At 42.4% G+C, this 144,179-nt stretch overlaps 2 protein-coding genes, 1 long non-coding RNA gene and 1 other non-coding gene across 11 annotated transcripts in view; 2 read left to right on the forward strand and 2 right to left on the reverse strand.

The window, feature by feature from the left end:
- Positions 1-2,451: 2,451 nt before the first annotated feature.
- On the reverse strand, positions 2,452-2,523 carry TRNAS-GGA (transfer RNA serine (anticodon GGA)). The gene has a single exon. It is a non-coding gene; the product is annotated as a tRNA-Ser (tRNA).
- A 4,018-nt stretch (positions 2,524-6,541) lies between these two features.
- Positions 6,542-15,053, forward strand: LOC133240314 (cytochrome c oxidase assembly factor 6 homolog). 4 transcript variants are annotated; one of them, XM_061404855.1, is made up of 3 exons: positions 6,542-6,630; positions 7,368-7,527; positions 14,759-15,053. In XM_061404855.1, the coding sequence occupies exons 2-3, from the start codon at positions 7,384-7,386 to the stop codon at positions 14,852-14,854; spliced, it is 240 nt and encodes a 79-aa protein (XP_061260839.1). In that variant the 5' UTR covers positions 6,542-6,630; positions 7,368-7,383; the 3' UTR covers positions 14,855-15,053. The 4 variants fall into 4 exon arrangements, with proteins under 4 accessions (XP_061260839.1, XP_061260840.1, XP_061260838.1 ...); XM_061404856.1 differs by having other exon boundaries at positions 6,560-6,637; XM_061404854.1 differs by lacking the exon at positions 6,542-6,630 and adding an exon at positions 6,661-6,837.
- Positions 15,054-18,669: 3,616 nt separating this feature from the next.
- Positions 18,670-84,146, reverse strand: TARBP1 (TAR (HIV-1) RNA binding protein 1). 5 transcript variants are annotated; one of them, XM_061404850.1, is made up of 30 exons: positions 83,153-84,144; positions 81,072-81,169; positions 78,612-78,681; positions 76,357-76,505; positions 75,262-75,314; positions 73,269-73,366; positions 70,138-70,273; positions 69,414-69,510; positions 66,746-66,835; positions 65,416-65,554; positions 59,265-59,364; positions 58,209-58,381; positions 48,127-48,224; positions 44,579-44,740; positions 40,179-40,363; positions 39,217-39,478; positions 38,922-39,110; positions 37,389-37,570; positions 36,852-36,923; positions 35,450-35,570; positions 34,603-34,713; positions 33,774-33,923; positions 31,886-31,972; positions 28,965-29,161; positions 27,332-27,413; positions 25,183-25,354; positions 20,288-20,479; positions 19,979-20,103; positions 19,423-19,559; positions 18,670-19,077 (listed from the first exon to the last, which is right to left on the reverse strand). In XM_061404850.1, exons 1-30 carry the CDS (start codon positions 84,090-84,092, stop codon positions 18,909-18,911), a joined length of 4,836 nt encoding a protein of 1,611 aa, XP_061260834.1. In that variant the 5' UTR covers positions 84,093-84,144; the 3' UTR covers positions 18,670-18,908. The 5 variants fall into 5 exon arrangements, 3 of the variants coding, with proteins under 3 accessions (XP_061260834.1, XP_061260835.1, XP_061260836.1); XM_061404851.1 differs by lacking the exons at positions 18,670-19,077; positions 19,423-19,559; positions 19,979-20,103 and having other exon boundaries at positions 20,392-20,479; positions 25,183-25,260; positions 83,153-84,146; XR_009734188.1 differs by lacking the exons at positions 18,670-19,077; positions 19,423-19,559; positions 19,979-20,103; positions 20,288-20,479 and adding an exon at positions 27,024-27,121 and having other exon boundaries at positions 25,268-25,354; positions 83,153-84,146.
- A 56,362-nt stretch (positions 84,147-140,508) lies between these two features.
- Positions 140,509-144,179, forward strand: part of LOC133240315 (uncharacterized) — a 5,868-nt gene continuing 2,197 nt past the window's right edge. The window contains exons 1-2 of the long non-coding RNA XR_009734189.1: positions 140,509-140,723; positions 143,959-144,179. The exon at positions 143,959-144,179 is cut by the window's right edge and continues 2,197 nt beyond it. This is a non-coding gene — a long non-coding RNA (uncharacterized LOC133240315). The remainder of the gene's footprint in view (positions 140,724-143,958) is intronic.

Here is a 144,179-nt window from a genome sequence, read left to right on the forward strand (position 1 = left end):
ATGGTCATCTGAGTTAAATTCACCCATTCCAGTCCATTTGAGTTCAATGATTCCTAGAATGTTGACGTTCATTCTTGCCATCTCTTGTTTGACTACTTCCAATTTCCCTTGATTCATGGATCTGACACTCCAGGTTCCTATGCAATATTGCTCTTTACAGCATCAGACCTTGCTTCTATCACCAGTCACATGCACAACTGGGCATTGTTTTTGCTTTGGCTCCATCCCTTCATTCTTTCTGGAGTTATTTCTCCACTGATCTGCAGTAGCATATTGGGCACCTACTGACCTGAGGGGTTTCTCTTTCAGTATCCTCTCATTTTGCCTTTTCAAACTGTTCATGGGGTTCTCAAGTCAAGAATACTGAAGTGGTTTGCCATTGCCTTCTCCAGTGGACCACATCCTGTCAGCATAAGCAATAAAAAGCATTAGCATCCGTATTTGCAGAGTTGAGGGTCTGTGGCCTAGAAAATCTAGGAGGTCAGAAGGGGGCACTCTTGACCTCTAAGAATCAAAATGTTAAAAGCAGCCAGGTAGTGGAAGGTCACTGATGTATTTAAGCAACATCCCTAAAATAGGAGTGAAGAATAGGCTCCTTGTACCTAATTACAAAGTTGGATGGATTGTTTTCAGCTCTTCAGTGGATCTGGAAAGACAGGAGGAGGGGAGGGGAGAAGATAAGGTAAGACGGTTTGCTTAAAGTGCCCAAACTGACTGAATCAGAAAGAGATTCTGAGGACTGGAAGTTAAAATGTAAAGAAGTTTCAGGAATACCTGCTTTTCCTTCTTCTGTATTGCTGTGATATGATTTTTTAAAAATTCATCCTTCTATGTTTTAATAGGTTTTAGGAAGTTTAAGATAAGAATCTTAGGTAATGAAAAAGCATTGTGCTATAGTTTAATTGACGGTGCTTTTTCGTTTCTTAAGTGGGCTCCCCTAATAGATGGGCTTTGCTGGTAGCTCAGCTGGTAAAGAATCTGCCTACAATGCAGGAGACCCCGTTTTGATTCCTGGGTTGGCAAGATACCCCAGAGAAGGGATAGGCTACCCACTTCAGTATTCTTCCTGGAAAATTCCACGGACAGAGAGGAGCCTGGCAGACTACAGTCCATGGGGTCGCAAAGAGTCAGACACTGAGCAACTTTCATTTTCTTTTCTTAGGGGTACATAAAACAATGGGGCAAATTATAATTAACGCATCTTAAATTTAATGGAACATAAGGTTTCTAAGTTCAAGATCAAGTGACCTCTAAAATACAGTAATACTAATAACTAATATTTCCTAGAGCACTTATCACACACTATATTCAGAATTTTATGTTTACTGCTTATTGTCTCTCTGTTAGATTTCACATTCCACAGAACAGGAATTTTCATCTATATTGTTCTCTGTTGTCTCCCAAGCCCCTAAAACAGTGCCCAGCACACAGTAAGTCCTCAGTCAACATTTGTTGAGTGAGTGAATGAATGAATGAAATCTTTGCATGTGCTATTCTAAGTGCTTTGTTTAGAATAGTCCATTTAACTTTCACAAGAAACCTAAGTAGATATTCTAATCATCCACATGTTCAGTTGAGGAAACCCATGTGTATATAAGTTCAGTAACCTGTCCAAGGTCCATAGCTTGACATTACTGGCAGGGGGAGTGGGTAGAACTCAAGCCTAGTCACACTCTTATCCACTGAACTTCTGACAATGCCTGTGTTTCCTTTCTTGATTTAATTCCTATTCCAGGCTCCCACTGTAGTTGGTGCATACCTTTACCATAGCCCTTAATACTCTTTATTAGAGGGAAGTATGGCTTATGTCCTCCCCAAGACTGAGCTTCGCAAGGGCCAAGATCTATCCTTATTTATCTTTGTATCCCCAAGGCCAATCACGGTGCCTGGCACTGTGCAGGTGCTTAAAACCTGTGAAGTAATCTGGCTATGTAAGTACAGAACAAGGAGCGTGAAAGAAGAGTCAACAGTTTCCAACTAGAAGCCAAAGGACTTACAGAACTGATGAAAAGAACAGCTTATAAGCAGAAGCTGTTCTGGAGAAAGAATACTATGTGTTCCAATTTTAACCTTATTGGAGTGATGGAAGAACAAACAGATGGAGATGAACCTTAGAGACTTGGAAAGAGAGAACTGGCACAAAGGTTCTTTTAGGACTAAAACACAGACTTGCAAGTCTTTCTGGAAAAAAAAAAAAAGCAAACTAGAGCTATGATCAGCTCACCATGGAAAACAGAATGCAAAGAAAAGAAAAAGAAAAAAAAGGCAACATCTTGGAGCATCATCATGTCGCGAAGTTGCTCAGTCGTGTCTGACCTTTTGTGACCCCATGGACTGTAGCCTACCAGGCTCCTCTCTCCTTGGGGTTCTCCAGGCAAGAGTACTGGAGTGGGTTGCCATTTCCCAGGCAAGAGTACTGGAGTGGGTTGCCATTTCCTTCTCCAGGGAATCTTCCCAACCCAGGGATTGAACCCGGGTCTCCTGCATTCCAGGCAGGTGCTTTAACCTCTGAGCCACCAGGGAAGCCCCTACCTACAGTTAAGCATACCTATAGTTCATAGGAGGAAGAAGACAAGGATTCAGCACAGAGATCTAAAAGAATTCCAAAGGATCTCTGCAGCAACACTGAAGTCAAAGAAATCTTTCTTGTTTGTGTCCCTGAGTAGGAGTCTGTGATGACTGCTTTGTAAAACAGTACAGATTATAAATAAAAGTCAGTGGGCAGCAACAGAAAAACAACACATACATTTTCAGTGCTACTGGATCTGTCTGGCCCTGCCCACCACTGGTTTGGGGAGCTACTTAGTTCAGACTGGAGAACGCCCACACGAAGCTTCTCTCGATGGTAATACGACATGCCTTCTACCTCTTCACCCTGACTTCTCTTCGCCTCCTCTCTTATCCAAACATAGGCGGGAGATTACACTTCCTTTGGGTCAAATGAGCACATCTGAAATCATTTTATGGCACCCTTATTCTTTTACTTGCCCACAGTCTTCAAGATTTTTTAAGTGAATCTGGCCTCTGCAATTCTTATCCTGCATTATTGTTTTTATTATTTACCATATCAACACCTCAAAATTTCTCTCTTCTAGTTGTTTTTGCTCTTGGCTAGACCACAGAGCTTCTTGAGAATAAGCAGGGGTGGGGGAAAGGGCATTATTGCAATTCATTGAATCTCTTTGGTAATATTCTCCTTGTCTGTGCACCAGGCATGGACTTCCCAATGTGTTGCAACTGGTAAAGAATCTGCCTGCCCATGCAGGAGACCCAACTTCAATCCCCAGGTTGGGAAGATCTGGAGGAGGAAATGGCAATCTACTCCAGTATTCTTGCCTGGAAGACTCCATGGACAGAGGAGCCTGGTGGGCTGCAGTCAATGGGGTTGCAAAGGGTCAGGCACGACTGAGCACATGCACAGGCACTGTGCCCCAGGCCTACCAGCAGGAATGGCTTAGCAGCCCACGTGGCAGTTAGCACTAGAGACTATTGACTTTTGACCTAGAAGAGCACATAAGATGGTAAAGTCATTAAAAACTTAGTAATCACACTATAAATATTCTGAATTACCATTATTTTTACCTTTCTGTGACTCAAATGTACTAAAGATGACCTTTATCTGGCCAAATAACTACTCTACTTAAAAGTTATATATGACATATATTCATTCTTACTCACAGAAGAGTGTATAAGATATATTGTACAGTTCAAAGAATAAGTATAAAACAACATCCAGTTTTAGAAACAGAACATTGTCAGCGCCTCGGAAGCCCTCCTTGGTCACATCCTGTATCTCTTAGCAGTTTTATTATTTAATGTATGTATCCTTAACAGTAGAGCTGAGTTTTGCATTTTTGAATCTGATGTAAGTGGAAACTTATTTAGTCTTTTTTTTATATATTTTATTTTTTAACTTTACAATATTGTATTGGTTTTGCCATATTTGCCTCCTTTACTCAGCACTGAGATTCATCATGTTATTATAGATGGCTATAATGGTTGTCAATTTTCATTGGTGTATTATATTTCACTGTATGACCACATCACAAATTATCCATCCTATTATTGATATGTTTGGATTGTTTGTTGTTTTTAGCTATTACAAAGACGCACATATATGAGATTCTGAACAGAATTGCTGTCATAGTGAATGTGTATCTTCAACTTTACTAGATAAAGTCACAGTTTTCCAAAGTGATTGTATCAATTTACACTACCATTAATTAGTGTTCGAGGATTCTCTTTGCTTTATCCTGCTTGAAAGTTTATTACTGTCAGACTTAATTATTCTTTGGTCTGGTGGGTGCGTACTAATATGGCATTGTGATTTTCATGTTCATGTCTGTGGCTACTAATATGGATGTGCATATTTTCTATTGTCATTTATATTTCTTCATAGGTGCTGTGCCTACTTAAGCTGTTTGCCTATTTTTAGTATTAGGTCATCTGTTTCTTATTGATTCATAGGTGTCTATATATTTTGGGTACTAATTCCTCATTATATGCTTTGCAAACTTCTCTCATTTTGTGGCTTTTCCACTCACTTTATGGTGGTATTTTGTAAACAAATGTCCTTAATTTTAATGTAGTTGAATGTATCGATCTTTTCCTTTATGGCTAAAAAAAAGTTATTCTCAAACCTAAAGTCTTAAAATCATTCTCCCATATAGGTCCTAATTTACCTGAAATACTTGGAGTCAGATGTGTTCTGGAATACAGACTTTTCTGGATGTTGGAAAGGTACCACAGAACATGCAGTGTACACTATATGAGAAGAAATGGGACAGTACCTATGATCAAAAATACCAATATTTCCACAGTAAAACATATCATCAGCTAAGTGATATATAAGTGATTATCATGTCACTAAGTCACATTTTTTTTTTCACCAAATGAGTTCCAAAGAGTTGGGTTTTCAAAGTTTGGAGATTCTGTAATTAGTACAAAAGTTATGGTAGCCTTATATAATAAAAAATGGAATTTTTCAAAGTTTGGAGGAATTAACTGGTGGAAACATGAACCTGGAATTTGTGTGTGAGTTCTTTACTACTGATTCAAATTATATACTGGTTTGGGACTATTCATATTTTCTTCTCTTGAGTGAGCTAGTTGTTTTTCTTGAGATTTGCACAATCATCTAAATTATATTTGCATTGTTTATAAGATGTTCTCTTTTGATTTCTAAAATACAGTTTCATTACTGGTATAATTTGTTAATATCTCTCCTTTTATTGCCCAATCCCATTAAATTTTTGTCAATGTTATTAGTCTTTTTCCCCCAAAAAAATCAACTTTGGATTTTAAAAATCTACTGTATGAAGTGATGTGCTAGTGCACTAAAACAAAACAAAACACTATTGAACAGAACAAAACACTATCTTGTTTGATTTCCACAGTGTGAAGATTCCCATCAGAGGCAATTTCAAGCTAGCAGTATGATACTATTGATCATGGAATTGGTAAGATTTCTGCTTTTAGCATTAAAAGACTTCTGCTTTTAGCATTATTTCCCTCCTACTTTCCTTAACTTTGCTCTCCTTTTTCTAACTTCTGGAAAGGGGATGTTTAGCTGAAGATCTTTCAGCCTCTTTTCTAGTATACTTACTTAAGATTGTAAATTTTCCTTTAAGTACTTCATTAGCTTTATTCTACAGGTGTTCCTATTGTATTTTATTGTTTGGCTCAAAGTATTTTCTCATTATTAGCATTATGATTGGCTATGGGTTATATGGGCTTATTTTTATAATTCTTTATTGATTTCTAGCTTAACTAGAACATGTGCTTAAAAAAACACATGCCGATTGACCTTTAAAATTTGTTGCGAGTCACTTTACAGCTAGGTATGTGGTTGATGTTGGTAGTATGTTCGCTTTCCAAAAAACCTATGCTCTGACTTTGGTTGTTTTTCTGAGAGTATTCACTAGGTCAAATTATATACTGGTTTGGGACTATTCATATTTAGTATTCACTAGGTCAAATTCACACATCATTTTATTCAGATTTTCTATATCGTTTCTGATTTTCTTTTGCTTAATAGTCACTGGGGAAGGCTTGTTAAAAATCATCTATACAAGAAAGCCGCAAGAGTTCAAACAAGGAAAAGGTGATGGATGATGTTAAGAGATGTAACCAGATCAAACCTGAATCTGGAAACCGGGAGTTTGGTACCCTGGATTCTCAGCTTAGTCACTTATTTGCCATGTGTCCTGGGGCGTCACCGCCTCTTTCTGGGGGCCATTTCTTTTTTTCTTTTAATCTAAGAAGCGAGGAGTTAAGCCCTCACAGCTCTTTGAGGTTTCGTCTCTTTCTCGCCTCAGGTGCCAACTTCCACACAAAGTCGCCGTTTCCGGCAGGGCTTGCACATGAAATCTTCCGGCCGGCGCTTGGCGCAATGTGTATACAAATTTAGATTCACGAAAGGAGCACAGTTCGTTAAAATTACGAAAAACTGTAGGGTGACAGACACTGAGATATTAATAAAGCCAAGGCCACTCTGAGGAGTGACCAGATCCCACCCACTTTTCACCTCCACGACCGCTAGGACCCGGTGCCCTAGCTGGGGCAGGCACGGAAGTCACTCCGACACATAAGAGAAGGGAACCGGAAGTCCCGTCCTCCTGGAACAGAACGGTAACCTGTAAGGGTCATTCCAAGGCCAGCGAATTCGCTAAGTGAATTGTTTCCTTGAGGGGCTGGGGTCTACGTGACTTGCCCAAGCGGGCGAGGCGACAGTGCGGCGCCAACTCGGCCCCACGCCCTTCTTCCCGGGTTGTTGGGCCGCGTGATTCTTTCCTCCCGTCGGCGCCGAAGGGAACCTTGTTCTGGGCGGGCGGAGAGGTGGGCTTGCTGGCGGGGCCGGGTGGGGCGCGCCCGAGAGGCTATGGACCCGGGAGGTAGCTGACTCTCCGCGAGCCTCGGGCTTCTCTTCTGTCAGACGAAGTACCTTTCCTTGGCCTGCCTGGTGATTTTGCCCTCCTGCATTTTTGTACAGCACTTTGGTTCGAATAGCAACCCTTTAAAATGGGTAGTGCTACCCTCGTTTTACCAATGGGGAAATAGTCTCGAGAGAATACACGCACTGGCTTAAGCGACAGACCATGTGGGAGCCAGGAATCTAACAGCGGCTTTCTGAGGCCAAGCTGCTACCTCAGCAGCGGAGCAATTACATGGAGTAAGAGATAAGCTTCCCCTGCGAGTGCTCTTATGATAACGTTCCTGTAGAACTGATTAGTTGTGGTCGCATCATTAAAATCCGGAGGCAAAGCTTTAAAAAGAGGGGGTCGGAGGGAACGACAGTATCTTTTTCTTTGGCTTGCCTTCTCTGGTATTATAAGTCCCTTGTTAATATCACATATTTTGGTTGACAGCTTGAGTCCGCTAGGAATGGCAGCCCCAACTATGAAAGAAAGGCAGGCTTGCTGGGGAGCCCGCGATGAGTACTGGAAGTGTTTAGATGAAAATACAGAGGATGCTTCTAAGTGCAAGAAGTTAAGAAGCTCATTTGAATCAAGTTGTCCCCAACAGTGGGTAAGTTACACTTGCACATGTTGCTGTTCACTGTCAAAATACATAGAGCTTATAGTGAGTGGTGAACTATGAAATGAAGGACCCTCTGAGGTGTATCAAGTCAACAGTTTCTGTGAGCAGCAGAGAAAACCTTGTCCAGTAATACAGGCTTGTTTTATGTACATATCGCGCAGACCTTTGGCAAATGTCACCAGACTCTTTAAAGTTCCTTGAAAAACAAACTGGGGTCTGGACTCAAGACTACTGTGATAAATAACCAAAAAATTCCAACCCCCTAAATTGGTAGATTTTTGCAGGATCTTCTTCTTTTTTTTTTTTTAAATATTTATTTGGCTGTCCTGGGTCTTAGTTGTGGCATGTGGGATCTTTATTTGTGGCATGTGGGATCTAGTTCCATGTTGTTGTTAGAAGGAAATGGCAGCCCACTCCAGTATTCTTGCCTGGAGAATCCCATGGACAGAGGAGCCTGGCAGGCTATAGTCCATGGGGTTGCAAAGAGTCCAACATAACTTCACTTTCACTTTCTTCTTTACAAGCCCACGGATTGTAGCCCTTCAGGCTCTTCTATCCATGGAATTTTCCTCCTCCAGGAGATCTTCCCCACTTAGGGATCAAACCTACATTTCTGCATCTCCTGCATTGCAGGAAGATTCTGTACCTCTGAGTCACAGGGAAGCCCTCTAGTTCCCTGACCAGGGATCAAACCCAGGCCCCCTGTGTTGGGAGCACAGAGTCTTAGTCACTGGATCACCAGGGAAATCCCTTTCCAGGATCTTCTGAAAGGATAGTATTTAATCTTGGGCAAGAGTTGGCAGGTTCATCTTCCTAGAGCTCCTGTCAGAAATAAAGCTTTCCCTGTTGGCTGCTCAAAATCATGTGATCATATACCTGAAACACAAAGGAGCTCAGAGAGTAGAAGAAACAAAATGATCGCATGGGGGATTCTGCCACCAGCCCCTCCAGACGCCTCGCTGACACATGCTCATGCTCTGTAGGGCCTGTCCTTCAAATGGGATGGGGTGGAAAAGGCACCTCCCATCACCAGGCTCAGTAAGTGCTTGATGCTCTTCACTAACACCCTTTGAGTTGCATGTTGTTGCTGTCAGTTTCTGGATCAGACAGCAGAAGCCCAGAGCATTGCAATAACTTGCTTGCTCTGTATTGGTCAGTAAGTGGCAGAACCATAGTTCTAAGTCAGGTCCAGCTGGCTACTGTGAGGTTTGAACTTTGATTTGATTTCTTACCATCATGCTCCTCCAAACTTTACCAAGCAGTTTGAGAACAGATCATTTTAGAGATGAGGTGGATTTACGACCTTCACCTTTTCACACCTCAAATGTTTAGATGAAGAAGCTGAGGCTTGAAGACCACAAGAAGGCTGTGATGGAGGGTAGGGATGATGGCATTGAAGAGATAATTGCTTTAGATGAACTCTGTGTGTGTAAAAGCAGCACAGTGTAACCTGTCCCATGGGATTACTACGACAATCAGATGTCTAACTTGCCATATAAACTGAAAAGTGATAAATCAGGAGCTTGGTGGTTGGGTAGATAATGACTTAGGCAAATATTATACATCTCTGGTTTTCCCATTAGATAGATGCACAGAGACTTAACTCCTAGTTTACAAAGTAGGTGGAAAATGGGGGAGTTTGGGCCAACATCCAATTCCTTCAAGGCCTGGATACTGTTCCTGCCTATGCAACAGGCCCTTCTTCTCACTCTCTGCTCACTGGCTCTGTGGTCACTTAGAAACAGGGATGTAGGATGAGAGTGATGAAGCCATTTGAGTTGAGTGTTGGCAGGTTCCATGTCCACCCTTCCCTACCCCACATTTTCCCAGGAGAACCTCTTCACCCTGAGACATGTCTTTTGACAGCCTAGCCAGGATTTTCCACTCCAGGTTTACATGTCAGAATCATGTGGAAATATAAAAAAAAAGACAGCTATGTCTCAGACCTCATCTCAGATCTGCAAACTTCTGGAAGCTTCTTTTAAAAGGGCTCTGGCTCAACCGGTGATTCTGGTGGATAACCACAGCTGGAATCACTGTCTTAGCCCCTTTGAAAAGTTGCACTTCAGTCTTTTTTTTTTTTCCTCTTTCTCCCCACCAAAAGACACTGCTTTTTCTCCATCCTAATGGCTAATGGACCTTCCCATCTCCCTGATTTCAGGACAACTTCTGTTCTCAGCATCATAAAGGGTTTTTACCATCAGCCAGTGCTTCTTTATTGATGTCTCCTCCACTCATACATAGGCCGAGTGCCATGGCATGCAGGCCCACCCTCTGTCCAGGTTCCCGCATTCTAGTCACAGCTAACATTTATTAGTACAGGCTCTAGGCACTTCGGGTGCATCATCCATATAATTTATTCCTCACAGTAGCTCTGTTACCCCATTTTACTTCTGAGGGCCCAGGTCATGTGTAAGTGCAGAGCCTGCATTCAAGCTGAGTAGTCTTGAGTCCAGACCTCATGCTCTTCTCTGATCCACATCCTTCTTTTTGTCCCTGTCATGCAAGAAAAGAACCCGTGGATTAGACTGTGCAAATCTCATGTTCTGGAAACTTAGTCATAATGCAAGTTTATTTAAATACAAAAGCATTACCTCCTTGGTGGGCTTCCCTTGTGGCTCAGCTGGTAAAGAATCCACCTGCAATGCTGGAGACCTGGGTTCGATCCCTGGGTTGGGAAGATCCCCTGGAGAAGAGAAAGGTTACTCACTCCAGTATTCTGGTCTGAAGAATTCCATGGACTGTATAGTCCATGGGGTCGCAAAGAGTCGCAGACAACTAAGCGACTTTCACTTCACCTCCTTGGTGGCGTTCTTCCTTCATAATTCACTCCCCTAGTTTTCCTTGTCTCCAGCAGCCATAGCTTTTTGGCAGGCTTTCGTGTGTCTGTTAAATCATACCCTGTAGAGTTCCCTTCTATGCTGCTTAACTTTCCCAAGCCAGTCTTACCTGCAGCCATGGCTTGAAGTACCACTTAGGTGTTGAGGCCCAAATCTACATCCTCTCTAACTCCAGAGCTCTCTATTTGGATGTTCTCAAGGACCAACCTTGACCTCTGCATATACACGAATGAATTCTTCCTCATCTTGTATCCAACAGGCCCCTCCTCACCTGCTCCCCATCTCAGGCAAAGATACTAACATCAATACAGTCCCAGAAATGAGTGTCAGGCTCCACAGTGGGAATTGTTGAAGGACTGGTCTCAGGAGTGAAGCAGGGTAACACAACACCCCTGCAATAGGGTCGGATCCAGTGTGCTTAAGGAATAGCAAGGAGAGAATAGAAGTTAGGATATTCAGCACTGAGAAGCCGGGGACAGTGGCTTTTCCTCTGAGTGACAGGGGATGCCACTGAGAAGCTTTGGGTTCAGGGTAAGGAGACAAGTGAGGGTATGAGGGGGATGATGGTCAATGAAAAGGTAGTGTGATCAATGGATTGTTGGCATCAGGGTCTTAGAAAGTGAAGAGTGGGCGTTCAGAGAACAGAAATGTTCAGAATTGGGGTTATGGCATGGCTATGTTTGTTGGTAAGGACGAGGGCTAGGCTTTGATCCTGGCAGTGAGGTAGGTTGGAGGAAAAGATCATTGAAGAAAGAGGTCAAGGAGCTGAGAGGCCAGGGTGTTGCAAGGATCAACCACATGGATACTGAAACCATCTGAGTTATGACATGAGTGTTGTTAGAGAAAATGACAACAACCTGAAAAGTTATAGATACCTCCAAGAAAAAAGGGGTGTGGGCAAAGTAGTCAAAGTAACTTCTGCTGCATTTGACAGGGACACACACCCCTGGAAAACCTTTGTCTTCTGCAGACTCAGTCCATAACTGAGCTGTTTTCTAGCCTGTGCCCTCAGGTTTTTGCTCCCTTTTCACTTTTTCTTTCTACTCAAGACTTGTTGAAGTCTTACCCAATTGCCATAGAATAAAAATGAAAGATATTTCCAGAGATGTGTATGAGAAGGTAGAGAGGGTGACAGGGAGGGAGGTGATGGGGTGTCCTCTGAGTGCATTTTATGCAAGATGTTGTGTTTGCATTTGCTTTAATTTTCATTCAGTCTTGTGAGGTGCCATTGTATCTCTTTTATATAATAGGAACTAAGGCTCAGAGAGGTGAAATAATTTGTTCAAGATCAGCTAACCAGTAAAGTGGTGGGGAGAGGATTAGAACAGAGGTCTCTCCAATTCCAGAATTTATATTCTTTCACTTAGCTGAAGTCACAGATGAATAGTAAAGATAAAAGTAGAACCAAATAGAGATTTACAGTGAATGCTTCTATCGTAAAACACTAAAAAAACAAATTTGTTACATAATATGTAGGCCATAAAACTAATATGTCATCACAAAACCAAATTACTTTTCCCTCCCTCCTTGCTTTGAGCTTCCCTGGTGGCTCAGTGGTAAAGAATTTGCCTGCCAAGCAGGAGACGTGGGTTCGATCCCTAGCCTGGGACAATCCCCTGGAGAAGGAAATGGCAAACCACTCCAGTATTCTTACCTGAGAAATCCCATGGACAGAGGAGTCTGGTGGGCTACAGTCCGTGGGGTTACAAAGAGTCAGACACAACTTAGCGACTGAGCAAGCATGCTCACCCCCTTGCTTAGCCCTTCCATCAGTTTGCCTTGTATTATGGTCCCACTTAAAGTCTCCTATTGGTTCTTTAACCGAGGAAGTAGCAGGGATCAGGTCTGTCATTCTAGCATCATCCAACGCAGGCTTCCATGAATAGAGCAACTGGACAGCGATATCTGTCAATTTGGATGGCATCACCAACTCAGTGCACATGAGTTTGAGCAAACTCCGGGAGATAGTGAAGGACAGGGAAACCTGGTGTGCTACAGTCCATGGGGTTGCAGAGTTGGACATGACCTAGTGACTGAACAACAACGTCAACTTTGGACATTGTCTTTTCCCTGTCAAGCTTTGAAATGTCTCAGAAATGCCAGTATTTGGGCATTCATGCTACTATACTGCATCTCATTTAATGGCTTAGAGGACACTGGCATTGTATGTACAGTGCTTTTCAAGGAATGCCTGTTGATTTGTTAGCCTTTTTGGACATTAGCCTCGTAAATGTGCCTTCCACTGTTAACTGAATCAGGTGGTAAAGACTAGAGAGAAAAGATTTTCAAGCAGAGTATGACATATGAAAGGCATGGAAGCAAGATGCATGAGAATCAGCACACTGGGGAAATGGGGTAGCTCTGGGTGGCTAGCATTTCAGGGGTTGGTGGTACGCCCAGAGGATAGCCAGGTGGGCAGAGATTTAGTCTTGAATGACCTCGTTTGTCTGACAAACAAGGAGTTTGGATGTTGCCCTTGAAGGCAATGAGGATACCTTGAAAGATCTTTAAACAAGCAGTGACATGATCAAATTGAGATTTCCAAAAGATACTTGGCAGTGGCGTGACAGGTGGATTGAAGGTGGAGAAACCAGTTATAGAGCTGTTACAGCAATCCAAGTGAGAAATGATGCCGGCCTGTATTGTAGCGATCAAGACGGGGAAAGAGATCGGAGCATTTGGGTGGATAGTGATGCAGTCACTGAAATAGGGGACAGAGGAGGAAAAACATGTCTGTAGAGAAGTAAGTTCTGGACAAGTTGGGAGTGAAATCTAAGTAGGACCATTAAGTGGAATTATCCCTTAATTCCATTTGAAAATGTAACAGGAGAAATGCAAAGATCTATTGATTTGCCACAGAAATGTTAAGGACATTGTCTACTTCTTCATATGATATCCTTTACATATGACATCCGTCCCAGCTCAGTCAGCCTAAGGCCACCAGAGGTATGTAGTCTGACAGTGAGATTTATTAGCATGCTGTGACCAGGGAGCCCATGCATTGGAGTTGCTGTGGGCCACTCACCAAGTGGAAAGGAGTTATCAGAGGGCTTGGGGAAGGATAGGGTTTAGGTGAAATTGAAATGAAGTGATGCTTTGATGGGCTCTGTGTATAAGCAGGCCGTCAACTCTGGACTGAGAAGTGGACCCAGGGTCCTATTTCCTACAAAGATAAATGCTGAATGTCATATGCTCACAAGTCCCTTACTTGCAGTCCTGCACCTGAGCTGGCGATCAGGACTACTTCTTTGTGTCAAAGTGCCAGCCAGATCTCTCAGGTAAAAGTGGGGGTGTTTTATTTTTACCAAAGTAACTTCAAAGAACAAATTTCTGATAGTTTGATTTTGGAAAACAGTTTTTTGGTGAATAAGAAAGCAGGCGTCACTCAAAGGGGTTTCTTAGGACAGTCTTTGCCTGTAGTACATCCTCTGGAGGAATGTTAACATCTTTTATCCCAGCTCGAGACAGGGCAGGGCAGATTTTTACATTCTCAGTCTAAGCTCATTTTTACTTACTTGGGCTCCACTGAAATATTCAACAATTAAATCCTAAGAAAAGTTTTTCTATTCTGATAGTGAAAATGTGTGTCGTATCCTGCCTTTGCCTTGTCTGCAGAACAGCTCAGATAAAGACTATGAAGATTTTGTGTCTGGCCTTGGTTTTCTACTTCTTTGATTTTACTGTTTCAGGATATGGGGCTTTACGATACTCCAGACTACCTGTGGCAAGAGGAGGATGTAAACAGAAATAATAAAATGAAATCTTTAAGTTATTAAAGCTTTACCATCAGTTTCCTTATTCATAGTTCATACATATAATTTTTAATTATGTGTGTCTCCTTAAATGTATGTTTCTGGATAAGATAAACTTAATAAAAATATCATGACTGATTAGGTATTCCCTGGTGGGCCAGTGGTTAAGACTTTGTGCTTCCACTGCAGGGGGTTTGAGTTTAATTCCTGGTTGGGGAACTAAGATCCCATATGCCATGTAGTGCGGCCAAAAATAAATAGAAATACCATGGCTGGTGAATTATAAAGCTTATTGAACTCATAGTTGATAGGAAAAACTTGTACAGTGCCTTAAATCATGAAGTCTTATGACCTGAGCGTTCTGTGCACCCTCGTGGCACATTTTACATGTCTAAGCACAGATACGCTTCTTGAGAAAGGTGCACAGCACACTCAAATTCTCAGCAGGGTTCATAACCCAAGAAGGGTTAGAATTCACTGGTCTACACTCCCTTTATAGAGACTCTAGAATATAAATTACTTAGGCTACTTACATAATTTATATTGAATAATTAATTACATTTAAGTCTGTTCCTTGTGTTTAATCTGTATAGCTTACCCTTATTTCAAACCCTTTTTTCTCAACAGATAAAATATTTTGATAAAAGAAGAGACTACTTAAAATTCAAAGAAAAATTTGAAGCAGGAGATTTCCAGCCTTCGAAAATGACTGCAAAGTCCTAGGCTGTTCTGAACACTTCAGAAAGGTTGAAATTACTTTTTCTGGACATTCAAAAATGCTTTGACTCTGGGACAATAGTAGTTTGAATGATGGCAGACACCAAAGCCTGTTTCATATATCTGGTTCTTAATTTAAATGATCAAGTAACAAGATTGCATTATTCAAAGTATGAAGAATTGAAGTAAAATGATATGAAATATGCTTAATTTAGTAAATATATATTTTAAGAAAAAATTAAACATAATTATAAAAACGTGTACCTTTGTGCTGTTGGAGGGTGGGGAGTAGCCAAATACCATTTTAGAGATATATACTGAAAAAAGTAGATAGATTTCCATTGTCCTGGGAGTTAGCATTTTAATACAGCCACCAAAAAATGAGGAATTGAAGGTTCAACTTCAGATATACAGGTAATATAATCAAGACCATCTACAAAAGAGCCTTACAGCTAATATAGTTAACGATAAGACAATGAATGGCTTCCCAGGTGACTCGGGGGTAAAGAATCCTGCTCCCAGTGCAGAGATGCGGATTTGATCCCTGAGTTGGGAAGATCCCCTGAGGGAAACGGCTACCCACTCCAGTATTGTTGCCTGGGAAATCTCATGGACAGAGGAGCCCGGTGGGCTGCAATCCATGGGGTTGCAGAGTTAGACATGACTTGGTTACTAAACAACAAGACAATGAATGCTTTTTCCCTAAAATCAGCAACAAGGTAAAAATGTCCCCACTTGTCCTATTCAACACTGTATTGGATTCCCAGCTACTTCAGTTAAGACAAAAAAAAGCATACAAATGGGAAAGAAAGAAGAAATAAAACTGGCTCTATTCATGGACAATATGATTATCTCTATAGAATATACCAAAGAACCTACAAAAAAAGCACCTAGAATTAGTGAGTGAATCTTAGAAAGGTGGCAGGAAACAAGGTCAATATACAAAAGAAAATCATATTTGTGTATACCACCATGAAAAACTGGAATCTAAAACTTAAAATACACCATTTACAATAGCACTAAAAAAACAAAGGAATACTTAGATATAATCTAACAGTATGTGTAGGACCTACATCCTCAGAACTAAAAAACATTGAAATCAGAGAACAACTTAATTGGAGAGGTACTGTGTTCATGAATTAGAAGATTCAGTGTTGTTAAGGAACTGTTAAATTCTCCCCAGTTTATTCTATGGGTTCAAATTAACCCCAGTAAAAATCTCAGGATTTTTGGTATATACTGACAAGCTGATTCTAAAATTTGTATGGAAAGGCAAAATAATTCTGAAAAGAACAAAATTGGAAGGTTCATATTAAATGATTTTAATGCTGTAAAGCTCCAGTAATTAAGGACAATATGGTATTGGCAGGATAGACACATGGTTACAGAACAGAAGAGAGTCCAGAAGTACAGCCACACAGACGCAGTCAACGGAGCTTGGACAAGGGGGAAAGGGGGTGTCCACGCACAGTAAAATGAACGCCGGAACAAACTGCACTTTGTTAAATAGATACAAAAAAACCTCAAAATAGAGCACAGACTTAAATGTCAAATATAAAACTAACAGAAGAAAGTATAGAGAAAGTCTACATGATTTTGGGTTTGGAAGTGAATTTTTAGATGATGACCTCAAAAGCACAATCCATAAGAGGAAATAAAGCTAAGTTGGACTTTATCAATATTAAAAATTTCTGCTCTGTGAAAGACACTATTAAGAGAATGAAAAGATAAATTACAAACTGGGAGAGAATATTTGCAAGTCATAAATATAGAGAATTTGTATCTAGAATATTGAACGCTTATTTTAAAAAATCACCCAAGTTTAAAAAATGGGCAAATTGTGTGTTTTCAGGAATCTATTCAGTGTTATAAATAATACTATGAAGACACTCCCTATTATTTGTAGAGTAATGCAAACTAAAGCCATAACAGTTTATGACTACATACCTATTAGAACGGCTTAAAAACATTGATGGTACCAAGTGCTGACGAAGACACAGGGAAACAGAACTGGTATTCATGGCTGGTGGAGAAGGAGGCTGCCTCTGAAGGGGTCACAAAGGAAGTTTTAGGTGTGGAAGCTGCTTTGTATGGCATTGAGGTGTGCACTTGTCAGAACCCACAAGTTATATAAGAGTGACTTTGTGCACACTAAAATCCAATAGGACTTTGGGAGAATTCTAGTTTGGAATGAAGACTGATAAATCAGTCTAACTATTACAAATATATGACATAAACTCACTGAAAGGAATGGCTAAGAAAGGAACTGACCCACGTAACTTGGTCAGACATTGGAGGAGACTATGGCGTAGAACCAATACAGTATCCAGGATGCCAAGGCCAGTGCTCCTGGGACAGAAAAAGGATCAGTGCTAAACAGGAAACCTGGACATGGGTCAGAATCGTTTGCTTAGTCAACAGCACCATTATCAATGTTAATTTCTTAGTTTTGATGAATGTCTATGGTTATGTAAGATCCTATTAGAGGTATCTGGGTGAAGTGCATGTGTACTATCTTTGCAACTCTAATGCAAAACAAAAATTGTTTTAATAAAGCTGCAGAAGAAAAGCATATATACAGGTAACAGATTCTGAAGTCTAAATATTATTTAAACCGACCCAGACAATGATTATGTTCACTGCTGGAAGGTGATAGTTACCATTAAATAATAAAGTAATCCTAATAACAAAACCCTCTGAAGAATAGAAACAGAAAATCAACACTTGAGGGTTCCAGTCTTACTTTTGGTAACAATGAGCAAGAGTAAGTCACCTCCTCTGGGTCCTTGTAGAAACACTGAGAATACAGACTACTATCTAGTCATTATTTGAACCCTGAGGTGACAGAGGAAAGGTGACAGAGGAAAATTCCCTAAAAACTTTATCTGAATGATTATGGCAAATAGATGGGGAAACAATGGAAACAGTGAGAGACTTTATTTTGGGGGGCTCCAAAATCACTGCAGATGGTGACTGCAGCCATGAAATTAAAAGATGCTTGCTCCTTGGAAGAAAAGTTATGACCAACCTTATTAAACCAAGCATATTAAAAAGCAGAGACATTACTTTCCAACAAAGGTCCTTCTAGTCAAAGCTATGGTTTTTCCAGTAGTCATGTATGGACGTGAGAATTGGACTATAAAGAAAGTTGAGTGCCAAAGAATTGATACTTTTGAACTGTGGTGTTGAAGACTCTTGAGGTCCCTTGGACTGCAAGGAGATCCAACCAGTCCATTCAAAGGAAATCAGTCCTGAATATTCATTGGAAGGACTGATGCTGAAACTGAAACTAATACTTGGGCCACCTGATGCGAAGAACTGATTCACAAGAAAAGACCCTGATGCTGGGAAAGACTGAAGGCGGGAGAAGGGAACAATAGAGGATGAGATGGTTGGATGGCATCACTGAGTCAATGGACATGAGTTTGAGTAAACTCCGGAGTTGGTGACAGACAGGGAGCCTGGCGTGCTGCAGTACATGGGGTCACCAAGAGTCGGACACGACTGAGCGGCTGAACTGAACTGATGGCCTATTTCATGGCTTTAAAAATAAATCACGAACTTTACAGGAACACTGGTTGACACCTTGCCAAGCACATTTCCTCCCTGAGAAATGGATACAAAGCAGCAGCAGGAGGCCAGTGACTTCCTCATGGGGAAAACTTTCTTCCCACCCCACAGCCCCAGCCCCTGTGCTTCCTCCTGGCAAGGAAACAGTATTCATAGATAACTGCAGCGGCCTTAATCCTGCCTTCTCCCACCATAATCCACATTTCTGACAGTACTAGTTTCTAGGAAAGAAAAGATCTTTCTAAAACTCATTATTTCCACAATTAAAATATTTTATTAAAGAAGCAATACAACTTAGCTAAAAAGGTTTATTAAAGGGGACAACATATATAGTAATGTAGTTAAGGCACATGACAAAGTTTTGGCATTAAACTGTGAATAAAAAAGACAAACTATCCCAGTCGATTTCAGAATCTATCTCATGAGTCCGGGTAGTTTTAAAACATGTCAGCAGCACCGACAACAACCCGTCTCAGGTGAGGCGCAGGCGTCAGGCCGTGGAGACCCCCTGCTTCAGCAGCTGCTGCCTGGTGTACTCCCAGATCAGCAGCGCCCCACTCACGTGGACGTTGAGGGAGCGGATGATGCCCTGCTGAGGAATCTCCACGCACACGTCCAGCTGCTGGATCAGATTCGCTGGAATCCCTTCACGTTCGTTGCTGATGAAGAGAAATGGAAGAGAAAGGTTAGTTTTCTTGTAAAAAACAATTTTTTTTCTTAGACATCCTGGATATTACTGGAAGAGACAGGTTAACAAAATGAAACAAAAGTCTATGGTACCAGAAAAATAAGAGTGTAACAAGGTTTATGGGTTGATTCTGTGTTCACCGGACCATCCCCAACAGGTAAAGTAAAAGGAAAACCTGGGGGGTGGGGGTGGAGGGTGGCGCTTTTCATAAACCTTGAAGTCAGAAGTCGGGTGTGGGTGTAGAACCAGGAGCCCAGGTAAAATTGTAAATCTTATGAAACATTTTCAAGACAGAGACTCAAGACAAAGTTCTTACCCCAACAAGAGTAAAGACTTCTCAGGGAAACAGTACCGGGTTAGGTCTAAACTTTTGGCAGTCTGTTCCACACCCACGATGGTGTAACCTTCTGCCTTTTTCTGTTGTAGATAATCAATCAGCTGAGGTGGTTTTACCTTAGTTTAAAAAGAGCAGAATATTAAATCGTTCATTTACAGCCCTGCTGGGAGTAAAAGCAGTAAAAAAAAAAAAAAAACAAACTTCTGATGAAACTGAAATTTGTTAACAGGAAAAAGACAGAATTATACACTATAAAAAAGAATGCTCCCAACATCACATACATTTATAAAACCAGAGTGAGTTACAACAGGACACATTTTACTAAAAAGTCTACATTATTGATGATTTCTAAAAATATAATAGTGTGAGAGATAAAAAAAAGAATGGGAGAACAGAGTGGGCTGTATTTTACTTTTTAGTATTATTTTTAAAATATGACAGGCTGGACTACTGCAAAAGGATGGACAGGTGAAGACAGAGTACTAGAAAGAGTCTGGTGAATGAAAATTTTAATAATCATGCACTTTCCACCCACCTCCACTAAAGGAAGCCACTGTTCTGCTGAAACACTGAGGTGCTGAAACTGCTTGTCTCTGACACACTGAAGGCTGCCCATGACCAGCGCCGCGGCCCCGAACACCTCACAGGTCCGGCACAGCCCTGCACGGGACAAGCAGGGATACTGCTGCCAGTCCAGGGCCAAGCCCACCAGGACCCGGGCGTTCCTCTGAAGCTCCCGGAGAAGGTGGAATGTGGACAGGAGGCCCCAGATGGCACTGGGTTGAGTATAGATTTTCAGGATCAAAAGACCGTAAGCAAGCCCCCTGGAAAACTGCCATTTTACCTCCTAAATTGGTTGGCTTATCAATGAGTGAGGCCACTACAATCAGTCTGCTGATTGACTTTCCAAGTTTGGCAGCACGATCCTGAAATACCAGCTCCAGGTCAAAGTCTGGAACATGGTTCTTCCACGGGATAATCTTCTTCTGAACATCAGTCCACTCTGACTGGTTATCTGCTTCACCTGAGTTGGAACCTGGGAAGGAAAAAGAAAATATAAACCTCTGTTTATTTACATGCATATATATACGTGTGTGTGTATATAGAGATAAGATTTATTTTATTTGCTTTTGGCTGTGCTGGGTACTTTGGTTGCTACACACAGGCTTTCTCTGGTTGTGCTGAGCAGGGGCTACTCTCCGCTGCGGTGCACGGGCTCCAAACTGCGCGGGCTTCAGTAGCTGTGGCTCTCAGGCTCTAGAGCGAAGGCTCAGGAGCCGTGGTGCAGGCACCGGGGCTCGTGAGAGCTTCCTGGATCAGGGATCAAACCCGTGTCCCCTGCATTGGCAGGAGGATTCTTAACCACTAGACCTCCAGTAAAGTCTTATATATACTTTTTAAGAGCTTAAATGAACAGTTTAAAATGAGATTTCTAACTAAAGAACTTTAGCTGGATTCAGATACAATTGCCATTTTCAGAAATAGTTGCAAATATTCAAATTCAACTCTACTAAGCAAAATACAACAATTTGTGAAAATAAAAGATGCACATTTTTTCCATGTTAGCATACCCAAAATTTGGAAGCATCTTAGAATCCATAAGGCCCACATCATAGTTTGGTAGCATTTTTTCTTAGATATACAGAAAACAATGCTGTATTTTGCAAACAGTGTTATTAGATTAGAATTTTCTGTAGGAATACTGTATTCCAGAAAACAACATAAACAGCTTTTATCTTATTTTACTAGTACTTGGGGGCCCTTTTCTAAAATAAGGACTATTCTTTGAAACAATTATCTCTTCACCAACTCGCTGAGCACACAGAACACACTGACCTGTCTAACTGTGTGTTCAGGACTGAGATCCTCCTTCCAGGCTCTTCCTCAACCCTGTCCCACTCTGAACCTGACTGAGCAGACGGGGGCACTGAGGTTCCTGGGGACAGAAGAGACCTGAACAGGACGGTGATGCAGTCCTATACTGATGGTGTGCTCACACAGGGAGGCGTTACTAACGCTGGGGGAGGGCAAAGAGCCAGACCCAGGAGGGCTCAAGGGAGGGAGAGTTAGTCTGCGGAGCAGAGCATGGGAAGGGCAGTGCAGGCTGCGGACATGGAATGCGCACACGCAGGCTGCGGTAGGACAGGGCTCGGGCGGCGGCGGCACTTTCAGTTTGACTGCGCTCTCACAGCAGTCAACTGATGGAGGCACGTGACTCAGACCCGGTCCTAAGGACGTTGTGTATAATGATAAAGAATTTATCATATAGACAGGAGGCAGTACAGGGTTTTAAGAAGAGGTTAACAGTACTGGTTTTGTGTTTTAGAAAAATCCTCAAAAGTGATGTGGAGGAGGAGAAGCTGGGGATGGAAAACCATTGAGCGTCTTTTGCACTAGCCCAGCAAAGACAAAAAGTCTCAAATAAACAATGCGAGAGGGGCTGAAGAGGAAAGGCAGAGTTGCCAAGCTCTTATAACGGATAGACATGGCAAGGGACAACAGGAAAAGAATGACTTCTGTGAGAGCAAGCAACCCCACTGACAGAAAGGGAACACTGAGGAGGAGCCTCTGGGTGGAAAGCTAATGTGGGTTTGGATACTGAGTTTAAAGACCTTATAGAAGAGCTGGTGTAAGCATCCAGCAGGCTTAGGAAAGAGGCTGGGAGAGACAAAGACCTGAAAGGTGCAGTTACACAGGTGGTGGTTTCCAGCTGTAAAAAAAAAGTAAAAAATGTGCAAGGAGAGCAAACAGAATGGGAAGAAAAAATGAAGGCACCCAGGGGATCCTAGCATTTAAGTTTCAGCACAGAAAGAGAAGAGGAACTAAAAACCCTCTTGATGAAGGTGAAAGAGAGTGAAAAAGCTGGCTTAAAACTCAACATTCAAAAACTAAGAATATGGCATTTGGTCCCATCACTTCATAGCAAATAGATGGGGAAAAAATGGAAACAGTGACAGATTTTATTTTCTCAGGCTCCAAAACCACTGCAGATGGTGACGGCAGCCATGAAATTAAAAGACGCTTGCTCCTTGGAAGAAAAGCTATGATAAACCTAGACAGCATATTAAAAAGCAGAGACATCACTTTGCCAACAGAGGTCCACACAGTCAAAGCTATGGTTTTTTTCCAGCAGTCATGTACGGATATGTGAGCTGGACCATAAAGAAGGCTGAGCGCTAAAGAACTGATGCTTTCGAATTGTGGTGCTGGAGAAGACTCCTGAGAGTCCCATGGACTGCAAGGAGATCAAACCAGTCAGTCCTAAAGAAAATCAACTCTGAATATTCACTGAAAGGACTGATGCTGAAGCTCCAATACTTTGGCCACCTGATGTGACTCATTGGAAAAGACCCTGATGCTGGGAAAGATTGAAGGCAGGAGAAGGGGACGACAGAGGATGAGATGGTTGGATGGCATCACCGACTAAATGGACATGAGTTTGAGCAAACTCCAGGAGACAGTGATGGACAGGGAAGCCTGGGGGTTGCCAAGAGTGGGATATGACTTAGCAACTGAACAACAACATAGAAATCATGTTGCAATATCTCTCTTTACCCAAAACAAACAAACAGAAAGACCTCTGCAGGCTTTCCCCATTCAGTAACTCCTCATCCCTCTCCACAGTGGAACTCGAATCAGACGTCAGGAGGTGCTGTTGCTCCCTTCTCTCCTTCCCAGCAGGCTGTCCCTTCCACACAGAAATGGCTCTTGTCGCCAGTCTTTTGCCCACAGATCTTCACATGTGCTGATCTCTATTTTAGGGAAGCTCTTCCTCCAGGCTTTGCCTCAGTTGTTCCCACTTCCTGTCTGCCTCTGCTCAACTTCAGCTCCTTGGTGGTGGTTTAGTCACTAAGTTGTGTGGGACTCTTGCAACCCCATGGACTGTAGCCCCCCAGGCTCCCCTGTCCATGGGATTTTCCAGTCAAGAATGTTGGAGTGGATTGCCATTTCCTTCTCCAGGGGATCTTCCAGACCCAGGAATAGAACCCGGGTCTCCTGCCTTGCAGGTAGATTCTTTACTGACTGAGCTATGAGGGAAGCCTGAAAAAGGTCTTTTTAATCCTCTGTCACACCATTTCTTTACTCTGCTTTATTGTCTCCACAGTACTTTTTTGCTATGGCATCTTATCCATTTGTGTGCGATGGCACCCCACTCCAGTACTCTTGCCTGGAAAATCCCATGGATGGAGGAGCCCGGTAGGCTGAAGTCCATGGGGTCACTAAGAGTCGGACACGACTGAGCGACTTCACTTTCACTTTTCACTTTCATGCATTGGAGAAGGAAATGGCAACCCACTCCAGTGTTCTTGCCTGGAGAATCCCAGGGACAGGGGAGCCTGGTGGGCTGCTGTCTATGGGGTTGCACAGAGTTGGACACGACTGAAGCGACTTAGCAGTAGCAGCAATGCTCAAGCAGGAATTAGTGCCCTGAAGGCATGGCCTTTGTCTTAACTTTCAGCCTGTAGCAGGCAATCAGTAAATCTTTGTAGACTGAGTAAATAAATTTAAGGTGATAGTATTAAAATGCATTCATGAACATCCACGGTATTTGATTAAACAATGCACATTCCCAGAACTGTCCTCCAGAGTTAAAATCTAAGGGCAGGACTCAAGAATCTGCACTTTTAACATGTTATCCAAGAGATGCTTAAAAACACTCAAATTTCAGAGAAGTATAAATTTAAGGGACAAGTGGGAGAGCTCAAGGAGCGGAAGAAAAGTCAGACTGAGGAGGAAAATCAGGATAGCAGGAAACAAGCAAATAAATGCTACATAAAGTCAGGTATGGTACAGAAGTAGATGCAGACAATTTCTGCTTTTCTGAAAGAAGCTGCAGGGATGGTCCTGGGTTAGGGGAAGTGAAGAGGACAATGTGAGTGACAGAAATTCTGAGAACACAGATCATTACTACACATCTCTTAAGGTTTACTGTGGTTTTAAAAATGGGTGGAGGACTTGATCCTAGGTTTTGGGAGGGCAAGCCTGACCGAGGGGAAGAAGGAGCAGGAGGTGAACAGGGAAAGGCAGGTCCTAGAGAAAGCTGCAGAGAAGTGGGGCGTGGCTGAGGGCTGGAGCCTAGGCGAAGATGTAAGAGTAAGTGATGTCCAGCCAGAGAACGGGACGCAGAGCTCGGCTTCATTCCCAAAAGGGACGAGAAAAGAGACTGATTAATTTGGCCCTTAAAAAAAAAAAAATCTCTTTTTTTCAGAAATATATAGTAGAAGGCAAAGAAGAGAGAAGACTTTAGCTTTACATAGTAAAGCAGATAAGGCTCTCTTTGGCTTTGAAGAGCAAAACCAACTGACATTGGCTAGATTAAAGTACTAGTCAGGGGACTTCCCTGGGGGTCCAGCAGTTAAGAATCCACCCTCTAATGCAGAGGACATGGGTCTGATCCCAGGTTGGGGAACTAAGATACCACACGCCTCTGGACACCTAAGCTCCGTGAGTCACAACTAGAGAGAAAGCCTGAGTGCCGCAACGAAGACCCAGTGAAGCCAAAAATAATAATAATAAATAATTTTAAAAGCCTACTTCTAAAAAGTAAATGAATGAATAATACTGTACTTCTAAAACTAGAACAGAAGTACTAGTCAGAGTGACACCACACTCTCTGTCTTTTCTCTCACAGGGGGAGCTGAGGTCAGCACATCAATGAAAAAGTGACCAACTATCATTTCTGAGTAACATAAATCAGGCAATCAGGCAACAGGGGGAAAAGATAACAAAAATGCTTACCTGCGTCCTGCTGGGACCAGTCACCTGGCTTTAGTTCACACAGATGAGTTGTAGAAAGGTACCACTGAAACCCTGCACCTAGAGGAATGTCAGTGAACCTGGTAAATTTACCAATGGCAATCCATTCATCCTCAGTAAGGCCGGAGAGGCGTGGAAGGGTGTAAAATATCGTCTGAAAGGAGAATTGTAAAATCTAAAATTTTTGCCCCTTAAAAATAATAAAGAAATACATGATAAAATGTTTAAAGTACCACTTATTATTACTGATATATCCTCCCAAACTATGTCTGGTCAGATTACATACTTTCATTTAAATCTTATAGCAATTGTCTTATCTAAACTTATTATCTTCTCTAAGAAATTAAGGGATTGATTTGGAAATCCTTGAGAGCAGGCAGATCTTCCGCTCCAGTATTTCTTACTGTATGTACTACATACCATGCCGTTAACACAAGAAAAAAGTGTGTGGGAACTAACCGGCATTAGTGTTGGAAGGTATTTGGATACATACTGTTTATCGACAAACAAATACCTCCATAAGCAAACAAATTCAAGGTCCTGTGATGCCAGATCTTTACCCTCACTGTCACTATACAGATTTGGACTCCGGATTTGCATCAGCTGTATCTTAGCTGTGTGATGTCAGATAGGCCATTAGCCTTTCTTAGCTTCAACTTCCTCATTGATAAAATGAGGGTAAAATCAGGTTAAAACAGCACATGGAAGTGATTTGTAAACAGCAGTTATTCATTCATTACATAACAATCCTCCTTCCCCTTTCTTACCTACCACAAGAAAAGTGAGATCCAGAAATCCTCAAAGGTGACAAGGCGCGTAAGAAGCAGAAGCACAACAGGCAATTTAAAAATGAAATAACAAACTTCTAACATTGTGCAAGTCTTCATAAAAGCTTTTAGAGTGAATACGGTTTCTTTGTTAACAATATTCATGCAAACTTTAACTGGCTTGGATGCAGCTAAGTGTTTATTAAGCAGCTACTAAGTATAGCTCCAAATGCATAAACAGACAAGAGTTCTCATGAGCCACTATTTTATTTACACGTACACGGTTATGATTCATATAATTAATGGACAATAAAATATATTAAATATATGAGGGTGAGGCAGTCAAAGTCAGGATGAAGGAAGAGGGGAAGCAAGGGACTTACTCCTGCTGGAGAAGTGAATAGAAAAGGCTGACTTAGCACTACAGAGTTATTAAGAGTCCTTCAGAAAGATGTCAAACAAAGCATTCTGGGTGCTAAAGGACATAGAACAGAGCATGTTAAAATATTTGAAAACTCCTAAATAATTTTTGCAATTAAGCAACAGAAACCACACAATAATGTTCTATGATGAATATCTCACAATAAACAAATCTCTATATTTCTTTTTTAAAAGGCCAGCTTATTAGTAATCCACACACAAAAATAACCCAACAGCAACAACAACTCTTATGCACAGTAGCTTAAGTTACTGATACTTCCAAGTTCCTTAGAGGAAAGGTCCCAGGTTGTGTGTGTGTGTGTGTGTGTGTGTATTTAAATTTAGGTCACAAAGTTAAAAATCAAAGGCAAAACATGATAATTACAGTTGAAAAAGGAAGAAAGTAGTAATCATTTACATACATTTTAATAATCTCTATATTGTTAATTTCACATGCTAACTGTAATAAATAAGTTTATGGTTCTTAAAATTACGTAAGCACATTATCTATTATGATCAGTGAGGTGATAGATCATCTGCTATACAATTTCAATCATCCAGAACCTAAAATACGCACTTAAAAGAGTAGATCTTTTTGATCTTTCATAACAATGGGCTTCATACAACAAATCTCACCTGCACAAATGTTTTCACTCATTTCCTTTTAATGTCAGAACAGATTTCTGTTCAGAGTTAAATATTCCCCCTTCCAGTGTTTACAAGCCAGACACTGCCTGAGAAACAGAAAGTGAAAATGACTAGCCAATTTTCACTGCTCAAGAGCGGAGCGCGAGCAAGCCATCTGCACACGGTGACAAAGTACACTGAGAGCTTTACGACGTGAAGGCGGTGCTGCAGGGACGGTTATTATGTAAGGACGGCTGCAGGGACGGTTAACCTCATCATACAAGGGAGAAAATTCACACACGCTCTTCTCTGCTCACCTCCATACAGTAATCCTTCAGCGGGTGGAATGCTGTGAAAAAAAAATGCTCCTGGATGCGTTGCCAGTTCTTCTTCGCGCTCCTAAGGGTTAAAAACACGTCTGAGGAACAGAACTAGTGAATCGCCTCCGGTAAGAGTGAAAACCAGTTAGGTCTTTTAAGCAGGCACTTCGGAATTTAGAATGTGTAGAAAATCTGTGAATTTCGCCCCAAGATTTGTACACCTCTATCTTCAAGACTGAAGTCTTTTAACAGCTGATCCTAAATGCGATATTTTGAAATAAAAACTGAAAAACAGACAAAGAAATTAAACACCTCTCTCCCAGTCCTACAACAACGATTCAACAAGAATGAAAACCAGGTCTCTGCTTCCTCAAAGAGATGGTGGTCAGTGGATTAGAAAATCGCATGATAGCTACCACAGGTACACCTCACATGCCGGGGGAAAAAGAATCCTTAAAGGGAACTGTGTAAGAAATCTAGGCTGGGAGTCTTACATCCCCCTCTGGCCATAGAGGCTTTTAAATTTTTGTTCCAGGAGAAAAAATCATTACATAGGTCACTTTTTCTACTCTGAAGATTCATGGCACACAGCCAAACAGTAGCAGTGTTAAGGCAAACAGAAGTAATACAAGGGTTTACTTTCTTAACTTTAACAAGCACACACACAATACAACAAAAAACCAAAACTCTGACAAGGCTGAAAAGGCAAAAGAGGTAGGAAAAAAATGATAAAACATGGCCACCAGAAGGTTTTGGGTTAAATTCATGATCAACAAACCCCAAGCTAAAGCAGGAATTTCAAGACGCCTTCTCCGCTCCCACCAATGTGCCTTCTTCACCCCTGAGTTCCAGTCCCTCCTGTCACTGACGACCAGGCCTCAACACCAGTGGGGTAACAAACAGGAGATCTGAGATGGGAGATCAGCCCCCTCCTTACACAGCTGCTGGCTTTGCCCCTTGGCTTTCCAAAGCCTCTTCAAGGGACAACACCCCAGTACGTGTCCAAGCTCCCATCCCCGGGGTTCTGCTCTGCGCTGTGCACCCCTCCCAACTCCATCCACCACAGCAGTGTTTTATCTCTTTGATATCAAGCATGTGAGTAGGATTTTGTTTGGGGCACCAAGAAGTTCTCTTAGAAAAGAAAAAGGAGAAGCTCCCAGCTTTAGCGGGGACACTGGAGGGGTGACAAGCACATAGCTTTGAAGTCAGATCATGCTGCTTCTCAGTGGTTCTTTGACAGTAGAGGATGCTAACATTCAGCTGCACTGAAGAGAAACAGCTCAAGATAAAGACCAAGAGTTAAAAAGGCCAAAAAAAGTCAATGATGGAGCTGATGGCACTTAGAACTGTAATTAAACTGCACATCAAACAGTGAGCGGCTTAAATGCTCCCTGACCCGGGCTCTACACACCTCAGCCGGTTATATGCTTAAGACAAGCTGCTGTGGCCGGGCACCCCGACACCTCTCCACACTCTCTGCTGGACCAGGCACCCCCGACTCCTTGGCTGGGCACCCCCGACGCCTCTCCCCATGCTCTGCTGGACCAGGGACGCCTGACTCCTTGGCTGGGCACCCCCGACACCTCTCCACATGGTCTGCTGGCCAGGGGAAAGGACAAGGCCTGCTTACCCTGCTCCGTGCATGTTTTCCACTTGACTCAGACTGGATTCAATAACAGAAGTTAAAGCCGCAAGTTCTTCAATGTGTAACCCCTTACACATGCTCCAGATTTTCTTAAGAGCGACTAACGCATACAGTCGAATGCTAAAATTGTGATTGAAGCACCACTGCAGCACGATAGTAAGGGCTTGCTTCAGAATTAGTTTCTGAAAAGAAAGAATCATTCTTCATGTATAAACCAGGACCATTTGACCCTCTACTGTAGGACCAAAAACAAGGTTACAGATGGTGAAAATGCTACACAGTAATTATCTTTCACGGGCTTTGCATCATCATTCTCAGACAGGTTAGAGATACACTGGCCTGGCCCTTTCCTCAAGAAGGAAAGGATCCTCCCAGCTCCTCAGTTCTTATTTATGATGCTGCCACACATTTCCCCCACACTCCAGTACCAAGGTCAACCTGAACAAAGCACTTTCATGCTAACTGTAATATAACCCATATTTAAACAGTCTCCCTCACTTATTACCTCACCATGGGCTGAAAAAGTTAGACATATTCTTCAAGAGCTCTACTTCAGGTGAACCTGAAACTACTTCTAAGGCAAGCTATCCCATCAAAGTGCTGTTTCCCCTGGTCTTTGGTCTGAACCACCGTTTTCCCTAATGGTGACTTTGGACCCACATAACATTGATTGGTGGCAGGAAAATTAAGAAGTGGGGAGAAGAATAGTAAGATAACTTAAACTTTGCTATAGTCTTTTTTAGTGAATTCACAGATTTTTCCATCTTCACAGCCCAGAGATTTTACCCAATAATAGTCCCTAATCTGTAAAACCACACAGTTCAATAGATACTGAATGGCAAAGGAAGTGATGTGAAATAATGTGGAAGCCAGATGGAGTCAAACATCTGATAAAATATCAGGAGCTACCTTAATGTTCCTACTAAATGGCTCACCGGAAAACGCTCCTGGCTGCACCTGGCTAACAGCCCGGCAACAGTGCAGTTTTTTGTCTATCTTATTTCCCTCAACAGACTGTAAGCAAATCTCTTCCCTGCACATATTTAAAGCAGAAAGATAACACAGGACAGTATCTGATGCTAGCGTTCCTTACTCTTACCAGAAGGTGTTAGCATAAATTTTCACATGACTGCCATCTGGCTGCCAGACACTGTAACACACCATTGATTTTAAGATATTATGATGGTTTTTCAGGTTAAAATGTGTTGGGGAGACAGGTCTGGCTTAAGACTGATGAAAAAAGGTTAACCACAAATTTGACTGTGACTGTGTTAAAGACCAAGACTTTGAAAAAAGTCTAGGAAACGTATTCCCAGAATATTTTTACCTCACTTTCAAACCTACACAATATTTATTTCAGACAGTTGACTGTTGAACAACAAGGGGTCTGAACTATGCAGGTCCACTTACACATGGATTTTTTCACTAAATGCTTACTACAGTGCTACCTGATCAGCAGTTGGTTGAATCTGCAGATACAGGTGAGTAACCCTGTATTATGGTGACTGTAAAGCTGTGTGCTGATCTGCCACTGGGCAGTGGGTCAGTGCCCCTAATTCCTGTGTAGACTGAGGGTCAACTGTATTTTCCCCCAGAGTTTACAACACTGCAGTGCATTCTCTGCAGATTCAATAATACAGAATCCTGCTCTAAATCTTAGTTAGTTAGTTCAGTTGCTCAGTCATGTCCGACTCTTTGGACCCCATGGACTGCAGCACGCCAGGCTTCCCTGTACATCACCAACTCCTGGAGCTTACTTAAACTCATGTCCATTGAGTCAGTGATACCATCCAACCATCTCATCCTCTGTCATCCCCTTCTCCTCCCACCTTCAATCTTTCAAGCATCAGGGTGTTTTTCAATGAGTCAGTTCTTCGCATCAAGTGGCCAAAGTATTGCATTTTCAGCTTCAGCATCAGTCCTTCAGTGAATATTCAGGACTGATTTCCTTTAGGATGGACTGGTTGGATCTCCTTGCAGTCCAAGGGACTCTCAAGAGTCTTCTCCAACACACCACAGTTCAAAAGCATCAATTCTTTGGCACTCAGCTTTCTTTATAGTTCAACTGTCACATCCATACATGACCACTGGAAAAACCGTAACTTTCACTAGACAAACCTTTGTGGGCAAAGTAATGTCTCTGCTTTTTAACGTGCTGTCTAGGTTGGTCATAGCTTTTCTTCCAAGGAGCAAGAGTCTTTAATTTCATGGCAGCAGTCACCATCTACAGTGATTTTAGAGCCCAAACAATAAAGTCTCTCACTGTTTGCATTGTTTCCCCATCTATTTGCCATGAAGTGGTGGGACCGGATGTCATGATCTTAGTTTTCTGAATGTTGAGCTGTAAGCCAGCTTTCAATCTTCCTGGCAGGCTTCCCTGAATTTTTCACAGTTGCCACAGTGATGAACCGGAATTAGCTGGGATCTCTACTTATCTAGGGAAGATGCTCTAAACCTGAGAAAGATGGAAGAGCTGGCCTTCACACTTTGAGTAATGACAGCATTTCATATAAACCTTCAAGAACACAATGGCTTGTAAATACTCTGACCATAAGTTTCTTTGTACAAGCATGTGTTAAGTAACTCCACTGGCTAAAGAACAGTTACATATAATGAGGGAAGTCTTATTTAAATAATTTTACACAAATGCTTATATAAAATTAAGAACCCTATCATTACAAGCTGCCCATTAACATGTGCTGAGGCAGACCTCAGTGTGTGTGTGCCTGTGGGCGACACCTTAGTATGCCTCTGTGTCAAAGCGCATCTGTCATTAGTGGGAGGGTGGAAGCAGAGAAGCTGCAAAACACACAAGGAATACGCCACATGCAAAAAGTTCATACAGATATATAAATTCTATTCTGATGGTCAAGCCTGAGCTCTTCTTATAGACAATCGATACTCACCTTTTCCAGGATGGTTTCAGTAATGACGTCCAAGTGTGACAAAACTGATAAAAATGTACAAATGCTTGTTTTAAGGTTTTCTTCACCCTGAAAATACATCAGATACACCAAACCGTCATTCACAGCTGCAGTGAACCCACGTCCCTCAAGGCACCAGGATGGATGCCATGGGGTTGGTGATGAGAGGCCAGCTCCTCTCTGATGCAGCCACAGCTTAGAGGGGGAACAGACGAGCACAAGCAAATAAAGGACAGGAATGACCTAAAGCCAAATGCCCACAGCGCAACCCTCAGCAGACACAAGGGCACCAGACACTCCACCAAGCGTTAAGCAAGGGCGGAGGTGAGGGTGAGCTCTGCAGAGTCGGAAGGGTGGGGTGTGGCATGGGAAGCAGGAAGGAAAGGGAACAAGTGTAAATGAAGACGACAAACAAAGACACAGGCAAACGGGAGGCAAAGGTCCCCAAGCGGAGGGGGGGCAGCAAAGGTGAAACACGGGACTGTGCAGGCGCTTTAAAAAGTCACGAGGAAAAACTGCTTGTAAAAGTGTTAACCCCGAATTTGGAAACCTTCTCGGTAAGTGATTTGGAATTACACATTATTTTTAAGAAAAACTGATGAACGCCAGGTAGACTGCAGACTATAGACACTACAGTTCAGAAACTGCTCCAAGAGGAACATTTGATGATTAATAATCCCTTTATGTAACAAGTAGTTACTGAATGTCTTCCATGGACCAGTAACTGTTGCAGAAAGAGGGGAAAAGGAAAATAGGTAAGATTCTTGCCTTCATGGAGATTAGAGTCTTATGGGGAAGAAAGATAAAATCCAATCAAACAATAAATTAAAATTCCCATTATAACAAGAACTATTTCTGTGCTTCAAAAACCCACACTAAGGAGATCCAAAGTACCCAGGGAGATGGCTTCCTTTAAGAAAAGACACAAAGCACATGTGAACTTCAATCTGGAAAACTTTGCTATGCAGGCAGAGATGAAAAAGAAGACCATTTCAGGCTGGAGCATGGTAAAACAGCCTGGTGATGAGGAGGAAAGGTACTCAGGTGATGAGAGGGCTACTCAGTCTCCTAGGGGTCCCCAGTGAAACAAGCTTCCCCACACTCATGCCCTAACCCAGACCCTCCCCAGGCTGGGGGCTTGGTCATGCATCTGCTCTGGGCTGATGAGCCATCAGAAAGCAGGATGTGATCAGAGGCCGGGGGAGCGTGAGAACACCGAGACGCATCCTCCAGAAATGCTCATTCTTGGAACCTTGTGCACCAGAGAGAGGTCTGGCCTCCCAGCCGGAGACATGCTGAGAGAGCGGTGCCTGGCACCTCGGCTGGCCCCACGACTGCGGCCGAAGTGAAAACACATGGGGGAAGAAGCCGTTTGCAGTCCCCAGCCCAACAGACACCACATGCAGAATCACCCAGCCTGGCATAACCAGGAAAAACAGTCGATAGGTGGTTACAGGAGAGGAATGAGCAGCTCAGCATCATTACCAACAGGGGATGAGAAATCATTTGGTTAAGGAGAGACTGTGTATAGAAGGCAGACTCATCGTTCTTATCTCTAAGATCAAACAAAGACACTGCTCGGTAAATAAAAATATAGAAGGCACCTATTTCCCACATGTTTTAATAACAGAAGCCTTTTCCATCTTTGTTTCATTGGAATAGAAAAACTCTCAAATAAAAATTATGCTCTACTCAAGATAAATGCCAGAGCTTTCTGTCTCCTAAATTAATTCAAATCCTGCGAACACAATTTAGGATGTCAGTATATTAGGGGCAGGGCAACGGAAAAAATCTATAAAGTGAAGCAATCTCCCAACATAGGCCAAATCTTTTTTCATTTAAAAAACATGAAAACAATTCCTCTACTTACATAAGAAAAGCAGTTCCAGAACTTCGGAAGAAATTGAGGGAATTTATGAAGAATCAGTATAATAATCCATTCTATAAAATATTTTATGGATGCCTGATTATTGATGAAGCCAGCCTGGAAAATCTTGTCAATAATCTTATTCAAGAAATTCTGAGAAAAATAAAGTTGACAAATTAAACTGTTATCATTATTAATTTTAAAATTTGAGCTATAATTAACATATAACAAGGGGAAGGTTTACAGAATGTTGATGCAATGCATTTATTTACCACAGTATGACTATCTGCTAATGGTCATTAGCAGACCATTAGCTAATGCCTCTATCATGTCACATAATAATTTCTTTTTTTGTGATGGGAACAATTCAAATCTAGTGTCTTATCAACTTGGAAATGGCTATTAATATTTTTTTTGGCCATGCTGCGTGGGTTGTGGGATCTCAGTTTCCTGAACAGGGATTAAATCCAGGCCACAGTAGTGAAAATCTGAAGTCCTAACCATTGTGAATGGCTATTAATTTTAATTAAGAAACAGTCACTATTAAAAAAAAAAAAACACAGCTTAAAGTTTTATTGTGGCATAAATATATGTTAAAATATTATAATAAAATACTAATGGAAGAATATATTAAGTGGGACCATTTAAATCAGTTTCCAATTTACTTCCATGACACCTAACTGTCTTAATATTCTATTTAAAAACTTCTGAATAACTTTAAGAACTGAAATACCTATTTTAAGCAGCTTACTTTCTCAGTTTTAAAGAAGCATATAACAGGTTCCATATGAAAACATTATGCTTAGAGGTACAAATATACTTAACGTTATACCTGATCAAATTTGGGGAAAAGTACAAGCAGAATCTGCCAAATTCGGTTTTTCACTCTGTGTTGTTGAGAGTTGACATAGTATCGAGTTCTTGATTTGGACACCAGTTCATCCTGGGAGGGAGGGAGGGAGGGAGGGATCAATGTTAAACTATCCACTGAATCTGTAATGAAAACAAAATCAATGACAACTTCAAGTTTAAAAGGTATAAACTGGGCATAGGAGCCTATTATTTGAAAGGTAGAAGGATAAAAAAGACACTTTCTTATGACACTTTTTATTTTTTCTTATGATATTTTTTAAAGTTTCCTTTCAAAACAATGTATTTACCCACTTTTGTTTTTTTTAAACTTCTTTTAAAATTAGAAAAGGAACCATACACCTGTGCTTAATCTGAAAAGTACTTGGAAATGTCCTTCTCTCTCCTCGTGCCCAGTTAGGGGAGGTGGGGGGTCACGTGGGCGAGAAGAGCCTGAGATGTTAGCCACACACTGAAAGCGAAAGCGTTAGTTGCTTAGTCGTGTCTGACTCTTTGCGACCCCGTGGACTGTAGCCCGCCAGGCTCTTCTGTCCGTGGGGTCCTCCAGGCCCTTTGACTACGTACGTCTGGAAAAATGGGACCTGCACTGTGACGCAAACAGCACTAAGACAGGAGTAAATGAACAGGTGAGGGCAACACCGGACACGGGAGAAGCGCAGCAGCGAGCCCTTCTGCGCCATCAGAGCCCTCTCCTGCTTTAATGGTCCGTTTTGCCTAAACCCAGTCAAATGCTACGTTTCCTTTTGCTATGTCACTGCCAGTGCTTTAAGTAAGTTAAAATACTTAAAGGTAAAACAAAGCATATTTACTTTATCCAATAGCTTGATTGCAAGATCTTCCATAAACAACTTATGAGACATATTTGAGCCATCTAATAAACACAGGAATTTGACAGCACAAATTCTCACATAATGGTCTTCTCTTTTGGTACTAAAATATATAAAATGATAGATGATGTTAATACATCTTCAAAATTTAAAAAAAAAAAACATGTAAGATGTTAGTTTTGAAATATCAAAACTTTAAGTAGCTTCATATTTAATGACAATTTAGGATAAACATTTAGGATAAATGTAAATTTAGGATAGACAGTGGAAGATAAACAAAATGCATTAACAGGAGTGCCTGTACAAAAAGTCTGAAAGAACCCAAATTTACCCAGACTTCTGGTAAAACAATGCACACACTGATACTGGGTCAATAATATCTTGTCTGTGGACAAAAGAGATCGCAGCTCATGACACGGCTCCTGGAGGACCACAGACACCTCCTGCCCAGAGGCCAGAATGCACATCAGCATCATGCTGTTCTCACTGTGTGCTATGAATGCACGTCTCTAAGTGAACGGCAAACTCAGGAAGCACTGTGTGCTGAGCAGCCCAGCATTTTCAGTATCCAAATGTGGAAAGATAAACTCACTGAAATTCTTAGTGAGCATTTCCAAGTCCATTAAAACTGTTATAATGTGAACAAGTGTTATTTTAAATTAACTATGCCTGTCTAGTAGAAATCAAAATATTTTGGAACCATCAACTGAAAAATTTTACTTATTGTTATACTAAGGCAGCCAAGAAAACAAAAAATTAATTAAGACAATGAGCAATGACAAATGTATATATTTAATGAAGAGTGGCAGACGGTTTAAAACACAGGTATGACTCTCAGAATAATTAACACGTTTGGTAACTAGACACAATTATCATTTATTGTCCTAAACTCTAAACTCATGACAATACTATTTATAAACACCTACACACACACAGTTTTGAAAATTACATGAGAAAATAAAAACTTTTTAAAAACCTCAATGATTTCAGCGTTAGATCATTGGTTTATCCCAGACATCAAAAGTTTAGAGTCTATTTCAACTAGTTTTATTTTTGCGTGAGCATAGGGACTGTTAAATAGTGATTTTTAACCAAAAAAGAATAAACTTGTGCTCTGATGATCAATCTTCCACCCAGAGAAAGAAGGGAATAGGGATTGTATGCTTCCCATAGTTATTTTCTTATTTATGCTGGACTTCTGCACTAATTTTTAAGTTTATCAAATTTCAGTAAACAGTGACAGATCTGAAGAAAATATATTAGTAAGGGAATATAATTTCTAACAATTGTGAAGGCTCATGCAATATCTTACACAGAATATCTCTCATATGTTACATTTTGAATATTCCAATTATAGCAAGATGGGAAGACCCACCACACTTACTTTTCAATAACAACATTTGCTGCGCACTCATGTCCAAGATTTTCTATGAACGTCTGTACATCCTGAATAAGTCTTTCCATAAAAAACATGCAACAAAGAACAAGTTTTAGAGGAAAAAAATTAAAGTCCCAAATAAAAAGTTAAGTAATATTTTTCTAATTGAAAATCTTAATATAAAGGCACTGCTGCTGCGGCTAAGTCGCTTCAGTCGTGTCTGCCTCTGTGCGACCTCATAGACGGCAGCCTGCCAGGCTCCCTCGTCCCTGGGATTCTCCAGGCAAGAACACTGGAGTGGGTTGCCATTTTCTTCTCCAATGCATGAAAGTGAAAAGTGAAAGTGAAGTCGCTCAGTCGTGTCCGACTCTTAGCGACCCTATGGACTGCAGCCCACCAGGCTTATCCATCCATGAGACTTTCCAGGCAAGAGTACTGGAGTGGGGTGCCACTGCCTTCTCCGCTAATATAAAGGCACAATTCTACCCAAATAGATACTTAATATAAAAAATTATGAGAGGCTGCAATAATGGCACCTTTTACCTTTGATCACGCCGAAACATGGTTCCAAATATACATGCCTCAAGGACAAGTTCACTGTAATTTTTAGCAATTGATAAAGACACATTTGAAGCAGAAACTACCCAAGATCTGCAGCAATAACTTATCAGTATATTGAAGACTCCAGTTTTTATAGCAGACATTTCAATTATCCTGTACATAACCTGGAATAAAATACAATAGTTACTTTATCATTTGATCAATCAAGTTTTTTTTTTTTAATCTGTGTTGCCAAAACTTGTTACTTGAATGGCTTCAAATGATAGTTTCAACATAATCATAGTCTAAAAAATTAAAAACTTTATCGTTTGAAAGATGAAAACCAATCACAGAATTCTAATTTTTCATTTCTTAATACTAAAAGTAAGTGTTATTGATACTGATTTCACCCAGAACTTTCCCAGAGGAACAACTGTCCAAAGTAAATAGAATGAAAGGCAGAAGAAACACCTCACCCTTGACATGTTCAGTTTTCTTTACACTTGCCAAGGCTTCCCTGTCCCCAAAGCAAAAGAAGCCACCATCTCTGAGTGTGCACTGTGTGGCAGGAAAGGACAGAGGCGGCACAGTGACGGCAGGGCAATATACAGACTTATTTCCCATCGGCCCCTCTGGATCGGGAGTGTATGTGCATCCCGGGCACGATGCAGTCCCATTGCCTCGTGTCCCCTCCTGTGCATCAGTGATTGTAAACACAGATGGCTCCAGAAACCAGAAAGACCTTTCAATAAGGTTATATTCAAAAAAATATTTCTTTGTGCGAGAAAAGCAAAGGCACAGACGCACTGACAAATGGCACCTGGATTTGCCCTCAGGGTCCAGAAGAAATCAAGCCGAGGTTGGCGTGAAGCAGCAGAAAGGGTGTGCCCACCTGGGTGAGTCAAGTACTAGGCAACACCCAGCTGCTGCTCTCATGTAGACATGACCAGGGCTGGCCAATCATGCAATTTTCCAAGAGAAGAAGGAATAGAGATTTTTGTGCAAATTTCCCAATTCTTAAAAGCTGGCAACTATTTAAAATTTTTTAACTTGATTAGATGAACCAAATTATTTGGAAGGCAGATATGGTGCACGGGCTACCATTTTGCACCTACTCCTTTACATCTAACAGATTTTCTTGTTCTTACGTATGACACTAAAAGAGATTCAAAATATTTACTGACTGAATGAAAAAATAACAACAAACTAATATGGAGTTACAAATATACCTCTCCTCTTCCTCATGTGCTACAGGCTACACAAATTAAAATGAAAACAAAAAGTTCCCTCTTTTCTCTAAAGTGATTAGATTCATGGAAACCAAAAGTAGAATGGTGGCTTGCCAGGGGCGTGTGGGGAGGGATGGAAGGGGGAGATGTTTAACGGGACAGAGATTCAGTTCCACAAGATGAGAACATTCTCGGGATCTGTCACAGCTATGCAAATAAAGTTAACACAACTGAAAAACAGTACACCTGAAAACGGTTAAGATGCTAAATCCTATGGGCGTTTTCATCTCAATTTTTAAAAAGTTACCTCTTTTATTTTGAAATATGCCTGGCCCTTGATTTTCGCAGCGATGGTAAGAACTTTGGGATCAAAAACAAACTGAACAAAAGCTTTAAAATTAGACCAGAATATCAGCTGAGTGTTGCTTAAAGAGGCTATGATTTTCCATGCCATGTCAAAAGATTCTATGCAGAGTGATTCAGAGGTGGTCAGAAGCTGGTAGGGGAAAATAAAAAGAAAGAAACACACGATTTATCACAATTTCAGAAACTGATGTCTGTTCCAATGGTTATTCTTCAATTTATGTCTCACTATATCTTACCTTGGGAACCAAGATTTTCATACAATGGAACACAGGTAAGACCTGCTCAGAAGGAAGAACTGTGAGGGCTTCCAGTGCAGACTGCAAAGTCCTTACTGCCATTGGAACAGCAGGTAGAGTGGGTTCCAGAATTTCACCCTCTGAGGCTGGTATAAGGGTGTGACATTTTCTCAACAAGAAAGAGAGGCAGACCCACTGATCATGAATATATTGTGCCGCTATTTTCCCCCATCCTTGGGAAGATGATGACTCTTCAAAAAAACTGAGACAAAAAAGTCAAGTCACAAACCCCATCCTTCCTTAGGTCTGTCTCAATTTCTTTTGCATGTAGTAGTACACTATCCTTACAAGCTGCTGCTACTGCTGCTGCTAAGTCGCTTCACTCGTGTCCGACTCTGTGCGACCCCATAGACGGCAGCCCACCAGGCTCCCCTGTCCCTGGGATTCTCCAGGCAAGAACACTGGAGTGGGGTGCCATTTCCTTCTCCAATGCATGAAAGTGAAAAGCGAAAGTGAAGTCGCTCAGTCGTGTCCAACTCTTAGTGACCCCATGGACTGCAGCCCTCCAGGCTCCTCCGTCCATGGGATTTTCCAGGCAAGAGTACTGGAGTGGGCAAGGGGAGAAATTAAACAGCCATTATTAAATTATTCTGTCTACCAAAGAACAAGGAAACCGCAGAAAACTCAATTTCCTAACTACTCTGAAAGCAGGTGTTTTCACTCACTTTAAATGATTCACTGAAAAGGAAATGCGTAAAAATTAATGGGTTTCCAGTAATAGAGATAAATAATGTGATAATATATTATCATCTGAATGAAGCCTGTTCTCAAAGCTTAAATAATTCTTTAAGTAAGGGTGAGCGACCACTAATGACCTCAATGACCGAGACAAAAGTGGATTTTTAAACATTAGCAAAAAGAAGCCTTTAGTGTACACGCTGCTGTCCAAGTGGTGAACGTACCTGCTCTCCTCCTCCGTGTGGGGCTTCTGCAGAGTTTGATTGAGCTGCAGTGATGAGATGAACGTTTCTGGGGCACCCGCATCCAGAGAGTCCAGCTGTAGCTCTGGCTTCTGGCTGACCTCACACACCATGGCCAAGGCAGCCATGCTAACGGCTCTCTGAATCTGTCTACCCAGTGTGGGCTCCTGGGGAGGAAATGGGACAACCTTTTGTAACCAGTACGGACGTGAATTCCAGTCTGCCGGAATCTCATGCCCACCTTTTCTGCTTGGTGCCTGCTGCTGAATATCAGAGGAAAGCAAAGGAAATCCAACATACGCCACTTGGTTGTACCATTTCTGTACAAACTGGTGGTGAACAAACAAAGTGGGAATAAAAATTCACCAGTGTGTGAACCGAGAACTTCCAGATATACAAGCTGGATTTAGAAAAGGCAGAGGAATCAAGAGATCAAATGACCAACATCTGCTGGATTACAGAAAAAACAAGGGAATTCCAGAAAAACATCTACTGCTTCACTGACTATGCTAAAGCCTTTGACTGTGTGGATCACAACAAACTGTGGAAAATTCTTCAAGAGATGGGAATACCAGACCACCTTTCCTGTCCCCCAAGAAACCTGTATGCAGGACAAGAAGCAACAATTAGAACCAGACATGGAACAACAGACTGGGTCAAAATTGGAAAAGGAGTACCTCAAGGCTGTATATTGTCATCCTGTTTATTTAACTTATAATGCAGGGTACATCATTCAAAATGCCAGGCTGGATGATTCACAAGCTGGAATCAAGATTGCAGGGAGAAATATCAACAACCTCAGATATGCAGATGATATCACTTTAAAGGCAGAAGTGAAGAGGAACTAAAGAGCTTCTAGAAAAAGGTGAAAGAGGGTGAAAAAGTTGGCTTTAAAACCCAACTTTCAAAAAATGAAAATCATGACATCCAGTGACGTCACTTCATGGCAAATAGATGGGAAAAAAGTGGAAACAATGACAGATTTTATTTTCTTGGGCTCCAAAATCATTGCGGACAGTGACTGCAGCCACAAAATGAAGACGCTTGCTCTTTGGAAGGAAAGCTATGACAAACCTAGACAGCATATTAAAAAGCAGAGACACCACTTTGCTGACAAAGGTCCACACAGTCAAAGCTATGAATTTTTCCAGTAGTCATGTACGGATGTGAGGGTTGGATCATAAAGAAGGTTGAGCGCCAAAGAACTGATGCTTTTGAACTGTAGTGCTGGAGAAGACTCTTGAGAGTCCCTTGGACAGCAAGATCAAACCAGTCTAAAGGAAATCAACCCTGAATATTCACTGAAAGGACCGAGGCTGACGCTCAAGCTCTAATACTTTGGCTCCCTGATGCGAAGAGCCAACTCACTGGAAAAGACCCTGATGCTGAGAAAGAATGAAGGCAAGAGGAGAAGGGGGAGACAGAGGATGAGATGGTTGGATGGCATCACTGACTCAATGGACATGAGTTTGAGCAAAGTCAGGGAGATAGTGAAGGATAGGGAAGCCTGGTGTGCTGCAGTTCATGGCGTCACAAAGAGTCAGACACACCTTAGTGACTGAACAACAACAATGGCAATTCAGTAATTCACACTAAAAGACAATTCGGATACAACTTTCCTATGAGTGAGTCTTATTTCAACTGTTTGGCTGAACTAGAATTAAAAACAAAAGGTGGGGGGACTTCCCTGGCTGTACAGCAGTTAAGATTCTGCACTCCCACTGTAGGGGGCACAGGTTTGATCCCTGGTCAGGGAGCTAAGAACCCACATGCCACATGGTGCCGCCAAAAAAAAAAGACAGAGAGAGAGACATCCATTCATTTAAAAAGGAAAAAACCAGGCTCCTTGCACATACATACACAATTCCCTCAGTCAGCTGTATTCTGCTTTTGGCAAGGTGACATAGCACAGCAGTTATTGACAAGAGCTGGATTCATGAACCGCACAGCCTAGGTCTGAACCCTGACTGTGCACTTACCACCAGCTGACTGTGGACACACACCACACCTTGGTTTACTCTGCTGTACTGTGGCGACAGTAACAGAATCTACCTAACAGAATTATTGTGAAAATTAAATAAATTGGTTATTTCACATAAAGCGCTTGGAACTCTACATGTAGGAGCTCAAAGGAAGGAGACCAAGATAGCCTGGCTTTGTAAGTACAGAGAGAAAATCAATCTCTAACTAGAAGTGCAGGCAAAAACCTGGACAGGTTCTTTGAGAGATCAAAGCTGTTCTCCCCAGTACTGTCCACCACTAACACCTCTACAGAAAGGAACCCTCTAGTACTTATTCCATCCCACACCTGCCCCTGCCACCCCCAAAGTAAACTGAGTATCTCTACAGATCAATTTTACTCAGCAACACTGCCAATACAGGAAATAAAATTCAGGGTTACTTTTGAGTTGCATAATATGGGCTCTATTAACCTTCATGTAATTCAGTGAATCACTAAAGAAAGCAAGCCAATCTTTAAAAATCACTGAGGTCTGGTTCACAGTTCTGGTCCACATTCAGAACTCACAATGTCCCTTCATTACACTAATATGCAGTGGATAGGATACTGAAGGATTAATCAGCCCTCCTTATAATTTTCTTCTAGGACACTTCTTGAAAACTACTTCAAAAATTAGATTATTAAAGGAATTAAGGAGCTATTTTAATTAGCAGCCCAGACTGGATTATGATTCAGCTCAACTTTAAAACACCCTTACCATGTGTTCATTGCCAAGAGCTAACATTTATCGATGACTTTCCACGTGCCAGGTACTGTTCTAAAGGTGTACCACCAATGAGCTAGCTTTGATGTTCACAGCAACCCTATAACCCTCATTTTGCAGGTGCAGTAAATGAAGCACAGAGAGGTTAAGTAAGTTCCCCAAGGTCACACAGCTGGTAAGGATAAAGCCAGGATTCATAACCAGGAAGTCTAATTCTAAAGCCTCTGCTCATAACCACTATATCTTATTATGTATCATGTTAAGAAATGCCTCTAGGTACTAAAATCTAATGGAGAAGACATATACACATAAATTATTCCAAAAACAAGTAAAATGGAAATAAGTACAAAAATGAAGGCATAAAAAGCAATAGATAAATGAAGGAAAGCATGAGACACCAATCCGAGGCCTTTAAGAGAAAGTGTAATTTGAGCTGGGACATTAAGGATGGACCAGCTACTGGCAAGTGTATGCTGAAGGGACGGCATTCTCAGCGGAAGGACCCAACATGGGGAGGCCCAGATGAGGCAGGATGCGGCGCGTGCCTGTGTTCTGGGAGGCCCTGTGCTGGCCTAGCAGGAATGCAGCACAGGTGTCCTGTGGGAAGGAGGGGGAGAGGCTATGCACGACTAGGCTAGAAAATGAGGGAGAAGGCCAGGTATGGAGGCTCCGACACCACACTGCTGCATGTGGACACCTTAAAGTGTCCCTGACGGGTACCTGGGAAAAAGACCTAGTGAAAATCCACTCAAATGATTTTAAGACTGACTGAAGTCACTTCATGGCAAATAGATGGGGAAACAATGGAAACAGCGAGAGACTTTATTTTTCTGGGCTCCAAAATCACTGTAGATGGTGACTGCAGCCATGAAATTAAAAGACGCTTACTCCTTGGAAGGAAAGTTATGACCAACCTAGATAGCATATTAAAAAGCAGAGACGTTACTTTGCCAACAAAGCTATGTCTAGTCAAGGCTATGGTTTTCCAGTAGTCAAGTATGGATGTGAGAGTTGGACTATAAAGAAAGCTGAGTGCAGAAGAATTGATGCTTTTGAACTGTGGTGTTGGAGAAGACTCTTGATTGTCCCTTGGACTGCGATGAGATCCAACCAGCCCATCCTAAAGGAGATCAGACCTGGGTGTTCATTGGAAGGACTGATGTTGAAGTTGAAATTCCAACAATACTTTGGCCACCTGATGCAAAGAGCTGACTCATTGGAAAAGACCCTGATGCTGGGAAAGATTGAGGGCAGGAGGAGAAGGGGATGACAGAGGATGAGATGGTTGGATGGCATCACCAACTCAATGGACATGGGTTTGGGTGGACTCTGGGAGTTGGTGATGGTCAGGGAGGCCTGGCGTGCTGTGGTTCATGGGGTTGCAAAGAGTCAGACACGACTGAGTGACTGAACTGAACTGAACACCATATCTTTGCTATATACCTATTATGACAGGAGTTGTTCTATTATTACAATATAATGTTATATATTATGATAGGAGTCTTAATCTTCATCAAATATTATGAACAAAGGGTATTATTTTCAAAATTAAATTTTGGCAGATGCTTTTTGTGTATCAAAATATTGTTAATAGTCAAGTATGTATTCCATGCATGCCTTATTCAACATAACTATAAGCCTTGAAGCAAAGAGGATTACCTGTCCACGGTCCATCTCCTGAAGATGCCGAATGGATGCATTTTTCAAAGGAGAAATAACTTTCCAAATAGGGTTGCCTCTTTTCCACCCAACATTCAAGTGGAGATTTATAAGCTCAGTTAACACCATCAGGTACAAATGGCAGCGATCCAGATCTGAAACCTAAGACACACAATAAAACACTTAACAAGCAGGGTCCACGATTTTCACAAAACCAGGAGAGTTCAGACAGGAAATAAATTAAGTTTAACTAAAAGTACTGAAAGATGGCACTGAAGAGGGGAGAAATCACCTCTTCCAAGAAGCCTTCCATCAACTCCCCAGGCAGAGCTGAGCACACCCTCCTCTGTGCTTAGACAGTGACTCTGCGTTCAGCACAGTTACAGCACACATCACGACTCACTCAGCACGCAGCTGGCTCCCCACCTTGATTATGAGCGTCCTGGAAGGCACGCTGGCCACCCACTCCAGTACTCTTGTCTGGAGAATCCCATGGACAGAGGAGTCTGGCAGGCTACAGCCCGTACAGTCGCAGAGCTGGGCATGACTGAAGAGACTTAGCATGGATGGCAGGAACTAAGCCTCCCAGGCTGTGTGTGTGCTAAGTTGCTCAGTCGTGTTTGACTTTTTTGTGACCCCATGGACTGTAGCCCACCAGGCTCCTCGGTCCACAGGATTCTCTAGGCAAGGATACTAGAGTGGGTTGCCATTTCCCACTCCAGGGGATCTTCCCAAGCCAGGGATCGAACCCACATCTTTTAAGTCTCCTGCACTGGCAGGCAGGTTCTTTACCACTAGTGCCAGCTGGGAAGCCCAGCACACACACACAGCCTGGGATGCACAGCTCCGCCCTCCATGCTAACACAGCATAAATAATCACAACAACAACTATAGCAACCGCCATTTCCTTTGCTTTCAGCACTTGTAACACTCCATTCTTACAAGGAATGGTCACTGTCCCACTTGCCTAAGACGACGACTAAGTTCAGAGAGGTCAAACAACCTACCCAGCATCTCAGAGCTAGTAAGCAGGGCAACAGAATTAAATGCAGGTCTTCTAAACTCCTACACATAGGCAGACTGGGTTCAGTCTAGCTCTGTGACCTATGACAAGAGACCTAATCTCTTTGGGCCTCAGATTCCTTATTTGTAAACTGGGGAGGGTGTATCTCTCCATCACAAGGTTTTGGTTTGGAAGAATTAAGTGAGAGAAAGCATGCTGAAGAGATGGGCCCTGAGTGGTGGCCTTGATCACTATTACAGTGCCAAGTACTCTACCCTCGGGCTCCCGTGCACACAGGAAGCACAGGATTCCTTCAGTTTATCAGTGTTTACTGAGCAACCACTAGATGCCAGGCACTTTGCCAAGTGCTAGGATACAATGCAGAGAGAAGTGACAACGCCAGGGTGTGGTGACAGACTGAACACAGCGGGGGAGAGTGATGGGTAAAGGTACCAGGGAGGGTTCCCAAGTCTTAGGCTTAAAGAAGCCTGTTGGATCACACACATCCACTGAGAAGCGAACCTAGGGGCGTGGGGGAGGGTGGATAACCTCCTACAGGAATGGTAAGAGGTTCCATTTCAAACACTGTGTGTGTGAAAAGTCCAGCTCGAGGTATCAAACAGCAGTTGGCTGAACGGCATTCAGCCAGAAGGACAGGCAGAGGTGGACACGGGTGTGAGGTGCCTGGCACAACTGAACGTGGGGATGCAGATGAGGCCACCTAGACAGGAGGAAGTGAGCAAAGAAGGGGCCCAAACACGCCTGAAAAACGGACTTTTATGGCTACACATCAGAGAACGGACATTTGCGGGAGAGCCTGTTGTTAAATATTGACTATCACGCTGCTGAGGGGAAGGAAAGTGGGGAAGAGACTTTTATTAAACTATAATAAGTTATCAAACAAATGCACTTAATTGGGAATTCTAATTCCAAGTGTATTACAGAGTGGATTTACATAATAATTTAAAGTTATTTTGGAAATGAGTTCACTTTTTAAAATCTGAAAGACAAAATCACAATAACTTTCCCCTTTTTAAAACTATTTTTAGCTTCAGACTCCAAACAAACAAAAATATTATTTCTGTCCCCCCTTGGGGACAAGGAGGTTCACTATACTTTTGTGTACGTCTGAAAACTTCTAATAATAAAATGGAAAGGTAATACTGATAACAATAAAGTGATAGGGGAACGAAATATGAAAAGTTACTTCATTAAATGTCTTCTTGGAAATTTAGGTGTAGCAAAACTACTGTTAACAATGGTTGAATAAGAAAAATGCTAAAGATAAACACACTCCCCTCCAGAGGAGTTTGTTCCTTGCCTTATCAAAATATCTCAGGTGTTTTTGTATAAAACTTGCCTTTTTGTATTTTCACACCTGCTTATCAGCTATCAAACAAATGTCCTTAATTGGATGTTCTAATAAAAGCTGTTAAAATAGGTATGCTTTCTCACTCTATTGACAATGTAATGATTGTAACTGTTTCAACATCTGCCCTGCTGCTGCTGCTAAGTCGCTTCAGTCGTGTCCGACTCTATTCGACCCCATAGACGGCAGCCCACCAGGCTCCCCCGTCCCTGAGATTCTCCAGGCAAGAACACTGGAGTGGGTTGCTATTTCCTTCTCCAATGCATGAAAGTGAAAAGTGAAAGTGAAGTCACTCTGTCGTGTCCAACTCTTAGCGACCCCATGGACTGCATGCAGCCTACCAGGCTCCTCCATCCATGGGATTTTCCAGGCAAGAGTACTGGAGTGGGGTGCCATTGCCTTCTCCAACATCTGCCCTAGAGAATGTCAAACCCTCCCAAATTAAGAATTATAGCCATTTCTATAAAATTAATATTTTCAAAATATTCCCGAAGAAAAGGAGAAAACTTTATTTTTTTTTCAGATGTCCTAGAAAGAACAATTATGCAGTGAGCACAGACAGAGAGGATACCTATCTTCATGGAGCATCCTCTTCACCTCAGGCTGCTGCTGCTGCTGCTGTTGCTAAGTCGCTTCAGTCGTGTCCGACTCTGTGCAACCCCATAGACAGCAGCCCACCAGGCTTCCCCGTCCCTAGGATTCTCCAGGCAAGAACACTGGAGTGGGTTGCCATCCTCAGGCTAGTTGTTCCCAACTCTAACTTCATTTGAAGATCACATACAGACATAAAAATATATTATGTGTACTGACACCCAGTCCCATCCCAAACCTGCCAAGTCAGAATCTCTGGATCCTGGGGCCAAAGTACTATGCTAAGTACTTCAAATATGTTATACCATTTGGTACTCTCTAAATTCTAGGAAGCAGATATCTTATCTCCACTTTGCAGACGAGGAAACTGAGGCTCAGTAAAGCTATATGATTTTCCTAGGATCAGTTACACTGATTGAACTGGAACTAGGAGACTCTAAAGCTTCAATTTTTTCTGCCCCTCAAGGCCACTTTTCAAGAAAATACCACATTAATTTTTCCTTTCAACTTAATAACAGTGCCTGCCAGTCAGTAATCACTCAAAATACTGAAGAAAAGACTGAAGTTACTCAAGTAAATACTTACAGTACTTAGTTCATTCATAGTAAGTCGTCTGAGAATAAATTCAGAAATGCTCTCTGTAGTAGACATGATAAAGTTCTGAAGAAGAGTAAATACCTCATCTGTATGGAGGAAAAAAAGCATGCAATTAAAATTACAGAAATAAGTTATTTGGTACAATGCATCTCATATATTCTAGCAAAAGTTCAACTCTGTTAGGTATATGTGTGACTCACTTACCAAAAATGAATTCTGATAACATAACAGTCGGGATATCTACAATTAATCTTAAAAACCATTGAAGAGCTTCAGTTCTGGATAAGATGCAGCAAAGGTACACTGCCCTCTCTCACTGAATTCAGCTACAAAGCCTGGACAGGATATCTAAAACAGTCACGTGAAGATTCTCAAAAGTCCAAAGCAGCAGATGGATTTAGCAAGTAATAACCCTGAACAGTGGTGAGTTTGCTTTGGTCCCGCTGTAGACTGGACCCTCTGATGGAGGAGCAGTCACGAAGGCGGGCAGCAGACTGAGCCCCCACTTTCTGGCCAGGAAATTAAAAAGGAGAAACTCAGAGAACTAGACAGTGAGTAGTTAGGAGATTCCAAAGACGGACGTGATCAGGAAAATAGCCCCAGCAAGTGGTGTATGGAGGGTGGCTAGGCTCACCCCTGAACTGCTGGCCCTGGATATGATGCTACTCAGAAGGTCAACCACATTCAGCACTGAACAGACAACCACACAGGTGCCAGCCTGGCCGCTGGATGCAGCACTCAGGGCACAGGTCAAGACAGCACTGCAAAAGGCTTGAAAGCAAAACTGACCGTGAATCACCACCCACAGAAGCTGGAGCAACAGAAACTGAAGCCCGAACCAAGCCAGTCTGGCTGACCGCCACACAAACGTATCAACACTGTCCACAGAGCTAGACAAGATCCAGAGTCTCATAACACAATATTCAAAAGATCTAGGATACAATCCAAAATGACTGGGTGGATAAAGTATGAGGAAATTCCTAGCTCATATGGGAAAAGAATCTACAAATGACGACACCAAGATGACAGTCATGTTAGAATAATCTGACAAAGACTTTAGAGTAGCTATTAAAACATGCCTCAACACTCAACACTTATTCTTGAAATGAATGAAAAAACAGAAAGTCTCACCAAAGAAATAGAAGACTTATACACAAACCAAATAGAAATTTTACAATTCAAAGTACAATAACTGAAAATTTTAAAACTCACTGGATGGGATCAATAACAGAAAAGAAATGTAAGGGAAAATTATCAGTGAACTTGAAAACAGATCAGTAAAATATGCAAATTGGGGGATGCCCTGGTGGTCCAGTGATTAGGACTCCACACTTCTGCTGCAGGGGACACAGGTTCAGTTCCTGGTCAGGGAACTAAAATCCTGCACGGCATGTGCAGCATGGCCAGGTTTAAAAAAAAAAAAAAAAAAAAAAGGCAATCTGACATGGTACAGCCAAGCTCCCCAAAACTGAAAACAAAGACATAGTACTGAGTGCACAGAGAAACATCTTACTACCTGGGGAGAAAAGGGTGTGAATGATTACAGAGTTCTAATGAGAAACCGTGGAGGTCAGAAACAAATGGAATGTTTTTAAATTGCTGAAGAAAAGACCTAGCAAACCAGAATTTCATATTCAGCAAAAATATTCTCCAGAAGACAAAATAAAAACATTTTCAGATGGAGGGAAATTAAGAGAATTCATTGCCGACAAACTTGCTTCCAAAGAAATATTAAAAGACATTTTTCAAACAAAAGGTATACAGTACCACAGGAAAACATGGAATGTCTAGGATGAAACAGCAAAAATTGTAAATGGGTAAATACAAGAGACTCTTCCCTTGAGTCTTTAAAACGTGTTTGATGGTTAAGAGCAAAAAATACAACATTGTCTGGTACTGATTTTAACAAATGTAGGTGTAAGACAACTATAATAAATGAAGGAGAAGAGATTAAGGGACCTATAAAGTAGTAACATTTCTACATGAATTTCAAGTTGGTAAAATGTTAATTCTAAGCTGACTGTAAAAATGTATGCAAATCATAATCCCCAAGGCAATCACACAAAAAACTTTGGACATTTAGGAAAAAACACAAAAGATAATGAAAATGGAAGACAAAACAAATGTTCATACTCAAAAGAAGCCAGAAGAGGGAAGAAAGAAATGAAAAACAGGAAAATAAACAGAATACAAAAAATGACAGCTCTAAAACTAAATATGTAAATAATTACATTAAATGCAAATAGTTTTGGAGAAGGCACTGGCACCCCACTCCAATACTTTTGCCTGGAAAATCCCATGGATGGAGGAGCCTGGAAGGCTGCAGTCCATGGGGTCGCTAAGAGTCAGACACGACCGAGGGACTTCACTTTCACTTTTCCCTTTCATGCATTGGAGAAGGAAATGGCAACACTCCAGTGTTCTTGCCTGGAGAATCCCAGGGACGGGGGAGCCTGGTAGGCTGTCGTCTATGGGGTCGCACAGAGTCAGACACGACTGAAGCGACTTAGCAGCAGCAGCAGCAAATAGTTTAGACCAAATAAAAGACACAGACTGTCAGAAGAGACAAAATATCAAGCTCCAACTATATGCTGTCCATAAGAAATTCACTTTAAATATAATGTTCATTAAATAGGCTAAAAGTACAAAGCCAGAAAAAAAAAGTACTATGCAAATTCTAATTAAAAGAAAGTACAAGCAGTTATACTACTATCAGACAAAGTAGGCTTCAGAGTGAAGAAAACAATCAGGGATAAAAAGGGACATTACGTAATGATAAAAGAGTCAACTCCCAAGAAAAAGCACAACCTACCTAACAACAGACCTTCAAAATACATAAAGCAAAGCTGGCAGTAGTAAAAGGAGAAGGAGACAAATCCAAAATTATAGTTGGAGTTCAACACTCCTAAATTCCAAGAATATAAAACTGAAAAACAAGAAACTCCTGGATATAATTGACATCTATAGAACACCACATCCAATAATAGCGGAATACACATTCTTTCCAAGTGTACATGGAACATAGTCCAAAATAAACCATACCCTAGCAAAATAACAATTTTTAAAAGCTGAAATTGTACTAAGTGTGCTCTCTTGACTAGAACAGAATTAAAAACAAAAAGCAATAACAGAAAGATAACAGGAAAATCTCCAAATACATTTCTAAATTCATGGGTAAAAGAGAAAGTCTTAAAAAAAAAAATTCTGAACTAAAGATACAACATACCAAAATTTGTGGGATGCAGATAATACAAAACTGAAGAAAATCCATAGCATTTGATGTCATTTTAAAAAAGAAGATCTAAAATCATAATCTAAGCTTCTGCCTTAACTTCAGCAAAAGGCAAAATAAACCAAAAGCAGGCAGAAAGATGCAAACAACAGAAATCAATGAAATTGAAGAGAGAAAAATCAACAGAGAAAAATCAATGAAACCAAAAGCTGCTTCTCTGAAAAGGTCAATACTAGCCAGTCTTAAAAAGAGAGAGGGGATCACCACCACCAGTCAGGAGTTACAAATGAATCACTTCAGACCCCAGATTCTAAAGAAATTTAAAGGATAAACCATGAAAAACCCTACAAATGTAACTGTCCTCATTCACAAATAACATCACTGTCTACAAAAAAATCCCAGGGATCTTAAAAAAAAAAAAAAACTTCAACTAATAAGTACACTTCAGCAAGGTTGCAGGATACAGGTCAACACACAAAAATTAATCACATTTCTGTATACTAGCAACTGCTGCTACTGCTAAGTCGCTTCAGTTGTGTCCGACTCTGTGCGACCCCATAGACGGCAGCCCACCAGGCTCCCCAGTCTCTGGGATTCTCCAGGCAAGAACACTGGAGTGGGCTGCCATTTCCTTCTCCAATGCATGAAAACTTAAAGTGAAATTGCTCAGTCGTGTCCGACTCTTGGTGACCCCATGGACTGCAGCCTACCAGGGTCCTCCATCCATGGGATTTTCCAGGCAAGAGTACTGGAGTGGAGTGCCATTGCCTTCTCCGTATACTAGCAAAGCCCAATTCAAAACCAAAAAATTAAAAAATATATCATTTACAATAATCTTTCCCCCAAAGATATGTTACATAAACCTAACAAAACCTGCACAGGATATAGATGCTGAAGACTTAAAAAAACACTCTGATGAAAGAAATAAAAGGCAGCCTAAATAAACTGGGAGATAAACCATATTCATGAATTATAAGCCTCAATAAAGAAAGCAATTCTCAAAAAAAAACTGATCTTTATATTCAATTCAGTTCCAATCAATTCCAGTAGGATTTTTTTTTTTTTTTTTGTAAATACAGACAAGCTGATTACAAAGTTTATATTGAAAGGCAAAGGCACTAGAAGAGCTCAAAATACTTTTGACAAAAAAGAATAAATTTGAAAGAATCACACTACCTATTTAAAGACTTATTGTAAACCTACAGTAACCAAAATAGTACAGTATTGGTAAAGGGACAAAAATAAAGATCAATAAAACAAGCCAGAAACAGATCCACAGAAACATGGCCAATTGTTTTTAAACAATTTTATTGAGCTATAAATGGCATATTTTACAATTCACCCATTAAGAATGTGTACTTCAGTGGTGTTCAGTACAGTCAAGAGATATGTACAACCATCACCAGTCAATTTTAGAACATTTTCATCACCACAGACAGAAAAGCCCATCCCCTTGAGCCACCACCCCATAACCCTCCTCCTCTGCCTGCCCTAAGTCACTGATATACTGTCTGTCTCTCTAGATTTGCCTGTTCTGGATGCTTCATGTAAATGGAATCACATATTACATGGCATTTTGCAATTGGCTCCTTTCACTTAATATTTCCAAGATTCATCCATGTGTCAGTACTTCTGTGTTCCTTTTTACAGTCATATATTGCTTATCTATTCACACATCCATCTATTTTGGGTTGTTTCCACCACAGCCAACTAATTTTTGACAATTCAACAAAAAAAAGGAAATCTCATCAACAAATGGTCTGGAGCAACTGGAAACTCATAGGCAAAAACCAAACCTCAACCTCACCTCCCACCTTAACAGATTACCTCTGCTTACATCCTAGATCTAAGAATTAAAAAACCATAAAGCAGGGGCTTCCCTGGTGGCTCAGTGGTAAAGAAGCTGCCTCCCGATGGAGGAGACAGGGACTGATCCCTGACCTGGAAAGATCCCACACGCTAAGCCTGTACCACGACTACTGAGCCTGTGCTCGAGAGCTTGTGCCCCACAGAAGTCCGGGCACTGCAACTGGAGAGCAGCCCCTACCTGCTGCAACTAGAGGAAAAGCCCATGCAGCAATGAAGACCGAGCACAGCCAAAAAGAAAGAAATAGAATTATGTAATAAATAAACTGCACTTCATCAAAAGAAAAACTTCTGTTCTACAAAAGATCCTGTTAAGAGAGTGAAAAACAGAAACTCCAGATTTGGGGAAAATATTTTTAAATCACATATTCAACAAAAGACTTGTATCTATTAATAGAATATATAACAAACTCTCCTTATTATATACAAGATTATGAAAACAACTCGATTTAAAACTAGGCAAAAGATTTAAATAGGTATTTAGCAAAATGCTGCATCTATCACTCACAGATAAATCTTTAAAAAGATTACACACCACATTAAAAATCACAGTATTAATTTTAAACATTCATGTTACCTATTATAAAGACAGCCCTATTATGGCCTCTGAAGTGTCTCATGGATGAGTCACTTGCCAGTTTAAGCAGCCACCAGCAAACAGTCCGGAATTAACGTTTTTTATGAACCCAGAAAATGACCAATGAATATGGTAAGAACAGAAAACTGCTCTCCTCTATAATCTCTGCCTTTTATTTCTCAACTCATATCTCAAACTTATAGCATAAAAAAATATCTACTTTTCACAGATTCATTCAAACCCATTAGACTGAAAGAAAGTTAATTTGAGATTACAAGTGAAGGTTTAGGGCTTGAAAAAGAGAGAACAAAGTGACATGAAGAAGTTGGTGCTATTCATGTTTCCAGTGTTCGCATTGCTGTTACCATCGTGTTTCCTGTCAGTTACCACAGGACTCTAGAACCTCTCACTTAGACCCCCAGTCACTGCCACATCCTCAAATTTAACACTGCATCACAATATACAAACTGTGCAGAGGTTCAAAATGATGTTTAGGGTTTTGTTTCCTGTAACTGACAGTCACAACCTGAATTCCAAAAGCAGTACCTAAACTGATCAAAAAGCTAGCTCAGTCAAAATCATGATACTTCATACTCATGAGGACAGCCACTATCAAAAATAAGAAAAATAAAAGATAACAAGTGTTATCAAGGATGTGGAGGAATTAGAGCCTTGTGCACCACCAACTGGAATTCTAAATGGTACAGCCACTATGAAAAACATGTGGTTCCCCAAAAACTTAAACACAAAGGGAATTCCTTGGCTGTCCAGTGGTTAGGACTTGGCGCTTTCACTGCTGGGGCCCAGGTTCAATCCCTGGCCGGGGACTAAGATCCCACAGGCCTCACATCACAGTCAAAAAAAAAAAATTAAACACAGAATTACCATGATTTTAGAGGAACTGAAGAGCCCCTTGTTGAAAGTGAAGAGTTAAGAGTGAAAAAGCTGGTTTAAAACTCAACATTCAAAAAACTAAGATCATGGCATCCAGTCCCATCACTTCACAGCAAATAGGTGGGAAACAACGGAAATAGTGAGAGACTTTATTTTCTCAGGCTCCAAAGTCACTACAGATGGTAACTGCTGCCATGAAATTAAAAGACGCTTGCTCCTTGGAAGAAAAGCTATGACAAACCTAGACAGCATATTAAAAAGCAGAGACATTACTTTGCCAACAAAGGTCCGTCTAGTCAAGGCTATGGTTTTTCCAGTGGTCATGTATGGATGTGAGAGTTGGACTGTGAAGAAGGCTGAGTGCCGAAGAATTGATGCTTTTGAACTGTGGTGTTGGAGAAGACTCTTGAAGAATCCATTGGACTGCAAGGAGATCCAACCAGTCCACTCTGAAGGAGACCAGCCCTGGGATTTCTTTGGAGGAAATGATGCTGAAGCTGAAAACTCCAGTACTTTGGCCACCTCATGCAAAGAGTTGACTCATTGGAAAAGACTCTGATGCTGGGAGGGATTGGAGGCAGGAGGAGAAGGGGACGACAGAGGATGAGATGGCTGGATGACATCACTGACTCGATGGACATGAGTCTGAGTGAACTCCGGGAGTTGGTGATGGACAGGGAGGCCTGGAGTGCTGCGATTCATGGGGTCGCAAAGAGTCGGACATGACTGAGTGACTGAACTGAATCCAATGTAACAAGGGGAGAGTTACAATCTGACTAATGGTATGTTTCCTCAAATATAAAAATAAACATTGTACAGTTACTGTGAATAAAAAAAAATAATCATTGGAACATCATTTATTTAGAGCTTTAAGCTGACAGACAGCAAAGACCATTTCACCAAGGTTATTAATTAGGTTTTAGTTTATTTTGAACATTTTAAGACATCTTTTGGGGGAGTTTTAAGTAAAATGGGTTTTCCCACATAAGCTGCTATGGCTTGTAACTAGGTGAAAATGTGTCTGCATTTCCCAGGAGTGTGTTTTAACGTTACACATTTCACAGCAGATCCAAGCTTAGCCAAGGTCTGCTGCAGAATGTGCTGAAGCATGGGAGATTCAAGTTTTGCTTTTTGGAACTTTCTAGAATTTTTTTCCCTGAATATTTTCAGTCTATAGTTGGTTTAACCCATAAATATGGAGGGCTGACTTCACCTCGTTATTTCTGACTTTACCATTATGTGTTCATTTATCCTAGGACTTGCAGTTAGTTGCTAGATTATTTGCTAGATCTATTTTAATTAAATAAGTCTAAATGAGCAGACGTAAGATATTATATATAGGACACATAAATAAGGTCCTACTGTATAGCACAAAGAACTACATTCAGAGAAAGTGAAAGTGAAGTTGCTCAGTCGTGTCCGACTCTGCAACCCCTTGGACTATAGCCCACCAGGCTCCTCCGTCCATGGGATTCCCCAGGCAAGAATACCGGCCTGGGTAGCCATTTCCTTCTCCAGGGGATCTTCATGATCCAGGGATTGAACCCGGGTCTCCCGCACTGTAGGCAGATGCTTTACCGTCTGAGCCACCACCATAATGAAAAAGAGTATTTTAAAAAGGCAAGTGTGTGTGTGTGTGTGTGTGTGTGTATAAACTGACTTTGCTGTACAGTAGAAATGAATACACATTGTAAATCAACTAGACTTCAATTACAAATAAAGTTAACTAAACTAACATGTTTTGCCAGTTATCTGGAAGTCAACTACTACCAAAACTAAATGTGGATTTCCTTGGCTCTTACTCACAGTATAATAAAAGAGATGCACGAGGAGCGATGGGAACTTATATTCTGCAAGGGAGAACACAAAATATGTACACAACTACTCGGAAAAACAATTTTGTACTATCTTAAAAGCTGAATACACACATACCCTAAGAACCACTCACTTTGGTCCTGGGGGTACATACACTAGAGAGACACACACAAGCTGTAAGAGACATGTAGACAAGTGTTCAAATCAGTACTGTACACAAAAGCAGTAAACTAAATGCAATCCAGCGTCCAGCAATAAGAGAACACTTAACTGTGGTGTCATCACACAGCAGAAGGTAACACCACTGGGAAAATGAGGAAGTATTTATATGAAAGGACATGGATTAATCTTAGAAGAGCACTAAGTGGAAAAAGTTACAGAAGACTTCTTACAGTAGAGTACCATTTCTATAAGGCTTAAAAGCAAGAAAATGAGATAATATACTGTGAGAAAATTGATTTATGTGGTAAAATCACTTTTTAAGTATATGGAAGTCACACAGATAAAAACCAAAACGAGGAGGGAAAAGGCAGAGACTGAGAAGTTATGGGCAAATTCGTTCTCAGCAACAGATGCAATGGTGGTGCATTCACAGATATATAATTATTTTGCATCATAATTTATATACAACTATCTCATATTCTTGCGTGTATCAAATATCCCAATAATTTTCCAAAAGGCACCCGTGACCCAGTCTTGCGCTTGAGGGTACTGAGTCAAGTGCTTTCAACAGTCGAGATGTGTCAAACGAACACAAGTTTATGCCCTTAAAGGAGTAAGATCTTATAAAAAGTTACTGCTATGTGCACAGCATTTGGCTCTGCTATCATTATCACAAGTATCAGAACTCAGACACTAGCTTTTATAATATTTCACAAGTCTATATGAAAATCTAACCTTTCAATATTATCCTCCAGTTTAACCTGATACCAAAGCTTCTCTAGAGTATTCTTTCCCAAATGGAAAATTTCTAAAATTCCAAATGAAATTGATCAGAAATATTGGGAACCAAGGCTTACCCACTGATAATTCTAATATCTAATGTCCATGGGTTTTGAAATACTGTTTTACATAAATCTTAGTTTAAGGAAGGAAGGAAGTGCTCAGTGCTTCCATCTACCAACAATGTACTTCCTGGATGAAGTATTTTCTACACAGAGGTGCTTAAGGACACGTGTGTGCCTGCCTGCTCAGTCGCTCAGTCGTCTCTGACTCTCTGCGACCCCACGGGCTGTAGCCCTCCACGCTCCTCTGTGCACAAGTAATTATAAAATTACTGCTATTCTCACGCTTTAGTTTATTTTCTGTAACCTGTTACACAGTGTCAATAAGAAACAGATCTAGGCTTAGAACATATATGAAATAGTGATCATTTTCAATAGTCTAGAAATCAATAAGAACCTATAGAAACAAACAAACAAAACAAGTAAAAGCAAATGAAATCATATTCCATCAATTATGATGGAATCAACAGTGCACAATGAATGCAAATGCTAACATGTCAGCTCCGGATGGGCAGTCTGCTCCTTCGACGCTGCCTCCCCAGCACCACGCAGCAAATATTTGCTGAATGTATGAGGCTAAAGAAAAAGGTCAGGTATTTCTTCTCATTCTGAGTACCAACGATATACCCTGAGTACCAATGATATACGTGGCAAAACACCAACAGAAGCTATTGATCCTCACCATCTTGGGTACCGGAACCTTTCAACAAGCAAGTGTGCAGTAACTTCAACAGCAACTGCAGGCATCGGTCAGTTTTCAGCAAGGGCATGTAGGCATTTGTACCAAACTTCACAAGGGCATCCAGGAGAGGATCTAAGAATATCCTTAATACATTCTGTGTCCTCCGCTTTTCACTAGACATTAAAAGACATGCCCAAATCAAGCATTTCAAAAGCATGAAGAAACTGTCTTCCACCTACAGTTTGGTTAGCTAAAGATTCCACTGGACGGAATTACTCTTAAGGACGACCTGTTAGGACGGGGCTTTCCACTCATGCTTTCCCAGTGAGTGCAGCAATTCACGGGAGAAGAAAGCACAAGAACAATACATGTCCTTGGTTTTGGGCAGAAGTATGAACAAAATCCTAGATCCAACTTATCAGCAAATTAAAATGCTGAGACCTCGCTTCCATATTTCAGAAAAAAACAAAACAAATATATACTAGTCAAGGAAATGAGACGTGTTAACAAAAAAATATAAAGAACTAAAGATTTGTGAAAATCTGTTATAACCAACTTGAGTACTGAAACTCAGTCTAGAAAAGAGATATGTAGTATATGCAAAGAGACTACCTAAGGAAGCTGCTTTTTGCAATAATTATAATCTGGTGACAATCTGCTCATATTTCTCAAAATATAAATGGGACTGTTATCATTATTACTTTATTTTTTAAAATTTACATATTTTATAAAGGGGTAAAATCCAGTAACTGTCTTTACTTAATCTTACGCTAGGACCTTACAACCCATCCTTCTAATATTCTTATACAGAACCAGTGATTTGTGCATACACAGTTGTGTTTTTCACTTCTGAAGTTCAAAACTCTGGCACTATTCATTTATTGTTAATTTTAAACATTTCTTTAAGTATGATGCCATATTCTAATTTCCTCCTTTAATAAGCTGTGATCAATTCCATACCAATCACTGAAAAGTCTGAATATGGACTATAAACAGGATTAGCCTTTTTTTTAAAAAAAAAAAACACCTTTTTTTTTCAAGTTTAGAAACACTTACCTATATTGACTCTTCATTCTTTCTACATCTATGGCCAGCAACACCATCAGAGCAACAAGCTTAGCTTCAAACCAATCAGGCATACAGCTGTTTTCTCCTCCTTAAATAACAATAATTAAGGTTTGCAAAGCATTAACAAAATCCTCCAAAGATGATGTTTCAAAATAAAACAGTTAAATGAATATGTTTTATCAGTATTACACAAGAGAAATACAGCTGAGAAGAAATATAGTAGAACACCCCACAGCATGGTTCATTTTTATACACTCAAATGTGAACACAAAGACATCTCTGCATGCCGAGTGCATGCCATGCACTGGCCTCAGACCCAATGGCTCCTATACTCATGGAATTCACAGTGCAGAAGAGAAGAGCATTCATCAAAGAACGTACAGACAAATGTAGAATGACAGTAGCAGGAAGTGTTCTAAATCGTGCAACTAGAGAGTAAGACAGGCACCCTGAAGCAAGGACAACTGGGCTGGGTACAAAAGCTAGGAAAGAATGAGGTAGGGGAAGGGAGACACGACCCTCCTGGGCAGAAGGAAGAGCATGTCCAGGCTCTGAAGCAGCAGAGAGCATGCCATATTCCAGGTAAAGGACTGGGGTATAAAGTGGGAGGGAGCACAAAGGATGACCTTACAGGAACAGGCAGGAGAGACCAGGGACTTTATAGGCTTGTAAGGGGTTTCTGTCTTCACCCCAAAAGCAAAAGGAAGCCACTAGAGGTCTAAGTGAATGGGTACAAAGACAGGGAGGAGACTTCTGTAAGATCAAAGTTTCTATATTAAACAGATTTCTCTAGGTATAATGTGGAAAAGAGATTGTAGAGGAAGCTAGATGCAGGGTAACCGGTTAAGAGGCAATTCTGGCATCTCGGATGAGAGGTGAGAGTTCCCTAAAATGGAACTGGAAAGGGGATGGGGTGGATACAGATACAAAGGCTTTGACATCTCAGACTCCTGTCTGAACCTCAGGTGCACTGCTTGTTAGCTATGGGAGCCTGGGACCGCCGACTGTCCTCTCAGAAAGCTTAGGTCATCGTCTACAAAAGTAAACTAAATAAACCTGTGACTTTTCTTGGGTTTATTATAAAAATTAAGTAATATATGCAAAGTTTCTAGAACAACTTTTGGAAGAACGTGGTTAAATGATAAAAATCAGTATTTTCCTATTCCTGAAAGCCAGGTAAAGTAAAGTAAAACATAGCTAGAGCTCCTTTTCATTCTATCATAAGATGATACTCTTTGCCTCAACTTCCAAGAAAGATTTAGTTAATCTAGTTTTCCAGACCAGAGGTTCAAATACTTAAAACATATTTTCAAATATTCTAATATATATTGGGAGTAATTTATTTTGATACAAATGTGTTAGACTAGTACAGAAGATAATACTAAAAACACACTTGCATGGAGGATAACTTAGTTTAAAAACATAACAAAAGAATAAACTTTATTGTATATTATTCTTTAAAATGTTATAAATACCATTTAGTGGCCAAAGCCTTAGACTGTGTGGATCACAATAAACTGTGGAAAATTCTGAAAGAGATAGGCATACCACACCACCTGACCTGCCTCTTGAGAAACCTGTATGCAGGTCAGGAAGCAACAGTTAGAACTGGGCATGGAACAACCGACTGCTTCCAAATAGGAAAAGGAGTACGTCAAGGCTGTATATTGTCACCCTAATTATTTTTTTAACTTACATGCAGAGTACATCATGAGAAATGCTGGGCTGGAAGAAGCACAAGCTGGAATCAAGATTGTCGGGAGAAATATCAATAACCTCAGATATGCAGATGAAACCACTCTTATGGCAGAAAGTGAAGAGGAACTAAAGAGCCTCTTGATGAAAGTGAAAGATGAGAGTGAAAAAGTTGGCTTAAAGTTCAACATTCAGAAAACGAAGATCATGGCATCTGGTCCCATCACTTCATGGCAAATAGATGGGGAAACAACGAAAACAGTGAGAGACTTTATTTTTCTGGGCTCCAAAATCACTGCAGATGGCGACTGCAGCCATGAAATTAAAAGATGCTTACTTCTTGGAAAGAGAGTTATGACCAACCCAGACAGCATATTAAAAAGCAGAGACATTACTTTGCCAACAAAGGTCCATCTAGTCCAGGCTATGGTTTTTCCAGTGGTCACGTATAGATGTGAGAGTTGGACTATAAAGAAAGCTGAGCACCTAAGAATTGATGCTTTTGAACTGTGGTGTTGGAGAAGACTCTTGAGAGTCCCTTGGACTGCGAGGAGATCCAACCAGTCCATCCTAAAGGAGATCAGTCCTGGGTATTTATGGGAAGGACTGATGTTGAGGCTGAAACTCCAATACTGTGGCCACCTGATGCGAAGAGCTGACTCATTTGTAAAGACCCTGATGCTGTGAAAGACTGAGGGCAGGAGAAGGGGACGACAGAGGATGAGATGGTTGGATGGCATCACTGACTCGATGGACATGGGTTTGGGTGGACTCCGGGAGTTGGCAGTAGACAGGGAGGCCTGGCGTGCTGCAGTTCATGGGGTCTCAAAGAGACGGACACGACTGAGCAACTGAACTGAACTGAACTGAAGAAATGTGTATTTTTAGATAATCTAAATGTTGGTGCTTTCCAAAATAATTTAGTAGGTTAAATTTATGTGCTTTTTATAAGAGTGAATTTTTGAAACCTGCTATCATTCTATCATAAGAATGATAAACCCTTTTTACTCACGTTAAGTGCTTTATATCCCACATTTACATATAAAAACTCATCGTTAACAAAGACTAAACTGAAATACCAATACGCTATTCAGTTCCTTACATTTTCTAGCAATCATATAATGAGATACCTTTTGAGGCCCTTCTAGGAGATGGGAGTGGGGCAGGGGTGCTATTTGAGAATGTTTCCAATCACAGTGGCACTTTTTGAAGTCCTAAACAACTTTTCATTTTGGATAAGTGAAAGGGAAGGTTATAAATCAGAAGTTTAATGGATTTTTAAAGATTCCTGATTTTAAGGAGAGTCACAGGACTAGGTCAGTAACAACAGAGTGCCTGACTACTCCAGTGGAGGACACTCTAGCAGAGATTTTTGCTGTAGGGCTGCTTCCTGCGTCCTCTACTGCCATACTAAGAGAAATCCAGGCTACAGAACAATGGGTGTCAAACCTCAGCATGTGGTTTAGAATTCCCCCTGAGGGCCTCTTAAAATACAGAGGGTAAACCCCACACCCAGAGTTGTTTCAGCAGGTGTGGGATAGAGTTTGAGAATCCGCAGTTCTAAACAGTTTCCAGGTGATGTTGATATTGCTGGTCTGGAAATCATGCTCTGAGAACCACTGGCAAAGAATTCTTTACACCTTCTCCCCCTTCTCTCACTGAGGCTGGAAAAGTATAGGCAAGAATGGTTTTAAAGAAACGAAAGGTCACTGGCTATCTTTAGTCATCTTAATGCCAAGTTAACCCTGAATTATCAGTCAAATTTTGCTACTACGAATTCTAAAAACTGACTGTAATTCTAGAAAATGCAAACTAGTGTCAGAAAGCGTGTCAAGGTGGTCTGCGGATGCAGAGGAACAGGCAGGAGCAGGAGCCACAGGTGGCAAAGAGGCACGAAGACACTGGGGAGTGACGGCTACGTTCATTATCTTGCTATGCTAATGGTTCATACGCAATACACAGAGGTCAAACCCATCACACTGTATAAAGTTTAAATATGTGCAATTTAATGTATGTCAGTTATATGTCAATAAAGCTGTTTCTAAAATTGTTGTTCAGCTGTAGTATACACTACTTTGGGATTTTTCCTCAGGTATCTTGGTTACATTTTAAGTAGGCACCCTTTCTGATGAACTGTGTAAGTATAAATTTCTTCAATATATTTCACTCTTTGGTTAATTTCAACAATTCCAAGCTCTGACCCACTGTTACTGCTGTTTGCAAACTGTCTCACTTTCTCTGATTCAGAAACTCTGCTCTGAAAGTGCTCCCACATTTTTGCTTGTTGATGATGCTGGTTTTGTGTGGTTTTGGTTGTTGCTGCATTTTTTGTACACATCATATATATGATGTGGTACATATATAGCTACCGAATATATATCCATCCTCTCTTAACCACCTCTTAACCATTCCAACCTGGGCTCCATACTACAGACAGACACTGGTGGAGGTCTATCTACTTTCAAGCTCCCTGGATGTAAGTGCATCCAAGCCTTGCAGGATACTCCTCCCTTTCCACCTTAATTTCTGTTCACCTCATCCAGCGACCTCTCCTGATCCCCCACAGGTCTACAAGTTCTGATCAGGAGCCCCGACCCTGGGGCCCCATCCTAGTGCTTATGGCTTTCAAGGCATCGACCCTGGGGCCCCATCCTAGTGCTTATGGCTTTCAAGGCATCGTGTTAAGATTAGCTGTTTACTTATCAATTCCCTTGTTGGCCTATGTTCTCTGAGGGTAGAGGACATATCTTTTATCTCTGTAACTCCAGTGTCTGGCACTTCAAAAACACTTGACATACAGTTGCTGAATAATCAGTGTAAAATCTATCTGTACCGATCACATGAAACCCAAAGAAAAAACTACTTTAGGTGTAGAATTTGATTAAAAAATGTTTGAGCTGATTTTTTTTTATAAAAACAATCTGAGTGTTATATGTATTTTATGCTCAAAAATTCAAGCTAAATCATGTTTGCTTTGGAATTTATTGCCTTCTTCTGAAAACTGCCCAGTAATTGTCCATCAAACTAAAATTTTATAAAGGCACTTAGCCAAGGGCATTAAGAGTCAAACAAAATATTACACATACACACACATGCCTCCTTTGCACTTGAGATCAGTTTTTTAAAAACTTATATTAAACAGTTTAAGTCCCAGAAATGTTAAGGAAGAAACTCTAAAAATCTTATTTTATCCAATTTTGAATGATTTAATCAGACCTGATGCTATTATAGACTGAGTTTTAAGACAAGTTATATAGATATTTCAGGGAGTTTAATCTATGCTCCCTCCAATAGGGACTAAAATTTATTTACTTTTATAGGCCTAACACGGAGAAGGCAATGGCACCCCACTCCAGTACTCTTGCCTGGAAAATCCCATGGACGGAGGAGCCTGGTAGGCTGCAGTCCATGGGGTCACTAAGAGTCGGACATGACTGAGCAACTTTACTTTCACTTTTCACTTTCATGCATTGGAGAAGGAAATGGCAACCCACTCCAGTGTTCTTGCCTGGAGAATCCCAGAGACTGGGGAGCCTGGTGGGCTGCCATCTGTGGGGTCGCACAGAGTCGGACACGACTGAAGTGACTTAGCAGCAGCATAGGCCTAACAACAGAACCTTCCAAGAAACAGTAAATTTACTAGACAAGAGAGACAATAAAACACAAAAGCAAAATGTTCCAAAAAGGACAAACAGATAAACTCATGTATTTTGGAAGGATAATTATCTGATCATTTAAGACCTATTCCATAATCAGATTAGAGAAGTCAGGAGATAAAAATGACTTGGTCTGAGACAAAGCCAGCAAATTGAAGACATGTTAAATTCAAAGACGCAATTTACCCAAATTATCACTAATGACTTTAATGATGAAGAAGCGTTAGAAATGTAGAAAGAATCCTAATTAATGAATCTACTCATAGTTCTTCCCTCACTCAGTGCATTTGATGTTCTGCTAAGTATCTGGTAAAAAAAGAAACTAACAAAACCATTCTTTCAAATACAATTTTTCTCTAAAACTACTTTTCATAATCAGCTGACACTAAATGTAACACTTGGAAAACAAACAAAAGATAAATAGATTTATCTACAAATATTTCCACTACAGAGGCTCCAAACACACATCTGCAAAATCTAGCTGACAAAGATTCAGTAACTGTAGAATAAATTAATAAATGTATTTGTGTTCAATTCCTTCTCAGACAACTTACTAGTTTCTCAAAACATTTAAGATGGTTTAAAATCTCAAGTTCTAGAACAGATAAAGTGCAAGTTAGGAAACAGTATTTTTACATAAAGTTTATTCACATTACTTGGCTGAAATACAAGTTTGACATTCATAAATCAGCATATATTTGGCATATATTTTCAATTTGAAAAACCACTAGAAAGTTCTTAGAAAATGTTTTGGTTACATCAGTCCATAAAAATGATCTCAGACTTACCTTCCCAGGCAGATGACCTAATATACTCTTGCACTAAGTTCCTGACATAAGCATTTAAAGAAGTCTCGTGAAGTCCAGTGGAGCTACAACTTGAGGATTGCTTGAAATAGCTTTCGTTAATACGCAACCAATCACAAAGCTGAAAAAGAAAACAGTTACCACTTATTTTGAAAGTCTAACTGAACAAAGGGCTTCTAATTTCCCTAATTAATTTTCTTTCTTCCACAATAAACTGAATTTAGATAACTGAACACAACAAAGGAACAGAATGTTTATTGTCATGATTGAGCTTCACACACAGTTCATACAGAAAAAATGTTCGTATGTATGTATGTATGTGAGTATATTCACATACGTGTGTGACTGTTTTCTAAACTCCTCAAAGAACTTATAAACTTCATTAACAGGGAAGAATTTTTAAAGCATCTAATATAAAATGTACATTTTGATAAGGTGCTGTAAAGAACATCTCTATGAATAACAACACATTATGTAAAACAAATTACAACCTTAAAATGCACTTCATCTTCATATACTAAAACAAGGATTTATTTTTGAGAGAATGTAGAATTTGAAATATAAGTTATAAGGAAAGCTCCTACCCTCCTTGCAAGTTTATTTTCTATCATATGTGCATTTTAAAATATAGTTGACCCATGAACAACATGGGTTTACACTGCAGGTCCACTTACACGTGGATTTTTTTCAATAGTAAATACTACAGCATTTCATGATCCATGGTTGTATGGGGGAATCATGGATATGGAAGTCAGTTTCTTAAAAAAACTAAACATATGCTTCTTACACAATCTAGAAACCGTGTTCCTTGAAACCAACGCAAATGAGTTAAGAAGTCATGGTCACACAAAAATCGGTATGCAAATGTTTATACCAACTTTACTCATAATCGCCACGACTTTTCTCCATCCACTGCAACACACTTAGGGTTTCATGACGCGAGAGATGCAAGAAGTCAGAAGAATTACAGATCACCGAAATGTCAGGGTCGGGAACCCGAGTAGATATTTGTGTCACTGTTCTCGAGTCTAACGTCATCAGTACTCCCATCAGGACTTTCAGTACTCGTATCTGGAATCGAGATCTGCCCAGTAACACTATCTTCTCTAGAATAGTTCCATCTCTATTTCACTTTCTGTCTCCCACTTCTCCACAGGAATTCTAACAGCATTATTGGTTAGGTCCACTCAAAGCAAATTAACTTTTTTTAAAAACCTCTGTTGACAGATAACAAGAAAGGCCAGTAGTGAATTCAACCAGAAACCATTTTTCACAAAGTCTTCAAAGACCTTATCATTATTTTCAGTCTCACCTCCATCCACAGTGAAGTTCCTCGTCCTAATGACTCCTCTTGTCTCACTGACATGAGAAAAGTTGAGATGTCAGAGAGTGACACTTTCTCCTGCGGGCAGGGCAGTTTTAAAAAATTACTCATTGAAAAATGTTTAACTGAATGAACATCACTGTAAAACAAATCTAGCATATTATTTAAAGTAGAATACTATTAGTTAAATCCAGAGCTATATTTTTAAAAAGGAAATATTCAACTTTCAAAATGAAGAGTTTGATTATAAACAGCTAACCATTATATAAAATGAAAGATTACTTTATAAATCTATTTTCCTTAAAATCGAGATTAGTATCTCTGAGATAAAGTGGTATAATCTAAAAGCAAAAACCATAAACATCCTATAAGAATTACTTATTATTTACATCAAAAGTGAATCTTTGTTTTTCAAACCCACAAAAACTACCCTCAGCCTTCAGAGAACCACCCAAATCTTTTTATTCCCTTAAGGTCACACATCTCCAATTAAGACACCCTGCTCTAAGTCTAGGAGAAGGCAATGGCACCCCACTCCAGTACTCTTGCCTGGAAAATCCTATGGATGGAGGAGCCTGGTAGGCTGCAGTCCATGGGGTCACTAAGAGTCAGATACGACTGAGCGACTTCACTTTGACTTTTCACTTTTTTGCATTGGAGAAGTAAATGGCAACCCACTCCAGTATTCTTGCCTGGAGAATCCCAGGGATGGGGGAGTCTGGTGGGCTGCCGTCTATGGGGTCGCACAGAGTTGGACATGACTGAAGCAACTTAGCAGCAGCAGCAGCAGCTCTAAATCTGGGGTTGGCAAAGTCACTCACAGCCTGTTTTGTGAGTAAAGTTTTACTAGAACATAGCCATGCCCCCTTATTTGTAAATGGTCTATGGTTGCTTTTGAGTAGCTGTAATAGAGATCAAACTGCCAATATCTGCTGGATCATCAAAAATGCAAGACAGTTCCAGAAAAACATCTATTTCTGCTTTATTGACTACACCAAAGCCTTTGACTGTGTGGATCACAATAAACTGTGGAAAATTCTGAAAGAGATGGGAATACCAGACCACTTGACCTGCCTCTTGAGAAACCTGTATGCAGGTCAGGAAGCAACAGTTAGAACTGGACATGGAACAACAGACTGCTTCCAAATAGGAAAAGGAGTACATCAAACCTGTATATTGTCACCCTGCTTATTTAACTTATATGTAGAGTACATCATGAGAAATGCTGGGCTGGAGGAAGCACAAGCTGGAATCAAGATTGTCGGGAGAAATATCAATAACCTCAGATATGCAGATGACACCACCCTTATGGCAGTAAGTGAAGAAGAACTAAAGAGCCTCTTGATGAAAGTGAAGGAGGAGAGTGAAAACGTTGGCTTAAAGCTCAACATTCAGAAAACTAAGATCAAGGCATCTGGCCTCATCACTTCATGGCAGATAGATGGGAAAACAGTGGAAACAGTGGCTGACTTTATTTTTCTGGGCTCCAAAATCACTGCAGATGGCGATTGCAGCCATGAAATTAAAAGACGCTTACTCCTTGGAAAGAGAGTTATGACCAACCTAGACAGCATATTCAAAAGCAGAGACATTACTTTGCCAACAAAGGTCCATCTAGTCAAGGCCATGGTTTTTCCAGTGGTCATGTATGGATGTGAGAGTTGGACTATAAAGAAAGCTGAGCGCCGAAGAATTGATGCTTTTGAACTGTGGTGTTGGAGAGGACTCTTGAGAGTCCCTTGGATTGCGAGGAGATCCAACCAGTCCATCCTAAAGGAGATCAGTCCTGGATGTTCATTGGAAGGACTGATGTTGAGGCTAAAACTCCAGTACTTTGGCCACCTGATGTGAAAAGCTGACTCATTTGTAAAGACCCTGATGCTGTGAAAGATTGATGGCAGGAGGAGAAGGGGACGACAGAGGATGAGATGGTTGGATGGCATCACTGACTCGATGGACATGGGTTTGGGTGGACTCCAGGAGTTGGTGATGGACAGGGAGGCCTGGCGTGCTGTGGTTCATGGGGTCGCAAAGAGTCGGACACAACTGAGCGACTGAACTGAACTGAACTGAATAGAAACTGTATGACTCAAAAAACCTAAAATGTATCAATCCAGCCCTTCACAAAAAAGTCTGCTGACCCCTGTTCTCAATAATAGTGTGTTACTGGAGCTCTGTGAAAAAAAGAATAAGGATGTTCTTTGAATGTCAAGTTCCTGGAAGATGTGCAGAAAAAATACAGAGGAAACCAGGTGAAAGATTCCAAGAATAGTCTCCCAGTATGGTCGCAAGCTTCACTACCAACAGGTAAAATGCCTACCAGAAGGGCTTCTTAGAGAACCAGTGCCCAGCATTTTCACTGGGGCGCTGGTCACACAGACGCCCTGCGCACGGCACCTACAACTTCAGAGCCCCAGAAGGAAAGCAGTTGTTCAGGGAAGATCACACTGTTTTCATGAACGCTGCAGGCATGGTACCGGGATGGTGGGAGCCCTCCTGAAATCCAGGTTCCAGATGCCAGCCAAGGGCCAATCTTATGAACAGGGCTTTCTAATGACAGCATCACAGGCCTGCTGTGTAAACTCTTTAATGAACTCCCACTCACTGAGAAAGACTCTCAAACTGAAGTTAAGGTGAGCAAGAAAGATCAGCTTACCACGTCTACCAGATTCATGGCGGTCTGGAGGAGATAGCACTGCGCTGCCCCTCTCAGCAGGATCTGATGTGTGATCATGGTGCACTGCAGAACGTCCCTGATGGTGGAGAAAACACACTCACTCCCATGGGCTCAGAGAATACTGTGATCATCTGTAGCTACTGACAACTTGATTTATAATATCTACGCTTTCTAATGCAGAAAGTCACTGTCAGGAGAGCTGCAAAGCTATTAAATAAGTAAGGCCTCTAATAGAGTACAATTTTAATATGAAAAAGAATCTTTAAAAACTAACAAGACACTTTCAAAGCACATTTTGGAAATAACTGGTAATCAATACTGATATTAATAAAAACACTGGCCTTATTTTTAAAGTGGTCAAAATCCAACAGTATATATTATGGCATTTATTAACATTTAAATTAGTAATTCATAAAACAAAGTTAAGTTCAACAGCATGTGGGATCTTAGTTCTCCACCTAGGGACTGAACCTGTGCCCCCTTGCAGTGTAAGTGTGGAGTCTTAACCACTGGACCATCAGGGAAATCCCCATGAATAGATTTTTTAATTTGCTTTTTGCTTCTATAAAATTAAGAGTGAAAAATCAGGATGCCAATATTAACTAAAACCACTCACCATGGATTAAAGCAGCAGAGAACACTTAATTTACTAAGGAAAGTTATGACAAATAACCACACATGAAGATACACAAGAGAAAATTACCTGAGGGCAAGAAGTCCTTCCATACCCAAGGCTTTACATCTTGGGACGTTTGCCAAAGCCTTGGATAGAAACAAAATGGGAACAGCACACCAATGTCTGCTCGTCATCTTCTGAATAAATTTTAACAGGAAAGTACCTGAAAGAAAAAGTTTCAAGACATCATTGTTGCTACGAGGCACATGAGAAGATGCTCAAATCATCAGACACTACATAGGGAAATGCAAATAAAACCATAATGAGATGCAACGTCACACCCACTAGGATGGCTCTAATCCAAAGGACAGGTGATAACAAGTGCTAACAGGATGTGGAGGCACTGAAGTCTCAGACATTCCTGGTGAGAATGTAAAATGGTGCAGTCAGTGTGGAAAACAGTTTAGCAGCTCCTCTAAAAATTAAAAACGGAGTTACCATATTACCCAATAATTCCACCCCTAGGTATATAATTGAGAGAAGTGAAATATTATATTCATATAAAAACTTGTATATGAATAGCCACAGGAGTAATTCATATTAGTAAAAGCAGAAACAATCCAAATATCTACTGATGAATGGATAGAGTGTGAATTATCTGTAATATTATTATTACATTATTATTCAGCTACAAAAAGGAATGATACACGTTATAAGAGGTTAAAGCCTCTGCCTGGAATGTGGGAGAGCCAGGTTTGATCCCTGGGTTGGGAAGATCCCCTGGAGAAGGAAATGGCAACCCACTCCAGTACTGTTGCCTGGAGAATCTCATGGAGGGAGGAGCCTAGTAGGCTACAGTCCATGGGGTCGCAAAGAGTCGGACACGACTGAGCGACTTCACTTTCACTTTCAAGCAAAAAGAAGCCAGACATAAAATAAAAGACCATATATTATATGATTCTTTTTATATGAAATGTTTAGAATAAGCAAATCTATAGAGACAGAAAATAAACTCGTGTCTGACAGAAGCTGGGGGAGACGGAAAATGAGATGATTACTTATGGGCATGGAGTTTCTTTTGGGGATAATGAAAATCTGAAATTTGTGGTGATGGTTGTACAAATTTGTGAATATACTAAAAACCACTGAACTGAACAATTTAAAAGGGTAAATTTTATGGTGTGTGAATTATATCTCAATAAAGCTGATGAAAAAAAATCAATGTTATTTCAAATTCATTCCCTTTTAGTAAGATGAGTATTCTAGTATATTGTACATACTCTGATAACAAGCAGTTTTATATATATGTGTGTGTGTGTGTGTGTGTGTGTGTGTGTGTGTGTGTGTGTATATATATATTTTTTTTTTTTAAGTTAAGGTAAAAGATTAATTTTTTACTGTTGGAAACCATTTTTTTGTTGGAAATGTTAAAGAAAAATACCATTGGTATCTGGCCTCTGGAATCTGCAAACAGTAATATTAGCTCTTTCTCATAGGCTATTTCTTACTTACACTGTAATTACTTTAACTATTTTGAGATACACAAGGATGATGCTCTATTCCACTTTCTCTGCTAATATGTGATGTCTTTAGGGTCTTTAAGTCCATAGTCAATGAAGATGTCTGTTTCCTCAGATCATCATTGTAGAAATCTTTTAAGAAATCACTTTTAAGAAATCCTTGGACAATCCCAAAAGGATATGACATGTATTTTGTATTTCCCAAAATGCCTAGCCCAAAGCCAGGTATGCTTAATATATTCACTGGGAATCACTGACAGAAAAAAATTACAAAGTAAAACCTGTAAGTTTACTTGCCCTCATTCTTGCTGGACTATTTAAGTTCCCATCTTTTGCCTAACGCCTCTCTCACGACACAAGGAAGATGGCAACTGTCGAGCTTCTATTTCTCACTCACTCACCACATTAACAAGGGTCTGTCATGCATCTGGTACAACCACAAACACCAGGCTCTCAGACTCTGCGGGGTGCTGACCACCAACATCTCATTCACACTGTGATATACACACAGGACGTGCCCATGTGGTCAGAAAATTAATCCCCAGGCTATAAACTTCCAAACGCTAGCAAACTAAACAATGGTTCTGGCAGTTACCTTCTCCACTCTAATTTTTTTCAAAGTAACCAAAACAATCAAATTTCTATAAATCTAAGGTTGCGATATACAAACGGCCATCTTTTCCCTTTCTTTCCTGACTTTTGAATACATATTACTATTGGTCACTGTTCATCCTATATGCAGATTAAATATTAATACAAAAGGAAAAAATATATATGTATTTCATAACCAGGGTCACTTTCTACATCACAAAGCCTAGAATGAAGAAAAGGCTTAGTAGGGGAAATCCTGCTACTCAGCAAACAAAGCAACATGGGTTCCATGCTTTGCTTACCAACGGAGCTCATCAGAAAGAAACACACATCCTCAATCCGAAGAAGTGGGACACTTCTAAGATACAAGGTCTTATAAAAAGTTTTCTTCTTGCTTAATCTTTCTAAGTCAGTATGTATAAAGCAACAATTTTGACACAATGGATATTCTGTTTATAACTTTTTCCTAAGCCCAGGTTCCTTTTTTCTTTGACTTATTTTGCTAATTTTTGAAATTGAATAGAGATACTTAGAAAGAATGGCAAACTGCAGTATATATTCCATAATCGCTTCCATGCTACAGATCCCAATACTGGTACCGTGCTATATACAAAGGTGAAAGTGTGTACTCAATTTCAATGGACACTTGCATAATTCTGACAAAATTTGCATTATCCTGAAAAAAAGGAACTAGTTTGACAATACTGATTATAATAATCCTAGGACTCTCCTCAGAGAAGGCAATGGCACCCCACTCCAGTACTCTTGCCTGGAAAATCCCATGGATGGAGGAGCCTGGTGGGCTGCAGTCCATGGGGTCGCTAAGAGTCGGGCACGACTGAGCGACTTTACTTTCACTTTTCACTTTCATGCACTGCAGAAGGAAATGGCAACCCACTCCAGTGTTCTTGCCTGGAGAATCCCAGGGGCAGAGGAGCCTGGTGGGCTGCCGTCTGTGGGGTCCCACAGAGTCGGACACGACTGAAGTGACTTAACATCAGCCAACAGCAGGACTCTCCTAGAAGGATGGTGCTTATAATCAACATTCTAAAAAATTTTTTCAATTTAAGCTAATAAGTTAAAAAGAAATTCTTTACTGATACATACTCTTTATTTCTTCTGGAAGAAAAGAAATATAAGTGACTAAAAACTTCTGTAATTTCAGTCCCAATGGAGAAACACTTCCTATCAGCTGGCCTGGGGACCTATAGACAAAGGGGGTTAAAAAACAAATATATAAAATCTACTGACAGTTAAGCATACTGAAACTAAGTGCAATATGGCTCAAATGTCTTTCAACAATAAAACCATCTTCTTCTGAACCTGCATTTTATTTTTCAGTAAAATCTTAAGAATCCCTCTGATTACAAAAACATCAGGATATTACTGAAAAACTGATGTGAGTTAGTAATGGGTTATACTAAGCAGGCATAGATCTCCTTTTATGACACTTTATCTGACACATATGCATCAACCTTGCCAAACAGTATCATTTTAAGAAAAGTCTAGAAATGGTCATTTAAAATTATATTTTATTATTTCTAACACATACTCCAATGATTTAATACCTTTAAGTATTAAGTAAAAGACATATGTTAGTAATAAACCACTTTTGCAGAAGCATTTGATTGCTAACATCTACTAAAGACACTTTTATTTTTGTTTCTTTTGCTTCTGCCAGGAACATTATCTGTTAACTGAACACACTAGTGTGGGAGCAAACTGAAGGCATTTCATAATAAATGTGTTTGTCAACTCTCAGAAACCACCAAGTTGGTTTTACTGCTCTCCAGCTGTCTGCTTCAGAAAGCTATTCAGTAGTAATGAGTTATTTGAAAAATAAAAGTAATTGACAAATCAAGCATTGATATGCTTTTTTGATAGTAAATAGGACTGAATATTAATGTAACTTAGCACAGGTTGATTTAAAATCTTTAAAGAAGCTGACTGTCAGAGTACTTTCTATCAGAAAAGCGAAAGTGCAAGTGTTAGTTACTGAGTCGTGTCCAACTCTTTTGTGACCCCATGGACTGAAGCCCTCCAGGTGTCTCTGTCCATGGTTTTTCCCAGGCAAGAATACTGGAGTGGGTTGCCGTTTCCTTCTCCAGGAGATCTTCCCGACCCAGGGATTGAACCTGGGTCTCCTGCACTGCAGGTGGATCCTTTACCACTGAGCCAGCCACCAGGGTGGCTTGCTCTATTAGAGATATATCAAACAAAAGACTAGCAAGTATAAACTTAGTTATCAGAATTAGAAATATTAATACAACATAATTTCAAAAGCAAGGGAAATTTCTGAAGATACAATTCAAGAGTACAGATAAAGCTCAAAAAATGAGGAAAGGCACAATGCTGACACTCTTCTCAGTATCAAGCTTGATGAAGCGTAAAGGTATTAAATGAGCAACATGTAGTAGAGAATGGCCTCCACCATCTGACACGGAAAGGGAAACGTTAGAACGAACCCCGTGGTAGTGGACTAGAAATGGGTATACTGGTGTGACGGATGGTTTTTAATATGGATGGAAGGACAGATGCTGAAATATAGATGGGTGAGTCTGCTCAACAGACAGAGCTAAGAAACAGATAAACGGAGATGCAAAGACACATATACATACATAAAGATGCCCATTAAACAAATGTGGTCAAACACTATCATTTAGGGAATGTGGATAAAAGGTAAGTCAGAATTCTCCGTATTATTCTCACAACTTTTCTATAAGTCAAAACTGAAAGTTAAAGGGAAAAAAAGTGTCAAGTGTTGGTTAGCCAAAGCCACCATAAATTCCAAGAGGGCAGAAGTCAGGAGTAAGGGAAAGAAAGTGCCTATGTGAGGTGTCCTTCCCCAAAACCCAAGAAAGGATGGGTTCAGAGTAGGAAAGAAAAGAAAAAGAGAAACCCCAGATACAACTACTAGAAGGACAAGAAGAATCACAAACCCAGAAGGGACAACATGGTAAGAAAAAGCTGAATGTCTACGAGGCAACATATATTTATCCACCAAATGCATTTTTAACAATCTGGTCATATTTCATAATCAAGTTAAATTTATAATCAAATACATATGACTGCATTGCTGCTAAATAAAATGCATGTTTACCTGCTGTATAGAGAGCTCTCTGAAAGTGCATCCATTAATGGTCCAATGATAAACTAAAAAAAAAAAGGAAAAAAAATCTGACATTACGCTGTAACTGTAATTTTGAAAAGTCAACTTGCCCTAACTGTACATCCTACGCAGGCCTACTGAAGAGCTGTTATAAGCAATCTCTTATGCTGCAGGCTGATTTATGATAGCCTTGGAGGATACCTTAATCCCAGGTATCAAACCAAACTTTCCAACCTGATAAAAATGTATGGAATACTAAGAGAGCACATGCTGTGCTGAGAAAGAAGAAAGGAATCCAAAGAAGGGACACATGGTAGAAATAAAGGTAGTGACTAGTGAAAAACAGAAAGATACCCAAGAGAAAACTTAAGCCCCTGTACCTGGATGATAAATGGGGAAAAGCATATCTTCGAAAACATTAGAAGACAAAAGCATGCTTTCAGGAAGCGCAAGAAGGCTAGGAGAATGTAGAAAAAGGATGCATACTAAAACACCGTACATGTACGTGGATAATTAGGGACATTTAGGTTACCTCTAAATGACAGGTAAATTACTATTCCTAAGTCTATGATCATCCAACTCATGTCATCATAACAGGACTTAAAATCACAGCTGTAATTCCCACAGGGTCATCACTCTGTGTGATTTCTGACAAGAGGAAGTACACATTCTAATAACACAGCTCAAACAGCAACCCCTGCTCAGTACAGCAGACAGTAATTCACTGACTCAGAACCGGAGGAGTAGCATCACTAGACAAAGAGCAATAATTCAGTGCTTCAGAACCATGGAGAGAGTATCACTAACATACTTCTAGTCCAGGGTTCACACTGCTGACTTTTGTTCAGAATACAGATAACCAAGGACTACTTTTCATCACGGTAATGATGCAGGCAGCCTGTCGACAAAGCCCAAGTAGGAGAGCCTAGTTTAGAGATATAGGGTTTGTTTTCAGCAAATCTCTGAAGTGTTATTTGCGATTTTCAAGCCCCAGTATGTACTTTTGAAGATAACATAAGATACAACAAATGCCTTCTCCTCTTTCTTCTGACAGAGGGAACAAGGGAAGGGAGAGGGTGCCATTACCTCAGAAATTTCTGGTGAAAATGGAAGAATCCTTGTTTCATACAGTTCCAAAAAATGGGTAACGCCTTCTTTAGTCAGGATTTTATTTTCACTTTCAAACATTCTTTTATAAATGCACAGATGCCAGGATGGGTGAAAGAGCCAGCATCCTGTGAAAATAAACACCCAAAGTTGACTTTGATTCTCACATTACATGGCTCCACATAGACTATATATTCATAAATAAACACACACACAAATACATTAACTTCATTACCACAATCACGTTCAAAGGTGTTTAACTACTGAATAACCAAAATCACTTCAGTATTCGATTTTCCATTTTCAGTTTCATTTAGAAAGACTGCAAGCAAATGTCAGGGTGACTACAGTGTACAAAATTAAATATGATTCCACACACACAGGTTGGAACTTTAGGTTTGGGGTGATTTCAACCAATTCTCTCACCTTACTTCAATCCATTTTTCATCTGAAACTGTCCCTCCTCTGTTTAAAACCCTTGAGTGGCTTCTCAAAACTCAGAATAAAATCCAAACCAGGCATGAAACTGCCCCTGACAACTACTCCAGCCTCAGGTCACCCCTCCAGCACCACTAAGCTGTGCCTCACTAGTCAGGTGCTCTACCCACTGGAGCCACTCCCATCTCAGGGCTTCTGCACCCAGAGCTGTCTGCTCCACTCTAGTCAGTCCTAAGGCAGGCCTTGGCTGGCTTGCCTCACCAAGGTATGGCCTTACTAGTATTCCATTGCTGTCATTTTTTTGTCGTCTCTCTAGAACTTTATAATCAAAACCATTTTTTCCTGGAAAACGGACCAAAAATCAAGTGAAAAATAGTTCTTCTGTCTCACCACTTCACCCCAGTGCTCAGTACGTACTGGACACTAAGTATGCATCTATTAAGTAAATACATGAATGAGTGATAAACAAAAAATGAAATAAGTATGTACCTTAGAGATACTCTAACTCTTTTCAAATATCCTTAATATTTTTAGGAAAAAAATTCAGCATTTTAAACTCATGGCATTCTATAAATACATCAGTCCCTTTGTGTGTGTTATTTACATCAAGATGCTTGTTCAATTCTTTGGCAGTGTAATTTTTCAAAATCTGTCACTGCTATTTGATTTGTTTTGCCAAGAGCTGTGGGCAAAATGTGGTAATAAGAGAATCATTTTAACAGTAAATGCATAAGTGAAGTCACAACAGGATTTAATTAAATTCTAGCCCCAGGTGGGACTATAGATTCTTATGGTCTGTGAAAAATTCTAGTGTATCAGAAAACAACCATAGCAATCAGCTGAATAAAGCTCAATTCCTAAGGGGTCACACTATTAAAGTTGTAATTATCTAAAGCAGGCACTGAAACCCATTTACCTAGGTTAACTCTCATGTGTAAACACGATAATGCAGCATTTCATCATTCATATGAATACAAAACAGTTAGCCTGCATTTAGCTGTCTCATTTATCTAAACTTAATTTCGTAAGATAATTTTAGGAAGCTCCATCTTCATTTTATTTCTCCTAAAAAGCCCTCATAATATAGTACTGATTAAGGACTTAAAAACTATATTTAAAATAGTATCTTAGAATTTTCCCTTCCCCAGAAGTCTAACCTACAGAACAATGGCTGAAATGCTAAGAAAGCAACTTTAACAATGAAACAGATATATTAAGAGAACAAAGCTGGAAAGCAGTTAGAATATATAATACCAAACAACGCTTATTAAAAAATGAATAATACACCATACATAAAACATTACCAAAGAGTCCTTATCTTTTAAGGATATATACTGAGATAATTACAGATGAAATGATATGCTGTCTAGGAATATGCTTCAAAATCATTTGATGAAGAGTGAGCAAGTGAGGCCCCATGCAATGTAAGACAGGAACTGATCACTGCAGAAGCTAGGTGATAGGGTTCATCAAACTCTTCTCCTTCTGTAAATGTTTGAAATTTTCCATAATCATAAGTTTATAAAATTACCATGCCTCTAAATTATAGAAAACTCTGCAGCCATTTAAAATTAAATTCTCAAAGACTATTTAACGACATAGGTAAGTGCACTTGGATACACTGCTGAGTCAGAAAAAAACATCCACAAGGTATGTATCTGGAATATTAGCAGCTGTCTCCCGGTAGCAGTGAATTTACATATTCATATAACATTCTCCACAAAGAACAATAATTAGTTATAAAATAAGGGGGTAAATGATGTATCATAAAAAATCAAAATAAAAGCAGCCATTACCATTTTCCTCTGACACTGCATATTCAAACAGACTGTTTAGCTTTGGTAAAACTGGCTTTATAACATGTATCTGAAAACAAAAGCAAAAAGCCATAGGAAATGAAAATTCACCTTTAAAAACCAAAGTATTATTATATATTTATGTAAGTCACTCTTCTGTTCCTCCCCCCACAACCTCCACCCTCCCTGACCCCACCACACCCATGTAAAAAAATGTGCAGAAGGTGCCTGATTTTTCCAGTTTTTAAATCATACAAATTCAAGACTGAGTATGGCAAAGCTAATAAATATAACCTAGAACATAATTACAGTAACATTACATTTATAGAGTATCATAAATTATGTCATGTAATCCTTAACTGTCCTGGGAAGCAGGCAGGGCTGATAATACCAGTATTACAAAGATGAAAAAATACTGAAATGCTTTCTCTAGTCACTCAAGTTGTTCAAGGCCACACATTTAGACGTAGAGCCAGCTCAGGGTTCAATGCTCTTTTTTCTTAGACTCTTGCAGATACCAGCGTCTAATGTACATATCCTAGAAACTAAAGGCAACTAACTTAGAGTTTCTAAACAGTGAGGGTGTTACGGATGCACTGATTAAGGAAAATCATAGTTTATATAAATTTGGAAATGTTTTTCGTTTAGTCCGCATCCCCACACCTACATACATTTAGCACATATGAGTACTTCTTTATTTCAGTCAACAGTCAGTGCATCTGGACTGACACCTTACAGTCACTCCATGATGGCTGGTCCCACAGCAATCTGCAGCTTACATACTGGGAACTCCTATAACAAACAGGCCTCCAAGTGTGGTCCCTAGAACAGCAGCATATGTGTCTTCTGGGAATATGTAAAATATTTCAATTCTCAGGCCACACCACAGACCTAATGAATCAGAAACTCTGCAGACCAGATCCAGCAACTGATACTTTAATAAGGCACCAGGATGATTCTAATGAATGTAAATCGAAATGTTCATCTCTAAAGAGAGTCCTCCTAACTTAAAAATTCCATGTTCCTAAGAAGATTAATTCAAAGTCAACTCAAAATGATTTTTCAGGTTTCTATTCTCAGAACCAAAGAATGCAAAGATGTAAGAACTGAAAGGAAGAAAAGAAAGAAAGCCTACAAAATCAAAGGGTCACTATTACTTAATAACAACTGACCTCAGACTTTAAGTAACATTTTCCTCACTGTGTATGTCTTTGGAGATTATTTATAACATAGAGAAACTAAAACCTAACAAACACTTTAGAAGTAAATGTCAAGGGAAGATCAAATAAGACCAAATCTTTTGAATGATAAATTAAGTCAACCGAAGTATTCTTTAATTTCCTGAGTTTACATTGTGTTGTTGTTCAGTCCCCCAGTTGTGTCCACTTCTTTGCGACCCCATGGACTGCAGCACGCCAGGCCTCCCTGTCCCTCCCCATCTTTCCAAGTTGCCCAAGTTCATGTCCATTGCATCGGTGATGTCATCCAGCCATCTAATCCTCTTGACGCCTTTTTCTCCTGCCTTCAATCTTTCCAGGCATCAGGGACGTTACATGAGAGTCAGCTATTCACATCAGGTGAGCAAAAAGTTGGAGCTGCAGTTTCAGTGTCAGTCCTTTGAATGAGTATTCAGGGTTGATTTCCCTTTAGATTGACTGGTTTGATCTCCTTGCTGTCCAAGGGACTCAGGAGCCTTCTCCAACACCACAGTTTGAAGGCATCAATTCTTTGACTCTCTGCCTTCTTTATGGTCCAGCTCTTACAACCGTACGTGCCCACTGGGAAGACCATAGCCTTGCCGATAGAGACATTCATTGGCAGAGTGATCTCTCTGCCTTTCAACACACTGTCTAGGTTTGTCACAGCTTTCCCGCCGAGAAGCAACTATCTTATGATTTCATGGCTGCAGTCACCATCCGTAGTGATTTTAGAGCATTTAGAAGAGGAAATCTGTCACTGTTTCCACCTTTTCCCTTTCTATTTGCCATGAAGTAATGGGGCCAGATGCCATGATCTTAGTTTTTTCTTTTAAATATTTAGTTTTAACCCAGCTCTTTCACTCTCCTCCTTCCTGAGTTTACATTTAACCTTAATCTATGCTGGAAAAGAAAACAGGATTCCCTGGTAGCTCAGATGGTAAAGAGTCTGCCTGTAATATGCAAGATCTGAGTTCGACCCCTGGGTCTGGAAGATCCCCTGGAGAAGGAAATGGCAACGCACTCCAGTATTCTTGCCTAAAAAATCCCACGGACAGAGGAGCTTGGCAGGCTATAGCTCATAGGGTTGTAGAGAGTCAGACACAACTGAGCGACTTCACTCACTCATGCTGGAAAACAAGGTACGCTTGCATTCCATTATGCTATATCCAAGCTGACCTTTCTGTATTGGTTCTACAGAATGTTTGGGGGAAAAAAAGAAACTGCACCTGTACATGATTTGATAAAATATGAAAACACTTACCTGATTTCCTTCAAGAGTTTCCATAATTAAAATATAGTTTTCCCAAAACTTTAGAAGCTCATCTTTTTTCTTCTCAGACCACCAAAACAGACTTGGGCCTGATATGGTTTAAAAAAGAAAATCAGTTTCTAGATTTAGTTCCTAAATAGAAAATTTTATGTTTCTAAACATAAGGAGACAACAATCCACCAACTACAGCAATAACAAAATCCAAAGCCAGCTCAGCCAGTGACTCAACCCCAACAATCTAACAGAGTACCTATCTCTAAGGCATAAATAATTCAGTTGCTACTGAAAAAAAGTAATCTCATTGCCAAGAGATAAAACAGAAAACAAAACCAGACTCAAAGATGGTCCAAAAATAGAACCTACATATACCTGTGATTAGTATGTTAAAGGACCTCATGGAAAAGGTGAACAGGCACAAACAGATGGGGATTTCCAGGAGACAGAAACTAAAAAAGTGTCAGGTGGAATTCACAGAAAAGACATAAAGGACCCTTTGATTAAATTATCAGATACTCAAGGTCTTGAAGGTAAGAACTCTAGGAAAAGAGCTTCAACACAGGATCAGGTGAAGGGAGTCCCCCAGGTAAAAGTGAAGGCAGATCTAAGAATGTCAGTGGTGTTCACAAGGCTGAGCTTGTAATGGGACTTTTCTAAAGTCTCTTCTAGAGTCTCTTTTCTAAAAGTCTCTTCTAGAGACTTCTTCAGGAAAATTTATAATGACTGATGATCTCACTAGTACAGGAAAGATTTAAACGACTAAGAATCTGGGGCTGAATTAGTGGTAAGTATGGAGGCAACCAAACATAAATGACAAATACAAGGAAAACTTGCAGGAAGGAAAAAATAAATCATAGATTACTACATAGATCACTGGTGAACAGGACTTGCATAGTCATAATTTTGTTGAACTCACATTTAATCAAAATTGCAAGTAAGATAATGGGTTTTATGGTATTACTAGATTATGTCAAGATATAGGGATAGACACCAAAATAATCAGCTGAAAGAGGTAAAAGTGGCTGCTCTTTGAAATAAAGGAAATATAGATGGGAGGCAAACATAAGACTATTGCTTATCTTTAAAACTGCAGAATGATTGATGCTTTAAAATAAATAAATTTTAAAATAAAATAAAAATGTTTTCCAGCGACAGCTCTCACTGGATGATCATCAACTTGTGGGCTATTAAAATATCTACTATCTGATGTTTTAAACGTGTATAAAAATATAATCTACTCACATCTTCAGCGAAACAAAACTCTTTTACTAGTATAAATAAATAAGTAGGCAGCCACAGTTGAAAGGATAGAAATTTTCCATCCATTGAGGCAGTTTTGACTCAATCAATTCATTTTGGACTTCGATAGGTCAAAATAAATTTAAATGACTTAAGTGTATTTTCACACATTTCAGTGAACAAACTGATCAATAGTAACAAACCAAACTAAAGGGAGCCCTTGCTATTTTGTCCACTTTTATCCTGTAAAAAACTGGTAGGACGCACAGGCTCAAAATGTAAAATTAATTAATTAATAGCTCATTCTATTAAATCAACTGCAAAAACACCTTCCGCCAAAGGTCGACTTAAGGCCCATATACTTAACGAATATTAATAAATCCCCCTAAGAGAACTACCGAAGGGTTGTGATGGGTTTCCCATGACAAAATTCTAATACTCAAGGCTCAATTCGAAGGTCAGTACATGCAAATACTTTTCCTTTCAATTTGATGGGTGCTATCCCTTCTTTTCTATTTGAACGAGCCCACGATATAGTGCAATTTTGGTCTGTTAATATCCTGCTGGACTAGTTCCTAAATTATTCCACGAACGCAGTATTCCACCCGCTCTGGGTCAGAGAATTTATCCTAAATGGGGACTCTTCTAACAGTGCTGCAGTGATTTGCTACAGTTCAGAGAACACCCTCGGGATGAGGTTCCCAAGGTTTTTCAGGTTCTATAGGGACCACGAGAATAACCAAATTCTGTACGAATCGCGGAGACAGCACCGGAAGCAGAAAGGCCGGCCTCGCAGAAAGTCAAGTAGGGATGGGCCAGGGAGCAGAGGCAAGTACCGGTTCCTTCGCCGGGGGCGCACGCGCAGTCGGTCCCCAGTTCCGCCGACACCTCCACAGCCCGCTGCAGCAGGTAGCGCGCCCGCTTGCGCGTCAGGGCGTCCTCAGACCAGGCCAGCCCGGCCTGCACCGTGCTCCAGAAGCGCCAGCAGCGCCGGGCGTCCAGGCCCGCCTCGCGCGAGGCAGGCACGCTGTCTGCGCCGGGCTCTGGCAGTAGCTTCTCGGCGAGGGCGCTCAGAATCAGCAGCTGCGACCCGACGCGGCCCGGCCCCTCAGACACCCCGGGCGCAACCAGCCCGCCCCACACAGCCCGCAGCGCCGCCCCGCCGCACCGGCCCAGAGCCGGCAGCAGCCGCCCGGCAACCAGCGCCGCAGCGTCCGGGGACGGCCCCGCCTTGTCCCCACCCAGCGCCAGCGCGAGAGCGGCCCGCGCCACTCGCTCCAGCAGGGGCGCGTCCTCGCGAGGCCGCAGGCAGGGCCCCACGGCCGCCAGCACCTCCACGGCCGCCTCGGCGGCCCCTTCGAGGCCGGGCGCGGGCCCCGCGTTGAGCAGGTCACACAGCGCCTCCTCGGCCAGCGCGGCCGCCAGCTGCGGGCCCCCGGCCAGGCGGGCGCACGAGCGCAGGGCAGCGCCTGCAGCCCTCAGGACGCGCCGGCGCTGGCGGGCCGCGGGACCGGGGTCATCCGCGCCGCCCGCTGGGCACCCGCGCAGGCCCCGCAGCAGCGGCACCAGATACCCGGCGGCGACCTCGCGCGCCGCCTCCGGGAGCGCGCCCGCGCCGCCGCCGCCGCCGCGCGCTTCCTCATCCTCCAGTCGCTGCAGAAGAAAACACAGGGTCTCCACGCGCTCCGCAGATGCCTCCCCGCGGCACAGCGCCCCAAGCAGGACCCGGGGGTCCCGGCTCTGCGAGAGCAGCGCATCCGCCAGCACCCACTCCATTCGCCCCGCGCGTCGCCGACCCCGGGCGCCCAAAGGAAGGCGCCGGCGTGCGCGAGTGCGTGCGCGTGCGCGTGCGCGGCTGTCCCGAGCACCCGCCCGCAGGTAGGAGGCTTGCAGCCTCGCCTTGGTCCAAGTCGCAGCGCTTTGGGCGGGTCCTACCAGAATGGCCTGGGTAACTTTTTAAGGAAAAGAGGCTCTCTCGTGAAACGTTAATGTAGTATCTACACCAACTCCATCGATTCTTAATTGGAGATTGGCCTGTCCGGGGGCTCTAAATCATTTTAGAGTGCCATGAGAATGGGCCAGAGGAACATTTGGAAAGTGCGCTCACCATCACCTAGATTGTTTTTAAAAAGGAGCAGCCTGGCACCACCTACAAAGACATTGATACAATGGGTCTGCAGTGGGCTCCCGACAGCTGCATAAAAAAATAAATACTGAAAACAAGAATAATTCAGGAGCCGTGCAAAGTACTGTAGGAATGAGCTCGGGATAGAGCTGAAAACGAGATGCCCACACCAGTACTGGCAGTCAAATGCCCAAGCTGACTCTAGCATGCAGTTCTTCCCACACAATGCTTGTGCTTCCACATGCAGTCCCCAAATAGTTCTTTTGTCTGTATTTTCTGTATTTCTGACAGCGTCTACTGCTAAATACAGATACAGAAAAACTTCACCTAAGCATGCACCATACTGGTTTGGTTTATGGCTCAATCCTAGGCAAACTGAATCAGTGAGGTGAGTTTTCTTTGCCTTCCAACCACACCACAAAGATCTCTCCCTTAGTCCATGGAGAAGTCACAGTTGCCCCTTTAAAGAGCTTTATGTGTAATGAACATAATGGATAAAGTGTAATTTAAAGTTACTTAAGTTTAAGTGTATTTTATGCAATTTAAAGTTATTTGATTTTTATATTTTATGTTTTATATAATTTAAATATATAGTTATCCAACATCATATATGCAAGATTTTTTTCCATGTTTCAGAGTCATTCGATTTTCCATTGACCGCATGCATAAAGGTTTTTATTGTAAGGCTTCCCTGGTGTCTCAGGGGTAAAGAAAATGCCTGCCAGTGCAGGAGACAAGTTCGGGAAGATCCCCTGGAGAAGAAAATGGCAACCCACTCCAGTATTCTTGCCTGGGAAATCCCAGGGAGAGAGGAGCCTGGCAGGCTGTAGTCCACTGAGTCGCAAAAGAGTCGGACATGACTAAACAACAATGACAACAATTTAGATTGTGTCAGCAAATATCAGTTGCCTTCAGCATTTAAAAAACATCAGTTTGGGGACTTCCCTGGTGGTCCAGTGGTTAAAATTCTGTGCTTCCACTGCAGGGGGCACATTAGTTCCGTCCCTGGCTTGGCAACTAAGATCCTTCATGCCCTGCAGCAAGGCCGAATAAATAAACATCAGTTTCCTTCAACATATATTCTTTATATATCTATCAAAAATGGACAAAAGTCTTGAGCAGACTTTCAGCAAATAAAGATAGGCTAATGTAAGCATCTGGGAAGGTATGGAGAATCATTATTCCTCCCAGACATGCAAATTCAAGCCTCAAAGAGATAGTACTTCACACCCATCTGAATGGCTAAAATTTTAAAGACTGCAACTGTCAAAGGACTCAAGGGTTTCCTCTTGAAAACCTGTCTGTCTTCCTCTAGTTTTCACCATATACCTTTGTTCTGTTTTTTCTTTTTCTTATTTCCCCAGCTGTTTCTTCTCCATCCTTTTGGGAAGGACTCCTCTTTCTATTCCTGATCTGCTCATATGGATATTTCCAGACTTACATCTCTAGATTCCTGTTCTTCTCACTCTTTAAAATTTCCCTGAATAGCTTCATTAAAACTACAGATTCTACTACGATTTACATTGTTAATGATGAAAAAACTCTAGATGTCCAGCACCCAATCTCTATCCCGAACTCCAAACCTATCTGCCTACTTACTGCCTACGAAACTGAATGTCCCTCAAGACATCACTCTCAATCTCCACTTTTAAGAAGGTCACCTTATTATCTTAATTCTTTCATCCCTTCCCCCATTGTTACTATCCCCACCAATGTACTTCTTCCTGTACATTTCCTATTTAGGGGAGTGGCCATAACTCATTCAGTTGCCCAAGTCAAAAAACCTGGGAGCCAAAATGTTATCAAGCCAGATTTTGGTCCACTTGCCTGGATGTGCAGTTAAGCCAATCTACTGACACCAGGTGGCAGGGAAGTTTATTGCAGATGCCAAGCAAGGAGTCCAGGCAGCTAGTGCTCAAGAGGCCTGAACTCACTGAAGGCTTCCAGGAAAAGGTTTTTAAAGACATGTGGAACGATTTCTGCAGAGCACCTTCTGAGCGCTGACAGAAGAAGTTTTAGACTCCCCTCATTTCTTACTAAGATGACAACAATAACTTTCTGCCTGATTCACTCTCCACCCAAGGGCACATGCCACATTGCTACCAGGATGACCTTCCTAAAATTAAGCCACAGCTACCCATGACCCCCAGAATTATGGCTGAATTTCTTAGCATGTCATCCCAGATGCCTCTTGAGGTGGCCCTGCCTATTTCTCCAGCCTCCTGTCCTCATGCCCCACGTACACCTTGATTTTGAAGTCCCCAGAACATGCCATGTGCTCTCACTTTGTCTTTCAAAAGGCTTTCCCTCTTCTGGAAGACTCTTACTCCATTTGACTAAGACACAGTTCACACTGTCATTTCTCCAGAAAGTCATTTCTTTTTTTTCTTTTTTTTTTTTTATTTTGGGGTGTGTCATGTGACATACAGGACCTTAGTTCCCTGACCAGGGATCGAACCTGTGCCCCATGCATTTGGAACATGGAATCCCAACCACTGGACTGCCAGGGAAATCCCAGAAAGTCATTCCTTAAACCTCATTCCCACTCCAAACACCCATTCCACCAAGGTGGTGTCCCCCTCTTCCAAACTCCCCAAACATCCTAGCATATCTCTTATGCAGCATTTGTCACACTGTTGTAACCACAGGTTTACTTCTCTGTCTCCTCCCCCCGTGAGCAATTTGAGGGCTTATCAGGGGCTATGGGTGGCTATGAGGGGCTATGGGCTTCTCTGCTAGCTGAGCAGTAAAGAATCTGCCTGCAGTGCAGGAGACACACAGGAGACTCAGGTTTGATCTCTGGGTGGGGAAGATCCCCTGGAGGAGGAAATGGCAACCCACTGTAGTATTCTTGCCTGGGAAATCCCTGGTGGGCTACAGTCCATGGGGTCTCAAAGAGTCAGACATAACTGAGCACTCATTCATATCATGTCATATCATATCATGGGCTATATCTTTTATCACACTAGTCCCAGCATCTGCACCTCTGGTTGTATCATGCTCAAGAAATGTTTATCCCCTACTCCTCAGGGAAGGCCCAAACTATAGGGCATCTATAAGAAGCCCTTCACAATGCCTTAATGGTACTTCTATCTTCCCCAAGCTTTCAATTGTGGTAATAACAATAGCTAACAGTTACTTATCATACTTAAAAAGAATATATGGTAATATCTTTACCTATAATACTGTACTGAATTCTCAAAACAACTCAGAAATGAAGTGCTGTTATTTTTCTCATTTTACAGGTGAGGAAACCGAGCAGGGAAGAGAGTAAGTACCTTGACTCAGTGTCACACGATGAAAAAGCAGCAGAACTGACTCAAAGCTGTGCACTCTGCTACATTACCTCTAAAACACCAAGAATGCAAAATCCGCAGTTGCAATTAGATTCACTACCTGCATAATCTGCACTCCCAAGGTCTAGGAATGTGGTAGGAATGAATGAATGAATTTGTGTGCTTCTGGCATAGCTCATGATCTCCTTTTCAAATGAGGATTTCAGTTTTAATTTATTGTGTAGCCTACACACCAGATGTAGTACCAGAAGCATGGTAGCCACTCAAAAAGCGTTTGGAACAGAGTGAATACAAATGCCGTATTTTACAGTGAGAGAGTTATAAATTGATCAGTCGGAAAGTTTCCAGGGACACTAGTTTATAACTAGCTAGTTTCAGGTGCAGAGCATTTTGCCCTACCTCACTGTGAGATTGGCTTGCCTTTTTGGAAGTCTGAGGTCTTCTGTCAGCGCTCAGAAGGTGCTCTGTAGAAACCGTTCCACATGCTGATGAACCTCTGATGTATTTGTTGCAGGGAGCGGTGGGGGAGGGAGTCTCCCCATCTTACTCCTCCACCATCTTGAAAGTCTTCTCTGGGACATAATGACTCAAACATGAGCATTTGAGAGCTGAAGTCCTTGTTGCCTTGTTCAGCATGCAACAATATGCTGCTTTGATAGACAGAGGAGACCTGTGTGAGAAACAGCCAGTTACCCCTGTTCTTTCCCATGAAGATGTGGGGTTGCACTGGAAGTCGTGTGTGAAAGGCGTTTAGAAGAGTTTGCTTCCCCAACTGCTTTCGAATTTCCTGTTTTGTTCATAAGTGATTTAGGGTTTATGACTAGTTTTTTTTTTTTTAACTGAAGTATACTTGACTTACAATGTTATGTTAATTTCAGGCGTACAGCAAAGTGATTCAGTGATACATACTTGTATGTGTGGTTTGTTTTTTTTTTCAGATTCTTTTACCTTTTAGGTTATTGTAAAGCATTGAGTAAAGTTCCCTGTGCTATACAGTAGGAGAGATGGCCGGTCAGCTGTGAGAGCCAGAGGTGGAGGATGGAGCACATCCCAGGAATTGGTCCTCAGAGACCACGGCCAGACACTCATGTCCACAAGGCAAAGCACAGGTGGAGTTTCTCCCTCAGAAGCACACACATGTATTGCCCGAGGAAAGAGCATGGGGCAGGCTTGGGGTCCACGGGGTGCTGGAGAGAGTGGTGCATGAATCCATGACTGTATGAGCAAGAGTAAAGCAGCTCAAGAGGAGGCAGGGGTACTCTAACACGTGTCCACACTGGCACCACACTTTGATGTTGAAATAGCAATTAGTCTGGTAGAGCCACTAAGGAGAACTGTATGGAGTTTCCTCAAAAACCTAAAAACAGAGTTGCCATATGATTCAGTGACCCCACTCCTGAGCATACATCCAGGAAAAAAACTATAAAAGATATACATACACCCTTATATTCATAGCAGCACTGTTTACAATAACCATGACATGGAAACAACCTAAATGTCCATCAACAGATGAATGAGTAAAGAAGATGTGGTGCATAAGTACAATGGAATACTTGCCGTTTAGTCCCTAGGTTGTGTCCGACTCTTTGCAACCCCATGAACTGCAATACCCGAAGCTTCCTCTCCTTCAATCTCCTTGACTTTGCTCAAATTCATGTCCATTGAGTCAGTGATGCCCTCCAACCATCTCATTCTCTGTCACCCCCGTCTCCTCTTGCCCTCAATCTTTCACAGACACTCATGTCCACAAGGCAAAGCACAGGTGGAGTTTCTCCCTCAGAAGCACACACATGTATTGCCCGAGGAAAGAGCATGGGGCAGGCTTGGGGTCCAAGGGGTGCTGGAGAGAGTGGTGCATGAATCCATGGCTATATGAGCGAGACCCAGCATCAGGGTCTTTTCCAGTGAGTCAGCTCTTTGCATCATGTGGCCAAAGTATTGGAGCTTCAGCTTCAGCATCAGTCCTTCCAATGAATATTCAGGGTTAGTTTCCTTTAGGATGGACTGGTTGGATCTCCTTGCAGTCCAAGGGATTCTCAAGAGCCTTCTCCAACACTGCAGTTCAAAAGCATCAGTTCTTCAGCGCTCAGCTTTCTTTATAGTCCAGCTCTCACATCCATACATGACTACTGGAAAAACCATAGCTTTGACTAGATGGATCTTTTTCAGCAAAGTGATGTCTCTGCTTTTTAATACACTGTCTAGGTTTGTCATAGCTATTTTTCCAAGGAGCAAGCATCTTTTAATTTCAGGGCTGCAGTCACCACCTACATTGATTTTGGAGCTCAAGAAAATGAAATGTGACACTGTTTCCACATTTTCCCCATCTATTTGCCATGAAGTGATAGGACTGGATGCCATGATCTACCATGATTCCATGTATGCAATGGAATACCACTCAACTATAAAAAGAATGAAATAATGCCATTTACAGCAACATGGATGGGACCCAGAGATTATTATACTAAGTGATTCAGAAGTAGAAAGCCAAATAGCATATGATACCACTTATATGCTGAATCTAAAATAGAACACAAATGGATGCATCTGTGATAGAGAAACAGACTCACAGACATCAAGAACAGACGTGTGGTGGCCAAGGCTGGAGGGGTAGCGGAGGGATGGCTTGAGAGTTTGAAGTTAGCAGATGCGAACTGTTATTACAGACAGGATAAACGACAAGGTCCTACTGTATAGCACAGGGAGCTATATTCAATATTCTGTGATAAATTATAATGGAGAAGAATATGAAAAAGAATGTACATGTGTATAGCTGAGTAACTTTGCTGTCCAGCAGAAATCAGTACAACATTGTAAATGAACTATACTTCAATAAAATAAATACCTTTAAAAAGATTGGTGCACAGGGCTCAAGACCCCACTCAAAAGACTTCTTCTTAAGTGCAGTGTCTTACATGCGTGTCTGCTCTGGAATGACGGGCACGACCCAAAACTCTGATCTGTCAAGAAGCTGACATTTCTCTGGACAGAAGATGGTGCTATTGTCAACGCAGTGTGCTTTTGCCATCTTTTCCATTTAGTGTCAGAGCTGCAAAGTGGAAGACGGCTACAGAAAGAAAGAAAATAGCAATCGCAGAGCGAGATTTCAGCTGGCGTCTTCAGTGAACCTCTGAGGATCAAAGAATGGGAGCAAGCTGCTTGATAGAGTCCTGATTCTTGCTTTGTGATGTCTCCCGTGAAAACCCTTCAGAGAATCTCCAAGGAGAAAATTGCCAACACAGTCTCGGTAATAGGTTTGTGTGGAGGGCAACATCTAGAAAACTCAAATTCCCCGTGGAGCTCAGTGTCAGACACCATCAGTTATTAACCCAATATTCATACTTTCTCCTCCCTTGCTCACAAAATTCCAGTTTCCTTTGAGATGACAATATGTTAACCCCTGGGGCAAGGTCTCATGCTCACAAGACCCAACCATCCTTACAGTTAGAGGCGAGGGCTAGCTCTGAGTCCCAGTCTTGGACAATGAGACTGAAGTGGAAGGTGGCTTGTGTAGTCTGGGAATGGTTTTTTTTTGTTTTTGTTTTTTAAGAGATGACACTTTTCTTCTTCTTTTTTTAATTTTTAAAAATATTTATTTATTTGGCTATGCCAGGTCAGGTGCTAGTGGTAAAGAGCCTACCTGCCAATGCAGGAGATGTAAGAGATGTGGGTTCAATCCCTGGATTGAGAAGATCCCCTGTAGGAGGGCATGGCAACCCACTCCAGTGTTCTTGGCTGGAGAATCTCATGGACAGAGGAGCCTGGCGGGCTACATTCATGGGTTGTAAAGAGTCGGATACCACTGAAGTGACTTAGCATGCATGCTCTCCAGATTTTAGCTGTGACACTTGGGACCTTTAGTTTCTACATGTGAACTCTTAGTTGCGGCATGTGGGATCTAGGTCCCTAACCAGGGGTTGAACCCCAGGCTCCCTGCATTGGGAGAGCAGAGTCTTAGCCACTGGACCGTCAGGAACATCCCCATCTGGGAAAGCTTTTGTTTTCTGATAAAAGAGACCATCGCTGCCTCATCCCTCCTCTACTCCTGTCTGCCTGAACGCAGTGTGTTCTCTGCATCTCCAGTTGTCATCTCCAAGCCACAAGAGAACAAGGAGCAAAGGGCAAACTCCGCATGAAAGGCGCAAGGAAGGAGCCTGAGAAGGGGCCTGTGTTCCTTGGAGGTGCTCAGCCCACGCCAGCAAGTGTCCATTTCTGGGCTTACTCTTCTAGGAGAAAAATCGGCCCCTATTTGCTCAAGCTTCTTTTGTTGGTTTTTCTGTAAGTGCAGCCACGCATTCCTCCCTGCTAAGAACTCCTACCCAGTTGTGTGTTATTTAGTAGTATAAGCTCAGTTCATTTGAGCATCTTATTCTTTCCTCATAGACGAGCCTCTTTCTGACAAATAAGCACCAGCATTCCTGCCTTGAAACGCACACTGGCTGGACCAAGCCCTGCGGGTCCTTGTTGATCCAACAAAGAAGGAGGAGGCTACACGATTGGCTCTGGGCATCCACTGGCCTTTTTCCTCTTCCTCAACTCATACTCAAGGGGCTGGTCAAGCTAAAGTTTGTAAGGACTGTCACTAGCATCTGTTGAATATGTACATGTTAGCTCTGCCTTTCTAGGAAAAAAAAAAAAAAGGATTGTTACTTGTGTTGGCCTAACTCAGAGATTCTCATTTCAGGACCCAGTAGAATCATCGGGAAACTTTAATCCCTGGGAGCAGCGTGTTCACACAGAATGTCTGGGCCTCATCCCAGACCAGGGAAACCAGAAACTTCAAGTGCAAGGTGCAAGCCTCCAAAAAAAAATTTTTTTAACTGTGCCACATGGCATGTGGAATCTTAGTTCCCAGACCAGGGCTTGAACCTGTGTCCTCTACAGTGGAAACGTAAAGTCTTAATCACTGGACCTCCAGGGAAGTCCCATATGAATTTTTTAAAAAAGCCCCACAAGAGGGTTGAGAAATGCTGGCCTTGCTCTAGCACCTAGTCACTCATTATAGATGTTCACAAGAATTACAGGAGAGAAAGGATAAAAACTTTCAGGACAAGCCATCCTTTCAACACTCAGAAAACCACCCTGCTATAGATAGATACTGTCTCATCTCTACTCGAGATGGCCTCACTCACTTGGAGATGCACAGAAGGAGAGGTAGGGGGTGATGGGAAATTTACCAGCCTAACTATGAAAATGATGGGATATGACTGAGGTCCCCAGGAAGGACATGCCCATACTGGGCAAAATACATCTGTATCTCACCTGGGATCCCAAGGAAACTGCCTTGAAATCCATCAAACTTTCCACCAGCATACCTTTTAAAAACAATCTGAGAATCACCCTTCCTCCCATCCTTCCTTCCGTTTTTGATTTTTCTGCAAAGTGGTCCTGCGTGAGTGTGCTTCCCTGATGTAGTGATGGTAGAATTACCCAGGGGATGCTTCAGTCCACAGGCCTTGGGTATCACGGTTCCCATCAGATCCCCGAGTTTGGCAGGAAGGGAGTGCAGGACAAAGCCTGCTCATCCACTCTATTTGTGAGGCAGAATCAGAATTCTCAGGCTTTCTGTCACTGGCAGAAGCTCACTCTGCTGTGTCTGACTTAGGGAGGCAGTGGCAATATATTCAGGCACACGAGGATTCCTGTTAAATGATGAATTGTGATTCTGTATCGAGCAGCTCATCACTGCAGGAGAGGTTGAAGCCCAGGGAATTGTCGCCAGTGGAAGAGCCCTGGAGGGGCCTTGAACAGCTACATCTGCAATAAAGAAGGAGGTAAAATCCATTACTGGCTGTCTTTATTTTTCTAGCCCACTGATAAGCGATTGAACACTACAGAAAGCCCTTTACCTGCTTCTTTCAGCCAGACGTGGTCCTATTAGGCCAATCAAATTCTCACCAATAGTAACAGTGACTCAAAGAGCTTTTCCTGGAATCCTGGGAATTTCCTTTCCCTGCTGGGTGAGTAGGAGACCTAACAGAGGCTTTGGCACATAGATTTAAATGTTTATCCTGGGTTTAGAGCCAGAAAACAGTAAGTAGATATTGCTGATTCCTCATCTGGGGCTGTGACAAGGCTCCAAAGGTGAGGTCTTGAGACAGTTTTCAAGGTTGCGTGCATTGGTATCGTATGGTTGTTGTTTTTCCTGCTTCATTAAGACAGGACTGGTTTATACGGCACAGAGCAGGTGCCATCAGTGCCCCTCACCTCTGCAACATGGTTTTCAGGCTTGGTTCTGGATCTCGGGCAGGGTGGCGCTACGCTTTTTTCCTCATTTAAGTGTGTTCTCTATTGGGTTCTCTTTCTTTGTGAATGTGTACGTATGAGGTGCGATGATTAACCTTATATGTCAAATTAGGTATCTATGGTTGAGACTAATCATTGGTATAAATTTGAGTGGGCTTCCCAGGTGGTGCTAGTTGTGAAGAACCCACCTGCTAATGAAGGAGACGGGGGTTTGATCCCTGAGTCAGGAAGATCCTCTAGAGGAGGGCATGGCACCCCACTCCAGTATTCATACCTGGAGAATCCCATGGACAGAGGCGCCTGGCAGGTTCCAGTCCATTGGGTTGCAAAGAGTCAGACATGACTGAAGCGACATAGCACACATGCACACATGCACACACGCATACTTTTGAGTAAAGCAGATGGCCTTCTCTAATGTGGGTGGGCCACACCCAATCAGGTTGAATAGACCAGCAACCACAAAACTTCAGACCCCTAAGTAAGAGGCAGCACTGCAACAGGTAGCCTTCAGACTTCATCTGCAGCGTTGGCTCTCTTGGGTGTCCCACCACCAGCCCTCACGGCAGACTTGAACTTGTCAGACTCCATAAGTGTGTGAGCCAGTGCCTTAAAATAAATCTCTTTCTCTCTATATTCTCATATCCTATGGGACTGTTTCTCTGGAGAATCATGACCAATACAAATTCCCAAACATGTAAGTATGTCTGAGAACATTGTTTACTAAATGCAATGCTTATAAATTAAGAAGAAAAAGGTGTATTTGCTGAGTGTTTCAAGTTCATCTTAAAAGATTGTTGTGATTTTAAGTTGATAATCTCATATCTTTCTAATGATGGGTACTTTTATTTAAGTTCAGTGTTTTCTCATTGGCTAATAAATATTTCAGTGTTTCTGAGTCTGTAGGAAATAGGTGCTCTTTATTTAATTCTTCACAATCAACTAATCAATCAATCAAGATGAATTTATTTAGTATTCATCCACTATATGCTCCCTAAACTGCATAGTTTACAAATATCAGCATAACAAGGCAGATTTATCTCACTGCCCAGGCTTCCCGAGTGGTGCAGTGGTAAAGAATCCACCTGCCAATGCAGGAAATGCAAGAGACATGGGTTTGATCCCTGCATTGGGAAGATCCCCTGGAGTAGGAAATGGCAACCCACTCCAGTATTCTTGCCTGGAAAATTCCATGGACAGAGAAGCCTGGCGGACTACAGTATGTGGGTCCACAAAGACTGAGTGACTGAACATGCACACACATCTTGCTCCCCAAGTTAAGATAAAAAAAGGGGGGTGGGAGGAGGCAGACAGCCACTCAACCTATGGACATATAGGAGATATGCTAGGAGGAGGCTGATCTTTTCAGGGTGTGTTGTTCTTTAAGGTCCTCTACCCAGAGAACAGATGAACAGACTTTGAAAAAGACCTTGCTTTCTCCTACACACACACACACACACACACACACACACACACAGCATTCCACCCCATACCCAGCAGCAGATGGTGAGAGCAGAATCTGAATCTAACTTCAGGAGGTCAGATCCAAGAGGAGGACTTTGGTAGGCAGGTGGACAGGGGTTGGAGAGAGGAGAGTTATGAGTCAAAATGTTTAAAAGGACAAAGAAACAGTGGGAGGATGACAACTGTCAGGTTTTGCCAAATGTGCCCCCCACCTGCATGCATGCTAAGTCACTTCAGTCGTGTTAGACTGTTTGCGACCCCATGGACTGCAGTCCACCAGGCTCCTCTGTCCATGGGATTCTCCAGGCGTGAATACTGGAGTGGGTTGCCATGGCCTCCTCCAGGGGATCTTCCTGATCTTATGTCTCCTACATTGGCAGGCACGTTCTTTACCACTAGAGCCACCTGCAAAGGTTGCCTGCAGAGGAGATAAATAACCTTTGATAAATAACCCTTGATCTTGTTTGCATTCAATTTGAAAATCCAGGTATTGGTAAACTAGCATTAAATCTAGTACTTGAGCAACTTTGTAAATAATTAACAATTCAATAATTAATTGATCAGGTCCCGTGGGGTCTCAGTTACAGCACACGAGGTCTTCATTGTGTACGTGGGCTCCTTCATGGCTGATTCATAGACTTTCTAGCTGTGACACCTGGGTTTCAGTAGTTTCAATGTGTGGGCTTAGTTGGTCTGAGGTATGTGAGATTTTAGTTCCCCAACCAGGGATGAAACCCACGTCATCTGCATTGCAAGGCAGATTCTTAACCTCTGGACCCCCAGGGAAGTCCCTGGGCAACTTCTTTTTCTATCTATAACTGATATGATGGATACTTAATGTCCCAGTGAATGGGCAGGGCCATGATTTTAACACATGATCACAGTTCTCTGTGAATACAGGTTCCCATTGGTTAGGGACTATGGCAGAGCTTGGTGTTGCTTACATTAGTGAACCTTCAGTTCAGTTCAGTTCAGTCGCTCAGTCATGTCCGACTCTGCGACCCCATGGACTGCAGCACGCCAGGCCTCCCTGTCCATCACCAACTCCTGGAGTTTACTCAAACTCATGTCCATTGAGTCAGTAATGTCATCCAGCCATCTCATCCTCTGTCATCCCCTTCTCCTCCCACCTTCAATCTTTCCCAGCATCAGGGTCTTTTCAAATGACTCAGTTCTTCGCATCAGGTGGCCAAAGTATTGGAGTTTCAGCTTCAGCTTCCAATGAATATTCAGGACTGATTTCCTTTAGGATGGACTGGATGGATCTCCTTGCTGTCCAAGGGACTCTCAAGTGTCTTCTCCAACAGCACAGTTCAAAAGCATCAATTCTTTGGTGCTCAACTTTCTTTATATCCAACTCTCACATCCATACATGACTACTGGAAAAACCATAGCTTTGACTAGATGGACCTTTGTTGGCAAAGTAATGTCTCTGCTTTTTAATAAGCTGTCTAGATTGGTCATAACTTTTCTTCATGGCTGCAGTCACCATCTGCAGTGATTTTGGAGCCCCCCAAAATAAAGTGGACCTTAGATGTATGCAAATGTATTTACATTTTCTGGGGTCTTAGCACTTGTCACACCCCTGCAGATGGGACTGGCAGAAAGAGTCCACATTAATAAGGACAACTTGAAAACGGACTTGTTCACCCAGCAAATACTTGAGTACCCGCACCATGTGGAGGTCAGTGAGTAGTCCTGTCCTCTGGGAGCTTACAATCTAAAATTTTTTTTTTAATTAATAACTGTTATGACAAGCACTATGTACGAGAAGCAAGAGCGCGCTGAGAGCCTGCAACCAGAGGTCCCGGTCTGGTCTGGACTTCCTCATAACAGGTACGTCCGCTGATATCTAAAGAATAAGGGGAATTGACCAGTTCCCCTGGGGGAAACCCTGAGATGGGAGGGAGCAGACATAAGGCCTGTGAAAGACAAAAGAATGGCGGAACGTGGGGGAGAGACAAGGCTGGCCTGGTAGGCCAATAGACTAGATTAAGAGTTTCAGTCTTGATTTTTGATAGGAAATCACTGCAGGGCTTTTTGAGGGGAGAAGGGAATGTTGAAGGCTGTGATTTGCATGTTTTAAAAGTCTAGCCATTATGTTGAAAGAGCAGCACTACAAAAATACAGCTGAAATCATCCAAAAACTCCTTAACTCGGCGTTCCAGGCCTATTTCTTTCTCTTTTAAAATTGGGGTAAAATACACACGGGCTTCGCCAGTGGCACTAGTGGTAAAGAAAACCCGCCTGCCAACGCGGGAGACGGACTCGGGTTCAAACCCTGGGTTGGGAAGACCCCCGGAGGAGGGCATGGTGACCCACTCTAGTGTACTTGCCTGGAGAATCCCACGGGCAGAGGAATCTGGTGAGCTGTGGTCCCAAAGGGTCACAAAGAGTCAGACACGACTGAAGCAACTTGGCATGCACGCACACAAAACATACATAACATAAAATGTGCCCTCTTCATCATTCTTAAGTGGACAGTGCAGTGGCATCAAGTACATTCACACTGCTGTGCAATCGTCTTGCAAAACTGAAACTCTGTGCCTGCTAAACAACTCCCCCTCTTTCCACCCCGCCCCGACCCAGCCTACCCCAAGCCGGCACTGTGCGTCTGTGTCCATGACTGTGACTTTCCTAAGGATCCGGTATAAGTGGAATCACGCAGTGCTGCTTGTTTTCTGACTGGCTTATTTCACCGCACAGTGTCCTCCAACTGCATCCATACTGCACCATGCGTCAGAGTTCCCTCCCTCTTAAGGCTCAGTAATATTCCTTTGTATGGATTTAACACACTTGGTGTATCCATTCATCTATTGGCTTTTGTGAATAATGCCGCTGTGGACACGGATGTACAAATGTCCGTTTGAGTCTCCGTTTTCTTTTATTTTAATTAATTTTTGATTGGGGTATAGTTGATCTACAGTGCTGTGTTAGTTTCAGGTGTACAGTAAAGTGATTCAGGTATGCCTATACATATATCTTCTCTTTTCAGATTCTATTGCCATATAGGTAGGTCGTTACAGAGTGTCAAGTAGAGTTTCCTTTGTTATACAGTCCATCTTTGTTGATTGTCTATTTCATATATAGCAGTGCGGATGTCAATCCCAATCTTCCAGTTTACCCCTTCCCCACTTCCCTTTCCCCTTTGGAAACCATAAGTTTATTTTCTACATTTGTGACTCTACTTCTGTTTTGTAAATAGGTTCATTTGTAGCATTTTTTGAATCCCTACTTTCAATTCTTTTGAGTATATACTGCAAAGGCTATTTCTTGAATACCTTTTACAGGAATGGCTCTACACTAAACACTATGGGGGCTTCAGTTCAGTTCAGTCACTCAGTCGTGTGCGACTCTTTGCAACCCCATGAATCACAGCACGCCAGGCCTCCCTGTCCATCACCAACTCCCGGAGTTCACCCAGACTCACGTCCATTGAGTCGATGATGCCATCCAGCCATCTCATCCTCTGTCGTCCCCTTCTCCTCCTGCCCCCAATCCCTCCCAGCATCAGAGTCTTTTCCAATGAGTCTACTCTTCGCATGAGATGGCCAAAGTACTGGAGTTTCAGCTTTAGCATCATTCCTTCCAAAGAAATCCCAGGGCTGATTTCCTTCAGAATGCACTGGTTGGATCTCCTTGCAGTCCAAGGGACTCTCAAGAGTCTTCTCCAATACCACAGTTCAAAATCATCAATTCTTTGGCGCTCAGCCTTCTTCACAGTCCAACTCTCACATCCATACATGACCACAGGAAAAACCATAGCCTTGACTAGACGAACTATGGGGGCTTAGAAAAATGAATATGACCCACACAGTTCTTGTCAGCCCAATGTAGACAGGAAAATGCCTCCTCTTTCTCTCTGCAGATTTTGGTGGAGAGAGGAGGCATTTGGTGAAGTAGATAAAGAAGAGGTGGCTGATGTAGTTAGAAAGACAGGGCCAGGTAAGGGTATTAGGTTAATTCAAGAAAAGGTAGTGATCATTGAAGAATTTGGGGTTTTTTGTTGTTGTTTGCTTGGCTTATTGGTTGTTTGATTTGTTTCAAGTTAAATTAAAAATAGAAAAATCTGAACTGATTTGGGGTACAGAAACATGGTTTTGGAGTTCATAAGTAGAATGAATTGGAGTGGCCTAAATTGGAGATAGAGTGCCCTGATCAGAGGCTATGGCAGATGGCCCAGGTAAGAAAAAAAATCAGGGCTTTAACGAGAGTGATATCAGTGGGGATGGATAAAGACATTTTCCTTTAGAGTATGTGTTAGTGTGTGCGTGCGTGTGTGTGTGTGTGTGTGAGTCGCTCAGTCGTGGCTAAGTCTTTGTGACCCCATGGACTGTAGTCCACCAGGCTCCTCTGTCCATGGATTTTTCTGGCAAGAATACTGGAGTGGGGTGCCATTTCTTCCTCTGGGGGATCTTCCTGACCCCAGGGATCAAACTTGGGTCCTCTGCATCGCAAGCAGATTCTTTACCGTCTGAGCCAACGGGGAAGTTAGTCATGGCCAAAGCTCATGTGCTCCTGGTTGATTTCAGAATGGTCTGGTCTCCGCCCACATGGTGCTTCTCTCTCAGAACCATCAGCCTCTGTCAGAGGGAGAAAGTCTTCTTCCTTCCTTCATTTAAGAAGCATCTCTGTCTACTCCAGCCCCTGCTTCCTTGTGGCCGGATGAAAGGCAGCCCTGGAGAGAGCCCCACACACACAGCTATCGGGGCTATTTGGAGCAGCATCTTTGAAGGACAGATTCTCCAAGCAGGAACTCCCACTGGGCAACTCAAGAAGCCTCTGGGCAGCTCAGTCCCTTCAGCTATTTTTAGTGCGCCTTTTAGATTTAGAAACAGCAGCTTTCTGTAAAAACTCATTTTTTTCTGCTTCCTTCAGGCAGAAAATTTCAATCCCAAACCTTCACACTAAATGACACAGCGTTTGAGCATTCAGCTGGCTTTCTTCCTTCTTTGTTACCTTGCCATCATGCCTTGAAGGATGTTAAAAGCTCCAAATCTTACAGTCCCAACTCAAGCAGCAGACAATTGCAATTCATGGAGTCCTTAACCATATTACGACCATGATGGCAAGCTGAGGGGAGGGAGGGCAGTAATTGTACAGCAGTTGACAAATATGAACCTCAATGCCCACCCACTCCCAGAAAGCTTGTACATGAACATGCTCTAAGTGGTCCTCAGATTCTGGGTTCATCCTAAAAGATTCATTTCCTTTAAAAATACTCTTGGGGAGTATGAGAAATCTAGTTTAAAAAATTCTACATTATCCTGCTCACATGGTGCCGTTAACTTTTTTTGTTTCAAATGGAGGACTTCCATGGTGATCCAGTGGTTAGTATTCTGCAATTCCACTGCAGGGACTGTGGGTTCGATCCATGGTTGGGGAATTAAGATCCCACATGCTCTGCAGAGTGTCAAAAAAAGTCTGAAAAAAATGGAGGCCTATGACAATAGAAACATCAATATTTCATTTACTTATTCTTATTTGTGGAACCCACTGCCAAGAGTCAGATGGCTAACAAGTGTCTGTAATTGGCTGCTCTCTGAAGTAAAGGACATCCATAAGTACAGGACACAGGCCAGCTACACACTTAGCTGGGAGCAGGACACAACTTTACTCTTCCAATTTTTTTTAAAATTTTTGAAAATTGTCAAATCTATGGAAAAGTTGACTGAGTAGTACACCACTCAAAGACATCATATGGCTTTCACTTAGATTCACTGGTTGTTTATATTTTACTATATATACTTTCTCTCTTTTTTCTTTTTCTATATATATATATAGTATGTGTGAGAATTCGTGCACACACACACGCCAAGCTGTGTAAAAGTAAGCATGAGTAAACTACAAGCATGACACTCCACCCTAAATGCTTCAGTGTGTATCTTTTAAGAACAAAAAAACATTGTCCTTTATAATCCCATTGTTATGAGCACACCCAAGAATAATGACATCAATACATTAAGGGAAAGTTTTCAAAGCAGGAAAATGATGCCTCTTATCCCAATATAGAATCAACATGTGTTAAAGATTTTATTGAAGTCATGATCAGTGAGGGAACTGTTAGGATGTCACAACGAGTTCAAAAGAGAATCTAAAGAGCAGGCACATTTGTGGCTGAGGAAGGTTGAAAGGAATGAGCAAGTGGAGGCAAAGCTGGCTTCCTTGTGTCTAATGTGTGTGCGTGCATGCTCAGCCACATCCGACTCTTTGCAACCCTATGGACTGTAGCCTGCCAGGCTCCTCTGTCCATAGGATTTTCCAGGCAACAATACTGGAGTGGGTTGCCATTTCCTCCTCCAGAGAATCTTCCCAACCCAGGGAAGAGATCGAACGGGCGTCTTTTACATCTACCCCCATTGGCAGGCGTGTTCTTTACCACTAGCGTCACCTGGGAAGCCCCTCGTTGTGTCTAAGGGAAGGATTATTTTACATTGCTCTTCATTTTCTACAACCTAATAAGCTGTAAAATAGCTCAAAGGCAATGAAAGATGCAGAGTCCCTATAGAGTCAGAATTAGATGACCCTGAGGTATATACTCACCTGAAAAACTTGTTCTATAAAGGGTCAGGTAGTAAATATTTTCAGTTTTGCAAGCCATGTGGCCTTTGGTATAACTACTCAACTCTACTGTTAAACAAAAAGTAACCATTGATAATCCAGGAAGGAATGAGTATTGTTTTGTATCAATAAAACTTTATTTATAGACCCAGGTGGCAGGCTATATCTGGCCCACTGACTGTAGTTTGCCGACCCTGCTCTAAAGAATGCTGTTTTCCACTGAAGCACAAGTTATCTCCAACAGATACAAAAATAAGATGGTCTTATCAGTTGAACTGTGTCCCCCTTAACATTCATACACTGAAATCCTAACCCCACCTCCACCCCTAGTCTCACAGGATGGGACTGTATTTGGAGATAGAATCTTTAAAGAGGTAATTAAAACGAGGTCATTAGGGTGGGCCCTAGTCCAATATGACTGGTATCCTTGTAAGAAAGGAGATTAGGACATAGACACATTCAGAGGGAAGACCACATGAAAATACAGGGAGAAGATGGCCGTCTACAAGTTAAGGAGAGAAGCTTCAAAAGAAATTTCAAGAAAATAAATTTCTGCAGTTTCAGCCACCCTGTTTGTGGTGCTTTGTTATATAGCCACAAGAGACTACCAGAAATGAATCACTTTTAAAATAAGGCTATCTAATCATGAGTCAAGGAATAGGCTAGACTAATTTCTTGCTAAATTTGCTGTATCAAATGGATTATTTTCAAGATACAGTTGAAGGTGGAGATGGGGGAAATTTTTGATGTCAAGTGTAGAAACTAAAAAAATCATAGTTCTTTCTTAAATACTCCCTACAATGTCAATATGTCAATGTTCTTCAGATGTCCTACAATAATTCTTATTTTAATTCCAGAGTTTCTCAAACTTGGAATGCCTTTTTTTTTTAAAGATACAGTTCTCTTGTTTTGTAAATAAGTTCATTTGTATTATTTTTTTTTAGGTTTCACATATAAGTGATACCATATGATATTTGTCTCTGACTGACTGACTTCACTTGGTAGGATAATCTCTAGGTTCACCCACATTGTTGCAAATGGTATTATTTCATTCTTGTTTAATGGGTGCATAGTATTCCATTGTATATATTAATATGTACCACATGTTTATCCATTCCTCCCTTGATGGACATTTACGTTGCTTCCATGTCTTGGCTATTGTAAATCGTGCTGCAATGAATATTGGGGTGCATGTATCTTTTCAAATTAGGGTTCTTTCCAGATATATGCCCAGGAGTGGGATTGCCAGATGTTTAGTTTTTTAATGATCTAAACAGACATTTCTCTAAAAAAGACATACAGATGGCTATAAAGCACATGAAAAGATGTTCAACACTGCTAATTATGCAAGGAGAGCCAACCGGTCCATTCTAGAGGAGATCAGCCCTGGGTGTTCTTTGGAAGGAATGATGCTAAAGCTGAAACTCCAGTACTTTGGCCACCTCATGCCAAGAGTTGACTCATTGGAAAAGACTCTGATGCTGGGAGGGATTGGGGGCAGGAGGAGAAGGGGACGACAGAGGATGAAATAGCTGGATAGCATCACTGACTTTATGGGCATGAGTCTGAGTGAACTCTGGGAGATGGTGATGGACAGGGAGGCCTGGCGTGCTGCGATTCACGGGGTCGCAGAGTCGGACACAACTGAGCGACTGAACTGAACTGATCTGAATTAATAGAGAAATACAAATCAAAATTACAAAGAGGTACCACCTCACACTCTTCAGAATGGCCGGCATAAAAAAGTCTACAAACAATAAATGCTGGAGAGGGTGTGGAGAAAAAGGAACCCTCCTACACTGGTTATGAGAAGATACAGTTCTGAATAATAAAACCAGTATTCTTGGAACAGGCTTTGCAAACACTAGTGTGCACAAAAAATGAAGCAGATATCCTGAGAATGTAGAGATGCTGTGAAGCAAGCCTTGGGAAATGTTGGATTCTGAAGGCTGGAGAAGAGAACCTAAGCATGCTCCAGGCAGTGGAAAGAAGGAGACTCTTGTGTCCAGGTCTGTGTGATCATGACAGAGACAGGAAGACCCGAGGACATGAGATGCTGGATGGCCCAGAGCTGAGTGCTTCCCAGGGATCATTATATCTGTTTCTAGGAGAATCTGAGACATCAAACATCCAGTTGTAGAAGAACAAACGGAATTTAGAACACCTGGCCCTTGGTGTCTTCCTTCAGGATCCCCTATGATCACTCCCAACAGAATTTAAAAGCCCACAATATACTCCTTTAATGGGAATACCAGACCACCTTACCTGCCTCCCGAGAAACCTGTATGCAGGTCAAGGAGCAACAGTTAGAACTGGACATGGAACAACAGACTGGTTCAAAATTGGGAAAGGAGTACATCAAGGCTGTATACTGTTACCCTGCTTATTTAACTTCTATGCAGAGTACATCATGAGAAATGCTGGGCTGTAGGAAGCACAAGCTGGAATCAAGATCGCCGGGAGAAATAGCAATAACCTCAGATATGCAGATGACACCACCCTTATGGCAGAAAGTGAAGAAGAACTAAAGAGCCTCTTGATGAAAGTGAAAGAGGAGAGTGAAAAAGTTGGTTTAAAACTCAACATTCAGAAAACAAAGATCATGGCATCCAGTCCCATCACTTCATGGCAAGTAGATGGGGGAACAATGGAAACAATGAGAGACTTTATTTTCTTTGGCTCCAAAATCACTGAAGATGGTGACTGCAGCCATGAAATTAAAAGACGCTTGCTCCTTGGATGAAAAGCTCTGACCAACCTAGACAGCATATTAAAAAGCAGAGACATTACTTTGCCAACAAAGGCTCCGTTAGTCAAAGCTATGGTTTTTCCAGTAGTCAGGTATGGATGTGAGAGTTGGTCTATGAAGAAGGCTGAGTGTCAAAGAAATGTTGCTTTTGAATTGTGGTGCTAGGGAAGACACTTGAGAATCCCTCGAACTACAAGGAGATCAAATCAGTCAATCCTAAAGGAAACCAACCCTGAGTATTCATTGGAAGAAATGATGCTGAAGCTGAAGCTCCAATACTTTGGCCACCTGATGCGAAGAGCCACCTCGTTAGAAAAGATCCTGATGGTGGAAAAGATCGAAGGCAGAAGGAGAAGGGGACAGCAGAGTACGAGATGGTTGGATGGTATCACCGACTCAATGGACATGAATTTGAGGAAGCTCTGGGAGATGGTGAAGGACAGGGAAGCCTGGCGTGCTGCAGTCCAAAGGGTCGCAAACAGTCGGACACGACTGAGCAACTGAACAACAAAAATGCTCCTTCCGTGAAATTACTGCAGATCAATGGTGTAAAAGCCCGGATGGTGCCCGCAATGTCAGCTCCTGGCCACCAGATGGCGCGCGGCATCCACAGTGCACTTGCGCGGCCTCTGCCTGCCCCAGCGCTGGCCCGGGGCCCAGAGGAAACGTGTTTGTGTGTCTCCTCTTACGGAGCGCCCTGCAACGTTTTTACACTTTAGAAAGCTCATCGGCAAAGGAGCATGTGAAACAGCACACGGCACAGCTGTGCTCTTCCTGTCCTGTCCCTCTCGGGGACACGTCAGCAGCAGTTCCCCTTGTCTGTAGAATTGCAGAGCCTTCTTGCCCATTTGTTCTCGGAACTGGAGCTAGACGCAGGGAGGACTTTGCTTCCATTTTGAAACCCACAATCCTGCTGGAAAAGAAGTGGAAAAAAATATCCCAAGATTGTTTATGAGGGCAGGCACGTTGCTGGCGTGAAAACAAACTGCCAAAACTTCGTTACTCTGGTATTCTGTCAGCTAACACAGTGGGGTAGAAGATTTTGACGTCATCCCAGACCTCAGCCCCGAAGAATTAATGATGTTACTCACGCCACTGGGGCCGGGAAGAAAGACTCGCATGTTTGGGTGGTTACTGCTTGCCCAGAGCTGTGGAATGAGCTGTGAGGCTGAAGGCCAAGGGACCTGGGCCACCCATGCAGTGAAATAATCCCCTAGAAATGCGCTGCCTGGAGTGGAAATGAACAGTAATTCCAGGGCATTTACTAAATATTACGGACAGTCATTCAGGCTACAGTTGGTTGGACTCTCAACACTGCAAATCTCACATTTGGGATACATTACGCAGATACCAGGAAATAATCAAAATCAAACAATGGTCAAGTTCTGGGTCATAAGCAGTGAGGCCTCTTCTGATTTTCTGTTCCAATAGCAATGTATAATTAATAACCTAATTTTTGACTGGAAGGGATATTTCAATACATGGGTGATGCTTTCAGAAGGGCCTCAGCGAGTCAGTGTTTATTTCCTTCTTTCTTTCTCTTTCTGAAGTAGGGCCCTGGAAGGGAAGACAAAGGCAATATTCAAATATGACCTACATTTTTGACCCAATCAGAAATTTGTTTGAATCAAGACAAGCAAAACCTTGGCACCTACTCTTTGTCTGGCACCCTGTCCCATGTCTGAAAAGTACTTTATTATTTCATCTTCCTGACAACAACTTAGTATTTGGCATTGGCCCAGGTTTTCAGATGAGAAATCTAGGCTCAGAGAGGTTAAGTAGCTCTCCAGAAGTCACACAGCCTGCCAGAAGTCACACAGCCAGTAAATGTGAGAGCTAGAAAATAGACACAGGTAGTTTTGACTTGAAAGCCTGGGTTTGTTCTTCATTAAGGCATTTCATAGACTCACAGAACCTTTGAGTTGGGAGAGGTCTGGGAGGTCATTTAGATAAACCCTCTAAATCATTCAATAATCCCTTCCCCATCATTCTCCATAAGTTGTAAATACAAATGTGCCTGGAATCAGAATCTGAAGCTTGGAAAGAAATAAGAGCAAGACTTCGGAATGCAGACAGAGGGCCTAAATAAATGGAATAGATTTTGTTTCAATTTTATTTAAAATTTTTTAAAAATGGATATATACACACAAGTGGGATGGTCATAATATTCTCAAGTGCCTGTGTGCTATAACTAAAAAGGATGCAGAGGAATGCTACTATCTCAAAACACCTTTCTGAACCAGAAAGATAACGCTCCGGTAAAGAGCTCCCCCTCTATACTGGAGACAGGTAACTGGTGGCGTGAGGGTAGGGAACTGGCCTCAGGCCACACAGCAAGTTGGTGGCTGAGCCAGAAATAGAACTGATGGCTGTGTGTCCTAGCTGTGCCCTGCCGCCTCACACTTAGTCCCTTGTCATGACCAGCCCTGTGTGAATTTGGTAAGGAAACCCAACACTGGGTTTCAGTTTTCATTACACACCGGAAACTTGGCCTGAGATCACTAAAAAGTTCACTGTGGTTTGTGAACCTTTCAAGCAGATGGAGCCAGGTTTCTGCCATGCGCCTGCCCCCGCCGATGCCAGGGGGGGATTTATGGGGCTGAGCGGGAACCAGGTACAATTCCATAGCCTCAGCAGTGCCATGTTCCAGGTACGGGCGGCCTGGGGTGACACTGCAGGCCAGGAGCCTCTGCAAACCACAGCTGCTACAGTTTCTCTCCACTCCAGCTGGGGAGAGAGAGAAAAGGAGGGAATGATTTAGGAGGTGTGCATATTCATTTGCAAACAAAGTTATGGAAGTTGCTAGTGAGATTTATATTGGTAATTAAGTGATAATGGCTGTGTAAAGCTGCTTGAGTTGGATTCCTGGAAAATACTGGAGGGACTGAGGCTCTTTTGAGAAATGTCTTATTGTTTAGCATTTTCAGAAACAATTTAGGTTTCTATAGTACTTAAAAAAAAATTATTGAACGTTGCTTTACAATGTTGTAGCTTCTGCTGTATAGCACAGAGAATTACCTACACATATGCATATATCCCCTCTCTTTTGGACTTCCTTCCCATTTAGGTCATCACAGAGCATTGAGGAGAGTTCCCTGTGCTACACCGTAGATGCTCATTAGTTATCTATTTTATGCGTGCATGCTTAGTCCCTCAGTCGTGTTCAACTCTTTGAGACCGCATGGACTATATCCTGCCAGGCTCCTCTGTCCGTGGGATTCTCCAGGCAAGAATACTGGAAGGGGTAGCCATTCCCCTCTCCAGGGGATCTTCCTCACCCAGATATCAAACCCAGGTCTCCTGCATTACAGGCGGATTCTTTACCACTGAGCCACCAGGGAAGCCCATCCATCTTACACGTACTGTCAACTGTGTATATATGTCAATCCCAATCTCCTAACTCATCCCACCCGACCTCTTGCCCCTTGGTGTCCATATGTTTGTTTTCTATGTCTGTGTCTCTATTTCTGCCTTGTAAATAAGATCATCTGTATCATTTTTACAGAGTCCACATATATATATTAATATGCAGTATTTGTTTTTCTGACTTCTTCACTTTGTATGACAGTCTCTGTGTTGCTACAAATGACCCAATTTCATTCCTTTTTATGGCTGAATAATGTTTCATTGTTTATTTGTACCATATCTTCTTCATCCCTTCCTCTGTTGATGGATATTTAGAATGTTTCCATGTCTTGGTTATTGTAAATAATTCTGCAGTGAACACTGGGGTGCAAGTATAATCTCACTACTTGGGGTATATTATACTCATATAGCATTTTATATCCACTAACTAGTAACTCCTCAAAACACCCTTGTGAGGCAGGCCACTGGGCCAGCCTATATTGGCATATCCCAGGGATGGGCTATCCATACATGAGGCCTGCACCTGCTCCTGTCCCAGGCCAGGGAAGGAAGGTCAAGAAGATGTCCTTCAAGTGACGTGGCCAAGTAGGGAACGTCTTGTTTTGGTTTAAACTACAAAGACCCTCCATACAACCAACTTGAAATTATCCAGTTTAATTGAGGGAATTAGGAGAACTCTGAAGAAACCAGGTTCCAAGACCATCCAAAGACCTTGCAAGAATTCAAGTTCAAACGACTATGGAAGACAGAAATGGTTCTCTTCCCTTGCTGGCTGGAAATGGTGGCCTGAATATCCATGAGGCTGGGGAAGGGGAATAAAGGAAAGTATTCTCTAAATATTCTCCAAAATATTAAATATATTATCAAATATATATAAACACATATGACATACACTTTTATATATTATAATTATGTTTTAATTGTATATTATGAGATATATGATATGTGTTATAAATTTGTGTATATAATTTATGTCAATATAAATTATATGTAGAGAGACGTTCGCTTGTGAGAACACATGTGTGCTCTGTAATGAGTTAGATCTCTTTCAGAAAACTGGACTGAGGTGTTCTTATTTTTCTCCTTTCCCTTAATGGTGGAAGTCTAAATAAATATTCAGTTCCAGGACTAAGAGTGGAAGAAACAGTCCCCTACTTATGCTGGTTTAACTTAGTGATTTTCCAACTTCGTGACAGTTCAAAAGCAACATGCAGGACTTCCTTGGCGGTCCAGTGGTTAAGACCCCACAGTTCTACTGCAGGGAGCACGGGTTCAATACGTGCTCGGGGAACTAAGATCCTGAAAGCTGAGCAGTGCAGAAAAAAAAAAAACCAACAACAACAAACCAATAGGCATTCAGTAGAAAAAGAAGTTCAGATTTTGAATTGTGATCTCTCCCCAGGCTAGCGATTTGGGTCGAGACTCTCCATCCTTGCTGGTGATGCTGGGCAACGAGCAGCAGCTCCCGATCAGCCTCGTTGTCATGCGTGTTCACAGTTAATACATTTACAACCATCGAGTCCCCAGATAAGTATTTTGTTTTCCACTCTCAGTACAGTGTTCAACCAATTGCATGAGCTATTCAACACTTTATCATGAAATAGGTTTCGTGTTAGATGATTTTGCTCAACTGCAGGCTCATGTAAGTCTTCTGAGCACCCTGGAGGTGGGCTGGGCTAAGATACGATGTTTGGCAGGTTAGGTGTGTAAATATAGTTTCTACTTAGAGCATTTTCAATTCCCGATGGGTTTAAAGGGGCGTGACCCCATCATGAGTCAAGGAGTACCTTTTGAATATTCAAGGTGAAGCTTGCTTATAGGAAATACTGAAAACCCCATCTTGTCACAGGTTTGTCCCCTTTCAGGGTTTTAAAATGCTCCTTCAATTCTTGCGGCCATACGAGCAGGCTTGCAGGTATATATGTTTGTAAGCTGAAGACAGGAACTTCCAAGGACTGGTTTTATTACAGTGCACCTTAATTAAGTGAAGGAGGGTCAGTGTGACTCTTCCCATCCCATCTTTGGGGTATGTATCTCTTGCTAGCATCTCTGAACAAACCCCATAGTGCAAGACTGGAGAGGGACTTCTTTTGGAGGCTGTGACAATTTGAGGAATGTTCAGTGGAAAGAGGAGGTGGTCTTGCTGGATCCTGAGGCAAACCTAGAACTAAGGTCATGGGAGAGAGGGAAAGGAGTCCAAGAATCAGAACTCAAATGAGCAGGCTGATGCCCTATAGATTTGCCCATTCAACACTTGGTAAATGCCAACATGCTCAACTGACTCAAGATGATACTCATTGTTCTCAAAATATGAAGTGAAAATTATCTAAACTAATAACTGTTTCATCACACGTCTGAAAGTGTGACATGCTAATGTCCCAACAGTGACTGCCCTCAGCTCTTATGTCGTCATCCGTCAGGGTGGAAGGTGGGAGCTTTGAACATGCTTTATTAAGCTGGGGAGGGGGTCTGGGGTCCATGAGGGCACCATACAGCCCTGGGCTGATAGAAAGGATGACTGAGAGGATAAAGGCATTTGTGTCAAGGTGTTAGGAAGGATGACTGAGGTGATGAGCTGTAAAGAGAGAGAAAATTGGGGAACTGGGAAGTTATTTTGTTTTAAACAACTACTTCCTGAAGATTCATGCTCTGTTCAGAATGTTACTGCAGTACACCTTCTATTTTCGGGGGCCCCTAGACTCTGTCCTCTACAAATATAGGTCTCCTACACCCAGATGATTTAGTCCATGTTCTCATGGACTTTACTCTGCCATTTCCTGGTTGTCCTATTGTTTTCTTGGGACTAAAGCCAGAGCCCCTGGTTCTATTCCTGAGTTGGAGAGATCCTCGGAGAAGAAATAGGCTAACCACTCTAGTATTCTTGGGCTTCTCTGGTGGCTCTGTAAAGAATCTATAAAGAATCCGCCTGCAATGTGGGAGACCTGGGTTTGATCCCTAGGTTGGGAAGATCCCCTGGAGGAGGGCATGGCAACGCACTCCAGTATTCTTGCCTGAAGAAGCCCCATGGACAGAGGAGCCTGGCAGGCTGCAGTCCGTAGGGTCGCAAAGAGTCGGACACGACCAAGAGACAGGACTGAGCAACTAAGCACAGACCACCACAGCAAAGAGACGTTGGAAAGCTTGAGGGTGATGGAGATGTAACCAAGGCCCGTTGGTTAGAATGTGAAGCATAATTTGGACATGACTACTTCCCAGGAATTTCCAGAGGTGACCTGAATTATCATATTATGTTTAGTATAGTTACATTTTTCCTATATATTTTTCCTTCCCTTGATAACGTCCTGGTTCTTCCCAAAGGAGGTTAATCTGAAAAATCGATGACCAAGGTTCCAAAAAAACAGGTCAAATCTTGGTTTCTGAAAGACTGTACAGCAAAGTTATCTTTCAGGATTATCCAAAGACATATGACAGAAGACAGGAGACAAGGATGTCAACTGACCATATAAGCTCACACTGACAATGGCGGCCACTCGGTGGAAATTTACCAGGTGAGTGACCCTTCACTGTACTGACTGCACATGTGCCTGTGTTTAATAATGGAATAAATGAACAGTCACCCAGATGACTTGCAGTGATTTGATTGCTGGCTCCTTTTTTCTCCCTCACCCCTGGCCCCTACTGACTGCTTTATGCTCTATTTTAGCAAACATGTCAAAGAATCAATATCAGGTTTTTGCCAACCCCTCCCAAATTTCATTATTGTCTATGTGATTTCTCCTGTGTCTACAGGGTAGGTTTACCCAATTCATTCATAGTGTGAAAAAAGAAAGAGCGCTTTTCCCGCCAGAGGGCTTGGTAGCTTGGGTACATCGCTGCATCTCCTGCCCTCGGTTCCCGGATCAGTTAGATTTCATTCTCTGGGTTACATTGTGTCCCCCACCAAAAAATACGGTGCAGTGCTAACCCCCTGTGAATGTGAACTTCTTTGGAGATAGGGTCTGAGCAGATGTGGTCAAGGTAAGATGAGGTCATGAGGTGGTAGGTGTGCCCTTGATCCAGTGTGACTGGTGTCCTCATAAGGGCAAAAGAAACAGCCACCAAGACAGACACAGTGACTGAAGGCCACGTGATGACAGAGAGCGATGAAACGTTGCAGCTACAAGGTGAAGATTGCCCCACCAGAATCTAGACGAGGCAGGCAAGAGTTCTCCATAAGCCTTGCCTGATCTTGACCTCAGACTTTGAGTTTCTAGCTATTCCTGTCGTCTAAGCCCTCCAGGGTGGGGTACTTTGTCAGGCCAACCCTTGCAGACTAATCTTGGTGAGAGTGCTATGGGAAAGCAGTTGAAGACACTGTAGTTTGAAATCAACTCTGAACTTGAGTCAAGGTTCAGTTACTTACTTACAAGTTGGTGGTTTGGGGCACATTTCTCATTAAGCCTAATCCTTTTCTGAGACCTAAGTGGACCAAGAAAGGGGAATAATAAGACTAATCTTGCAGGATTGCTGTGACAATTAAATGAGATACATATGTATGCCAGAAAAGTTGTTTTAAAATTTATTTTATTAAAATGTAGTTGAGTTGCAATGTTGTGCTAATTTCTGCTGTACAGCAAAGCGATTCAGTTTCAGTTCAGTTCAGTCGCTCAGTCATGTCCAACTCTTTGTGACCCCATGAACTGCAGCACACCAGGCATCCCTGTCCATCACCAATTCCCGGAGTTTACCCAAACTCATGAGTCGGTAATGCCATCCAACCATCTCATCCTCTGTCGTCCCCTTCTCCTCCTGCCTTCAATCTTTCCCAGCATCAGGGTCCTTTCCAATGAGTCAGCTCTTCGCATCAGGTGGTCAAAGTATTGGAGTTTCAGCTTCGACATCAGTCCTTCCAAAGAACACCCAGGACTGATCTCCTTTAGGATGGACTGGTTGGATGTCCTTGCAGTCCAAGGGACTCTCAAGAGTCTTCTCCAACACCACAGTTCAAAAGCATCAATTCTTCGGCGCTCAGCTTTTTTATAGTCCAACTCTCACATCTATACATGACTACTGAAAAAACCATAGCCTTGAGTAGATGGACCTTTGTTGGCAAAGGAATGTCTCTGCTTTTTAACATGCTGCTCCTGCTCCTGCTGCTAAGTCGCTTCAGTTGTATCCGACTCTGCGCGACCCCATAGACGGCAGCCCACCAGGCTCCCCCATCCCTGGGATTCTCCAGGCAAGAACACTGGAGTGGGTTGCCATTTCCTTCTCCAATGCATGAAAGTGAAAAGTGAAAGTGAAGTCACTCAGTTGTGTCCAACTCTTTGTGACCCTATGGACTATGGCCTACCAGGCTCCTCCGTCCATGGGATTTTCCAGACAAGAGTACTGGAGTGGGTTGCCATTGCCTTCTCCATAATATGCTGTCTAGGTTGGTCATAACTTTCCTTCCAAGGAGTAAGTGTCTTTTAATTTCATGGCTGCAATCACCATCTGCAGTGAGTCAGTTTACTATATATATATTTATATAAATACTTTTTCATATTATTTTCCGTTATGGTTTATCACAGGGTATTGAATATAATCCCTGAGGTGGTGCCGGTGGTAAAGAACCTGAATGCCAATGTAGGAGACCTGAGACATGGGTTGGATTTTTGGGTTGGGAAGATCTCCCGGCGTAGGAAAAGGCAAACCATTCTGGTATTCTTGCCTAGAGAATCCCGTGGACAGAGGAGCCTGGTGGGCTTCAGTCCATGGGGTCACAAAGAGTTGGACATGACTGACGTGACTTTGCACACATGCACGCAACCTTACAGTTATTTTCACATACTTTAGCCCTAAACTCTTCTGATTGGACCCAAGTCTAGACACTAAGCAACCTGAGGGCAGGAGGCCAGCCTTATTGGTCTCTTAGATTCCCTCTGTTGTTTAGCATGCTTCCAAGTGTTAGGAACTGCTGGGCAGTGGCCCTGAACCTGTCCCATCCTTGTCAGCTCTTTGGGGGGTAGCAGGGTGCTGTCTGCAGGCTGCCCCTCCCTCCATCCACCTGGAACTCCAGAGAGGCTCATGATGAATAGAGCGATATTTCTATATAGCAAACAATGAAAATTATTAGGGGAAAATGTGAATATACATAAAAACAGAGTAGTATAATGACTTTTTCCTTTTATTTTTTTTCTTTTATGGATCATGCTAACAGTTCTCCTAAATGTTTTATAGTTTTACACTTTAAACTTAAGTCCATCTGTTTTTGAGTTGGGTTTCCCAGGTGACTCAGTGGTCAAGAAACTGCCTGCCAAGCAGGAGACCAGGGTTTGATCCCTGAGTCTGACCCCTGGGTTGGAAAAATCCCCTGGAGAAGGAAGTGGCAACCCACTCCAGTATTCTTGCCTGGAGAATCCTAAAGACAGAGGAGCTTGTTGGGCTGTGGTCCATGGAGATGCAAGGAGTCAGATATGTCTTAGTGACCAAACAGCACAGGTACTTTTGAGTTAATTTTTTGTGTAAGATATAAAGTTTAGAGCAATAGTATTTTTCTTTCTTTTTTGCCTATGGATAGTTGTAGAAACCAGGATATTTAGACAGAGTTGTTACTCTTCTAGTTCTGAGAGTTGTCTCACCCCAAATAACCTCAGGAAGTAACCAAAGTCATGTATGTGTGCCCCGTTTCAACTCCAGTCTGTTGGAATTTCTGTCTTCCTGAGGTCTGGGAATCCATCAGCCCTTCCCTAAGCCAGTTGGGGGTGCCTGAAGCATGTTTTCTGCCATCTCCCTAGTTTAGTCTTGCTCAGGAAGCCTGGGCAGGCCAAATGGATGCCTCACCCCTGGGCTGATACTGATATGGATGGTTCAAATGGGGCATGCGATGGAGAAGCTTCATTATGAGGACGGCAAATTAGGACCTTTAACAAGAGGAAAAATAGATGCATTTGAGCTGTGGTGTTGGGGAAGACTCTTGAGAGCCCCTTGGACTTCAAGGAGATCAAAGCAGTCAATCCTGAAGGAAATCAGTCTTGAATACTCATTAGAAGGACTGGTGCTGAAGCTGAAGCTCCAATCCTTTGGCCACCTGATGTGAAGAGTCAACTCATTAGTAAAGACTATGGTGCTGGGAAAGATTGAAGGCAGGAGGAGAAGGGGATGACAGATGGTTGGACGGCATCACTGACTCAATGGACATGAGTTTGAGCAAGCTCTGGGAGATGATGAAGGCCAGGAGAGCCTGGTGTGCTGCAGTCCATGGTATCATGAAGTGTCAGACACGACTGAGTGGCTGAACAACAAGAGGAAGCAAAATCTCGCCTGGGAAAAAAAGAGCACGTCTTTGAGGGCAGAGGCCAGGACACAGCCTGGCAGACCAGGCCTTTGGAGACCTTCAACTGGAGAAGGCAGGTGGGCCCATCTCCAAATGTAACTTCATATAAGACAACATTAGGGACTTCTCTGGTGGTCCAGTGGCTAAGACTCTCGCTCCCAATGCAGGGGGCCTGGGGTTCGATTCCCGGTCAGTGAACTCGATCCCTCATGCTGCATCCCTGCATGCCATACCTAAGACCTGGAAGAAGAAGAACACTAAACCTAAAATACAAGGTGTTCAGGTATGCTGAAATTAAAGTAGCTTCTTGCTAGGTTTTCCTGTCAATTAAACGCTGAATACATTCATTGAAGTTAAACTTTTGTCTTCTCTCTGCCTCTTTTTCATTTATCCTTTCTTCCCTCCTTCCCATCTTCTTTCTTTTTGTCTATGTTTGTTATTTCCCTAAGTGAGAGCATGAGCAACTTATGGAGAATGTTAGAAAAGGATTTCTTGCATTTTTTTCAGAGGGTTCTTCACCTTGACCTTTCAAAGCCCTCGCAACTGGGAGATTCTTAAGTCTGTGAAATGCCTTGGTGGGGAAAACAAATCCCGGCCTTGAAGCCAGATAGATCTGGGTTCATCTCCTAGCTCCCACCTGTGCTGGCTGTGTGACTTCAGGAAAGTGACTTAACCTCTCTGAGCCTCAGCTGCTCATCTGAAAACCTGGGCCAGTGTCAACCACCAAATCATGGCTTTAAGGATTAAATAAAAATTTGTTTATAAAACATACAGCAAGGATAGAAATGAAAGGATGAGTCAGAAACTGCTGATGGAGACGCTGGGAAGCACCTACCTCAGGAGAGAAGCTGGGGGCGGCAGGGTGTGGCCCATATGTGGACAGAGAGGGAACAAGTTTCCTAGGCCGGTGCCCAGAGGGTTCAACACCACTGCTCAGAGGAGCTCCTCGGCTCCATTCATTTCCCAGGGCCTGGCTGCACTTCTGTCTCCCTGTCCGTCTGTCCCCTAGAACCCAGGATAGGAGCTGAGATGACGACAGTAAGTCCCCTACATGTGAACCCGCTTGTTTACTTTCAAAGATGTGAACATGTGCTCCCATGCCACCATCGGGCTCTCCCTTTGAGGCTCCACACCCTGGCATGTGGTCATTTCTCCTGGGCTTTGCCACCTCTGACTTGACTGGATTTATCTCTCCACTCCATTTGGACCTTCCTTCTTCTTTTTTTTTTATTCATTTATCCATCTATTCCATAAATATTTTGCGGCGTCTACAGGGTGCCAGGCTCTGTGCCAGGGCTCTGAGAATCCCGAGCACTTGTATCATCTATCTGCCCCAGGGATCCTGCTGCTTTCTGTCAGCTTGGGAATAGCCCCCACCCTCAGAATTGCCCCTCGCTTTCCAGAGGCTGCCTGCTGCGCTGCAGGGGGCCGCCCCCCTGCCAGGAGCAAACACTGACATTCAGTTATTTGTTGATTAAATGAACATATAGACAAGAATTTTTTTTTTTTTAATTACCACCCCTTCCAGCTCCACAGCCCCCTTCCCAACTGATGTCACCCAAATTGCTCTGCATCGTGATGAGTTAAATGCTGGCGGCTTGGGGATGGTGAAGAAGCTGGTTCCCCAGCTCTCAGGCAGCCATTACCAGCAGCTCTGAGAGTATCTGATTTTCAAGTGTCCCCAGGGCTTAAAAATGCTAATGCAGGCTCTTTCTCTATTACTATAATAATACTTAGCAGTCACGTCCTGCTACAGATAATCAGTTCAAGGGTGCCCACAGTCCCTGGAGAGGTGGGTCCCCTTTTAGCACCGTGTTGTAGATGGGCAGCCATGGGGTGATAGGGTTTAGCTAAGGCACCTCGGCTCTTGTGTGAAATACATTAAATCCCTTACGTATGGACCGGTTCCATTCCAAGAGCTCATTCTGAAGTCCAGTTTGTTCGTAGTTAGCCTAGGTACCCAACTAACACAATCGACTATATAGTAGTGTACTGTAATAGAGTTATAATACTTTTCACACAAAATACATTAAGAAAAGCACAAAAAGTTAAGGAACGTTTTTCATCTTACAGTCCAGTACCTTGAAAAGCACAGTGGTATAGTTCAATAGCTGGTGCTCCTTAGCACTACCGGCCATATCACCGCTGCTTTTAAGCCTGCATTCGGACACCCTGGGCTTGAAATAAGGATACTACCCTACTGTACTCTACGCAGTACTGTAAAGTACCCAAAAGCACAACCACTTATAGGCAACGCAAGTGCATGCACACCAGACATGTGAACTAACTTACGTGACTGGACGTGGAAACACATGTTCGCATCTTTGAAAGTTCACAAAGAGAAGGTTCACGTGTAGGGGACTTACTGTAGTCATCTTGGCTCCTGCCCCGGAGGTATGCCCAGTGGAGGTTTGTCCCCTCAGAAGACTGAACATGAAGCATCTCCCCAGGGCCTTAGCCCACAGTGGTCTGGCAGGAGGTGACTTCCCAGAGGCAAAAAAAAAATCCTGACTGCGATGAGAAAGAACAATCCACTGTACGTGAAATTAACCAGGTAAATGGTGAAATACTCTGTTACGGTTTTATGGACTCAAAATAGTAAAATTTTCAACCATGTTGAAAAAAGTTGATGAACATTGCAAGGTTGGGGGGCAGGTCTCAGATTAGGAGAAGCAATCTGCTCTAAGCAGGGATGTGTCTAAATCACCAAGAATGGTCCAGAGCACCTGAAAAGCTATATCTCTCACCTGGTGGCCCCAGGGGGGAATTGAGAAACCCCATGTGCCCCAAAGCATCCCCCATACTGTTCTCCTCATTACGCATAGGCTGAAAGACAGATTAGTTTCAGGGAGAGAGGAGAGGCAGGAGGCACAGAGAGGCAGAGTGTCCGGAGTGACATCCAGGGAGCCCTTGGTTATGTTCTCATCAATCTGTGAATGGTCCTGCCCCAAGCCCACCTAGGTCCTTCAGAACTGTAGCATGTAGACATTGAAACAACTAAAAATATTCTAACCTGATCCGGAAACTGATGTGCAAAGCGTCTAAATGCCTTGTGGGAGGTCATCCACCTAATTAGTACCAGAGCTATATTTTTTGTATTAATATTATCAAGATTATTAATAAAGTTGCAATGGATATCAGCATGGCTGCTGAATCAGCCAGTGCTCTTTGGCTAAAGTAATACAGATATGGGAGTATAGTGGCAAGAAAGCATAAAATTAGTGGAAAAGCAAAAACATGAGAAGTACAGGAAAGAAAAAGAGGGGGAGCATTCTGACCCAGAAAGCAGATATTTCTCTTGTCCCCATGTGTGTTTGTAGGATTCTGGGCAATTCAACATAGTGTGAGCTCCGAGTGTGTTTTGACCAAATGGGACTTAGGATTCCTGTATAGTCCTTGAAAACTTTTGGCACCGTCTTATGTAAAAACAGCAAAAAAAAAAAAAAAAAGAAAGAAAGAAAATCCTTATACCCTTTGAATTTGCACTGCCTGACTTATTTGCTTAGAAACTGGAAACTTCATCTCATTGTAAAGTTGCTGGTCATGGCCACAAAATGCCAAAACCAGTGTGTGGAACAGGCGATGCTGGAGAGTCTCCTAGAGAATGGGGCAGGGCTCTTCCCAAAGCCAAGGCTGATTTCCAGGGGTCTTCAGGGTAAAAGGACGAAAGTGCTTCTCCAGGAATCCACATGCCCTGTTCTAACTGGGAGCTGCTCTGAAGATGCTCTATGGCTACCTCCGTGTCTGTCTAAAATCCTCAAATGGCAAAAACTAAGTGCTCAGTTTGAGAAAAATAAAAGTTCCCCCGCTGAAACTGCCTGCCAGTTATTCCGGGGACATTCTTCCTGTCAATCTTTTATTAATTATTCAGGGGAAGTGATTCTGTAAAGCAACACACAGGGAAATGATTCATCTGACATAACTTCCTCCGTTTTCCATCCAACTGAAACAATTCCAAAAGCTTCAACTAACCATCAAGTTTGGAGAAAACTAAACTGAATGTCTTCCAAACACACCACCACTTCCTGAGTTGAGCTCCCCAGCAGAAGCTCTGGCCTGAGTGCAGGCCCTGGGTATATTCTGTGTCCCTTCCCCTCCTGTGGTGTTTATAGTAAGCATGGATTCTATAAATACATTCTAATACGTGACTGAATCCATTTTAATAACCAGTGACTCAGGTTATGAGTAAGAATACCCCAGAGTCTTAAGTATTTATTTGAAAGATTTAAAATGCTGTAAATTATAGATGTTTGAAGTGTAAACCACGATTACATAAGAAACTTAAAATATTAACAAAAATTGGCTATCATGCTATCATGAAATTACACAATTATTATAAATTCATGTCATCTTGCTACAATCTATGCCTACTATAGATTACCTATTACATCTTATCTTAACTATAGATATAGGTTATCTCACTATTTCTTTCTTCTTGTGTGTGACCATGCTGTGTGGCATGTGGGATCTTAGTTTCCGGACTGGGGATCGAATCCACACCCCCTGATGTGGGTGCACACAGTCTTAACTACTGGGCCACCAGGAAAGTCCCCTTACTCATTTATACCTGAGAGGTTGTGCCCTGTTACTAACCTCTCCCCATTTCCCTCCCCAGTCCTGACAATCACCATTCTACTCTGTTTCTATGTAATCGGTGTTTTTTTTTTTTTTCTCTCTCTTTAGATCCCATATATAAGTGATCTTATGCAGCGTTTGTCTCTCTCTGTCTGACTTATTCCACTTAGCATAACGCCCTCAAGATCCATCCATGCTGTTTCAAATGGCAGATTTTCTTTTTTGAAGCTGAATAATATTCCATAGTGTGTGTGTATACATTTTCTTTATCCATTCATCCAAGCACATAGGTTGTTTATATACTTTGGCTATTCTGAATAATGTTATTGGCTATTATGCAAATGGGTGTACAGATATCTCTTTGAAATAATGATTCTGCTTTCTTTGGATGTATATCCAGAAGTGGGATTGATGGATCAGATGGTAAGTCTATTTTTAATTTATTGAGAAATCTCCATACTGTTTTTGATAGCAGCTGGTCCAGTCTCCACCAACAGTGTATGAGGGTTCCCTTTACTCCACGTTCTCACCAGCATTTGTTATCACCTGTCTTTTTGATAACAGAAAACAAATGTGAAGTGATATCTCACTGTGGTTTTGATTTTTGATGATTAGTGATTTGAGCATCTTTTCATGCACCTGCTGGCCATGAGACTATCTTCTCTGGAAAAACATCTAATCATATCCCTTTCCCATTTTAAAAATTGGGTTATTTGGCTTCTTGCTATTGAGTTGTGTGAGTTCTTTGTATAATTTTGATGTTATTATTTTTTGGATATACAGTTATTGGATATATGGTTTGCAAATATTTTATTGGATATATGGTTTGCTAATACTTTCTTCCATTCCACAGATGACTTTTCATTTTGTTGGTGGTTTCCTTTGCTGTGCAGGAGCTTTTTAGTTGGATATAGTCCCACTTGTTTATTTTTGCTTTTGTTGCCTTTACTTTCAGTGTTAAAAAAAAAAATCATACCCAAGACAAAGGTTAACAGCTTTTTCTATTAAATTTATTCTATAAGTTTTATGGTTTTGCATCTGATACTTAAGTGTTTAATCCATTTTGAGGTGATTTTTGTGTATGATGTAAGATAGGAATTCAGTGCCATTCTTTTGCATGAAGAAATCTAGTTTTTAGAGCACCATTTTTTGAAAAGGTTATCTTTTCCCTGGGCTTCCATGGTGGCTCAAATGGTACAGAATCTGCCTGCAATTCTGGAGACATGGGTTCGATCTCTGGGCTGGGAAGATCCCCTGGAGAAAGGAATGGTTACCCATTTCAGTATTCTTAAAAGTCCATGGACAGGGGAGCCTGGCAGACTACAGTCCACGGGGTCGCAAAGAGTCAGACATGACTGAGCGACTCAGCACAGCACAGCATAGGTTTATTTCTGAGCTGTCTATGCTGTTTCTTTAATCTATGTGTCTGTTCTTAATGCCAATACCATGCTGTTTTGATTATAATAGCTTTGTAATATACTGGTGGCCCTTGAACAACAGGAGTCTGAATTACATGAGTCAACTTAAACACAGATGTTCTTCAATAGATATGAATTGCAGTAGAATGCAATCTGATCCCTGGTTGGTAGACTCCAAGGCTACTGAACTCTGGGTGAAGAGGAAGGCTGACTGTAAAGCCACATGCAGCTTTGCAGTTGTGTAAAGGGCTGGCACCTTGTGTGTTGTGCAAGGTCAACTGTAGTTTGAAATCAGGATGGATGGTGCCTCCAGATTTGTTCTTCTTTCTCAAGATTGCTTTGGCTATTCAGGATCTTTTGTGGTTCCACAGAAATTTTCGGATTGTTTGTTCTAGTTCTGTGAAAAATGCCATCAGTATTTTGATAGGGATTGCACAGAATCTGTAGATTCCTAGGTTTAAAAATAAAGTTTAAATAAATGTTAAACAATATTAATTCTTCTACTTCATTTATTTGTTTCTCCCTTAATTTCTTTCATCAATGTTTAATAGTTTTCAGTAGACAGTTCTTTCACTTCCTTGGTATTTTATGTTTTCTGATGCTATTGTCAAGGTAATTGTTTTCTTAGTTTCTCTGAAAGATTGTTGCTGTAGAGAAATTGAACTGATTTTTGTATATTGATTTTATATCCTGCAACTTCACTGAATTTGTTTATTGGTTCTAACAATTTTTGCTGGAGTCTTTAGGGTTTTCTATATATAATATAATTTCATCTGCAAACAAAGACAATTTTACTTCTTCCTCTTGGACAAAAGTAGTCTTTAAATGCGCAGGCTGAATTCAAGGAAAGCACAGGGGTGAAAGAGCATGGCACCATACCCACATTACAAGACTAAAAACTTACTGCCACTTCTTCCCAGTTGGTTGCTGGGCATACTGAGTTTTAGGAGCTTTTAAAAGAGATTTCATCAGTCATTCAAAGGCATGGATTTTAAATGCAATTACTGTATATAATTAGCTGTTTCATCTTCGGGTGCCAGTGAATTTGGAATTTAATCTCTGATTGCACAAAATAGAATACTAAGCAGCTTACTCTATCTAAGGGCTGGTAGAGTTGTTTATTGGTGTATGGATCATGCAGCCAAATTCCTTACAGCTACCATAGACAAACATCACAGAGAAAAGGACAGTGTGGGACTCCCCTGGTGGTCGAGCGGTTAAGACTCTGTGCTTTCAGTGGAGAGGGTGTGGGTTTAATCTCTGTTTGGGAGACTAAGACACCACATGCCATGTAGCAAAGAAACTAACAAAAAAAGACAAGGATGCAGAAAAGGTACCAGCTCTTAAAAGAGGCATCTTTAAACCTGTGCTGAAGACACTGTTGAGATGTCTTCTTTTGATGACCCTCCCACTGCCTTGCTCATGCAGGGTGGACTCCATCCCCGCTCTCACCTCAACATAGCACCTACTAGATTGCTTCCATGTCTGCTTTTCTTACAGGATTATAAGCTTCAGGAGGGCAGAGACCATGTCTTATTATAAACTTCGTGTTTCTGTCATAAAGCACAGTGCCTTGGTATACAATAAATGAATACATGGATGAGCTGCCAATTAAAATCAGCAGATTCACAAAATCAGCAGTCTATTTAAATAGCTGTTTTCTATGTCTCTAAAGAAAAACGAACTGTTTAAATGGTATTTACTTCTAAGTCCTTTTCCAAGGTAAAGCTTCAGCAAAACCCATTTTTTTTTTTCCACAGGTTGGGTGGTCCCTTTTCAACCTTGCACCTAAGCCTTTGTCATCACTGTAGGAGAATTCACAGAGTCCAGAATTTTCAGTGACACAGCTCCCTCTCCCTGCAACGTTCGGGGGATGCCTGTTGTATATCTATGTACACTAGTAGGTAGGTACCTTTAGTCCCTAAGTCGTGTCCAACTCTTTCCGACCCCATGGGCTGTATGCTGCCAAGCTCCTCTGTCCAAGGGATTTCCCAGGCAAGAATACATGAAGTGGGTTGCCATTTCCTTCTCCAGCGGATCTTCCCGACCCAGGTATGGAACTTGGTCTCTTGTATTGCAGGCAGATTCTTTGCCAACTAAGCCACAAGGTAAGCCCCTGTGTACACGAACAATGACTTGAGAACAACAGTTACATATATATTAATAAAGGTAGGCCATTAAGTTTAAGTGGGTCTTCATCTGGCCTTAATTCTAGTATCATTTCATAGCATATCTGTGAAGGTTTTTTAGTTATTACTGTGATGTTAGCTTCCTGAAACCAAGAAATGTATCAGTGTTGTTCAAAGCTATATACTCAGCAAACTCAGGCAATGCTCAAAAATACTTCCTGAGTGACTGAATTTGTATACGTGGCAGCCACTGGGATAGAAGGTGGCTATTGAAAAATCGTGAGCTATTTTGTTTCAAAAAAAATTTCAATAGACTAACAGCCAAAAGCGGAGAAGGCAATGGCACCCCACTCCAGTACTCTTGCCTGGAAAATCCCATGGACGGAGGCGCCTGGTAGGTCCATGGGGTCGCAAAGAGTCGGACACGACGAGTGACTTCACTTTTCACTTTCATGCACTGGAGAAGGAAATGGCAACCCACTCCAGTGTTCTTGCCTGGAGAATCCCAGGGACGGGGAGCCTGGTGGGCTGCCGTCTATGGGGTCGCACAGAGTTGGACACGACTGAAACGACTTAGCAGCAGCAGCAGCAACAGCCCAAAGAGCAGAAATACCACAGGCGTCAAAAGTTTTGTGGGTTTTTCTTGTAATGATTTTTATCCCCAAGGGGGTAAAGGAAACCCTTAAAATCTGCGTAGGGAACACAAAGCAAGAAAATTCCCCCTTAAAACATGCCTATAGTAAAAGCTTTCTCCTGACCCCACAGGAAAGGCCCTTCAGAGGACCGTAGCAGCACCCACCCCCCATCTTGGGTGTGGCCGGGACAAATTAGTACAACAGAGACCCAAGAGGCAACACACAAAAGAACCTGTAATGGCAGACGGAAGGGAACATCCGGGGTCCCCCAGGCCGAAGGCCGTGTATCCATCCGCAGGTGGGATGCATGTGCGCGGTTGGTGTGCGGTTTGTGATTCGCCTGTATCCCTGCCGCTGCGGAAGTGGGCTCAACAGCAAAAAACAAAACAAAACAAAACAGAAACCTTGCTGTGGTTTCTGAAGACTGGGGTTTCCATAGGTGACCCTAGAGGTTTTGTAACTTCCACATGAAGCTATTTGCCAAATGACTCATTCCAGAGCCAGAGAAAGATTGATCCACTCCCGTCAGCCCCCTTTCTGTTGTCATGACCGCCAGAGAGACACTGGGGAAGGAAAATGGGGACATTCCGGTTTTTCCTGTGTTCCACTCTCTCAGCCCCAGTCCCTCTGCAGGGAAAGGAAAACTCTGGGTAGCAGGTTCATTTAGCTGATCCTTGGTGCAGTGAGGCCAGTCCTCGCCTCTTCTATCACTTCTCCAGGTACTAAGGACCCCAGGGAGCGCTGACCAGCATAGTATAGACCCACAAATGCTGGGTCCCCCCGCCCCTCGGTCAGGCACCCTGTATGCACGTCTGTGTCCGTGAGTGTGTGCACGAGGAATGTTCGAGGAAGTCCAGGCGTGACTCTAAAGAGTTTCTCACTCTTAATTGGTAGACCAGTCCTTTAGGGACTATTCTCCTGCCCGAGAATATGTTTGCATCCGGAATATAGTGATAGTGAAAAACACTAGGTCCTCTTCTCAGAGATCAGTCAAACCCTCTCTGCACCACAGCCATGAGAATGCCACCATTCCTTTTTTTATTTTTATTTTTGGCTGTGCTGGGTCTTAGTTGCGGCATGCAGGCTTTTCTCTAGTTGCAGCGCCTGAGGTTCTCTTGTGGCGCATGGGCTCAGTGGTTGTGGCTCCGGGGCTTAGTTGCCTCCGGGCGTAAGGAATCTTAGTTCCCTGACTATGGATGGACTCCACGTCCCCTGCATTGGAAGTTGGATTCGAACCATTGGATCACCAGGGAAGTCCCCCATTCTTCTGTGCTGCTTCTCTCTTTTCCCTGCAGTCATGCCCTATGGTTGGACTGCTTGCTAGACCTAGGTGCCCCCAGCTAGGGCTGTAGGTCACTGAAAGCAGAATTTGGGGTTCCCCAGCTAGGACAGGCTGGCTCCACCCTCTATAAGGGATCAATGTTGATATGTAGCCCCATCAAGGTGTAGGTCCGGAGAAGGCAATGACACCCACTCCAGTACTCTTGCCTGGAAAGTCCCATGGATGGAGGAGCCTGGTAGGCTGCAGTCCATGGGGTCACTAAGAGTCGGACACGACTGAGCGACTTCACTTTCACTTTTCACTTTCATGCATTGGAGAAGGAAATGGCAACCCACTCCAGTGTTCTTGCCTTGAGAATCCAAGGGACAGAGGAGCCTGGTGGGCTGCTGTCTATGGGGTCGCACAGAGTTGGACACGACTGAAGTGACTTAGCAGCAGCAGCAGCAGCAGCAGCAAGGTGCAGGTTATCTGTATTGTTTCCACCAGTCGGTCTCCTTGTCTGCAGCTGCCCTTCCTTTTCACCAAGACCAGATGTTGATGACTGATGCAGTCTCACTTGCTAACTGCAAAGATCTGTCCTTCTAAATTTTCTCCTGGGACTTCCCTGGTGATCCAGTGGTTAAGATTTCACCTCCCATTGCAGTGGGGGCAGGTTCAATTCCTAGTCACGCAGCTGAGATCCCACATGCCTCTTAGCCAAGAAAACAAAACATAAAAACAGAAACAACATTGCAACAAATTCAATAAAGACTTTACAAATGGTCCACATCGAAGAGAACGCTTTAAAAAACAATAAAGTAAATTCTCTTATGAATTCTGTCTGGTGAAGTTCTCTATGTGCTGACAGCAACAGCAGTTGAGGTGTACCCATCACTTTCATGCCAGGCACTTAGCCAAATCCACTGCAAACTTCCTCTTATTTAAGCCTTCGGGTATTTCTTGAACTAACTGGCATGGTGTCCATTTTCCAGATGAGGAAACTGAGGCTTCCAGAAAATAAAATCCTGCTCGAAATCACACAGCGCTCAAGTGGCAGAGGCTAGGTGGATACTCAGGAGGTTGGACCCCAAAATCTTTGCTCTGAATCGTAGCCACCAGGCTTGGCCAGCTTCACAGCATCTCAGCCCATGGGGGATGTATGGAGTTTGGCAAAAGGGAAGAAAAGGATGAGAAAACTGATTCTGGATGTACAAGCTCTGGGTGAGGGTTAACACATCTTTTTTCCACTGCCTTATACACAGTTATGCTATTTTCCCGCTTGGCTCTCAAGGGAAAGAGAGTGAGAGTCTAGTTCAAGGCGGTCTCAGCACCACCCAGGTTCTCTGTCTCTGGCCCTGTGGTGACTGCTGGGCTCCCTTGCTGCCTCTCCAGTCCTACCAGGGGACAAGTGCAGTCTGGGGACCATGGGCTCCTGCTGATCCAAGTGGAGTGCAGACCAGAGAGCTCTTCTGTGGGTACCCAGTGAAGCAAGGAGGAGAGAGATGTGGGTGCAGATGACCCCCGCCCCGACCCCACCCGGAGTTGAATTTCATCCTTACTGCTCACATCCACACTGCCCATAGCCTCAATGGTCCTTGGGCTTCACATTCCACTGGACAGGGCACTGCACTTGGCAAAGAGGACCATGGTCTAACCCCTGGACTGACCCCGGAGGAGAGCAGGCAGTCATGCTGAGAAAGACACAGACCTGGGCAGTGAGACCAGTTCTTAGCCCTGACACCAACTTGGCTGTACCAGCAAAGTCATTCAACTTCTCTGGATTTCGTATTTCTCATTCTCAAAATGAATGAGGAGCTTGGGTTTCACTCAGTCTCTAAAAATTCCTTTCAGTGCTAAGACCCAGTGATTCTAAATGTCTCCCCTCCTGGGCAGCCCCATTTCCATTCTTTTCCTGTGAACCAGGGGACCTTCTTCAGTGGGGATGATGGCCGAGTTCCCAGGAGGCTGTGCACCAAGGGCACAGGGATTATAGAACAGAAGGGGGATTGTTCCATCCACTGGCAGGAGGAAGTGGCATCCTCCACAGCCCTGCTCAGAGGCAGATTTCAGAGCCACAAAACTCTCAGGGCTCTCAGTGCATTTCCAGAGGACCAGACCTACGACCTCCCCGGGAGCTGGTGATGAAAGGCGCCCCTCCACGGTGGAGACTGATGCTCACACAAGCGGAAGTGGCTTTTCCCCCAAATCCTCCAACATCGTCACTCATGATTAAGTGAACTTAATAACAATGCCCCTCCCCACCAACCAAATGACTTCTCTCCAAATTTACGGTGTTCCAACTATTGACCGTGATTAACTGCTATAGCCACTGCATAACAATCTGGAGGGTTATTGTGCAGGGGAAGCTCCTTGAACTTCAAGGAGCTCTGCTCACTTTTCAGAAAGAGAGAAGGCAGGGGTGTTAGCTGGAGGCTCTCTTATCCACTTGGCTATTTGTTGTTGTTGTTCAGTCGCTCAGTTGTGTCTGACTCTTCGCAAACCCATGGACTGCAACATGCCAGGCTTCCCTGTCCTTCATTAGCTCCTGGAGCTTGCTCAAACTCATGTTCATTGAGTCGGTAATGACATCCAACTATCTCACCCTCTGTTGCCCCCTTTTCCTCTTGCCTTCAATCTTTTCCAGCACCAGGGTCTTGGCTATGGTATTCTTCAAAGTAAAATATTCCAGGATGAAAGTGGAGATCAAGTTACCAGATCAGCAAATAATGACGTGGGGAAAATGAGGAAATAGGTATCACGTGGGCAGTGGTTGACACATCTTTCTTATCTGTGGCTCTCAGCATGCAGGGGCTGCTCAAGGTCACTGCCCACAAGGTCTGGCTGACTTTCTTAAAGCAAGATCAGAGAGCAAATCACAAATGGAGGCAAATTTCAGCTGGGTCTTTCAACCAGCCATTTTGCTCTACGAAAGGTCACAAGGTCACAGGGTAATTGGAGGGTTTGGATAAGCTGGTGAGGGAATAAAGGCTTTTCCCAGGGATGATAAAAGCAGAGAAACAGCTCTCTGCCCTAAACTGGCTGCCCTGTTTCTTCAAAAATAGGTTCTCTAACGTGGAGAAGCAGAAATCGAAACCTTCCTAAATCCCCCTCGAATGTTTGGAACGGAACAAAAACACCTATTTCATGAAAAAAAAATTACATTTTGAAAGATTCCAGCAACAGGAGGCACCAGCTGCTGGGTCATCTAAGTGTTTTTGGAAAAGGAAAAGAACCATTCGGCATGAAAGATTCAGGAATGTCTGTTGACATATTAAGGAAACAACCTCAGGGGACAGCTGACAAGGCTCCAAGAAGCATTACCAAGGGATCAGTGACGCAAACGCGTTCCGTTTTTACAGGCGGGCCGGCTGCCAGGCTCCCTCGCCGGGCGGCTGATGTAATGCTAATCCCTCTCTGGGTTAGCGTTGCTTGGATATCAACTCAAGCGGCTCAGTCAGCTGCAATCAATAGCAAGCTCCTTTTATAGAAGATAGTAAAGGAAAAAATATGTATACAGAGACTGAGACAGAACCCCAGATTCTGGTGTGCTGAAAACCTATACATTGTGTCAAAAACGAGGGAGGCAAAGGAAGGAAAGACCAACACAAAGCTAAGCAGCACCTAAAAATGCATTCAGGTGTCTTTCCATAGAATAAGGCCAGTTGTCGACAAAAGATACTATTATTTCATACTATTAGTTTTTTTAAAGCATAACTAAGGAATATGCCTAATTCCCAGCTGAGCTAAATGAAGATGGAAGAAAACAGAAGACATTAGGTGGGAATGTGAAAATAATGATTTTTTTCATTATCGAATAAATGGGCTGATTCCTTTTAAAACCTCTGCGTAAAATACTGCTTTTGAAAAATTCTATCTTCAAGACCACTGCTTTTCAATTATTTTAGAATAAATAATAAGATGAATTATGCAAATTTTAATCAGCCTTGGATTGAATGCTTATGTCAAGTGTCCTCTATAATGGGCTAAGGGGCCACTTTTGCATTTTCTCTTTCTCAGGCACGGCAATTTTAACTGTCCAAGAGTGATAAAGAAGAACCCATTTTAAAAGCTCAGTTCAATTATGCACATTCTTCTTTATTTTCTAGGTCATACTTAGATGGAAGGAACTGATGTGAAATCTTACACAGAAGACCAACAGCAAAAGCTTCCCTCATTCCAAGACTTTCAGAGTCTAAATAATAATAAAAATGGGGGTGGGGTGAAAGGGAAGGATGAGCACCAATGGAGATAGAGTTGTTTTTTAATAATAATGAGATGAATATAATGATGATGATACAGCACATTAGACTCAGGAATCAAGTCCACTCGGATGGCAGTGACGTGATAGCAATGACACATGATTCACCTTTGACATATTTAAAACACTTTCCTTCTAAGATAGTGAAGCTTTTTTTTTTTTCCAACCCAAAGGAAATTTAAGCTCTGGGGAGTCAATAAGCCTCATGAATTTATATGAAAAGTTTATGGCTATATACGTATTTTTCTGGAAGTCTCCCACCTTTCATTAGATTTTCAGAAAAGTCCAAAAGCTCCTCCAGTGTGAAAACTGATGAATTCTAAGGAGTTAAACATCCTTCAGGAATTTGATCTCAATTATCCTTTAGCTCCCAGGGAGATCATTTATTTACAGGTAAAGAAAGTGGGAAATTGAGAGGCTAAGTTGATTGCCCAAGGTCATGAAGTGGCCTGGTCTATTATTATCAGTGACACTAAGATCAGATGGTCCCCTTGTATGAGTTTCTGTGGCATGTCCATTAGTCAGGAATGTTCCTTTAGAGCACTGCTTACAAGGGAAGGACCAGAGGAAGCTTGGGATGCCTGCTGATGAGGTCAATTTCAACTCAACTGACACCGCCCCTCCCCCCCATCCTTTCCCATGCCCGCCCACTCTGCCCTCTCAGGCCCCCCTCCTGCTACCCAAAATCTCCTTTCAGTGAGGCCAAGGCTAAGCAGAAGACTCAACTGCAGAATTTCAACATTTTAACAGTCTCACATAAGAATGTAATTTTAGCATCACCTTTCTTTGATAAAGCGATGTTTGCTTTGGAATCTTGAAACACTTCCTATCTGGCAGAAAGGATACAGAACAGGAAACTAGGGCACACAGATAGGAGGGAACTTCCCAGCATTGTAGAAAATAGGATGCAAATTTAGTTCTCCATACTCACAGGCTGGTCTGTTCTACATTGACTAACACCAGCTCAGCCTAGCAATCAAGACCTGCATTTTGAATCGAATTCTTCCTGCCTGTGGGGAGGGTCAGCCATGCATGGCACAGAAAGTCCTCAAGTAGGAACGCAAGAAAAGAAAGTAGACTGGAAAGCATGAGAGTAGGGATTTTAATATAAATATTTAAAAGTGTAACATTTAATGTCATTTTACCATTCTAAAATCATATTTGTTCATTGTAGGAAATTTGGGAAAAACAAAAGTAAAGAGAAGAGGAAGGAAAAAAATATCTAACCCCATCTCTCCCAGGTATGATCCTAAAAGAATAAACATCCTCATTGTTAGGACTAGCTTCTCCTCTTTCTAACCATGACCTTGAAGTCACAAACTCTTGGTTTCTTTGAGAGGAAAAATGCAGATGATAAAACCTTTCTTGCAGGCCTCCCAGACTTGCTACACAGCTCAAATAAGATTATGGATTTGAAAATGAGAAAACTCATTTGAAAGCACAAATATCTGTATTAGCAATAGAAGGAATTCATACTATTACCCTTAGAGGTTGCTTTGTCACGATTATACTCAAAACTGCTAAAACTATTCCCTTAAAAACACTGCTTCTCGGGACTTCACTGGTGGTCAAGGGCTAACACTCCATGCTCTCAATGCAGGGGGCCAGGGTTCAATCCCTGGTCGGGGAACCGGATCCCACATGCTACAATGAAATATCCTGCTTGTGGTGACTAAGACCTGGTGCAGCCAAATAAATAAATATTAAAAATTACTGCTTCTCATGCTAATTCTCTGCTGTAGAACTTACCAGGATGTGTCTGGTCAGACTTTTCTTAATTCAGAAGCCAATCTTGTCCTTGGTGCCAACCAACTATGCCTTCTGATGCCAATTTTACTCCATCCAAGGAAATCTTAACAACATTGACCCACAAATTGTTTTATATCCTGAAACTTTCCATAGGCTTTCCCTCATGTCTCACATTTTAGGCCACCTTAAAATGCAGATCACTTTTAATGCTTTATTGAATATCATTTCCATCAAAAGATGGCATGCTGAGGAAAGTGGGTAACCTACTCCGAGCTAGTTTTATACATGATCATTACGTGACATGTCATTTAAATTTACATCCATCTTGTGATTTTTCTCCTGCAAACTTTTGTTTTCATTCCCTACATCCTTTTCTAAAATGCTTAAAAAATAGATTTTTACAAAACATGGGATATGAATGTCATTTGTTGTGTATGAATTTGCTAAGAAATTGGGTGTGCCACAGCTGTTATTTTTTCCACATATCCTACTCAATCTGTCATGCATTTACTATGTTTTATAAATATGTGACATATTTGGAAATATATTGTTCACATATCTTTCATGTTTTCCATTCAAGGCACGCTAAAAATACGGTATCAGTTTGTCAACATGGCTTAAGACGACAAGATCTCCTCATTTGAAAATTCTAAGAGAGTCCAGAGTCCAGACCAGGCAGTTATTTCAAGAAGTTTAGCTTCCTGTTTCTTACTTTGCCATGTTCAGATATGGCCCTGTGTCATGTAGAAATTCTGTTTTAAGCATCTCAGATACAAAAATATCTGAAGTGAGGAAAGTTACTCAAATTGCTTTGTGTCCTAGAATGCTGTTTAACTTGCTACAAGTACACGGGGAGTAATAATCTGGGTTCTCACACTTTCTTTCTGAGGAGTCAGCAACATCACACTGAGATAAAGCTGTTAGGACGGTTCCATGAACTGAATGCTCAGAGGTGTGCAAATCATAAACTGAGCTGGCTTCCAGATCATTAAAAATGCTTCTTTGCTTTTCCATGCTTGTTTTGTTTGGCTTGACCACAGCCCTGGATGGAGGTTAAGTCATGTCACTTCCCAGAGAGTTTAGGACCCAGGCATGGCTTTGTGTGTCTGTAATGTGGACTTCCCACTCCAGTACTCTCGCCTGGAAAATCCCATGGACAGAGGAGCCTGGTAGGCTGCAGTCCATGGGGTCGCTGAGGGTCAGACATGACTGAGCAACTTCACTTGGGTTGCATTGGAGAAGGAAATGGCAACCCACTCCAGTGTTCTTGCCTGGAGAATCCCAGGGACGGGGGAGCCTGGTGGGCTGCCGTCTCTGGGGTCCCACAGAGTCGGACACTACTGAAGTGACTTAGCAGCAGTAGCAGCAGCAATATTGACTTGGGGGAACTTAGGGATGGAAGACATGAAAAATACTCTAAATGTGTGTGTGTGTGTGTGTGCGCGCGTGCTCAGTCATGTCCGCCTCTTTGCAACCCCATGGACTGTAGCCCACCAGACTCCTCTGTCCATGGGATTTCCCAGGCAAGAATACTGGAGTGGATTGCCACTTCCTCCTCCAGGGAATCTTCTCAACCTAGATTTTGAGCCCATGTCTTCTGCATTGGCAGGTGGATTCTTTACCACTGAGCCACCTGGGAAGCCCTGGACTCTAAATATCAGTTCTTAAAAAACAAAAATAAGCATCCTTTTTCAGTCAAAAGAACAAGGCAGTGGTTAAACTGGGAAAAATGAGTCAGTATTCAACTCTTTTAAAATTTCCTTCCGTTTTATAAATTACATATGTCAGTTTCTTTTAAATAAGAGCAAGATAAGCCTAAGAAACCTATCCTCCAGATCTCATATTTTCAACTGATAGAACCATTGCAATGACAACCATGCTTATTACACTGTTATTATTTATTATATGTTTATTTCCTGCATTAATCGAATCTTAACACATTAGTAGCCGACTCTTTCCTTGGAGAAGGGAAGCCTGCTCAGCGGGCCCTTACTCTGCAAAGCTGTCTTCCCAGACAGGACTGTATGTGCATTGGTTCTGTGCAGCTGTACCACTCGGGCTGGCCTCCGACTCCCCAGTGTCTATCTCCCTTCATTAGTGTGCCAGGTCCAGATACACAGAGGACCAGGGGACCGTGCAATCTGGCTGCGGATGCTGTGGAAGAGAGTTTTTAAATTTAATTTTTATTTTATATTGGAGTATAGTTGATTTACAATGTTCTATTAGTTTCAGGTGTCCAATAATGTGATTCAGTTATACATATATCCATTCTTTTTCATATTCTTTCCCCATATAGGTTATTATTATTATTATAAAATATTGAGTAGAGTTATCTGTGCTATTCAGTAGGCTCTTGTTGATTGTCTATTTTATACATAGTAATGTGTCTATGTTAATCCCAAGCTCCTAATTTATCCCTCCTCCCCTACTCTCCCTTTGGTAACCATCAGTTTATTTTCCAAGTCTGTAGTTTTGTTTCTGTTTTATAGATAAGTTCACCTGCATCTTATTTTTTAGATTCCACTTATAAGTGACATCCGGAGAAGGCAATGGCACCCCACTCCAGTACTCTTCCCTGGAAAAATTCCATGGATGGAGAAATCTGGTGGGCTGCAGTCCATGGGGTCGCTAAGAGTCGGACATGACTGAGCAACTTCCCTTTCACTTTTCACTTTCATGCATTGGAGAAGGAAATGGCAGCCCACTCCAGTGTTCTTGCCGGGAGAATCCCAGGGACCGGGGAGCCTGGTGGGCTGCCGTCTCTGGGGTCGCACAGAGTCGGACACGACTGAAGTGACTTAGCAGCAGCTTAGCAGCAGTATAAGTGACATCATATGATATTTGTCTTTCTCTGTCTGACTTACTTCACTTAGTATGATCATCTCTAGGTCCATCCAGGCAGAAGAGGTTATTGATTTAGAGCTCAACTTTGAGGTAAAACTTTTTCTTATTTGTTTTCTTCACTTGGAGTATAATTGATTTACAATGTTGTGTTAGTTTCTGCTGTACATCAAAGGGAATCAGCTATATGCATACATTTATCCCTTCCTTCTTCAGCCTCCCTCTGCCCCCCGATCCCATCCCTCTAGGTCATCACAGAGCTCCCTGTGTTATATAGCAGCTTTGGGGTAAAACTTTGAAGGAAGTTCAGAAGGGGTTCTAACGTGTGCTCAGAGAGGGGATCCCCCAGTTTCTGGGAGACACTTGGGCTGTCTCTTGAGAGTGCCTCCCTGCTTATCATTAAAAACAAAGAAAAAAAAAACCATCTTGGTTATGTGATCACACATCCACCTTTTGAGATAACAGTGTATTATTAATCACCAGTTCCATAGCAATCTGCGTCAGGACAATAAAACCTTTGTACCCACAGCTTGTTTTTTCAAAGCCCTCTCTGCCCAGCGTCATTTTGCCTGTTCAGCAACCCTGCCAGGGAAGGCGGGTACTATTTCCTCCACTTTCCAGGCTGAGGAAGCACTCACAGCTTTCAGAGGAGGAGCTGGAATGAAGCCTCACTTTCCCAGCTCATTTTTCCTTCCTTTCAACTACAGACACTTTGGATCGGTAACTAGTCACACTTCCCTCCATCCCAACCCATGAAGACCTATGGAGGGAAAAAAGGACCTTTTCCAGAGTGTGCTCTGGAAGAAACTTCGTGTCTTAAAAATATGAACCTATTTTCAGGGCAGGAATAGAGACACAGTTGTAGGTACTTGGAGACATGGGGAAGGGGTTGGGGGTGGGTAAATTGGGGGATTAGGACTGACAAACTGTGGTGCTGGAGAAGACTTTTGAGAGTCCCGTGGACAGCGAGGAGATCAAACCTGTCGATCCTAAAGGAAATCAACCCCGAATATACATTGGAAGGACTGATGCTGAGGCTGAAGCTCCAATAATCTGGCCACCTCAAGTGAAGAGTTGACTCACAGGAAAAGACCTTGATACTGAGAAAGACTGAGGACAGGAGGAGAAGGGGATGACAGAGGATGAGATGGTTGGATGACATCGCCAAATCAATGGACATGAGTTTCAGCAAACTCCAGGAGATAGTGAAGGGCAGGGAAGCCTGGTGTGCTGCACAGTCCACGGTGTTGCAGAGTCGGACACGACTTAGCGATTGAATAACAACAAATATACACCATGTGTAAAATAGACAGCTAGTAGGAAGCTCTGTGTAGCACAGAGAGCTCAGCCTGGTGCTCTCTGATGACCTAGAGAGGTGGGATGATGGGGGTGTTGGAAGGGAGGTCCAGGAGGGAGGGGATATATGTATATATATAGCTGATTCATTTCATTGTACAGCAGAAACTAACACAACATTGTAAAGCAACCATACCCCAGTTTTAAAAATATGAATTTATTATATTCATATATTTACTATCTGAATTTATTGTCAGTCGCTAAGTTTTCAGTGTCCATGAATTACTGTGTGCCTATCACTCTGCTAAATGTAATGCCACATCAAAAAACGTATCACAACCTTCCTATACTCCAGTAGCTTATTGTTGGAGGCAGATTCGAAGATGACCTCTAAGACCCCTTGCTCTTGTATAATCTCTCCCTCTTGAGAGTGAGAAGGACCTTAATTTGCTTCTAGCCAATAGGATCTGGCAAAGGTGATAGGATATCATTGCTGTGATTTCATTATGTTATGTGGCAAAGGTGAACGGATTTTTGCAGATGTAATTAAGATCTCTAATCAGTTACTGTAAGTTAATCGAAAGACAGATTATGGTGGGTGGGTCTGACCTAATCAGACAAGCCGTTTAAAAGAAGGTCTAGAGGTCAGAGACTCTAAGCAGCATATTCTCTATCTCCCTGGCTGGCTCTGAAGATGTAAACTGCCGGGAGAGTTACAGCTTCATGGAATGAATTCTGCCCTGTGAACTTGGGTGAGCTTCCCTGGTGGCTCAGTGGTAAAGAATCCGCCTGCAAAGGAGGAGATGCAGTTTGATCCCTGGGTCAGGAGGATCCCCTGGAGAAGGAAATGGCAACCCACTCCAGTATCCTTGCCTGGGAAACCCATGGACAGAGGAGCCTGCCGGGCTACAGTCCATAGGCTTGCAAAGAATCGACACGACTTAGCAACTAAACCACCACCACTGTGAACTTGGCTGAGGACCCTGAGCCTGGCTGAGACCCCAGCTCCAGGTGACAGGCTGATGGCAGGCTCCTGAGACCTTGGGCAGAGGACACAGCGCACTTGTGGCAGCTGTGAGATCATAAATATGTGTGTCTTTAAGCTGCTAGATTTGTAGTAATTTGTTACAGGGCAATAAAAAACAAATACACTCATGATCTAGGAAGGAGTTACTGGGAAACAGAATTCAGTATCTGTCAAACCTAAGGTTTGTAAAAAAAAAAAAAAATTAACTTCTTGAGTATTATTGGGTAGGCCAAAAAGTTTGGGTTTTTCTGTAATGTCTCACAAACCCAAGGTATAAGTAAAAGAGCCAACTCATTGGAAAAGATCCTGATGCTGTGAAAGATTGAGGGCAGGAGGAAAAGAGGGCAACAGAAGATGAGGTGATTGGATGGTATCATCAACTCAATGGACATGAATTTGAGCAAACTCTGAGAGCTAGTGAAGGACAGGGAAGCCTGGCGTGCTGCAGTCCACAGGGTCGAAAAGAATCAGACACAACCGAGTGGCTGAACAACAAGATGTAAATAAGATGTAGAGGTGATATGTAATGCCAATAATTACACCATGATAATATAAAATCAGTCTTGTCATTTAGAAACAGTAGTGACAGCTGTATCGTCTCCCTCTGTCTGTCCTTTTCTCATACACACAGTAGCTCAACCAGTTGCTTATAGGAAGGACTGATTAATGCCATTAGCAATCACATTTAGAAACATCGGATAACCATTCCAAGAAGGCATTTTAAATTTCTCTCAGGGTTAGAGCCATCACCTTGGAGAGGAAAAGTTGGATTCTGTGCCAAGTCACAGGAAAAGATTTCTCTGAAACGCTGGGATTTCAAGGGGTATCTAATCCTATTCTAAGCATTGTGGACACTTCAAGGCAGTGCCTGAAACAGTGTCTGGACTCTTACGAACATAGTAAGCACACAGTAGGTACCCAGCGAATATTGAATACTTGAAAATGGCATCAGCTCTGGAAAACAGTCTTCACTTTAAAAATGTCAGATGGCATAGAGAGCTGACTTGTGCTTGCCAAGGGGGAGAGGGGTGGGAGAGGGATAGACTGGAGTCTGGGATTAGCAGATGCAAACTTTTACCTATAGAATGAATAAGCAACAAGGTCCTGCTTGTAGCACAGGGAACAGTAGTTAATATCCTGTGATAAACCATAATTTGGAAAAGAATATGAAAAAGAATTGTATACATGTGTATAACTGAGTCACTTTGCTGTACAGCAGAAATTAACACAACACCGTAGGTCAACTGTTACCTCAAGAAAAAAATAAATGAAAAAACAAGTCAGATGGAATGGTTTATGTATTCAACACTGACCCATGGATCTGACCCGAAAGGTGACATTTTAGTGATCCTTTCTCCTGTTAACCTGATTAGGAGAAGAGCAGACTTTTCTCATGGTGGTGATGATGCCTAGTGAGTGGAATGAGGGAGGGAGGGAGACGAAGCCTGGCCAGGTGGAAGGTGTCTCAGACCCACTCTGAGAAGTCACCATGCAACTGGGAGACGAGGCTGGTGACATGACACAGCGCTCAGCTGACCTCACGTGTAGGAGGAACGAAGGATATGCATCTCTGCGTGTATCCCTGTGGGGAGACCATTCTGACATCCAGGGCAAAAGCAGTATTAATGAAACAGGACAGGGGTGAGACGTGAACAGCGCCAAGCCCCAGGCACTGGTAACACAGTGACTTTCCAGGCTGCCCCACACAGCACCCCCACAACCGACTACAGCTTGTGAGCTTGGCCAGGCCACTTCACCCACCCAAGCTTCTGCCCCCTCATTTGAAAGTGAGGGATAATTATGTTGCCTACCTCATTGCAGAATGGTGATAGGGCTCCCACGAGAATGAAGCTACTTCACATTGACGGGCCAAGAGAGGAGGGATGCTCCATGAATATTTATGATTATGATTCACAGAGGTGAACCTCAAAGGTAAACGACAGGAGTGACTGGCTGGGTGTTACAATGTCAGGGGAATGCTTCACAGTTTGACTCTGGTTTCAGAAAACTCCATGCTCATCCTGGTGACCGTACCAACACTGGTGCCCACTGGTTAGAACGGGGAGATGGTACCTGGCCTCTTGAGTGCTGGGCGGGCAAAGCCATCTTGGTGCTATAATGAGACGTGCGCCTGCATGGTGTCACTGTCCTTGCCCAGGGTGGAGTGGCTGGCATGGCTGTGCCTTCCTCCCCGCCCCCTCCCCCAGCCCCAGCCTCCATCCTCTCCCTCTGCAGCGGCTGAACAGTGGCCTTCTGTGCTCCTTTCTGTCCACACTTCCGCTTTGACTGAACTCAGACTGATTCACAAGCTCTGGATCTTTGCTGGGCAGCCCCAGCGTACAGGGACCAGGCAGGCCTGGTTTCCGGGGGAGCTGTGTGTGTGTGTGTGTGGTGGTGGTGGTGGTGACTGGGGGACTGTCTTCAGACTGAGAAAGGAAAAAGCCCTTGAACTAATCAGAATTTAAAAGCCCTGAATGATGGCCATCGAGAAGAAAACAACAACCATCACGGGGGAGAGGAGGCCGGGGCCAAGGGGAGACAGGCGCCGCGCACACGTGGTGTCTGAGATGGGGCCTCAGACCTTCCCGGGAAGAAAGAGATCCTTTCTGGCTGACTCCCCTGACTCTGTGTTTCCTACAATTCTACAACAAAGATCCAGGAACATGAGAAAAGGAAACTGAGAAAAATGTGTCCTGTAATCCAAATTTAAGCAAGAACAGGACAGACAATGTGAGCCAAATAGAAATGAGGCCAAGACTGCTTTCTTGGGGCCCTGGCTCTTTCTTTTTTTTTCAAATGCCCAAACCTGTTTAACTGCTTCGTGTGAGCGATGGTTCTGGGATACAGTTCACGATGGGAAAGGAAATCTAATTAGCAACTGGCAGCCTCACCTTCAATCTCAGGTCAATCTAGTCCAATGGGACATTAAGAGTGATTGCTACCAATTGATTCCTGAAAAAAAAGAAAAAGAAAAGAGAGAGGACAGGAGGGAGAGGGAGAGGAAGGAGGGGACACACTTTAACGAAGAGTTATACCGAGAGAGGTCGTCCTGTAACGGCTGCAGAAAGCGAGCATCTCTTCTCACTGACAGCCCGATAAAGACCCGGGTTCCATTGCTCATGTGCATGGACTGCTCGGACCCCATCCTCCACCCTCACCCCACTACAAGTCTCTATGTCACTTCCCCAGTAACGTAAGTGATCAAATTTCTACAATTAGGACTTAAAAGATACTATGAACAACTCACATTTGTATACTGCGCTACAGTTTACAAAGAAGTTGTGTAATTATGACCACACTTGGTCCCTCACTGTGGCGCTAAGAGAAAGCTGGTACTGGCCCCATTTTAGAAAAGAGGATGCCATGCTGAGACTTAAGAGATTGCGGCTCAAAGGAGGTCACAGAGTGACAAAAATATGAGGCAGAGACCGATGTCCAATCACATGACTTTTCCCCTGCCCTGGGAGAACCCACAGCACACAGAGAGGGAAACTGAGGCACGCTAGAGTAGCTAATTATTCATTCACTGGGTCAATGACATCGTGGGGACCATGGGCTTTTTGAAGGCCATAGAGTTGGGACTTAGTGAAATTGACACCATTGTCTAAGACAGACAAAAAGACCTGCAGCGACCTTACAGTTCTCACGAAAAGGGCTGTGTATGGAGAAAGCGTCAGCCCCAGTGGGAGTCGGAAGGATTTAGCTGTACTCTCTGTCTCATTATGGGCTAATATGATTATCTCATAGTAGCTATTATGTGTGTCCTATGAAAAATGTCATCCCAGCGCTTCTGGAGAATAGGAGTGGAGCTCCAGGCCCTTGACAACAATCCCGGGCAGAGTCTGAGTAATCTAGTACCTCTGAATCACAAGCAAGAGGCAAGTCTCAATTTGGAAGCAGAAAAGAAATGATGCAAAGCTTTTTAAGCCTTGGGAGGGAGGGAAGCCCGGGCAGACCCAGGATCTGACTAGAAGTGTTGGCTGTACCTCTCCTGCTTGCCTTCCCCCTGGCCAGCTGTGGCTTGTCCTCCGGGGCCCACCCTCTGCTTCAAATCCTGCCCGGATGATTGATAGGCCTGCCAGACCTCAAGGCGGACCCAGACATCTCCAGGCAGGGCCGCAGCCTCCATGCCGAAGAAATACATTCTGCTTAAAAGGTTTGCTCCCTGGTCTGATTCAAATCCCAATTAAAGTCCAAGCCCTGGTGACGGGACAGGCTGAGTAAAGGGTGTATATGTTTTTCTCTTTCCAAGTTCTTCTGTTACTCTGTGTTTCCCACCTAGACATTAGGCTGTCTCCACGATGCGAGACATCTTTCCTTTCTAGAATTTCCAGGAAGCCCAGTTGTCTCCCACGTGTTAGATTTAATGTAATTCAACCCGAAGTTTGAGGCTATTTCTCCTAATTCAGGAAAAGTTGTGAGCTTGGCAGCCCCAATGGAAAGAGATTTTTTTTTTATAATGATAGTGGATTTGGGGGAGGGTGTTTTTCTCATTTTGGTTGTGTGTGTATGTTTCATAAAGTGCATAGGAGAATTAAGCTCAAAAAGCAACTGCTTGGAGAGATAGAAAGTCTTGTAATTCATGTTGTGCATAATGGATTTGGCAGGCCCAAGCACAGAAATTTCCAGAAGTGTTTGCGTGGCAGCAGTTCTTAGCCAATTCACATTTTTTAGCTGTCCTGGCCAGCTGCCCGGCCTACAGAAAAAGTCTTGTATCTCCGCAAGTTTGGCTGGCCTCTCTGACGAGTTTCCAAACTGCATGGCAACATTGGATGAGCTTATTTTCAAGTGCCAAAAAAACTCCTGCTACTTATATTGTTACTAAATACCAGATGTGCTTAATGCCGAGCAGGCAGAGCCAAACCTAGGGTAATCAAATAACCTATCATTAACATTTTCTAAAAACAAAAAATGCAATTGGAACACCAGATTACTGTTTTTCTTTGTTTGTTTTACGCCCTATTACTGGAACCCCTAGGGTGACGGGAACAGGACTGGGGTGGAGAGGCCGTTCTGGCAGCAAGGGAGACGCTGTTTACCATTACACCCCAGCACATCTGAAACATGGGTGAGAAAGTCAAGGCCCCAGCAGATCCCCTCCCTCCCCGTGCTGCTCACAGCCCCGCCCCCTCACCCCCCGCCCCCGCCCCCAGGACACTCAGGGCTGAGGCTCTCCCTGAAAAGTTGAGGTGCACTGGGATTCGACCTTGAAGGAGATAAACAGAAGGAGACGAGTGGGTAGGGTTGCGAGCTGGCAAATGAGAGGCTGGGCCAGGGTTGGCAGCAGCTGCTCCTACTGCTGGAAAAATGCAGAGAAATTCTGAAAGGCTTGAAGAGACAAGAGGATGCTGTGTGGCTTTGTCGGAGGCCCTGGCTGAGCTTCAATTGGTAGAACTGGAAGCATTTCTTGATGCAAAAATATCCAGGCCTATCCAACATCCCCCCTCCTCATACCCCTCCCCCCCAACCACAGCTATAATTTCTCTTCTTTTCTTTCTCTTTCCTTCCTTCTTTCTCCCATCTCTCTTTCTTTCTCTTTTGTCTTCCTTTCTTCTCCTTTTCTTTGTCTTTCCTTCTTTCTTTTCTTTCCTTCTCTCTCCATCCCTCCCTCCCTTCTTCCCTCCCTTCCTTCATCCCTCCTTTCTCTCCTTTTTCTTTCTTTCTTTCTCTCTTGTCCTTTTCTGGAATCCAGTGGGAAGGGCCAAGCACTGGGCTCCTCTTGCTCTATCCCGGGCCATTCCTACCACTGCGCTCCCTCTTCACAACTTCCATGCCCTGGGCACTCTATTTTCCAAACCTCTATGCCTTCCACCCAACCTCACACTTCTGGAAGGATGAAAAGGGTTAGGGTTAGGGTTAGGGTTAGGGTTAGGTGCTGACCCCCACCAGATAGATGGCAAGCCTGAGTCATTAGAGGTGATTAGAGAGAAAGATGGAATATTGCAAAATAAAATTTTATGGATGGAAGTAGGATCACCACCATAAGAAATTTGATAGTTAATAACTATTCTGAAAATATTGGTTGTCTGCATTAAGCTGCTGCTGCTAAGTCACTTCAGTCGTGTCCGACTCTGTGTGACCCCATAGACGGCAGCCCACCAGACTCCCCTGTCCCTGGGATTCTCCAGGCAAGAACCCTGGAGTGGGCTGCCATTTCCTTCTCCAATGCATGAAAGTGGAAAGTGAAAGTGAAGTCGCTCAGTCGTGTCTGACCCTCAGCGACCCCATGGACTGCAGCCTTCCAGGCTCCTCCGTCCAGGGGATTTTCCAGGCAGGAGTACTGGAGTGGGGTGCCATTGCCTTCTCCGTGTCTACATTAAGACAACTGTGTAAATAAAGGAATCAGTGACTCAGCCTAGGATGGTTGTTTTAGGAAACCTGTGACTAAAATTGTATTATAATCCAACTGTGCCTTGTATGCCGTTTTGCCAAGCCAAACTCAGCGAGAAGACTGCAGGGTTTCTCCACTGCATGGAGTCATTAGGAGGATAAACCATGAGTCTGGTCTAATGAGCGATGAAACGCTTTGCAAATATTTGTTTTAAGGGGATGCAAATAGCAAAATAATGTGGAGCTGATGTTTGCAATACCTTTTGAACTTTTCTCCTAACTCCAGTCACACATGTTTTGCACATCAGCTGTGTTCCTGAAAAGTCAGGTGTGAATCCATACGCTAAGCAGAATTATGCTTCAGATGTTCTGGGGACACTCCTGACTTGGGGGAACCAGGAATGGGCAAAGAAGTTACAGAGAAAATCTAACACCTGGGACTGCTTCGTCTCTGCTCAGTTTGGACGCCCACTCTGCATCCAAGCTGATGAGCCTGCACCAGGGGGAAAGAGGTGTCCAAACTGAGCAGAGACAAAGCAGGGGTGTATTAGACTTCCTCAGTAGCTTCTTCACCAATTCCTGGTGAATTTCCTTCCATCAGCAGTGGCTCATTCCATTGCTGAGTCTGGGGAGGAAAGGGCTGGTCCTAGGGGAGGGTCAAGGGAAGGGTGTTTTGTTTTCTAGCAAGGAAAACAGAGAAGGCAGGAGGAAACCACCCAAATGCCAAGCTCTGCAGAGGGCAAGTGAAGTCAGGGTTTAAAAACAAAACTGGAGGAGCTTGTCTCCTTGAAGCTGTTTATATTGCATAACTCGAAACAACACAGCAGTGCAGGAATGGTTCCCTTGGTGAGGGCTAGGACCCGGGGCCCAGAGGACAGCCCTGGTTGCCTCCAGCCCCTGGTTAAAATGGCTCCTTTAAAACAACAACAGCAATAACAGATAATAATAGTACTCAGGGACACACCAGGACAATTCAGGAGGATAGCCTAAATAAATTAAGTAGAGGAATCATTCTAGTTATAATTTGGACTTGTAAGGTGACTTTCTTTTCTCTTGCTAAGGAAATAAAAGAGGATCCTAGGTGGCGCTAATGGTAAAGAACCCACCTGCTAATGCAGAAGACATGAGATGGGGGTTCAATCCCTGAGTCGGGAAGATCCCCTGGAGGAGGGAATGGCAAGCCATTCCAGTGTTCTTGCCTGGACAATCCCATGGACAGAGGAGCCTGGCATGCTACAGTCTGTGGGGTCACAAAGAGTCGGACGCGACTGAAGCGACTTAG

Source organism: Bos javanicus, chromosome 28 (assembly GCF_032452875.1).
Source record: "Bos javanicus breed banteng chromosome 28, ARS-OSU_banteng_1.0, whole genome shotgun sequence".
NCBI lineage: Eukaryota > Metazoa > Chordata > Mammalia > Artiodactyla > Bovidae > Bos > Bos javanicus.

Bases quoted from the DNA above. Each gene is read 5' to 3' on its own strand.
- LOC133240314 (XM_061404853.1), top strand. The intron at 7,528-14,758 runs GTAAGTTACACT...TTTTCTCAACAG, and splicing joins CAAGTTGTCCCCAACAGTGG to ATAAAATATTTTGATAAAAG.
- TARBP1 (XM_061404850.1), bottom strand. From the start codon at position 84,092: ATGGAGTGGGTGCTGGCGGATGCGCTGCTCTCGCAGAGCCGGGACCCC. The intron at 78,682-81,071 runs GTAAGTGTTTTC...TTTTGTTTTCAG, and splicing joins AAACTCTTGAAGGAAATCAG to ATACATGTTATAAAGCCAGT. The intron at 65,555-66,745 runs GTGAGACTGAAA...TTTCTTTTTCAG, and splicing joins GAACTTCACTGTGGATGGAG to CTTTGTGATTGGTTGCGTAT.